General features: G+C 41.8%; 3 protein-coding genes across 3 annotated transcripts in view; 1 reads left to right on the forward strand and 2 right to left on the reverse strand.

The window, feature by feature from the left end:
• Positions 1-6,889: 6,889 nt before the first annotated feature.
• LOC142667230 (uncharacterized) lies at positions 6,890-41,295 on the reverse strand. The gene is made up of 7 exons (XM_075847074.1): positions 41,067-41,295; positions 32,602-32,753; positions 17,937-18,110; positions 17,738-17,861; positions 13,628-13,725; positions 13,372-13,483; positions 6,890-10,829 (listed from the first exon to the last, which is right to left on the reverse strand). The coding sequence occupies exons 2-7, from the start codon at positions 32,677-32,679 to the stop codon at positions 10,024-10,026; spliced, it is 1,392 nt and encodes a 463-aa protein (XP_075703189.1). The 5' UTR covers positions 32,680-32,753; positions 41,067-41,295; the 3' UTR covers positions 6,890-10,023.
• A 14,219-nt stretch (positions 41,296-55,514) lies between these two features.
• LOC142662841 (uncharacterized) lies at positions 55,515-88,453 on the forward strand. The gene is made up of 4 exons (XM_075841097.1): positions 55,515-55,628; positions 68,063-68,160; positions 81,864-81,978; positions 86,276-88,453. The coding sequence occupies exons 1-4, from the start codon at positions 55,544-55,546 to the stop codon at positions 87,754-87,756; spliced, it is 1,779 nt and encodes a 592-aa protein (XP_075697212.1). The 5' UTR covers positions 55,515-55,543; the 3' UTR covers positions 87,757-88,453.
• A 31,710-nt stretch (positions 88,454-120,163) lies between these two features.
• Positions 120,164-144,179, reverse strand: part of LOC142694207 (uncharacterized) — a 308,282-nt gene continuing 284,266 nt past the window's right edge. Inside the window, 2 exon segments of the mRNA XM_075847611.1 lie at positions 120,164-125,657; positions 125,739-125,923. Of these exon segments, the coding sequence (XP_075703726.1) occupies positions 125,119-125,657; positions 125,739-125,923 (724 nt within the window). The 3' untranslated portion in view covers positions 120,164-125,118.

The following is a 144,179-nucleotide window of genomic DNA, read 5'->3' on the forward strand; positions in this document are numbered from 1 at the left end:
AGTCTTTTGCTTCCTCTCAAAATAGTTTAAATCTTTTTACATCCCCAAAAACAATGCATCAAGTTGGCCCTTAGTTGTCCACATTTGGGGCATTCCTGTTTATATCCTTCTATGTAATCCCCCAGTGGCAAGTTATACGCTACGTGTCACGGTCACAGGGTATGTGGTAGGCCACTCCGCCGTAGTGGAGAGGCAGCTGGCCTAGTCAGTCTATACAAGAGTCTATAGAAGTTCGTAACACATGGGTACCTGAACTAGTCCAGACAGTGGCCGAGGATTCAGCAAGGATGGAGGTGGGTGCAGCAGGTTGCGCCAGACGTGATGGATAATACTAGACATGGCAGACGACACCGGACGTGGCAGACGACACCGGAGGTGGCAGAAGACACTGGACGTGGCAGAAGACAGCAGGTGCAGCAGGACACGACTCCAATACAAATAGGCTGAGGAACAAGAACACAGCACGGGATACAGGATACAGGTAACAGGGCACGGGTAACAACTGAAACGGGATAACACTAAGGGACCATTTGCAAGACTGACATGGGATACACTAACAACGCTCAGGCAAGGATCAGAAGGACAGGGGACTTCTTATAGTCCAGGAAATCATGTGTAGTTGATAATGATGATTTCCAAATGTGCACGCGCTGGCGGGCACGAGCGTGCGCACGCACCGGCGTCTCCTAGGAAGGAGATGCGAGCCAGTGCTCACAGATCCATGGCTGCGGCTGTTAGGGGGTGAGCAAACCCGACAGCCCGCGGTCATGGACGCTACAGTATCCCCCCTCTTACGTCCCCCTCTTCTTGGGGCCAGAGCAAGAATACATAACTGTAATTAATTTTTTTTTCTTTATCAATGATTTTTATTTTGAAAATATAAAACATAGCATACACAAATGTTTCAAAAATTTGCAAAACTTTGCACGCAGTGCAATATAATAACTTCAAATCGCATAAAAAAAGAAAATACAAAAACATAGAAACAGTAGTAGGAGGTAGCCTACCAACCAGCAGATTTAGACTAAATAAGAGATGCAATGAGAAGAACAGTATCATGTGTGCAGTAGAATTAGTGCAATAGTTAGGGTAAACCAGTCCCCACAAGTGGTTAAGATTGGCATGTAAAGGTGCACATTAAAACTTAGACTTACACAGACACAAGACAACAAAGGGAAACACATACGGACATAGCACACCAAAGTTGGCTATTGAAGTGTTTCAAAAGAGGCCATCCAACCAGAGAGGCAGATCAGTACCACCCCGGAATCCAGACCATACTGCCCAAGTGCGGACAAAGAGCTCAAATTTCCCCCGATCAGCGGACATCAACTCCTCCATCCTCATGATCCCGTTCACTTCCGTTACCCATTCCTTCAAAGAAGGCACAATATTAGACTTCCAATGACGAGGGATTACCGTTCTCGCTGCGGTCAAAAAATGCCGAAAGACACCCTTTTTGAGGTGTGGGAGTGATCCAGGAACCATGGAAAGTAAGCCAATAGAGGCTGAAGGCTGAACCTCAGTATGAAAAAGTTTGTTACCAAGATCAAAAAAAAATTCCCAATAGGGACGGAGCTTGGGACAGTCCCACCAAATGTGCAGCATAGTTCCAGGAGCCTCCCCACACCTCCAACAATCAGCAGATATATTAGGAAATATCCTATACAGCAAGGCAGGACAGCGGTACCATCTGGTGAGTATCTTATAATTTTTTTCCTGAGCGAAACACGAAGTCGGTAACTTGTGTGCCAGGAAGAAAGAAGTTCCCCAGTCCTCTGCAGAATGTCGAATGCCCATGGAGGAAAGGTATGAACGCAACTGCAAATAGGACCACCATATTGGACATCTCCCCGGGCAGGCCTCAGAGACAACAGTCTGTGACAAAATTGCACCCTCAGGTGAAAGTCTTAGCCAGATATCCGCCATCCTGTCTCTCCCAACAGAGGAATGTGTTCACACCCAGGAGGGGTCATAAAAAAGCAGAGTCAGGGGACCAGGACGGTGAACAAGGTCCAACGTACCAATGATCCGTTCTCAGACTACAAGAAACTGACGTGTGAGGAAAGGCAGATAAGATGTTGGTCACTGGAGAACAGACAACCAAGGCAGGGACGACAGTGCTAGGGGAGATATAGCCTTCTCAATGCGCACCCATTGCTTACCCGCATCCGAGCGGAACCAGTCAACCAATCGCATGAGAACCGCAGCTTGATGGTAGCGTTTAAAGTCCGGCAAACCCGCGCCCCCCTCCACTTTTGGCCGACTAAGAACAGCAAAACGAATACGAGGCCTAGAGGAGCCCCACACAAATTTAGTTATGGCCCTATACAAGGTTTGGAAGAAACTCTTTGGTACCACAATAGGGACGGTCTGGAATATGTATAGGAATTTGGGCAGAATATCCATTTTAACTGCATTAATGCGCCCAAACCATGACATGCGGTTCCCGCCATACGACACTAGATCCCTCAAGGTACGCTGCAAAATGGGCGTGTAAGTCAAGGCAAACAAATCCGACTGTTGTGTGGGGATATGCACACCCAAATATTGTACAGATTTAGATTGCCACTTAAACGGGAAGACCCGAGCGAGATGAGCAGCTAAAGTAGTATCAAGAGATATATTCAATGCTTCCAATTTAGAGTAATTGACTTTAAAATTACTCAAATGACCAAATCGCTCAAATTCCCCAGTCAAAGATGGCAAGGAAATCATGGGAGTCGTAATGTACACAAGGAGATCATCAGCATAAAGCGCCAGTTTGTGATGTTGTGCGCCTACACATACGCCATTGATATTAGGGTTGCTCTTCAGTGCCACGGCCAGGTGTTCCATAACCAAAACAAATAGTAGAGGTGAGAGTGGGCACCCCTGTCTCGTGCCATTAGTAATAGACAAAGAGGCAGATAACAGACCATTAACTCGAACACGAGCCGTAGGCCCATGGTATAATGCCATAATCCTATCCACCATAGTGGTGCCAAGGCCAACCTGCGTCAGGACACTGCGGAGAAACACCCAATGCACCCTGTCAAAGGCCTTTTCGGCATCGACCGATAGCAAACACATCGGTATCTTACGGGTTTGGCAGTATGATGTTAAAAGAAGGGTCTTATTAGTGTTATCCAGCGCTTCTCTACCACGTACAAACCCCACCTGGTCATCCGTGATCAGGCCAGGCAATAACGGCGAGAGTCTAGAGGCAAGCAGCATCGCAAAAATCTTGACATCCACATTTATCAACGATATGGGCCGGAAATCGGCACACGACGTTGAATCCTTGCCCGGTTTTGGTAGAAGGGTAATATGGGCCTCAATGGACTGGGGTGCAAAGGGACAAGAGGAAGACACGGAGTTAAAAACTTTCGTCAAGAATGGAGCCAGTTGATCCTTAAAGGTCTTGTAAAATTTGTTATTAAACCCATCGGGTCCTGGACTTTTGCCCAAGGGAGAGTCTCCAATAGCATGCTCCACTTCAGTTTCCCAAAAATCCTAAAGTCCCAAAGCCTCCCCGTCCTCCAAGGACGGCAACGCAGTGTCGTGCACATAACGGTCTATTTTATCCCGCAACGCCTCCGCCTGCATATCATGAAAATGGCCTTTAAGGTTTTACAAGGCCGAGTAATATTGTCTGAAGCAATCAGTAATGCCCGTCGGATCATGAACCTCGCCGCCCGAGGGAGATGTAATTTTAGGGATGTACGACACCTGTGTGCGAGGATGCAGTATCCGTGCCAGAGACCTGCCACATTTGTCCGCAAATTCATAAGAATGCTTTCGCATCCGGTCCCTGAACCGAGCGTGTGACTGATCCATTAGAGAACGCAATGATTCTCTCGCTGTAGCAAGTTCCGAAAAAATCTGTGAGGAATGTACGTGTTTATGACAGGATTCCAGTTCCCGTATCTGAGTAAGGAGCCGCGCAATAGCTACCCCTTTTTCCCGCTTTACGCGTGCCCCATGTTGTATCAGGACACCTCTAACTACACATTTCAGAGCCTCCCACTGTAATGGTAATGGAGTGGAGTCATGCGCGTGAACCTCAAAAAAAGCCGGCAAGTGAATCCTTAAGGGCTGACACACACACTGAGTCACGCAGTAGATTATCATTAATTTTCCAAGACTGGAAATTGGGTACCGAGTTAGGAAATGTAAGGGATAAAAATACGGGAGAATGATCCGACCAAACCATAGGGCCCACCTCAGAAGTAGGATGCCAGGTAAGCAAATGGTGGCTAACAAGAAAGGAGTCTAGCCGACTGTACATGTTGTGTAGTGGGGAAAAGTACGTATACTCTCTTACCTGAGGATGCAGAATCCTCCACACATGAATCAATTGCATGGAATGCATCACAGTCTTCAATGCCCCCCAAGTGCGACTTAGGAACAGCAGACCTGCCCGAGGAGGTGTCAAGTCTGGAATCAAATGTCAAGTTAAAATCACCGCCCACAATTAAAACTCCCTCCGTGAACTCCTCCAATTTCCTCAAATACAAGTGGCATACCCTAGCCTGATCCTGATTGGGGAGGTACAAATTAGCCAAGGTGAACAGCTTAGTCCGAATGGACAATTTAAGAAACACATACCGACCACCCGGGTCAACTAGGACATCTACGACTTAATGAGAAAGGGACTTGTGAAGACATATACTAGCACCCTTAGACTTGGATTCCGGGTTGGCACTGTGGAACGAAACTGGATGATAACGATTCGTAAACTGTGGGGTATGGCCCACCTGAAAATGGGTCTCCTGTAAGAACAAGATATTTATGCGCTCTTTGTGCATGTTGTACAATATCTGCGAGCATTTTTCCAGGACATTAAGCCCTCTAGCATTAAAGGTACAGACTTTCAACTGTGCCATCACCACCGCACGCAGGACGAGCAAGCCAAGAAATGTGCTAAAGCAGTGAAGAAAAGGACAAGACAAACAAGGAAGGGAAACACGATAACAAAGACAGACAAACGGGCAAAACAATCACCCACTCCTTGATCTAATCAAGGAGAAACAATCCAATATACACCGGATACAACCAGTGAATCCCTAAGAGGAGAAGTGTCAGGACACGGTCTAGCCAGTCCCCCGCACCCCCCAACCCAGCAAATATATTACATAGCAAATAAAAAACATAACATAAGAAAAAGGAAAACCAAGGTGCTTGGCGTGAGCTCCCAAAACAATTAAGCAAGGGTATACAGTATAAGTAGGAACCTAAAGAGACCCCAGCAGAGAACACCCCTGAATACATTCATTGTCAGCATAAATGTACATACAGGCAGTTAGCAATAAAGAAAAATAGAAACATTCACGTTTGTATCGCATGGACAGCAAATCAACCTCCCTCAAATAGCCACCTGTTCTCCAGCAGCAATCACCTAGAACAGAAAGGCAGACATAAACATTAATGTCCACATGAAACTCAGGAGACAGTTGCCTCATATAATGAATACAATAACATTTGAAATTAAACTCCGATAGCAGGCCGCTAAGGAGACATCTGGAAGGTTTCACATCGGATCAGCAGGACGACCCTCATGACGCCTCATAGAAGCAGGAGAACGACCTCGTCTGCGTGATCGTGGACGCGGCGGCGGGACGGGAACTTAAGGCCAATCAGGAAGAGAAACTCTAGGCAAATGGAGAGCAGTGCAGAAATCCGGAACATCCCCTGGGTCTCGAACACTCAACAGTGCTCCATCCCTGCGAACCTGCAGCTTAAAGGGGTGACCACAGGAATAGGAGATCTCGTGTTCCCTCAATACATCCAGCAAAGGACTTAGCACTCTGCGTTTGTCCAAAGTCACCCTAGATAAATCAGACAGCAGCTGGATCTTGACCCCCTGTAATAAAACTTCGCCTTTATCCCGGGCCTTCCTCATGATCTGCTCCTTGAGAGAAAAGAAATGGACACAGCATAGAACATCTCTAGGCCTATCCGGATCAGGGTTACGAGGGCCTAGAGTCCTGTGAGCCCTATCCAGCTCCAGAGGATCATCAGCAGGGCGCCCTAGTAATGCATTAAACAGTGACTGTAAAGCAGGGATGAGTTGACCCGGAGAGATATCGTCAGGGATGCCCCGAAGCCGAATATTATTACGGCGATTTTCATGATCCTCAGCAAGGTTAAATAGAGCATGGATCGGATGGGAGTGTTGATCCAATCGGGCGGCATGAGAAACTTGCTGCTGTGTAACAGGGGAAATATCGCCTTCCATCCGCTGCACTTGATCGGACAATTGAGAGAGATTGGTGGTAAGAGATTGTATCTCTGATTTGTATGTCGTCTCCAGAAGGTGCACATAACGCTCCATGTCCTGTTTAGTGGGCAATGCTGATAACTGTTGTCTCAGGCCCTGCAAGTCATCCGCTAGGACAGCAGAACCCCCTATATGAGAAGAGGGACGAGCAGCCAAATCCCTGGGAGAGTTAGAAGGCATCAATGCTGGCCCCAGCACAGGAAGGGAGGAAGAAGGGGGGATCCGGCCGCCATGACAGGCACCACGTGGCGAGCAGTCACGAGCATGCAGCGCCATGACATCCCCAGAAGAGCTCGGCTCTACCCCAGCCAGCAGGGAGGGAAACAGCCCCGAGGAAACAGAGACCGAGGAGAGGGTACAGTCGGTACCTGAAGCAGCAGTGCCGGCCGCAGATGACAGCCCCTCTGGAATTGAAGTCCCGGCACCATCTCGTCTCCCCTCCAGCGGCGCCATCTTAGAAGCAGCATTAAACAAAGTAGTAAGGATGCACTCCAAATCGTTGGTGCTATTGAGGTTCGGGTTGTACCCCACTTATAGAGATATAGAAAAACCTGTAAGCACTCTAAAAAGACAAATGATTTTATCGATTCCAAGAAAAGATAATTTATTTTTCATTCAATCCACATGGTTCAATATATGTACAGAACAGAAAAGATTTCAATGCAAGCAATAAGTATTAAATTTGACGTTTCGGCCCAACCAAGGCCTTTCTCACATTCGCTGCATATAGTCCAGGTGTGGGAACATGTAATAATCTATCGCCCCTGTAGGTAAGTATCTGCATATAGTCTTGGAGAGGTATAATGTAGTACTGGCGTCTACAGCACAGCCCATCTTAAACATCACCTTAAAAAGCCAGGACCACATCAAAGTATTTTGTGCATCATTAGTCATCAATGGTTTTCCCCTGGCTTGTTGTGGATTAGCCTTTGCCCAATCTAAAATTGTAATAGCCCTTGTTATGTTCCATGCCCCGATTCTTCCCTTTGTAAACCCCAACTGCGAAGAATGAATTAAGTCTGGTATTATTTTTTTACCATTCTATCGGTTAATATTTTTGATAAATATTTTGCATCCTGATTCATCGGAGATATTGGCGATTTGAATCCAGTCTCATTAGGTCTTTCCATTTTTTTTGGGATTTATTTAAGGCCTAGTGCACACTTCAGTCTTTTTCTTCAGGGTGCTAGCCGTTTTTCTGACGGCTAGCACCCTGACCCATTCATTTCAGTGGGGCCATACACACTTCAGTTTTCTTTACGGTCCCGTTGCTCCGTTCCGACAAAAGTAGAGCATGTCCTACTTTGGTCCGAAATTCCGTGGCCGTGAGGCCCATGCAAGTCAATGGGGCCGTCAAAAAAACTGAAGGCACACGGAAGGCATCCGTGTGCCATGGAGCCGTTGCCTAGCAGTAGAAGAAGTGCCCATCAAGCCAATCCAACTTGTGGGAGGGGCTTCTGGAAGCATGGGGTGAAATTTCTCCCGATTACCTCAGCAAATTAATAGCTAGAATGCCAAAGGTCTGCAATGCTGTAATTGCTGCAAATGGAGAATTCTTTGACGAAAGCAAAGTTTGAAGGAGAAAATTATTATTTAAAATAAAAATCATTATTTCTAACCTTGTCAATGTCTTGACTATATTTTCTAGTCATTTTGCGACTCATTTGATAACTATACAAGTTTGATTTTTCATAGAAAACACAAAATTTTCTGGGTGACCCCAAACTTTTGAACGGTAGTGTATATCCTCCTTTTCTATAGCAACCTTTGATTTTTAACAGCCTTATCCATGTTACTAATCTAATAGCCTTTAAACAGATACCCTATGAAGGATTGAGTGGGTCGGTTTATAGGCAACTATTCACATTATAGATGTGGATGAGGTGCTTTTTTCACGCCCGTGCATTTTTTTACTTTTCCCCTCTTAATTGAGGGGTAAGTCTATGATGCACTCCTGTGGGTGTCTCTCTCTCTATATATGTTTATCTGGTTGCCTGTACATTGGTCTATGGATTGAGGTGCCTTGCTACATAATATAGTTACATTTATATGGGGTAAAATATGGGTTAAAAGGTGCGTAGTCTGGTCCTATTTTTTTTGGCCTTTTCCAGATTGTAATCTGGTCCCTGTACTGTATATCTCATGATTGGAGTTTGCACCAAATCTTCCCTGCGTTTTCCTTGCACACTTTTGTGGAAATCGCCTTGAAGCGATACTGATAGACGATGTCAGTTTGCCCTTATATAATATGGCGTTCTCGGCACAGTATCTACGTTGGCGCATGCGCGGACAGGCACAGTTGAACAATTCACCTCTGACATATTTGGTCTCCTGGGTATGCGCAATAGCGCACAGGGGACGACGTGAGTAGCGCGGTTATTTTGAACTTTAGCAGCCGATATCCTCATGGTGAGTGTCTCCATTTGTTCTCTTAATGTATTCACAGGTGCTAGCAATACGTAATTGTGCACAATCATGGTTATGCACTGACTGTCAGTACATTTTATGGATTGTCATTTATGGAGCTATATACATTATGACATAACAAAGTGCTATAGAAAAAAACATGTCAACACTATGTTTTAACTATATGCCATATTCACTGCGTATGGTTGATTATTTTCTGATGCAAACCCCTCCCTCTTGATTGAGGCTTTCCAATATATGCACTGTTGTAACATGTGTTCACTAGCTTGAGAAAGGCTCTATGGTAGAGCTGAAACGTTGCCGTTTTGACTGATGGAATAAAGCACATTTTTCTATTTTTGCTACATCTCTGGAGTGCTGCCTGATTCTTGGAATATACATTCCACAGCAGACCGGCACCACATCCATTAAAGAAAGGAGAGGACAAAATCAGGGTCAGGCCGGTCAATCCCGCTAAAGTTTACCACACACTCCAGGGGTCACCCCAGGATCTTCAGCGGTAGCCTCTGGAGGCTAGGAGTGTACGGCCTTGGCGGCATTCAGAATAGAGAGAGGAGCGCAGGGAGAGCACAGGCTCGCAAGCGTGTGGACGTTCTTACGTCATTACACCACCGTCCTTAATGGGCAGAAGGGACATGTTAAAAACCATCCCCCTTTTAAAGCAACCAGTCTGCTCTTAAAATGCAATCAGCATGACAGAGTGATATCATCTGCCTTGTCCTCGATAACACTTTCTCCTGAGCTAACAAGAATATCACGGAAATTATGTTAGCAGGTAATTTTATGGCAAGGCTGAAATGCAGTGGAAATAGGGTTTTTTGTGATTAAGTTAATTTTCATAGCAAGAAATGACTTTGCAATTAATTGCAATTTATCTGATCAGTCTTCATAACAATCTAGAGTTAATGCAAATTGCCACTATAAAAACTGGAGCAGCAAATCTTATGAAGACCAAAATTTGTGTCATTCTCAAAACATTTGGCCAGAACTGTACAGCTGACACCCACTGGTGATGGTGCAGACTCCCCGTCATACATATGCAGTCTGTGGAAATGCTTTTACAACAGTGCTGTATCTACACAGTAGATTTTGGGAAAGGTTAAAGAACATTTAAACTAATCTCACAAAGGAACACATTACATTTAAGAAAAATGGGACTGTTCCCAAGGCTATAATTGGCTGCATCGCCAAAGTGTTATGGTCTGTGAATAACCTTTATGAGTTAAAAATTCTTTTTCCACATTCCAAACAAGAATACTTTTTTTCTGCAAATTCCGATGAGTTTTATAATTTTATTTCCATGTAAAACATTTTCCATATATAGAACCTTAAAATTACTTCTTCCCTCTGTGAGTTTTCTCATGTCTAACAAGATTTGTTTTTCGTGAAAAGCATTTCCTACATTCTGAACATGAATATGGCTTTTCTCCTGTGTGACTTCTCTCATGTAGAACAAGACTTGATTTATCTGTAAAACATTTCCCACATTCTGAACATGAATACGGCTTGTCTCCTGTATGAATTCTCTCATGCCTAACAAGATGTGATTTATCTGTAAAACATTTCCCACATTCTGAACATGAATATGGCTTCTCCCCTGTGTGAATTCTCTCATGTGTAACAAGATGTGATTTTTCTGTAAAACATTTCCCACATTCTGTACATGAATATGGCTTCTCCCCTGTATGAATTCTCTCATGTGAAGTAAGACCGGTTTTATCTCTGAAGCACTTTCCACATTCTGAACATGAATATGACTTCACCCCTGCGTGACTTCTCCCATGTTTAACAAGACTTGATTTATGTGTAAAACATTTCCCACATTCTGAACATGAATATGGCTTCTCCCCTGTGTGAATTCTTCCGTTCTTAAAAACACCTGAGATTTTTGTGAACTGTCTACAACATTGAAACCTTTTACCCACTTTCTGAGCTGTACTTGTGGTAACAATCTGGGATTGGTCAGGAAAAGGTTCGTCATGATAAGGGGAATTATATGATATATCTGTACTGTGAAGTCCTGGATGTACATTTAGGGTGATGGAGTTTTCTACTGAAGACTGCTGCATGATATCTTCATCTTCTACTTCATAATTTATCGAAAACATAAGGTTTCTCTCAGAGTTCTTACTGACATCGTCTGTTAGGATTAAAAATTAAAAATGAATTTTTTTTATTTACATATTTTCCAAACCACAAAGTAGACAAATATATGAACTATTAAGCTGCATGCAGTTTTTTTTTTTTATAGCCAATCAAAAGTGGATCCAGCAGGAAGGAAGGGTTTGAGCCATTCCCTTCAAAACCACCACTGGCTTTGGCTCAATAAACTGCACCAAATACTGCCACAAAAACTGAATACGTGATTTCAGCCTTATAAATCTTTGAAAAACACTTTCAATTAAAAGTAACTTTTCATTAAAAAATTCTGTTAATCTAAGAGTATACCGGATATCAAGCAAATTTGCTATTTGATTTCTTCAAAGAATTTCTGTTTTAACTTTGCAAAGTCTGTATGAAGTTACTGCCACCAGTTGACTCCTTTTCTACAATTTGCTGTCCACCCTCGGTTGTCCTGCAAATTCCGTCTCTAGTTACAGAGAAAAGTAGACAGACTGCAGAAATGGGGGTGCCTCTGCTAAAGCTCCCTGTACTCATAGCCTGACTGACTCTCTCATGTAATCCTTGCATTAGCTGCTTTCATCTCGGTTTGCTTTATTATGGAGATTATCTCCGAAGTCCCGGCATTTCTCTGACTCCCATGTGCACTTTGCCCTAGACGTCTGTTTACTGCAAGTGTTTGTCAATAATAACTAAAAAAGCTGCATTTACAGGGTTCTCACGTCATGCAAAAAATGTGTCTTTTATAGAGAAACGCAGGAAATTGTGGCATTTTGAAGTGACTTGTACGTTTTTCTTTCATTTTAAGGAATTTTCAAAGATCTAAAATGCGGGTACGACGTCATAACATCGTTGGGGACTGAGGAGCATGACTATTTTGAATTTGATAAAAATATAGGTGTGCTTTAAAATCTATCAATGATAAAGTCCAGAATTCTGGCCTACACTCAGTCACCACTTTTATTACATAAACCTTAACTTGATAAAACAAACATATTTAAAAAACCATAACCTTGTATGACAATCCCACCTGTCTTCTGCCAACACATTTGACCCTTTAATATCAATTGGGAATCACTTCATTACAAGAACCTAATTTTGACAAAAGAACACATCTCCGGCTGAATTCACGGACATGACAATGAGGTCTGTATATCCTAATGGCTGAACAATCATCAGATCTCAATTTTACAGAACACCTTTAGGATGTAGTGGAATATACAGAGTGAAATAATCAATCAGAATCTGTAATAAAAGGTTTCCAGTATCTTGTTATATCATTCCACAAAGAAGGCTGTTCTAAGAAGAAAGAGGGTCCTATCAAGTACTAATAAGGTGGACCTAGTGAAGTGGCCTCTGAGTGTGGGTGATCATCACCGAAACATCTTTGTATATACAATAATTACATGTGAAATACGAGCTTCCTAATATGCATGGATCTGGAAGATTGGATTACCATGAAACAGAAAGAAAAAAAATCCCCCTGTGACTTGTGTGCAGAGTTGTCATGGGGATCTTGTATGTATTCTAATATTTCCTCAATTCTTGTCCCCAGCCGCATATTAAATATAGAACTATATTTTTTTTTCTCAGCTGTTGTCATTATTAGGGGATTTGTAATGGTTGAACCAAATAATTAAAAAGTAAGTTTTTTGTTGTGGACTATAAAAAAAAATATGTTTAACCTCTTCCCGCAAAATGTAAGCGATTGGCAATATGTAGTTCCTCCACAACATATTGACATTTATAGTAAATTCAGATGCTGCAGATTTGTTACAGAAACTTCTGCAGATGAGACTCATGTGAATAGAATAGTTTCCGTACATGAATTTCTGCGGGCCTCATACAGACAAATGGAAAAAGTTGCAGAAATTTCTGCAACAAATTTGCTGCGTGTCAATTTTTGAGTTGTAAAAAACGCCATGAATTTCATACGTGTTTTACAAGTGTTTCATCTGGAGTTTTGTTTTTTTCAAGCATTTGTAAAAAAAAAATCTGCCGTTTTTCAGGTTCTCTAGAGAAGCATGCTGCGTTTTAAAAAAATAAATAGAAAATGCCACAGAAGCAAAACACTTACCAAATGGGCAGAAAAAGACCCCACAAATAAAAAAAAAAACAACATTGTGTGTAGTGCATTTTATATTTTACTATAAACTGTCATGTAACATTTGCCTGCAGGGTTCTTAAGTTACTTTTTTTTTTTTTAAAGGGCAGGAAAAACACCACAAAAAATAACGACAATGTGAGGGTGGTTTCATACACAGTGCAAGGCTGGAAATGTCAATGAGAGCCGCCTATCAGCATTGATCTCGCTGCTTCAGTGGTAAAACTGAGTTTTCTCAGATCGTGGCTGTTAATGCAGCTGGTGCCCCGCAAAATCTAATGCTAGGCCTAGTGCATGACCGGATTCATAGAACACCATATATAAATAGAACTTCTATGTACAATCACAGCTCCCTCAGGTCCTGCACTGTGTATAACACATTGTCTGAAGTGTTACTGTAATGTAGAACTACGGAGGAACCTCACCTTAACAAACCTCCCAATTCACTATTACTTACCTGTGGTAACACCTCCTGGAATTTCCTCCTCCACTTCACTCTTACATGGTTGATCGCCCCTCGCCTGCTCTTCTTCTTCATCCTCCGCTTTAATAATAGTCAGATCTTCCCACTGATTTCACATATGTAACAATTCAGTACCACACAGAGGAGAAGAATCTAATACAGCAACATAAGAAACCACATCTATGACTGCAGGACCAAAAAGCTCCACACTCCCCTTTATAGATCTGGTGTAGGGCTCAGCTTCATCTACCTGTTGATTCTCTGGGATATTGTGATTTTCCTCTGGACAGTCCTGGAAATACAGGGGACTGGGACATCTCTCTGGTGGATTTCTCCTACTGGATCCATCTGTAGGAAACACACAGTGACTGAATACATGACTATTGTATATCTGGCAATATATCAGACACTTCTCTCTACACCTGCAATTCTATCTTTATTAATCAGAGCCGAAATTATAATGTTGTGCTTCTCACCACCTGCACCGCGGACCCAGTGCTTTGTAAGCCGCAGGCCTATTGTGGCCTACCAGAGTGAATGGCAGGGAACCAACGGCTTTCTGCTCCGTCATAGTTTTCAATTTAATTTGCCTCCTAAGGATGTGAAATTGGTAGGACGCAGGGGTCCTATTATAAGAGCCCCGTGCCAACCAAAAGAGTACCAGGTCAATGCCCTGGAACTATACCACCCCTGCTTATAAAGTAATTCAAAATTTCACCAGATGGAACCCACGGTCAGACAAAGTACCTGTAGTAAGAAAAACAACTACTCCAAGTTTCCTCTCTACAAGGGATGGGAAACCACTGAGGTTTTGGAGGAAGATCTACAGTTATATACCCCTGTGTTTCCTTTCCCTGGTGCGGTTATGGCGAATGGGGAAGAAAATAATATGTCCTCCTCCATATACAGTATACACCGATCAGCCATAACATTAAAACCACTGACAGATGAAGTGAAGAACATTGGTAATCTCGTGACATTGACGCCTGATAAGGGGGAGGATATAAGACAGCAAGTGAATAGTCAGTCAGTTCTTTAAGTTAATGTGTTTGAAACATGGAGAAGTGTAAAATGACAAGAGCCAAATTGGTCAGGGTACCCCCAAAACCGCCAGGTTTTGTGGGGTGTTTCTGGTATGTAAAGATTTTAACCTACCAGAAGTGCTCCAAGGAAGGACAACCAGTGTACCGGCAACAGGGTGATTGGCGGTCAAGACTCACTAATGTGCGTGGGAGCTCATCTGGTCCAAACCCACAGAAGAGTTACTGTATGACAAATTACTAAAGAAGTCACTGCTAGCTATAATAGAACGGTGTCAGAACACGCATAGCATCGCAGCTTACTGCGTATTGAGTTGTGTAGCCACAAACCCGTCAGACCCATACAGACCCCTGTCCACCACCAAAAGCACCTACAAAAGCAGTATCAGAACTGGGCAATGGAAATAGGCGGCATGGTGCGAAAAAAATCCAGTTTTATTTTACATCATGTGGAGGGCTGGGTGCGTCGCTTTCCTGGGAAAGAGATGGCAGCAGGATGTATTATGGGAAGAAGACAAGTCGGCGAAGGCAGTGTGATGATCTGGGCAACGTTCTATTGGTCCTGGCATTCATGTAAAAGTGATATGTACCACCTACCTAAACATTGCTGCAGACAAGTACCCCCTTACGGCGTTATTCCGAATGGCAGTGCCCTCTTCCAGCAGGATAATGCCCCCGCCCAACTGAAAAATATTGATCAGAAATGGTTCAAGGAGTTGACTTGGCTCCAAATACCCCAGATCTCAATTCGATCGATTATCTGTAGGATGTGCTGAAACAACAAGTCCGATCTGTGAAGGCCGAACCTCACAACTTACAGGACTTGAAGGATCTACTAACATCTTGTTCCAGATACCATGGAGATGCCACGTCTCCATTGGTCAGAGCTATTATGGCAGCACGGGGGGAACCTACATTATATTAGGGAGGCTGTGGTGTTATAGGTAATATCATCAAAAGTAGGTTATTAAGAGGTCAGTTCATAACTCCTTCTGACACAGAAGATACATCTGATTTACCCAAGAAATGTAGATCTTTGGCCATCAAAGGATGTCCACTGTCTGACAAATGTTTAATTGGCCCTTTCCTCACCAAGGATGCGAGATGTGTTGATTAAGAATTTGACACCAGGGCCTGTATCTAGCCTTAGATAGCATTCTCACCCAGGGTTAGAAGTAATTGCCCACACATCCTGACCAAACATCTAAAGCTATGCAAATGGATGCCTGTGGTGTGTCTGCCATGTGGACAAGGTAAGCATAGGCCATTGTCACATGTTTCAAAGAAAATATGATACATCAAGGCAAACCCCATCATAATTGATATTTGTAGTGAGCCACATAGCTAGTCATGATCAGGGGAAATAGCCCTCATATATATGTCAAATTCACATCCCTACACCCAGAGGAACTACCTGGAATTGTCTGTTGGCTAAAAACATGAGCCTATTACAGTGGTGTTTGATATGCCCAAGTTGGTAAATGTCTGCACAGGTGAATGCAGGTAATATTATATGTCTAGGGAATTCCTGCAAGAACACATGACCACTTATGTCGCTCTATAGAAATACAACTGTGTAATGGGAGGAGTATGCTTCATTATCATATGAATAGCCTCCGCTCAGTGACATCACCACCTAGGGGACTGGAGGGAAAAAACGGTCTAAAATTCTAGGAGAAGTGAGGGTCGGTGTCAGTCGTTGAGGATCCATATCTCGGTTGGAGTGACTGCCCATATTTTCAGCTGTCCCCACAGCCAGGATATCACTGCTGTACATCAGTCAGGTTTTGTTCTGTTTCTTTTATCCCTTTTATTTTCATAAACTGTTTGAATGCATTGTAACTGTATGTATATTTTTCATCTTTTAATCTGACAACTATTTTTTTGTATTGCTCTGCACTATTGTGTATTAAATTTGAAATATTTATAAAGTCTCTTCCTTGTAGTCTTACAGAACTTAATCTTCCAAAAGTGAGGAACGTTACCTGTATTTTATGTTCCATTTAGATAATCTGTTATTGTAACTGGTGTTAAGGGAATATAGAGACGTAGGCTCCTATTGCCTAGATAAGTATAGGTGGAGGTAGCATACTGTGGTATAAATTATTGTGGTGTTGGAAACCTATGTGAGTAATTTAGCATAATCCTGTCATCTAGAGTAGGTGGGCGTGGATTTATGTGGTAAATTAATAAGATCATTAGTGTAGTTCACCCCTGTGAAGTGACCTGAGATCGGTGATCGTCACAGAGGTGGTTTTAATGTTAGAGCTGATCTGGAGACAGAGAGAGACATTTTACATAGTTAGTGGGTTAAACAAGGTCTAAGTCCATCAAGTTTAAACGTTTTAGATTAATAAACCCCAGTTCATCCAGAAGAAGTAAAAAAAACACTCTTTATGGAGGACTTGTCGGCTCTCCTCACACGTCTGTTTTAGTTCATACATGTATTCCCCATGAATCAACAATTCTGGAGCATCTTTTCTCAGAACTCGGCGTTATGCCGTTTCTCTTTTATTCCTACTGGAAATGTTAAATTAAACTGAGAAAAGGGTGTTTCCATTCCCCTTGTGAAAGAGTCGTGTCCTTACATCTTTGGATATTGTCAGCACTGAATGGACCCAACCCCGGCTGGTAACACCTAGAGGTAAAATCATTCATAAATTTCCAGGAGGAATAACAGAGGAACAGCACAATGCAGAGTCCTAACAAAAGTTGATGTAGAATTGTTAAATTATGGAGAATGCAAGTTTTTAATAAACATAACAAAACCCAGTAGATCCAGAGGAAGGCAAAAACCAATCTTTAAAACGGCAGTGACCCAATTCTACATAAACTGGAAATTACCTCCCTGCCCCCGGCTGACAATCGGACAGATCCCAGGATCCACATTCTACATTACTACCAGTGACCCTGTAAATGGTGTCTTACAAGGAAGATATTTAACCTTTTGTTATATCTCCTAATGATTGTCAAGTCCGCTGTTCCCACTCCTCATGTTGTAGAGATTATAAGAGCAGCACAGATTAGTCACTGGTTATATAAGACTATGTTCACAAATGGAGAAATGGTGGCAGAAGTTTCTGTAATTGTCCAACTCATCTGAATGTAGTTCATGCACCTGCTGCAGAAAGAACATTCAGATGTATGGAAACTTCTACACAAATCTGTGAACATTCCCCAGTGAAGCACTGCAGCAAAGCAAGGAATGTGTGATCGGAGATCAGGAATCACATGTCGACAGCACATGACGAAATGAACACTTCAAGAAAAAGTGTAAGAAAAAGTAACAATAATATATAACTGATATATCAATATCTCACCTTGTGATGTGCGCGGCCGGTAGTTCTCCATCATGAGATCCGCGTAGAGATCCTTGTGTCCTTCTAGATACTCCCACTCCTCCATTGAGAAATAGACAGTGACATCCTGACACCTTAGAGGAACCTGACACACACAATGATACAGTCATCACCTAGACACCTCCAGTGTTGTTACTGTATAATTTCCCAGCAGTGTCACCTCTCCAGTCAGCAGCTCCGTCATCTTGTAGATCAGTTCTAAGATCTTCTTCTCATGTATCCGGGAGTGAAGGGGAGGCTCTGTGATGGGGCTCAGACTACTGCTCCATCCTCCTGACTCATGGATGATGGGAGTCGTACAGTCACCCGATGTCTTCTTCACTATTGTGTACTCCTGTGTATGGAGAGAGACACTTAGAGAACTGAACACAGTTTTCCCTCCTCAGTAGAAAGAGGGCGATTGTGACCCCGCTGTATAGAGCTCTAGTGACCCCACATCTGTAATACTGGAGACCTCACCTACAAAAACACATTGAGAAAATGGAACGAGGCCAAAACTAAAAATAAAATAATATTTGGGCGACTAAATCGACCATGTGCTCTTCTCCTGCCTTCATCGTCTATGTTTCTTCCTGCCCAATTATGTACAGTTACGTAATGGAAACTGGTGTCTTAACGTATTTCCACTTTACTGTACGTGAAGGAGATGGAGCTAGCTCAGGAGCTGAGCCCGCAACATCACCGCCGGGTGACCGCTGTATGTTACAGCTGGCACCCTGAGGTATCGGCCAGGACCGGAGCTAGCTTCCGATCCAGCCGGTTAACCCCTCAGATGCTGCGTTCAATAGAGATCGCAGCAGGTGAGGAGTTTTTAGCCACCGGCACCCCAGCAACGTGATCGCTGGGTTGCCGGTGGCTGCAAAGGCGATCGGAGGCCCAATACTTACCTCCTGGTCTGTCAGCAACGGAAGCCTCCTATGCCCCGCTCGGCGGCGGGGCCTAAAATGCTTCCAGTACCATCTGAAAGATGGCGCCGGCAAGCAATCTGGACCCACATTAGGCATGAATAGATGCCTCTTAGACATTGCACGCTCTAACTATTAAACAGTTTAAATCTGCAGGCCCCTGATGAATTACGGCAGAAACTACCTTTAGTAAGGAAACGCGTAGGGCTTTTGTAATGATGGGGATAGGGAAACAGACAAGTGAGCCCTAATCTACCCGCCACTCAGTCCCTGCCTACTTGCAACGACCCGCCCTAGGCGACGGGGTACAACTCGGCGACAGTCCCTACACTCAATAGGTGCACGACAGACAAACAGACAAGGGTACCAAGAAGCAAGGGAAATGGGGAAGTTGCCCACGGAACACCGTGAGCAACAAGCGAGGTGAGCGAGCCGAGTCAAACCAGGAGATGAGCGAGGTACAAATACGCAGAGCAGAAGAGTGGTCAGAAAAGCCAAGGTCAATCACAAGCAGAGGATAAGTAGTTCTAGAAGCCGCAAAGGGCCAGGAAACCAACAGAGAAGAATTACAAGCAAGGAGGAACAGGAAAGGCAGGTATAAATAGACAGAGGGCGGGAGCTAGCTCCGTCTGGCCAGGCTGTGATAGGCTCTCCCACTCCTAAGCCTGCCATCTTGAGTGGTGGAAGATGGAGTCAATCTCACAGACATAGAAGCAGGTGCAGACTGATTACCTATGGGCGTTGACACAGAAGCTGTGCCTGGCAGATCCTTTACAGCTTTAGAATTGGTAACTGGGCTTTACACTTGGTAATTGGAACGAGATAATAGCCCTTATAAGGGGTCCAATGGTAGCTGCACTATCAAGTGTACTTTAGGAAACAACTATCAGGCAGAGATCATTTCAGCACAACAACCTGGGAACTGCACCATCGTTTATGCTATATAGAAAACACTAATCAGCCTGCAACATACGTAGCACAGCTATTTAGGATTATTGAACAAACACAATTGCTCAGCTTTCAGGTTTAAATGACAGTACACATGGTATAATACCTGGTGTATAGACAAATCAAGGGTAGGAGCAGCACTGTGATTCCTTGCCTGTTAAGGCTGGTGCTCAGCTTTCAAACAGGGAGTGACCTCTCCCTGCACAAACGTGTATCCAAAAAAGAGAGATAGAAGCAGCACTCAAAAAAACTCTGGTTTATTCATCCAGCATCCACTGCAACGTTTCACCTTCTCTATGAAGGCTTTTTCAAGTCAGGTGTGTTAAAGAATACACGTGTATATATAGGGGGCAAAGCCCAGACAATCAGTGTTACAAATCAGTACATAATTAATAAAAAATATAAAAATACATAAATATAAAGTGACAAGTGAAACAAAATTCAGATAGTGAACATGAGTTATGACAAGATGCAATAATACAAACAAATGATGCAACATGGCTAACATATAAAAATTGATCTTTATGATTGATTAAACCAACACAGTGTAATTGATTAAAAATTAGATCAGCTGGCACTCACCGATCTATGAAAGGAAAAAAGGTAATCATGAGACTCATATGTAACGCACGTAATCGTCCATAGTCATCCAAACCGGCGTTAAACACACCATACTGCGCATGCCCACAGGGAGCGCATAGATTGGATAAACTGAACGTCAAATCAAATAACGTCAGGGCAACATGGAGCAGCAGAACCTCAAGTATGTCTCGCGAGATTCAACTATAGAGACGTCATCCCTTGTTTGGTATTCAAAACCGCCATCTTTAAAGAGGGAATATCGCAATCCCAGCCAGGTAAATCCATAGTTTAACCATAACCTATTTTTGTTACATAAAAGAGGATAGTTATCTCAAAAGGGGAATTTATAAGATCCAACATGTCATTCCAACAAGAGGGAAAACGGTCCGTTCGCATTTACGCAAACAACGTCATTTAGGCAATTTTCGTTCAGGCACTTACAAGGTATTCAACATCCCGGTACAGATTACATCTCTCATTATCCATAAGAGAGTAACCTGTCTCCAGTCACCACATAGACCTCCAGTGGATATATCATCCCAAAGAGGTTTTATAGTGGTTACTAGCCAAGAGGCGAATAAGCCTAATTGACTATCAGAGCGAGTCATATTCTAATGACGATTATTATTAAAAGTTTATTGGTGCCATCACTGCTGCCAATCGAGACGCCACCGACCTCATAGTGGATACACATACAGGATCAGAATTAGTCAGATTTAAAATATAGAAAAAATGGACAGATTAATCCAAGGATATTATTCATACTCATGCGGTACCGCTGCACCATATGACCAATAGAAAATTCAAAAAAATTACATTCATTATATAATTTTATCAACATAAATGCAGTCTAGAAGAACAACAGTCACATATGAGTCCAACGATTCCTTCTTCCGTTCGTGTGATTCCAATAACAATTATTAGTAGTCCTTAAAAAAGAAGAAAAAAAAAAGAAAAAATGTAGAAGTGAATATGTAATATACATACTACAGTGCCCGTGTGATTTAATCTATGTGGGCGAGACTACGACAGAATGTCGTTTGAGATTGAACAATCATAAATCTAGTATAAGGACCAAAAAGGTGGAATTGCCCGTAGCGCGACATTTTGCTGAAACTGGACACACAGTACAGCAACTTAAATCTACCATCATTGATGGGGTTTCCCCATTAAAACGGGGAGGTAACAGGTGATTTTAAAACAACGTGAAATACAGTTGATTACAAAACTTAATTCCTTACATCCTTATGGTCTGAATGTGGATTATCCGCTCAATGTATATAGATAAGGTTAATGCTAGGCTCACTTAAAGAGGCTCTGTCACCAGATTTTGCAACCCCTATCTGCTATTGCAGCAGATAGGCGCTGCAATGTAGATTACAGTAACGTTTTTATTTTTAAAAAATGAGCATTTTTGGCCAAGTTATGACCATTTTTGTAGTTATGCAAATGAGGCTTGCAAAAGTCCAAGTGGGTGTGTTTAAAAGTAAAAGTCCAAGTGGGCGTGTATTATGTGCGTACATCGGGGCGTTTTTAATACTTTTACTAGCTGGGCGTTCTGATGAGAAGTATCATCCACTTCTCTTCAGAACGCCCAGCTTCTGCCAGATCACGCTGTGACGTCACTCACAGGTCCTGCATCGTGTCAGACGAGCGAGGACACATCGGCACCAGAGGCTTCAGTTGATTCTGCAGCAGCATCGGCGTTAGCAGGTAAGTCGATGTAGCTACTTACCTGCAAACGCTGATGCTGCTGCAGAATCAACTGTAGCCTCTGGTGCCGATGTGTCCTCGTTCGTCTGACACGATGCAGGACCTGTGAGTGACGTCACAGCGTGATCTGGCAGAAGCTGGGCGTTCTGAAGAGAAGTGGATGATACTTCTCATCAGAACGCCCAGCTAGTAAAAGTATTAAAAACACCCCGATGTACGCACATAATACACGCCCACTTGGACTTTTACTTTTAAACACACCCACTTGGACTTTTGCAAGCCTCATTTGCATAACTACAAAAATGGTCATAACTTGGCCAAAAATGCTCGTTTTTTTTAAATAAAAACGTTACTGTAATCTACATTGCAGCGCCTATCTGTTGCAATAGCAGATAGGGGCTGCAAAATCTGGTGACAGAGCCTCTTTAATAACATACCTCCGTTGTCCAAATGAATTTTTTGTATACATTAATACATCTGGATTTGCTCTTTTGGCCTGTATTTCTTCCAATAAATCCTGTTGACACATAGATGGTTGGTATTTGGAATATAATATGTGTGTTAATATCTTGATTATATATGCCAAGGTGACTGTATAGTGACATTCTCCTTTTTTCTTCTTTTTTAAGGACTACTTCATAATTGTTATTGGAATCACACGATCGGAAGAAGGAATCGTTGGACTCATATGTGACTGTTGTTCTTCTAGACTGCATTTATGTTGATAAAATTATATAATGAATGTAATTTTTTTGAATTTTCTATTGGTCATATGGTGCAGCGGTACCGCATGAGTATGAATAATATCCTTGGATTAATCTGTCCATTTTTTCTATATTTTAAATCTGACTAATTCTGATCCTGTATGTGTATCCACTATGAGGTCGGTGGCGTCTCGATTGGCAGCAGTGATGGCACTAATAAACTTTTAATAATAATAGTCATTAGAATATGACTCGCTCTGATAGAGTCAATTAGGCTTATTCGCCTCTTGGCTAGTACCCACTATAAAACCTCTTTGGGATGATATATCCGCTGGAGGTCTATGTGGTGACTGGAGACAGGTTACTCTCTTATGGATAATGAGAGATGTAATCTGTACCGGGATGTTGAATACCTTGTAAGTGCCTGAACGAAAATTGCCTAAATGACGTTGTTCGCGTAAATGCGAACGGACCGTTCTCCCTCTTGTTGGAATGACATGTTGGATCTTATAAATTCCCCTTTTGAGATAACTATCTTCTTTTATGTAACAAAAATAGGTTATGGTTAAACTATGGATTTACCTGGCTGGGATTGCGATATTCCCTCTTTAAAGATGGCGGTTTTGAATACCAAACAAGGGATGACGTCTCTATAGTTGAATCTCGCGAGACATACTTGAGGTTCTGCTGCTCCATGTTGCCCTGACGTTATTTGATTTGACGTTCAGTTTATCCAATCTATGCGCTCCCTGTGGGCATGCGCAGTATGGTGTGTTTAACGCCGGTTTGGATGACTATGGACGATTACGTGCGTTACATATGAGTCTCATGATTACCGCTTTTCCTTTCATAGATCGGTGAGTGCCAGCTGATCTAATTTTTAATCAATTACACTGTGTTGGTTTAATCAATCATAAAGATCAATTTTTATATGTTAGCCATGTTGCATCATTTGTTTGTATTATTGCATCTTGTCATAACTCATGTTCACTATCTGAATTTTGTTTCACTTGTCACTTTATATTTATAATATTTATGTATTTTTATATTTTTTATTAATTATGTACTGATTTGTAACTGATTGTCTGGGCTTTGCCCCCTATATATACACACGTGTATGCTTTAACCCCTTAAGGACGCAGCCTAGTTTGGGCCTTAAGGCTCAGAGCCCATTTTTCAAATCTGACATATTTCACTTTATGTGGTAATAACGTCGGAATGCTTAAACCTATCCAAGCGATTCTGAGATTGTTTTCTCGTGACACTTTGGGCTTCATGTTCGTGGTAAAATTTGGTCGATATATTCAGTCTTTATTTGTGAAAAATTGCAAAATTTAGAGAAAATTTACAAAAAATAGCATTTTTCAGAATTTAAATGCATCTGCTTGAAAAACAGACGGTTATACCACCCAAAATAGTTACTAGTTCACATTTCCCATATGTCTACTTTAGATTGGCATCGTTTTTTGAACATTCTTTTATTTTTCTTGGACGTTGCAAGGCTTAGAACATAAACAGCAATTTCTCATATTCTTAAGAAAATTTCAAAAGCCTTTTTTTGAAGGTGCCAGTTCAGTTCTGAAGTGGATTTGAGGGGCCTATGTATTAGAAACCCCCATAAAACACCCCATTTTAAAAACTAGACCCCTCAAAGTATTCAAAACAGCATATAGAAAGTTTTTTAACCCTTCAGGCATTTCACAGGAATTAAAGCAAAGTGGAAATTAAATTTGCAAATTTCATTTTTTCTGCTGAATTTCAATTTTATTCAATTTTTTTTTAGTAACAGAGAAGGTTTTACCAGAGAAACACTACTAAATATGTATTGTCCAGATTCTGCAGTTTTTAGAAATGTCCCACATGTGGCCCTACTGCGCTCGTGGACTAAAACACAAGCCCTAGAAGCAAAGAAGCACCTAGTGCATTTTGAGGCCTCTTTTTTATTAGAATATATTTTAGGCAGCATGCCAGGTTTGAAGAGGCGTTGAGGTATCAAAACAATGGAAACCCACCAGAAGTGACCCCATTTTGGAAACTACACCCCTCAAGGAATTCATTTATGGTTTTTGTTATCATTTTGACCGCACAGGTTTTTCACAGCACCTATTTGAATTGGGCTGTGAAATGAAAAAAATTATATTTTTTCCAATAAGATGTCATTTTTGATCAAAATTTCTTATTTTCACAGGGAACAACATACCCCATTTTGTTGCCCAATTTGTCCTTAGTGCGGCAATACCCCATTTGTGGTGATAAACTGCCGTTTGGGCCCATGGGAGGGCTCAGACGGAAAGGAGCGCTATGTGTTTGTTGGAGTCCAGATTTTGCTGGATTGGTTTTCGGGTGCCATGTTGCATTTGCAGAGCCCCAGAGGTATCAAAGCAATGGAAACCCACCAGAAGTGACCCCATTTTGGAAACTACACCCCTCAAGGAATTCATTTATGGTTTTTGTTATCATTTTGACCGCACAGTTTTTTCACAGCACCTATTTGAATTGGGCTGTGAAATGAAAAAAATTATATTTTTTCCAATAAGATGTCATTTTTGATCAAAATTTCTTATTTTCACAGGGAACAACATACCCCATTTTGTTGCCCAATTTGTCCTTAGTGCGGCAATACCCCATTTGTGGTGATAAACTGCCGTTTGGGCCCATGGGAGGGCTCAGACGGAAAGGAGCGCTATGTGTTTGTTGGAGTCCAGATTTTGCTGGATTGGTTTTCGGGTGCCATGTTGCATTTGCAGAGCCCCAGAGGTATCAAAGCAATGGAAACCCACCAGAAGTGACCCCATTTTGGAAACTACACCCCTCAAGGAATTCATTTATGGTTTTTGTTATCATTTTGACCGCACAGTTTTTTCACAGCACCTATTTGAATTGGGCTGTGAAATGAAAAAAATGATATTTTTTCCAATAAGATGTCATTTTTGATCAAAATTTCTTATTTTCACAAGGAACAACATACCCCATTTTGTTGCCCAATTTGTCCTTAGTGCGGCAATACCCCATTTGTGGTGATAAACTGCCCTTTGGGCCCATGGGAGGGCTCAGAAGGAAAGGACCACCATTTGGCCTACTGGAGCTTTTCTGGTGCTAAGTCATGTGTGCAGAAGCCCCTGAGGTACCAGTACAGTTGAAACCCCCGAGAAGTGACCCCATTTTAAAAACTACACCCCTTAAGACATTCATCTAGAGGTGTAGTGAGCATTTTGACCCCACAGGTACTGTGTAAAAGATAATGCGCAGCAGATGGTGCAGTGTGAGATTTGCAATTTTATATATGTATATGCCATTTCAGTGTCCAATATAGTGTGCCCAGCATGCGCCACCGGAGATATACACCCCTTAAATTGTAATGTGGGTTCTCCTGGGTACGACAATACCCTACATGTGGCTGTTATCAGCTGCCTGGGCATACGGCAGGGCTCAGAAGGGAAAGATGAGGGGGGTAAGCTGTGCGGAGTGCATCAGGGTAAATTGAAAATCAAGGGATGTATGATACATTTTAAAACAATCTTTTATACAGAGCCCTGGTTTTTCGGGACACGTGTCACATTGGTATATTGTGTTCTTCCTTATCCCCCTCTTATAGCAGACTCTGCACCTCTTTTGACTCTTTCCCTTTCCACCGGTTTGGGGACCTTCTCCTGGAAAGTGTTGCCCTGGTACGATGCGCCCCCCCTTCCTGGTCCCTAAAGATTAGATCTTGAAATTCCAGGAAAGTTCCCCTCTGGCCTGCACATCGACGTAGCACATACGCATTGTACAAAGCCTTCTGTATGATGTGCCCGGCCAGCTTCTTATACTACACCGCATGGCGCTGTAGGGCTTCAGGACTTGATTTGACAAGTTCATCCCTCCCATGTACCTATTGTAGTCCAGGATGCAGTCTGGTTTGGGGGTGGCCTTTCCTTCATATATCCTAAATCTGTAGGTATACCCTGATGCACTCTCGCACAGCTTATACATCTTCACGCCATACCTTGCCCTCTTACCTGGCAGGTACTGGCGGAATTGAACCCTCCCTTTAAAATGTACCAGGGACTCATCAATAGAAAAACACTTCTCGGGGGTGTATGCTTGGGAAAACCGGGCACTGGAACGGTCTAATAGGGGTCTCCGTTTATACAAACGGTCAAAACTGGGGTCATCTCGGAGTGGGCACGGCTCATTATCAGTATAATGTAAGAAGCGAAGTATTGCCTCATTTATTTATTTTTTTAGGTTCCAGTTCATTTCTGAAGTTGCTTTGAGGGGCCCATATATTAGAAACCCCTATCAAACACCCCATTTTAGAAACTAGACCCCTCAAAGTATTCACAACAGCATTTAGAAAGTTTATGAACCCTTTAGGTGTTTCACAGAAATTTAGAGCAAAGTAGAGGTGAAATTTACTCTTTTTATACCATTTTTTTTATAACACAAAAGGATTTATCAGAGAAACGCAACTCAATACTTATTGCCAAGATTCTGCAGTTTAGAGAAATATCCCACATGTTGCCCTCGGGCGGTAATGGACTGAAGCACCGGCCTCCAAAGCAAAGGAGCACCTAGCGGATTTTGAGCCCTCTTTTTTATTAGGCACCATGTCCGGTTTGAAGAGGTCTTGTGGTGCCAAAACATTGGAAACCCCCCAAAAGTGACCCCAATTTGGAAACTAGACCCCTTGAGGAATCCATTGTAGTTTTCTTGGGGTGCATGCGGCTTTTTGATCAGTTTTTATTCCATTTTTAGGTGGCATGGTGACTAAAAAACAGCAATTCTACTATTGTTTTTGTATACTTTTTTTTTTACAGCGTTCACCGTGCGCTATAAATGACATATTCACTTTATTCTGCGGGGCGATACGATCACGGCGATACCAGATGTTTATAGTTTTTTTTTATGTCTTATGGCGTTTGCACAATAAAATACGTTTTGTAAACAATCATTCACTTTTTGTGTTACCTTATTCTAAGAGCCATAATGTTTTTATTTTTCAATCAATAAAGCCGTGCGAGGACTTATTTTTTGCGTAACGAACTGTATTTTCCATCAGTACCATTTTTAGGTACATGCGACTTTTTGATCTCTTTTTATTCCATTTTTTGGGAGGTGAAGTGACCAAACAATTGTGATTGTGGTACGGTTTATTAATATTTTTTTTTACGGCGTTCACCGTGCGGGATAAATAACAAAATAATTTTGTAGTTCAGGCCGTTACGGACGCGGCGATACCAATTATGTATAGTTTATTTGTTTGTTTATATATTTTTATTAATAATAAAGGACTGATAAGGGAAAAAGTGGGACTTTTACTTTTATTACTTTTAAAACTTTTATTTTCTTATTTTTACACATCTTTTTTTAACTTTTTTTTTACTTTATTACTTTGTCCCACTAGGGGACATGAGGGCAGGAGGCCCTGATCGCTATTCTAATACACTGCACTACATGCGTAGTGCAGTGTATTAGAACTGTCAGCTACTCACTGACAGCAAGCATAGTGGGTCCTGACGTTGTCAGGACCCACTAGGCTTCCGTCTATGGCATAGCCGGACGCCATTGTTTGGTGTCCGGTTGCCATAGTCCCCATCGCCGGCCGCTATCGTGTAGCAGGCCGGCGATGGCAGCTTAACCCCTAAAAAGCCGCGATCTCCATAGAACGCGGCTTTTAAGGGGTTAATCAGCGGGGACACAGCGATCGGTCCCCGCTGTAGGAGCTGTGACAGCTGCTGAACAAGACAGCAGCGTCACAGCTCCTGTATGTGTCGGGAGGACGGCCGAAACGGCCGTTACTCCCGAGACGTACTATTACGGCATGGAGCGCGAACGATACAGCTGCCATGACGTAATAGTACGTCAAGGAGCGGGAAGGGGTTAACACACCTGACTTGAAAAAGCCTTCATAGAGAAGGTGAAACGTTGCAGTGGATGCTGGATGAATAAACCAGAGTTTTTTTGAGTGCTGCTTCTATCTCTCTTTTTTGGTAGAATACCTGTGTACACTGTGAACCTGAAAACGAACACACAAACAGGGTGATGATCCTTGTAAACAGAAGTGCCTAAATAAATCTGATATGGATAATAAAATAATAATAAAACATTATATATAAAAAACATTTAAAAATATAAATACAAATAAATAAAAATAACAAAAACAATATAAAATAATACCATATCAGGATATAAAAACTATATAGAGATTAAATAAATAATAGGCAGACTCTATATATATATATCTTGTTTATTAACCATATTTCTGAGTTGATAGTATTTACTACTAGTGCACTGTGCACTTACATTGACACTATCATATCTGCATTATCTATTAATATATGCAAAGATTATTAACCAAATACAATACATATTTGGTATTGCTGCGACCGTAACGACCTGAACTATAAAAATATTATGTTATTTATCCCGAGCAGTGAACGCCGTAAAAAAAAAACTAAAAAAATACTGCCATAATTGCTGTTTTTTTGGTCACTTTGTCTTCCAAAAATTGAAATCAAAAGTGATCAAAAAGTCGCATGTATCCAAAAATGGTACCTATAAAAACTATAGCTCGTCTCACAAAAAACAAACCCTTATACAGCTCCATTGATGAAAAAATAAAAAAAAGTTATGGCTCTCACAACATGGCGACAGAAAAAAAACACATTCGCTTTACAAAAGTAATTGTATTGTGCAAAAAGTTGTAAAACATAAAAAAGTTCTATAAATTAGGTATCGCCGGAATCGTACGGACCCGCAGAATAAAGGTAACATGTAGTTTATAATGCATGGTGAACGCAGTATAAAAAAAACCTGAAAAAAAACTATGCCAGAATTGCTGTTTTTTTGTCACCTGGTCTCCCAAAAAAAAAAGGATAAAAAGTGATCAAAAAGTTGCATGTACCCCAAAATGGTACCAATAATAACTACAGCTTGTCTCGCAAAAAAACAGCCCTCATATCACTACGTCTATGAAAAATTAAAATAAGTTAAGGCTTCAATAAGTCAGGAAAGAAAAATATCCAGTTGTGCAGCCAGAGGGGAACATTTCTTCTGTTTCAAGAGGCGAATTATCAAGGCACTAAAATTAGGGAACCAGGAAGGGGAGGGCCCAAACATATCTGCTGGAAGCGAGGGTGTCCGTATTATACCAGGACAACACTATCCCAGCAAAATTCCCCAAACTGCAAAGGTGCTGATAAAGGAAAAAAAGAACATTTATCAGCGCGCCACTGGCCTCTGCAGGAAGGATTGCTTCACAGCGTAACACACATCTATGGATTATTTTTTTTACCTTATTATTATAACACCTGACTTTGCCCTTGATGTACTCTGCCCAGCTCACATATGCCCCACATTATAAACGGAAACACCAGTAATACTCCAAACAAAATTACTACCAAGCAAAAGCCACGCTCCAAAAGCTAAATGGCGCGACCTCCCTTTTGAACCCTACAGAGTGCACAAACAGCGGTTTACTTCAACATATATGGCATAGCCATACCCGGGAGAACCCTGTTAACTATTTTTGGGGTGTGTGTCTCCAGTGGCACCAGCCGGGCAGGACATATTTGCCACTGAATTGGCATATCTAGGGAAAAATAAAAATTTTTACTTTGCACCTTCTGAAGCGCAATAATTTATGGAAAAGACTTGTGGAGTGAAAATGCTCACTACACCCCTTAATAAAAGCCTTGAGCGGTGTAGTTTCAAATGGGGTCACTTGTCAGGGGTTTCTTTTATTATTTCACATCAGAGCCTCTGCAATTGTGAACCAATACTGTGTAAGTCACCAAATTAGGCCTCAATTTTACATGGTACTCTTTCACTCCTAAGCCCTGTCGAATGTCCAGGCAAAAGATGAGGGCCACATGTAGGGTGATTCTAAAATCGGGAAACACAGCATAATAATTGGAGAGCTGTCTTGTTATGGTGGCACAAGCTGGGCCCCACATATTGGCATATTTATGCAAAAAAAATCCCATTTTCACGCTGCAATATCGAGTGCACACTAATTTCTGCCAAAACACCTGCGGGGTTAACATGCCCATTACTCCCCTAGGTGAATACCTTGAGGGGTGTCGTTTCCAAAATGGGGTCACTTCTGGGGGGGGATCCACTGTTTTGGTCCCACAGGGACTTTGCAATTGCGACATAGCTCCCAGAAACCAAATGCAGCAAAATCTGTACTCCAAAAGCAAATGGCGCTCCTTCTCTTCTGAGCCCCGCCGTGTGCCCAAACAGCAGTATTGCCATACTCTGGAGAAATCGCTTTACAAACGTTGAGGTTCTTTTTTTCCTTTATTTGTTCACAAAATGAAAATTCATTAGCTAAAACTACATCTTATTGAAGTAAAAGGATTTTTTTTCTTTTCACTGCCCAATTCTAATAAAATCTATGAAACACCTATGGGGTAAAAATACTCACTACACCCCTAGATGGATTCTTCAAGGAGTGTAGTTTCCTAAATGGAGTCAATTTTTGTCGTTTTCACTGTTTTGGTCCCTTATGGGCTTTGCAAATGTGACATGGCCTCCGCAAGCCATTCCTGCTAAATGTGATCTCCAAAAGCCAAATTGCCGCTTTCCCTTCTAAGCCCTGCCGTGTGTCCAAAAAGCCATGTGACCACATGTGGGGTATTGTTTTACTCGGGATAAATTGCTTTACACATTTTGTGGTGCTTTTTCTCCTTTAGTCCTTGTGGAAATTAGAAAAAAATAGCTAAACCTACATATTCTTTGAAAGAATGTAGATTTTCATTTTCACAGCCTACTTCCAATAATTTCTGCAAAAAACCTGCGGTGTCAAAATGCGCACTATACCCCTAGATAATTTCCTCAAGGGGTGTAGTTTCCAAAATGGTGTCACTTTTGGGGGATTTCCACTGTTTTGGCACCACAAGAGCCCTTCAAACTAGACATGGTGCCTAAAATATTATCTAATAAAAAGGGGGCCCCAAGATCCTCTAAGTGCTCCTTTGATTCTGACGCCGATGCTTCCGTCTATAAGCATGCTAGGGCCACATGTGGGATAATTTCTAAAACCTGCACAATCTGGACAATAAATATTGAGTTGCATTCCTCTGGTAAAACTTTGTGTTACAAAAAAAAAAAAAAAAGAAGATTACAAATGTATTTCTGCAAAAAAAAAAAAAATGAAATTTGAACATTTTCCCTCTACTTTGCTTTCATTTATTTGAAACGTCTAAAGGGTTAAGAAACTTTCTAAATGCTGTTTTGAATACTTTGAGGGGTGAAGATTTTAAAATGTGTTTACTTATTGGTGGTTAATAATATATAAGGCCCTAAAAGCCGCTTCACAACTGAACTGGTCCCTGAAAAAATGGCCTTTTGAAATTTTCTTTAAAATATGAGAAATTGCTGCTAAAGTTCTAAGCCTTGTAATATCCTAGAAAAATAAAAGGATGTTCAAAAAACAAAGTAGACATATGTGGATGGTAATTAGCAACAATTTTGTGTGGTATTACTATCTGTCTTACAAGCAGATACATTAAAATTTATAATAATGCTAAGTTTTGCAATTTTTCACTACATTTTGGTGTTTTTCACTAGTAAATATTGAATTTATCGAACAAATTTTTCCACTATCATAAAGTACAATAAGTCACGAGAAAACAAGCTCAGAATCGCTTTGCTAGGTAAAAGTATTCCCAAGTTATTACCACATAAAGTGACACGTCAGATTTGAAAAAATGGGTCTGGTCCGGAAGGCCAAAATGAGCTTGGTCCTCAAGTGGATATACAGGTCATCCTGATCCTCCTACTTGTAATTCTCATTACTCTACATTACTATTGCTGCATTGGTGACATGACACATAACTGACCATATTGGTGGCTGATCTGCAGCTTCTTGACGTCACTTGGAAGGTCTGGACGCTGTTATACAGGACTCTGAATTCTTCCTATTACTTCCTATTATGTATTGTCCCTTCCCTATGTGGGACTTGTTCTATAATGTAGAAAAGTTTACCTCTCCGCTCAACAGGTAGATGATCTCCAAGGTGAAGTTTAATATTCTTCTTCTCATCTCATTCCAATCCTTGTCCATCCTTGGTGGGTCATTGAGAAGGAATGTTGTGGAAGAGAAGATGAGAAAACTGGAGGATCTGATACTGCAGACGTCTTTATGAAGGAAGGAGAAGATGGAAATCATACAGGGGACAACATCATGTGTGACATACAGAACCTCACTTATTGATCATTGAGAGAAACATCTTCTCAGAGCCGTCACCACATGGAATAAAGGGGTATTCCCAACACAGACATTTCTCCCCAGGATATGCCAGAAATGTCTGATAGATGCGGCTCCACCTCTGGTCATGATCGGATGTTTCTGGAACTCCAATACAAGTTAATGGAGAGAGTCGTACACACGTGTGGTCACCTCTCCATTCATTATCCACCTGGATGCAGTCATCACCTCACCAGTCAGGTCGGGAGACCCCGTTCTCCACATAGAGGTGGGACCCCCATATATCAGACATTCACACATCTGTCAGGTGCTCACAGGGTATGGATGGTTGTCATGATAGCCTGGGGGGATAATGATGGTCTGCTATATTTCTGCTCCTATTAACTCCTAAAGCTTAAAAGGGGCATTCCCATCTTAATGATCCTAGATTAAGTTGTTGCAAATGGAGATATAGACAAATTTGTAAATACCATTTTTTTTAAGGTTTTGTCGAATTCAAAAGATGATCCATTTGGACCACCCCGTCTTTTGCTTTGTTTGTCAATGGTTTCCAATGGTTGTGACCACTGCTACAGTCTAGCAGCGGTCGCCGCACTTTCACAGCTCCTACTGTGTATTTCCCTATTACGCTGGCCGGGTTCCCTGGTGTGCACATTGAGCATGCGCAGTAGCTCTCAGCCCGGCTGCCTCTCTCCTGTTATCATGAAAGTGAATCGGACGGCTCCAGGGTATGCACAGTAGCCTTTAAGCCGTCTAATCTTTCTAAACACCTCACGCAGATGTAGGGCCCCTATTCAAAGCTCTGTTATCTCTATATGTAAAGTGTTTAGTTTGTGTTTGAGATCGTTCCTGCAGCACGTGTGTCACAGCGTTCAGCCACAGATCTTCACAAGCAGAGCAACGAGCAGCAAGAAAAGAAGATTGAGAATCAAATCCTGGTAGGAAATCTGAATGGAGAAGTTCAATAGAGTTATTTTTGGAGAGTAATAAGAATTGTTAAAAGTAGTGAAGTAAAAAGTGTTTAAATATGTACAAATTTTTTTTTAAATATATATATAAAAAAATAGTTATACTTAAAAAAAACGTTTTACCACTTTTTCTCTAAAGTAATGTAAAAAAAGAAAAAATACTAAAACATAACTGGTATCACCGTATCCGTAAAAGTCAGAACCATTACAATATAACATTATTTAACCGCACAGTGACTGCCGTAAAAAAATAAAGAAAGTTGGAATCGCTGCTTTTGGGTCACCTTAGCTATGTAAAAAAAATTTAACAAAAAGTGATCAAAAACTTTAGCTCGCCCCACAAAAAAACAACAATCCCTCTGCTCCATCCACAGAAAAATAAATAAGTTCTGTCTCTGAGAAGACGGGGGAGGGAAAAACAAAAACGGAAATTGGGATGGTCGTTAAGGGGTTAACCTGCGGTGTGGGTTATAAACATGCAGGTTATCGGATTTATACTGTGAATTCGCTGCGCATTTGTTGCAGAACTTCCCCATTAAGTTCAATGGGAAAGTAAAGTTCCGCAACAAACGCCATTGTTCCCAGAATCGTCTGCGGCTAAACCACATGTTCACAGCAACGCTGCAGGTTACACTTATATAAAAAAAGAAGGTGTCATGTGACCCCTGTAGCCAATCACAGGCTGGAGAAGTCACGTCATTATAGGGGTCACCTGGACAAAGATCAGCCGAAAGAGAAAGGATGTGTTGCTATGGTAACACTCGAAGAGGTGGAGTATCGGCCTTGTAGTATGTTTCTAGTAGAAATTGCGGAGGATTTTACGTACAACATTTGGTGTGAATATTCGTCCGGATTTCCTTGCGTGTTGTGAGTAGTATACGCTACGTGTGAGCATACCCTTCAGGCAGTCTGTCCCATTCAGGCAGTTGTGGACCGCAATCATAAAGGCCTTCTGACAACGATACTTGCTCTGGCAGGTAGAACGTGGCTTATAACCGTTATTGCAGACCTCCACACCGACACGTGGCAGAGATGATGGCTAAGTCCGGAGTCAAATGACCGCGAGCTCACAGTTCGACCAGCGTGACTGGAGTGAGCTGTCATCCTGCTGGCAGAGATAGGGCAAGAATGCCACAGCAAACCCTGCAGCTCCTCTATAACACACACTAGCGCGGCGATCTGACTGCAACGCGAACCGTCGGCAACTAGATGCAGGTACTACAGATCGCTGCCTAGTCCGCAACTTCCTCCCTGTAAGCTAATATGACAGCGCACATGTCCCAGACTAATTGAAATCCTCAGCAGAGTACGCACTCCATGGAGATTTCGAAGCCGATGGCAGGAGCGGGAGTGCCAGATGAACATGCACCTATCCTTCAGAGCAAGCCTAGAGCGTGTGGATGGGCTGTGTTGCTTGCAGCTTGCACAGGGTGAAAAGAGAACGAATGGCGCTGGAGAGATGCGGCCTTGAGAACTAGTAATGGTCCTTACTCTGATGGGGTAGAGATTCCACCGCAAAGGTGATGGCTATATGCAGGTAGTTCCTGGGTACGTAGAGACATCAGTTAATGACGACTACTCAGAATAATTCAGCTGTGAGCTGCTTTTAGGGCACGGGGAGCGGAGGAGCTGTGAGATCAAGCAGCCATTTTCTTCAGTGGCTAGACTACGCCCCATCCCTCTCTATTTTTAAGAAAACCAACTTGGTCTGGTGATACGATATCAGGGAGAATTTTTTTGAGTCTATTGGCCAACAATTTCGCTATCACTTTTAAGTCAGAGCTTAAGAGGGAAATGGGGAACCTATAGTTGGAGTAAGAAGTAAGATGCTTACCCTCTTTAAGAATAACGGAAAAGTGGGCATGTGTCACGCCTGGAGAAAGTGAGTGACCTAGAAGAGAGAGGTTGGCTAAGTAAAATAATCGGGGAAGTAAGACCTCTTTGAAAATAGCATAATAATTTACTGGGAACATATCTGGGCCAGGGCATTTACCTGAGGGAGATTGGTTTAAAGCGGTTTCAAGTTCTAATAATGTGAATGGACGGGCGAGTTCCTCACTTTACGAAGTAGAGATTGTGTGAAGGGATAGTGAGTACAGGAAATTAGAAATAAAATTAGACCTACTATCTGCAGAAGGGGAGGTACAAGTGCCATTTAAATTATACAAGTCCTTGTAAAAGGAACGAAATTGCTCGGCAATGACGTCAGAGGAATGAAGCTTTCAGCATATGCACATAATTAAGAGACTGTCTCTGTTTCAGCCTCTTGGCCATAAATTTTGACGCTTTATTGCCATGAGCATAAAATTTATGTTGAGAGTGCATAAAGTATCTCGCTTTATACTGTGGATTCGCTGTCCTCAACTCATTGAGTGTTTTTCAACTGAGTTCTCAGGGTAGCTAACTCTTACGAATGCTGTAAGGCTAGTGATGCTTTGTGTATTCTTTCTAAAGCTTGTATCTTAGCCAAAAGGTCATCAACACATTTAGTTCTCCCGCTCTGCAGATGGGAACAATAACTAATGAAATTACCTCAAATAAATGCTTTATGAGCATATCACACTAGGCGAAAACCTCAGGGGTCTTGTTTAACTGAAAGTAGTCCTTCAGTTTAGATTGGAAATCTTCTTTAACTTTTGCAGTGCTCAATATAGAAACGTTTAAACGCCATTTAACTATCTGCTTGTTTATGTCAGTGAGACGAAGGGTTAAAAAAAATGGGAGCGTGATCGGAATGTAGTTGCGAGCCAATTGTTACTGAGGAGCAAAATGTAACAAAAGGTTTGGGCAGGAACAAATAGTCCAATCTATGGTAGGAGGAGTGGACAGGGAAAAAGAAGGAATAATCTAAGTGAGTCGGATTAAGGCATCTCCAAACCTCGACTAGGCCGTAATCTACAAGCAGGGACTTTAATCTACGCAATGCCCTATAGGACATAGCTGATTTCTTGGAGGAGGAGTCAACGAGTGGATCCATGACTAGGTTGACGTCACCTCCAATAATGACCAGGTCCTCGGAGAAGGAAATCTAACAATGTGAAGGTAGTAATCAACCAATCGATTTGACCAGTGTTGGGGGGGGGGCATATAGATTGCCAAAGGTGAAAGTCTGAGAACCTATTTTACCCTTTAACAATAAATACCTGCCCTCCAAGTCTTGGAGATGAGAGGAGTATACAAATGGAACAGTACGACGAAAGCCTATGCTCACACCCCTAGATGCAGAATTCTGAAAACCACAATGGCGCCAGGCAGGGAAATTGGAAAATGATAAGTTGGGAAAGTGGTTTCATCTAAAATGCGTTTCTAGTAGCAACAAGACATCACAGGAGGCTTTCTTGAGAAAATCTGGCATCTTCTGGAAGGGGAGTGGAATCCCTTGACATTATAGGATACAACTTCTAAGGAAGCCATGACTATAAAAAGAAAAATAAGCTCAGCTCGAGAGAAATATAATGCTGTCCAAGGGGGGGGGGGGGGGGGGTCGAGCACAGGCAAACCCATCTTCCCAAGTACAGTAAGTCAGAACAATATAACATGAAGTTACTGTCTATGTAGTAAAGGTACGAGAAATCACAACCATACATGTACAAAAAACAAACATTCAAACAGTATAGGAAGATGTATGAATAAGAACCATATTGTAAAGCTACAACAGAACTTCAGGTGTGGTCTAAATTACCACAAAGGAGACCATATTACATCATATGTACTCGTAGAAACAATATCCATAACAGTATCAGTATCGGGGGGGGGGGGATAAGATTCCATAACATTTTATTCCAAACCCAAAGCCTGGGAACTCTCCATGGACAACTTAGAGGCAGTATAAGAACGGAGAATCATATAAAAACGGAAAAGAAGAATGTGGGGAGTACCATTAAACGTCAGCTAAGAACGAAAATGAAGACGCAGAGCAAACCCTCAGTCCAAAAGAACAGAGGGAAATTATGAACAAAAGACATTAGTTATAAGATACCTATAATTCAGGCATCAGAAAAAACACAAGAGAACAGTTTACGTAGGCAGTCCTTCAAGTTTAATCTTCTAGCAATCTCCTGGCTGTCAGGTGACCGGATCTCTTCTGATTCCTTTGAGATTTAGGGGCAGGGTTCTGATTCCATGGGGTGGCGGTGGTAACCTGGGGGAGAGAAGCTAGATCTGTCACCATGTCCCAATCCTTAATAAGCAATGGAGCAATGCCCAGGTAAGTATAGACTTCCTCCAGGTCGCCTATCGAGTAGATGGAAAATCGACGAACCTCAGCTGAGAACAAAAGGTCGAATGGGAAAGTCCACCTGTAGATTATTCGCCCGACTTCTCCGGAAATCCGTTAGAGACTTAAGCTTCATGTGTTTTTGTAAGATGACTGCAGCCAGGACTGATATACCGAAATCTCAGTATCTTCAAATAAAATAAGTGCAACATCTCTGGATTTAAGCAGGATCCTATCTTTCACTTTGAAATTGAGGTAGCGACAGATTATGTCCCTAGGGGGATCATTGGCTTTAGGTGGAAAATGCATTGCCCCTGATTCCAATATTGAGCGAGAAATAGACAAGATGGTGACCGAAATGTCCTCAGAGGGCACAAATTTAAGAACACAGAAACTATTATTTCAGTGGCTTCTATTCTCCTGATCTTACAGTGCTCTAAAGATGGTATTATAAGTGGTCTAACGAGAAGCTTTGCGTAGCCGCTCCGTTAAACTACAGAATAGTGGCCAGGGAGATTTATAAGGCCTGAACCCTATGTACAAAACAAAAAAGAAAAAATATGTCAGAAACATAACAAGGCACTCTTGGGTCGAACCCTATGACCAATCTGTTGGACATCTTGCTTAATGTCAGTCAAATCTTTTATGGCACGCTCAAAGGTTTTTGCCAATACCTGCTTGATGAAAGCACTTGTCAGCGGTAAATCCCCAGATGATGCTGTACTCAGTGTATCGCTCTCTGCCTCAGAAGCCTCAGAGACTTCTTTGTCCTGATGGCGGCGGGAAGACGGCACCATCTTGGGGCTCCGTGCCGGAAGAGACGTGGTTTCCTTTTTCAAGAATTCCTCCATCTCATTCTGAGAGAGGAAGCTGGAGTGGCGATCTCCGATATAACCCTCGCTTTACTTCCTCCAATCTTAACCATTTTGAGGTCTATGAAGCTTTTGTAGGCAGTGTATGAGCTACTGGATGCATGGGGCTCAGCGAGACATGTCCATGCAGTCTCAGCGCCAGCTCCGCGCCAAACTATTTTTTATTTTAACAATTCGTTATTTCTTTATAACTGTCGTACATCATGAAAAACTATAGAAATTTGGTATCACCGTAATCATTTTGACACACAGAATAAAGTTATCATGGCGTTTTTACTAGAGATGCATGATGCATCGAAACTTCGATACTGTTTCGATGCGTTGCATCCTCAAACTGTTAGATACCGTTATTTCATGTATTTCGATACTCATCTTATCATTGTAACACATGAATGTATGAGAGCGGGGCTGCGGCTGTGTAATACATGTGTGATACAGTCATTGCCCCGCTCCTGAGTCCTGACAAGTGTGCACCTCATGCTGACCGCGCGCGCACACTTATTGTCAGGAGCGGGGCAATGGCTGTATTACACAGCCACAGCCCGGCTCTATAACGGCGGAGATCAGAGAAACCTCATCTCCGCCGCTATTCACCTGAATGCTACCATCAAAGCCTACCGCAGCATTCGAGAGGAAGTGAGAACGGGGATGCCCCTTGGATCGCGTCACAGGAATCCCTGTAACGCGATTGAGGGACATACCATATATGGGCAGACAGCCCAGGGTCCATAGAAGGACCCCAGGGCTGTCCTACCATATCTCCTATTGTTAGGGCATGCTGAGGTATGTCCTAACAACTGCCTGTGTGTTATCAGTATATAGATATGTGCCAGTACATTACCATTTATAAAGTAAAAACATAAAACAAATGTTAAATAAAAAAAAATAATACACATACACATTTTTTACAATAAACAATAACATAAGAGAGTCTCAATACATAAAATATACACATATTGGGTATTGGCGCGGCCGTCATAACCTGCACAACAATTTTTTTGCGGCATTTATGATGTGTACGCTATAAAAAAAATAAAAACTGCTTTCTTTCACTTATTAATGTGACGTGCGATGAATTTAACCTCCACGTGCCTCACATTAATAGTAATTAACCCCGTCATGTGCCTCACACATTAACCCATTATGACTGAGAAACATGATGTGGTTAATTACTATTAATGTGAGGCCAATGGAGGTTAAATTCATCATCACACCTCGCGCCTCACATCAGAAAATGGAAGAACATATTTATTTTTATTACTGTTGGCAAAGTATTGAAATCGCAATACTAAACGAAGTATCTGTAATGAAGTCCAAATTCTGGTATCGTGACAAGCAACCCTAGTTTTTACCATGTTTTACGCCGTAAAAAAAATAAACCCAAAAAACATAGGAGGTACACATTTCACCCCACAAAGAAGTTTATTTCAGTTGCAGTGACATTATGTGATACTTTATAGGACGCCCCGAAAAACTACAACTCGTCCAACAAAATATAATCCGTCACACCGCGGGACTGAAAAACGAAAAAAAGTAATAGATCTGAGAAGACGGAGAAGGAAAAACTAAAACAGAAAATGACCTGGTGGTTAAGGGGTTAACCTGCGGAGCGGATTATAGACACGCAGGATATGGGATTTATACCGCGGATTCGCTGCGCATTTGTTGCAGAATTTCCCCATTAAGTTCAATGGAAAGTCAAGTTCCGCATCAAACGCCATTGTTCCCAGAATCCTCTGCGGCTCCACCGCGTGTTCACAGCAACGCTGCAGGTTACACATATATAAAATAGAAGGCGTCATGTGACCCCTGCAGCCAATCACAGGCTGGAGAGGTCACATGTCATTATAGGGGTCTCCTGGACACAGAGCAGCAGGAAGAGCAGGGACGTGTTGCTATGGTAACGCAGGGAGAGGTGAGGATCGGCCTGGTTGTATTTCTGTAGTAGATATTCGGGAGGATTATACGTCCACCATTTGGGGTGAATATTCGGGGTGATTTCCTTGCGTGTTGTGGGTCGTATTCGCTACGTGTGAACATTCCCTTAAACCGCACGGTGAACGACATTAACAAGAAATGTATAAAAGTCAGTGAATAAGTCGTAAGTAGCGAATATTATGTCATTACAAAATACGACTCGTCCCACAAAACACCCGACCACTACAAAGACCAGAAATAAGCACTTACCCCAAAGAGGCCGGCACTGGAGGGGTTAAATCCCTGCTCTTTCTGGGTGTGAGTCCAGTGGGCGGGGTCACTCAATGATTGACAGCTCTCTGTATACACACTCATAAAGGGGTGACTGATAACAGAGAGAACACCCGACCAGCGCTGCTCTCTACGTCTACACGGCAACAGATGAAGGACCTGCGATGACGTCACCACCACGTGACCGCGGCAGAATGGGCGGAGCTTATCAGCGTAGACGAGGAAGAAGGACCTGTGATAATATGAAGATTACGTGACCGATGCATCAGGGGACTGAGCTTAGAAGTGCGAAGAATGACCTATAGATGAAACACCTGTGATGATGATCGCGTGACATTAGGGGTCATGAGGATCATGTGTCCGGGGTAGTAGGGGCGGAGCTTATCAGTAAAGTGGAGAAGATATAAAGGACCTGTAACGATGATCACGTGACATGAGGGGGCGGGGCTCTGAGCGGTCGGGTGCTGTGCTGTGCCGTGCGGAAAAGTGATGACCACGTGATATGAGGGGCGGAGCTCTGAGGGGTCGAGACTATTACTCCTCTCCACCGTTAAGGCCCGCCCTCCTGGCTCGGTCACGTGGTGGTGACGTCATCACAGGTCCTTCAGCTGTTTCCGTGTATGAGGTAGAGAGCGGCGCTGGTCGGGTGTACATGACTTCTGGTCACCGGTGTTGTTTAGCGTTCTTTCTGTTATTAGTCAGGTAATTTCCCATGATGCAGTAGTAAGGTAAGTAGAAATTACATCAGGTTATTTCTGTCCGGTTTTTGTCTGGCACAGTGTTGGTAATTATTGTTATTTATTTTAAGCGCTGTAAATATGAAATACAGGAGGGTTTAACCCCTTGGTGACATCAGATCTATAGTATTTGGCTGGACATGCGCCGTCACACTAGAAGGAGCGGAGCCTGCACCGTACACGGCTACTGACAGCCGCCTGCAACCGCCAAGATCAGAGACAGCGCAATCCTGACCGTTTAACCCCTCAGATGCCGTGATCAATAGCGACGCGACATCTGATCAGTTAGAGATCGCGGCTTCCTCTGTCCTCCGAAGAAACTGCACGATGGCCGGTTACCATTGTAATACGTGTTTTGTTTCTTAAAAAAAATGATTTAACCATTAAAAATAAGTAACGTAATCGCCACATCCGTTATTGTCCAAAATATCAAGTTATTTAACCCGCAGAAGAAATAATTGACTATGTGAACGTCGCTGTTTCTGGTCGCCGGGTTTCTCCAAAATATGGAATAAAAAAATCACATGCACCCAAAATCTCCCCAACAAAATCTACATCTCGCCCCTCAAAACCCCTCGCACCGCGCAATCACCGGACATATAAACCCCTCGCACCGCTCAAAACTGTTTTTTTTATATTTTTGAACAACTCGTTCTTTCCTTTGTAGAAGATAAATATATAAATTTGGTGTCGTCGTAATCGTATTGACCCGGAGAATAACGGTAACAAGTTATTTTTACCGCATGGTGAACGCCGCAAAAACAAAACCCTAAAAACAATACGATTCAGTGTTTTTTTTTCCGCTATTCCAGCCCACGATTGTTTTTCTCTTTCCCTGTATGTTATAGGGGATATTAACCCTTTCTTGACCAAGGGTCAATGTGTCCAGGTCAAATTTTAAATTTCTGATATGCACTTCTTTAAACTATAATACCTTTGCAACCGCTTTGAATATCACAGCTATTTTTACTTTTTTACAAGACTTATGAGGCTTTCGTTTTCTACATTTGGTTAATCCTGTGTTTTAAATTTTTATTATGAGCAGACAAATCACAAAAAATGCGGAAAAACATTTTTTTTTGTAATTTTTTTAATATATATTTTTCTATATTATGGGTATATATGTATATAACTGTCACCATGGATCGCTGGGAGCGAATAAGAGGACTATAAGGCTATATTCACACGACGTGAAAAAAGGGCAGTTAACAACGATTCAACTGTCTGTTTTTCATGGCTGTTTTGCATCAATGTATCTCAAAATTTGAATCCAATTTCTGACCGTTTTTCACCGACATTTGCCATCCATTTTTCATGGACGTTAATAAAAATGGATGAATTTTCGTTAGGGGTTTTTTGTTGTTGCAGCTTCCTGAAAATACCACAGTGCCCATGTAGATAGTGACACAATACCACTGTAAATAGTGCCACAGTTCCCACTGTAGATTGTTCTACACACCGTGCCTATGAAGATAGCGCCACAGTGTCCCCTGTAGGTAGTGCCCATATAAATAGTGCGCTCAGGTGTGTTAAATAATGATAGCCTCTCCCACTAACCTTGAGGGGAGTGGCGCGTGGTGCATGGATGTAAATGTGTACTACAAACAATAAATACTGTGTATAGTATACACGTGATAATGTGGTATGTGAATATAGGGGGCATTACTAAGTGTAGTACATAGGGGTAGGAGCTGTGAGTGAAACATGGAGGGGTAGTGTTTGGATAGTGAGGCACAGCATATATCGCCGAATAGCAGCATATTTAGAACGCCCATACTATAAGATAGAGCGGGCTGCCCTGCATGTAATGCCAAACACCTGCACACCATGCTCTCACAGCACCATAAGATCTGGCCGCATCCTGAAAAAAGTATATACAGTGTAAGTAACCATGAAAAAACATGGGGTATTGGTTGTCGTTTTGGCCAAAGGAACGCAAGCTCGCAATCCTCGTCACAGATCCCCATGCTTGCGAGTCCCTAACCGGAACTATCCCTCCATGTTTCACCACTGCAGCTGCTACATTGGTAGCGATGCCACTATAGCGGAGCAGGGCGGTATCTCCCTTCTTTGCTATCTATTAGCGCCACTGTAGCTCCCTGAAGGAGCGGAATCCCCGTGTGGCCGAGGATTCCGCTGCTGGAGTGCTTCGCTTGATGTCTGTCCATATATGGACAGTGACATCAAGGGAAACTCCTGAATCGGAATCCCCGTCCACAGCGTTGCCGACTCTGTGACCTGGGATTCTACTCCAAGATAAGCCAGTGACGTCACTGTCCATAAATGCAGGCTATCTGCAGGAAGGGGGTGCTATCTACATGTGGGCTGTGGGGCGCTACCTTCAAGGGGGCTGTGTGGCGCTACCTTCAAGTGGGCTGTGTGGCGCTACCTTCAAGTGGGCTGTGTGGCGCTACCTTCAAGTGGGCTGTGTGGCGCTACCTTCAAGTGGGCTGTGTGGCGCTACCTTCAAGGGGGCTGTGTGGCGCTACCTTCAAGGGGGCTGTGTGGCGCTACCTTCAAGGGGGCTGTGTGGCGCTACCTTCAAGGGGGCTGTGTGGCGCTACCTTCAAGGGGGCTGTGTGGCGCTACCTTCAAGGGGGCTGTGTGGCGCTACCTTCAAGGGGGCTGTGTGGCGCTACCTTCAAGGGGGCTGTGTGGCGCTACCTTCAAGGGGGCTGTGTGGCGCTACCTTCAAGGGGGCTGTGTGGCGCTACCTTCAAGGGGGCTGTGTGGCGCTATCTACAGGGGGTACTGTATTTTTATTATTTACAAAGGGCACTGCGGCATTATCTACAGGGGCATGTGTGGCGCTATATACAGGGGGTGTGACACTAAAGAGGGCACTGCAGTATTTTCTATAGGGGGTGTGTGGCACTATATACAGGGGGGGTGGCACTATCCACAGAGGGCACTGCAGTATTTACAGGGGGTGTGGCACTATCTACAGAGGGAACTGTGGCATAATCTACAGGGGGTGTGGCACTTTCTAAAGAGGGCACTGCGGCATTAGCTACAGGGGGGGTGTGGCACTATATACAAGGGCACATTTTCAGAGCCTAGACTACCATTTTGTAGACCATTGTGGTAAAAACTGATGTTTAAAACTGATGACAACTGATGGTTTTGTAGTAAAAATCGTGAAAAAGTTTGATGCCCACTGATACATTTTTGTGTTAGGGCCTGTTCACATCACACTTCATTTCCGTTCCGGGGTTCCGTCGGAGGTTTCCGTCGGGTGAACCCCGCAACGGAAAGTGAGAGCACAGCTTCCGTTTCAGTCACCATTGATCTCAATGGTGACGGAAACATCGCTAATGGTTTCCGGTTTTACGACGGAATCGATAGCGTAGTCGACTCCGCTATTGATTCCGTTGGAAAACCGGAAACCTGCCGGAATGGTGACGAACGGAAACCATTACCGATGTTTCCGTCACCATTGGTATCAATGGTGACTGAAACGGAAGCTGTTGTTTCACTTTCACTTTCCGTTGCGGGGTACACCCGATGGAAACCTCAGACGGAACCCTGGAACGGAAAGCGAACGGTGATGTGAACAGGCCCTGAGTTGTAATCACTGAGAGACAAAAAAAACTGATGCTGATGCAACTGACATATGTGAAAATTACTGGGAGTGGCTATCATTATTTAAAGGAACAGTGTCATCACAATTTTTTTTTTTATATGTTAAAGATGTTAGTGCTTTATTAAAAACGTTTATATTTATTTGTGTGTTTGTGTTTTACTTTTTCTTATTTTTACACTTTTTCTTCCCTATGGGGGCTGCCATTTTTTTTTTCCATTTCTGTATGTGTCGATTAACGACACATACAGACATGGAATACGGCAGCCACAGTCCCATAGGGACTGCGAATGGGTCCCCTCCCATCCACTTCTGTGTACGCCGTCTGTGTGGGAACTGCGCATGCGCCGCTCCCACACAGTCCAATTTGAAATGCGTGCCGTCCGGCGCCATTTTCCTGTGGACCGGAAGTCGCGGCCGGACAGTAAGATTACTACTTCCGGTCGCGGCTTCCGGACTTGTGCACTTGGACCAGCGGCAGCAGACGGAGCGGACGGGCCGGAGGGAGCCGCGGCGGCAGGAGCAGGTAAGAGATTTCTATGTATGTTCGTGTTTGTGTGTGTTTACTACTGTATGTAAACCTACTACACTGTGTGTTAGCTCAAAAAATGGCGACACACAGTGTAGGAGGTTAGACCGTTCAAACCCCTCGTTTATCCCGGCACTAGCCAGGATAAAGGAGGGGGGGATTCTCAGAGCTCACTAGAGCGAGTGCTTTTTTCCCATTTTTGCAGCAAAAAGCAATGTGGTTGCTTTACCACATGCAATGCTGCAATTTTGGGAATAGCTCCATCTAGTGACCAGCAATGGGAAATATTATAAATTAGAATCTAATTTATAATATTTCCTGACTCGTGAAAAAAATAAAAAAAATTTGAACAATGTTTAATCTCCTACACACTAAATGTTTAATTAAAAAAAAAAAAACATGTTTTGCTGGCAACACATTCCCTTTAACACCTGAGCACTCTCCTTCAGCATCATTTTCTGACCTGGTCGCGTCCTGTTAGGAACAGGTTTTTACCTGCCTAATGTGTGAGTATGGCCTTTTCTGTGTTTTTATGTAAATAGTTCTACACCTCTTGTAGATAGCGCCATCCCTCCTGTAGATAGCACCATCCCCCTTTAGATACTGCCCATCCCTCTTTATGTATCCGCACCTCCCCACCCCATTACTGTAAATAGCACCACTGTAGCTCCCTGTAGGAGCAGAATCAATCTGGCTGAGGGAGCCCCTGATGTCTCTGTCCATATATGGACAGTGATTTTAGGGGCTAACTCTAAAAGCAGAGTCCCCTGCCTCCGCATCGGCAGCGCTGTGGCTGGGGATTCCGCTCCAGGAGTAGCTCCTGACTTCACTGTCCGTGGAAAACCCCTTTAAAAACTACATCACGTGCCACAATTGACATGTTCTCATATGGCTATGTCATTGGAAAAATAGAAAAGTTAAGGTTTTTGGAAGAAGGGAGGAAAATGAAAATTGGCTGCGTGTTCAAGGGGTTTACATAACAAGAGACAATAAACATTAATGGATGGCAGACTGATACAGAAGGAGAGACCCTGCCCGCATAGACTGCACTCTACAAGAGAAAGAGACAGTAGGTGAGGGTAGAAGCCGGTCATCCGGTGGAGTAGTGGCAGCTGGTTATTTCGGGATGTAACCTTTTCTGAAGAGGGGGTGATCAGGTTACTAGTGAAGGTTTGGATGGTGGGAGAGATCTGATGTGTTGGGTTAAAGAGTTCCAGATTATGTGGGATGCACGTGAGAAAGCTTCTAGACAATGATGTGAGGAACAGATAAAAGGAGAGCAAAGATGGTCTTATGAGGACTGGAGATTACGTATGGGGAGGTATAAGAAGATTAGGGCAGAGCTGTATGGAGGGGACCGTTTCTGGACCGGATATTTAGTACAAAAATCCACTTGAGCATGCATCTATGCAATAACATGTGCCTATCCTTCTCAGGAGCAGGAATGTGCTCAAGTAAACTTGAGATCTCTGGGTGTCCCAAATCGGAGAAATGTTTAGCCACTGGTAGATCAATTCTCTTCTTGTGAATAGAGTGCCTGTGGTTATTCAACCGGGTCTTAAAATCACAGGTAGTCTCACCTACATAAAGGAGCGAACAAGGACACCAAAGCACATATACCACCCATTCAGAGTCGAATGTGAGAAATAGTTTCATTTTGTATTGTATAAAAACATTCCCCTTACACATAAACCAACAATTGACGCAATGAAGACAAGGGAAATTGCCCATTTTTCTGGGTCTCAATAGTGTTTGACCTCCTTTTTTTCTTTTTTTTTTTTTTTTTGTGTTTTGCCAACCTGATTATTTTCAACTTTGTCTCGCGAGTTCTGTGGGTGTCTAAATGACATAAGGGGTGTGTTTATTAAATACCCCAATATGTTTATAGCTATTTTTGATAATGCCCCAATGCCTATTATTTTGGACACCTCCCCACTCAAATCAATGTAAGTCGATACAAATAGAATACGATTCTGAGATTTAGATTTTTTTTTGAGTAAACCAAGAGACTATCTCTTAGGGTAACCTTAATTAACTCTGGGTTTATGCAACACGTTTTGGATAACCCCTGTGGCCAAAATGAATAACCATTTGTTCTAGGGTCTGGTCAAGGTTGGAATCATCATCCACTATGCGTCTTGCTCTGAGCATCTGACTGTGGAAGCGAACTAATCATTCTCTTCGATTGGCAACTCTCGAATCTGCGTAGTGTGTTCCGATCAGTCTGTTTCGTGTAAAGAATAGTTTGAAAAATTTAATTTCTAATATCTACAGAAACATCCAAAAATTGGATATTAGTTGAGGAAAAAGTGATGGTGAATTGAATGTCAGAATCAATCTGTTGAAAAAAAAGTGTGGAACTCAAATAGAGCTTCCTCCGTGTCAGTCCAGATGAGGAAGATGTCATCTATATATCGCCACCACCTCAAAACATGAGAAGTGGTGGGATACATAGATTGACATCTCCTCCATCATGTCAACAAAGATGTTGGCATAGGTGGGGGCCATGTTTGACCCCATGGCCATTCCCCTTTGTTGCAAATAGAATTGATCATCAAATGAAAAGTAATTCGAAGTCAAAATGAGTTCAAGCAGAGAAACAATCAGTTCACAACATGGTGCACTATAATCAGATGTCAATAGTCCACGTTTAACAGCTTCAATGCCCCTATGATGATTGATGGAGGTATAAAGTGACACGACATCAAAGGACACAAGAATTGATCCCTGAGGTGGTGTCACATGTTTTAATTTACTGAAGTCTGAAGTGTCCCTAATGTAAGACCTGGTGTTGATAGCAAAATCCCTAAGTGCCCTGTAAATAAAAATAGAAATGTTTTTCAATAACGAACCTCTGCCCGATACAATCGGGCGACCCGGGGGATTGGTCAAACATTTGTGAATCTTAGGTAATCGATATAAATAAGGAGTTTTGGGATGTTCAAAGATAAGACATTTTTTAAGAGCAAGATCAATAACCCCTTCTTCAAAAGCCTGAATGACTAAAGAGCCTATCCTCCTTTCTATATCTTTATTACACGTTCTTTTACAGTTGACAATCAGACGGACATTGGGAATATGACAGTGTTTGCATTGCCCTGTGCCGTTTCCACACATTGGTTTGCGCACTGCGATGCCAAATGGGCTTGTATCGTGCGTTTCAGCGTTGCTCCTTCACTTGGTTGCTCCGCAACATTATACTTCCGGCTTGAATATTCGAGCAAGCGCCGTATTACATGGAGAACGCCGAGTTGCCTGACACTCCATTGTTTTTGGGTGTAGACTCTAAACGACAGATTGACATATATTTTGCCGGATTGGTGCGTGGCCTTATGTTCCCTACCTCTACACACATTGTTGTATTTTCAATCTAGTACTAATCAAGCTTATATAGGCTTGTTTTAATGTTTGTATGGATTACACTGTCATTTTTATCACTGACACGATATTAGATTGTTCTTGATGTTTATTTGTTGTCATATGTATATGTGCAATATCTGATTAAACTTTGCTTATATTATTTCCCATTATGTTAATGAGACACGCTATATGTGCTTCACATATTGTTGTATCACCATGCTTGAAAAATGTCCTGTAGCAGGACTGAAACGTTGCAGCTTTTGTTGACATTTGAGTTCTGTGGGATTTCTTCTACGTATTTATTTATTTTTATATATATATATATATATATATATACACACACACACACACACACACACACACACACACACACACACACACACACACACACACACACACACACGTCCTTCTCAATAAATAAGAATATCATCAAAAATTTATTTCAGTAATTCAAATCAATAAGTTAAACTCATATATATTATATAGATTCATTACACACAGTGTGATCTATTTCCAGCATTTTTTTATTTTAATGCAGATAATTATGGCTAACCGTTAATAAAACCCAAAATCTTGTGTCTCAGAAAATTAGAATATTATATAAGCCCACTCTGGACTTAATATAACACTGTGGACCAACACAGTTACTCATTGGTCCAAAGTCCGGTTTTCAGATGAAAGTAAATTTTGCATTTCATTTGGAAATCTCGGTCCCAGAGTCTGGAGGAAGAGTGGAGAGGTGTCAATCCAAGTTGCTTGCGGCCCAGTGGGAAGTTTCCACAGTCAGTGATGGTTTGGAGAGCCATGTCATCTGCTGGTGTTTGGACTTTATATAACAGAGGACCGAGTCAACGCTTCCGTTCACCAGGAAATTTTCCAGCACTTCATGCTTCCCTCTGCTGACCAGTTTTATGGAGATGCTGATTTCATTTTCCAGCAGGACTTGGCACCTGCCCACACTGCCAAAAGTACCAATACCTGGTTTAATAACCACAGTATCACTGCGCTTGATTGGCCAGCAAACTCGCGTGACCAAAACCCCATAGAGAATATACAGGTTATTGTCAAGAGCAAGATGAGACACCAGACCCAACAATGCAGACGAGCTGAAGGTCGATATCAAAGCAACCTGGGCTTCCATAACACCTCAGCAGTACCACAGGCTGATCACCTCTATGCCACGCCGCATTGATAACACCTCAGCAGTGCCACAGGCTGATCGCCTCCATGTCACGCTGCATTGATGCAGTAACTCATGCAAAAGGAGCCCCGACCAAGTATTGAGGGCATATACTATACATGCTTTTCAGTAGGCCAACATTTTGGCTTTAAAAATATTTTTTTAAATTGAGCTTATATAATATTCTAATTTTCTGAGACTAAATTTGGGGTTTTCATTAACGGTTCCCATAATTATCAACATTAAAAGAGAAAATGCTGGTAATAGATCACTCTGTGTGTAATGAATCTATAGAATATGCGAGTTTTACTTATTGAATTGAAATAAATTGACTTTTTGATATTCCAATTCATTGAGAAGGATGTGTGTGTGTGTGTGTACGTGTGTGAGATATATATTTGACATATATATATATATATATCTATTTATATTTTGTACATAATAAAACGCTTTAAAAGGATTTTCACGTCCGGGACATTTGACACATTTACAAGATGTTATAGATGTCAGATGCGGGTCCCACTTCTGGGACCCGCACCTATCTCTAAAACGGGGCCCCTTAATCCACATTCTATCTTTGTGTTCCCGCTGACGCTTTTGATTTCCCACCATCTAAGGAGAAAACTGAGTAGCCGTCACCACATGGATTAGACTCGGCCATTTCTCCCCTATGGGACTTACGGAAGCGTTCTACGCGGTTTTCTTATATGGACAGAAATCACGAGTCAGCGGGCACACCGAAAGGTAGAACAGGGATTAAGGGGCCCCGTTTTAGAAATGGGTGCGGGTCCCAAGAGGTGGGACCCGCATCTATTTGACATTTATGACATCTCCTGTGGATGTGTCATAAATGTCCCCGATGTGAAAACCCTTTTTAACTATTTTTAACAAATTATGTTACTCCCCTGGGGGACGTGAACTAGTGAAGATTAGATCGCTGGTACAATAGACTGTAATACTAATGTATTGCAGTATATTGTCATTAAAGGGGTTTTCCTGGGACACTTTTTTTTTCGTGCAGGGCAGCGCACGAGCACTGAGTAGTTTTATTAATGAGAGGAAAATGGGGCGGGCACTGAGGCGTAATCAAAGAATTCAACAGGGTTGGCATTGAGGAGACTGGACCAGTAGGATGCCTCAAACCCGGGTATACGTCAGAAGTCCTGGGTTTAAGGCATGCTATTGGTCCACAGCTTCCTCAATGTCCGCTCCGTTCATTATTTGTTGCTGCTTCAATAGCGGCACCATTTTATATCTAGTTATGATGGGGTACATATATATAGGTTGTAGAAGAATGATCGAGGCACTCACCAGAGCTGGCAAAACAATTTCTTTATTTCAAAAAGATCTCGGTCAGGATGTGGAATTGCCTACGGCCGTTTCACGTGCGTACACCCTTTCTCAAGGCCCTGGCGTCACTTCCTTCACCTGCCCTTTTATTTACAAATCAGTGCAAATTGTTACATAACAAGTGAAAGTTAAAAAAGACAGGGAAATGCAGTTTATTTTTGTGATTCATGCATCAAATACATATTCTTCTTAAAATGACAATGCTTTAGTATTACATTTTATTACTTTATCTAAAAACAACAAGGTTCATGTTAAGAACGAACTAAGATCGTTCCGGTCATTGAGACCGAGCGGTCCTAGCGCCCCTGACTGAGAAATTATCTCTGCCTCTCTTTGCAATAGAGATTTGTGTCTGTCTCCTCCTAACACCGATGGCTTAATGTGAACTATGCCCACAAATCGCATACATCGAGCGTTACTTTCATGTTTCTCCTGCATGTGTTGTATCAACCTAGGGCATCCCTCGCATGTAATTAGTGATCGTATATGTTCACGAAATCTTATGTACATAGGTCGTATAGTTTTTCCTATATAAAATCTACCACAATTACAGATCACTGCATATACAACATATTGGGTCCTACAGGTTATTAATCCATTAATTTCAAACATAATGCCCCCTAAATTCAGGTTCCTTGTACGTATTATGGAATTGCAATAATTGCATTGTCCACATTTATGATTACCCTTTGGACTATTAGCTGTCAGCCAATTCTCATTACCCTTGTCTTTTTGGGAAAAAACGGCCCCTGACCAATATGTCTTTTTAATTTCTACATCTACGAAAGGATACTATTGGTTTCCTAATTGCGACCTCCATGAGCAATGGGTCGTTGTCAATTAGATGCCAATTTTTTCGGATGCTGGTTCGAATAACATCACTCATTGGGCTGTAACCGAAGGATAGAATAAATCTCTTATATGTATTCGATGCATGAATCACAAAAATAAACTGCATTTCCCTGTCTTTTTTTTTTTAACTTTCACTTGTTATGTAACAATTTGCACTGATTTGTAAATAAAAGGGCAGGTGAAGGAAGTGACGCCAGGGCCTTGAGAAAGCGTGTACACACGTGAAACGGCCGTAGGGAATTCCACATCCTGACCGAGATCTTTTTGAAATAAAGAAATTGTTTTGCCAGCTCTGGTGAGTGCCTCGATCATTCTTCTACAATATATTTAGCTGGTTGTGCTACACTTTCGATAAGCAACTCTGTGGCAACTTACCTGCAATTATCCAAATAGAAAGAAAGCCATTTCCCATACTCCCATTCCGATTGTGCGGTTTTAGCAGTGCCAGCCTTTTTTCCCTTCTTCCCATTTCACATATATATATATATATATATATATATATATATATATATATATATATATATATATATATATATATAAAAAATGGGGATCACATTAGATCTCTGAGGTGCTGTCACCGGATTCTGTGACCGCACCTCAGATAAAGCAGGTGGGCGGGATAAACTAATGGGGAAGGGAGAACTAGTGGGGAGGGCCATTAGACAGAGGGGGTGGAATAATTGGTAAAGAACAGCCCTGTGTCGTTACGTAGGTCAGTGAGGTATCAGGACTGTGTGTATTCTAACACTCGTGCACGAGGCTGTCTCTAGAGAAAAAAAAGACACTGATGATGATCAACTTCCGGCAGGGCAGAGGTAGGGAGAATAGGAAGTAAAGCGTTCAGATTTAATACAGACTCTATATTAGGAACTTTATTAAATATTTACATAGAGTATTCGTTCAAAAATGTGTCCCTGGAAAAACCCTTTAGGATTAAGGGGTAAATAGCAGCAGAAGTATGACAGACCATCATTACCCCCGCCCCTGGCTGCCATGACAACCATCCATACCTCGCGAGGGGCCAATGAGTTGTCAGAGCGGTCCACCCCCTCTTTCTTACAGCTTAGATTCTGCAGCCGCTCTTAACCACAGCATCTAAGTAGTTAGATGTAGTAGAACTGCCGTAATCGCAGTGCTCTCAGGTTTCCAGCCTTTGCAGCAGGTGACAGGTCTGCCCTACGGCATGTGAGCAACTCCTGAGCGGTAAATGTCCTGTGCAGGAAGGGGTTAAATGATTAAAATACAAGTTTAAACTGAATCTTATCCCAAAAGACAATGTATCACTCTGCTCCGCTCCACCTGCGCTATAATATAAGAGATCACACTGCATGCTCCCTTTATATATAATGTCACCTCAGCTGCTGCAGAACCTCTGTTCATGTAAAACACTGCATAGTGTGCACCGTGTCTTGTGAGATGTCAGCAATATCTCCCCAGTATCCGCCGTGTGTCAGGTTGTCAGGAGTCAGGTCTTCATTGTCTGGGGGGGAAATGTCTTTATTTTACTCTTCTCACCTGAGAGATATACCATAAATGTCTGATATATCAGGGTCCCACCTCTGTGGAGAACGGGGGTCCCCTGACCCGCCTCGTGAGGTGATGACTGCATCCAGGTAGAGAATGAATGGAGAGGTGACCTCACATGTGCACGACTCTCTCCATTCACTTGTATAGGAGTTCCAGAAACAGCCGAGCACGGCCAGAGATGGAGCCGCATCTATCAGACATTTCTGGCATATCCTGGGGAGAAATGTCCGTGTTGGGAATACCCCTTTATTCCATGTGGTGACGGCTCTGAGAAGATGTTTCTCTCAATGATCAATAAGTGAGGTTCTGTATGTCACACATGATGTTGTCCCTGTATGATTTCCATCTTCTCCTTTCTTCATAAAGACGTCTGCAGTACTAGATCCTCCAGTTCCTCCAGTTTTCTCATCTTCTCCTCCACAACGTTCCTTCTCCTGAATGACCCACCAAGTATGGACAAGGACCGGAATGAGATGAGCAGAAGAATATTAGACTTCACCTTGGAGATCATCTACCTGTTGAGCGGAGAGGTAAACTTTTCTACATTATAGAACAAGTCACACATAGGGAAGGGACAATACGTAATAGGAAGTAATAGGAAGAATCCAGTGTCCTGTATAACAGCGTCCAGACCTTCCAAGTGACGTCAAGAAGCCAACAGCAGAAAAGCTGAAGATCAGCCGCCAATATGGTCAGTTATGTGTCATGTCACCAATGGAGCAATAGTAATGTTGTAGAGCAATGAGAATGACAAGGAACCAGGAGGATCAGGATGACCTCTATATAGAAACATAGAAGATGACGTCAGGAGGAGAGCACATGGTCTATCTAGTCCAGTCCCCTCCCCTCCCCCCCCATTATTATTCCTTTTTTAGTTTTGGCTTCGTTCTATTTTCTCAATGTCTTTTTGTAGGTGAGGTCTCCAGTATTACAGATGTGGGGTCACTATAGCTCTGTACAGCGGGGTCACAATCTCCCTCTTTCTACTGAGGGGGGAATACTGTGTTCAGTTCTCTAAGTGTCTCTCTCCATACACAGGAGTACACAATAGTGAAGAAGACATCGGGTGACTGTACGACTCCGATCATCCATCCCCATGAGTCAGGAGGATGGAGCAGTAGTCAGAGCCCCATCACAGAGCCTCCCCCTCACTCCCGGATACATGAGAAGAAGATCTTAGAACTGATCTACAAGATGACTGAGCTGCTGACTGGAGAGGTGACACTGCTGGGAATGCTGGGAAATTCTACAGTAACAGCACTGGAGGTGTCTGGGTAATGACCGTATCATTGTGTGTGTCAGGTTCCTATAAGATGTCAGGATGTCTCTGTCTATTTCTCCATGGAGGAGTGGGAGTATCTAGAAGGACACAAGGATCTGTACGAGGAGGTCATGATGGAGAACTACCGGCCACACACATCACAAGGTAAGAAGATAGTTTTTTTTTTTTTTTTTTGTTGAAGTGTTAATTTTATCATGTACAGTGTATACTATGTTCATTCCGTCATGTGGAGTACAAATACACGTGATTCCTGATCTCCGATCACACGTTTCTTGCTTTGCTGCAGTGCTGTACTACGGAATTTCCTCAGGCTGCAGGTTTGTAGTCAAAGTTTCCATATATCTGAATTTGATTCTTTCTGCAGCAGATACATGATTTTTTACTAACCACATTCAGATGAGTTGGACAATTACAGAAATTTCTTCAACCATTTCTCCTTATGGGTATAATAGGAGGTATGGAAGATTATGGTTATAAAGAAAGGTCATCAAAACTAAATTTATTTCCTCTAGAGAAGGCTGAGGGGGAGGCGATATTCTTATATAAATGTCCCTTTAAAACAATGTAATTCTTTTCATTGACCCAGCAGAGAACACGGGGTCACTGCTTACGATTAAAGGAAGTGCAATTTAATCACAAAGTCCTAAAGCCGCACATCACTGTCCGAACCGTAAAGTTATGGAACCCGCTCTCACAGGATTTGGTAAAATTAAAGTGTGGAGAGATATAAGACTGGGTTAATTATCTTCCTTGTAAGACACAATATACAGGGTTACTGGTAGTAATGTAGATCGGGGATCTGTCTGAACGTTCCCGGGGGCAGGAAGAAATTTCCCACTTTATGGAGAATGGGGTCTCTGCCATGTGAGTAAAAAAAAAAAGAGAAAAGTTGAATATTGTGTGAGTGGAGATTTGGGGTTGCACGATGCATCGAAACTTCGATACTGTTTCGACACCGTGCACCCTCAAATGGTTCAATACCGTTATTTCATGTATTTCGATACGAAGCTGTGCCGCCGCACAGCTAAGTATTGTAACACATGAATGTAGTTAGAGCGGGGCTGCGGCTGTGTAATACAGCCATTGCCCCGCTCCTGAGTCATGACAAGTGTACGCGTGGTCAGCATGATGTGATGCGACCAGCGCTGCGCTAATGAGTGCCATCACTGAAGACAGAGTATGGCGGATGCACTGCAAAACACCCCCATGTTCTGCCTTCAGTGCCTGCGCCGCCGCTCTTTAGTGCGGGCCTCAAAGCCTCATGCTGACCGCTCATGCACTTATTCTCAGGAGCAGGGCAATGGCTGTATTACACAGCCGCAGCCCTGCTCTTAACGGCCGAGATCAGAGGAACCTCTCATCTCTGCCGCTATTCTCCTGAATGCTGCGATAAAAGCTGAGAGCAGCCTTCAAGGAGAAAATGAGAAGGGGGATGCCCTTTGGATCACGTCACAGGGACCTGGGGACATACAATATATGGTCAGACAGCCCAGGGACCATTGGAGGGCCCCAGGGCTGTCTGACCATAGTTCCTGTTGTTAGGGCACACTTAAAGAGGCTCTGACACCACATTATAAGTGGCCTATATTGTACATAATCTGATCGGCGCTGTAATGTATATTACAGCAGTGTTTTTTATTTAGAAAAACGGGTATCATTTTTGATGTATATAGGCTTTATGCTAATGAGTTTCTTAATGAACAATTGGGCGTGTTTTACTTTTTGGCCAAGTGGGCGTTGTACAGAGAAGTCTATGACGCTAACCAATCGGTGACCAATCAACATCATACACTTCTCCCCATTCATTTACACAGCACATAGCGATATAGCAATATAATGTATATTCATTGTTAGGACACTGCAGTAACGTTATAGTGTGTTTGTGGCTGTGATATAGCTACACCGTTTTCCAAATTATTATGCACATTGGATTTAAGTGTCATAAACATTTAATCGTTTTTCAATGAAACTCATGGATGGTATTGTGTCTTAGGGCTCTTTCGATCATTGTAATCAATCTCAGACACCTGTGATAATTAGTTTGCCAGGTGTGCCCAATCAAAGGAAAACTACTTAAGAAGGACGTTCCACATTATTAAGCAGGCCACAGGTTTCAAGCAATATGGGAAAGAAAGAGGATCTCTCTGCTGCCGAAAAGCGTGAAATAGTGCAATAGATTGGACAAGGTATGAAAACATTGGCAATTTCAAGAAAACTTAAGCGTCATCATCGTAGTGTGAAAAGATTTGTGGCTGATTCGGAGCACAGACGGGTTCGTTCAGATAAAGGCATAAAGAGGAAGGTTTCTGCCAGACAAATTAATAGGGTTAGGAGAGCAGCTGCTAAAATGCTATTGCAAAGCAGCAAACAGGTATTTGAAGCCGCTGGTGCCTCAAGTCCCGCAAACCTCAAGGTGTAGGATACAGAGGTTTGCAAGTGTGCATAAAGCTATTATTTGGCCACCCCTAAACAATGCTCACAAGCAGAAACGGTTGCCGTGGGCTCAGAAATACATGAAGACTAATTTTCAAACCGTGTTTTTTACCGATGAGTGCCGTGCAACCCTGGATGGTCCAGATGGATGGAGTAGTAGATGGTTGGTGAATGGCCACCATGTCCCAACAAGGCTGCAACGTCAGCAAGGCGGTGACGGAGTAATGTTTTGGGCTGGAATCATGGGGAGAGAGCTGGTGGGCCCCTTTAGGGTCCCTGACGGTGTGAAAATTACATCTGCAAAGTACGTAGAGTTTATGATTGACCACTTTCTTCCGTGGTACAAAAAGAAGAACCTTGCCTAACCGTAGCAAAATTATCTTCATGCATGACTGCACCATCTCATGCTGCAAAGAATACCTCTGTGTCATTGGCTGCTATGGGCATAAAAGGAGAGAAACTCATGGTGTGGCCCCCATGTTCCCCTGACCTCAACCCTATTGAGAACCTTTGGAGCATGCTCAAGCAAAATATCTATGAGGGTGGAACGCAGTTCACATCAAAACAGAAGCTCTGGGAGGTTATGCTGACATCCTGCAAAGATATTCAAGCAGAAACTGTCCAAATACTCACAAATTCAATGGATGCAAGAATTGTGAAGGTGATATCAAAGAAGGGGTCCTATGTTAACATGTAAATTGGCCTGTTCAGTTTTTTTTTTATTGAAAGAGCTTTTGATTTCTGTAAATATGACCTCCTGATGCTGCAAATTCAACAAATTTCCATTTTAGCTCTCTTTACAACCTTTAAAATGTTTTTATCTCTGTTGTGCATAATAATTTGAAACCGTGCATTTTGAGTTTTTTTGACTTCTAATAAAAAAAATCTGTTATTAGGAGATTTGTTCAATAAAATTCGCATTATACTCCAACGGTTGATGGCTTGAAGATTATACTGACTGTCATTTGCATCGACTATTTAGGAAAATCAGCGAAAAATAACATTTGCATAATAATTTGGAATGCGGTGTATATCGCTTTGTGCAGTGTAAATTAATGGGGAGAAGTGTATGACGCTGATTGGTCAGCGCCATACACTTCTCTCCACAACACCCACTTGGCCAAAAAGTAAAACACGCCCAGTTCATTAAGAAACTCATTAGCATAAATCGAATATAGGTCATAACTCCGTCAAAAATGATCGTATTTCTAAATAAAAAACACTGCTGCAATCTACATTACAGCGCCGATCACATTATGTACAAGAAAGGGCACTTATAATGTGGTGACAGAGACACTTTAGGTATGTCCTAACAACTGCCTGTGTACTATCTGTACACAAGCTAATGTACTGGCATATAGATATATGTATAATATATATAATGTCCCGCTGTCAACTTTGTTTGAGTCCTCAGGACGCAGACACAGTTGAACTAAATACTGAAGCAGGGAACGATCAGGTCCCTGCTTCAGAATGAGTTCAGAGCGGAGGAGCAGTGGGAGCTCCTCTGCTCACCAAGAATACCCCGGGCACAGCGCTGTGCTCACGGAAGCCCTTGACAGGCTAGAGGGAGCCCTGAAGCTCTCTTTAGCAGAGGAATCCCTGGCAAGAGCATTGCCGACCCTGTGGCCCGTGGATTCCCTCATGGAGGACCCCCTGACTACACTGTCCATGTATGGACAGTGACGTCCGTGCCAACTGATTGAGCGGAATCCCTGGCCAGAGTCTGCAACAGGGATTCCGCTTAAGGAGTAGCCACTGACGTCCCTGTCCATTCATGGACAGTGGAGTCAGGGGGTCCTCTGTGAGGGAATCCCCGGCCACAGCTTCGGCAATTCTCTGGCCAGGGATTACTCTGCTAGAGGGAGCTTCAGTGGGGGCAGCTTCAGTGGTATCTACAGGGGAAGGGGGGAGTAGCACTATATACAGTGGGGGTGGCGCCATCTGCAGCGGTGGTGCTGTGTGGCGCCATCTACAGCGGTGGTGCTGTGTGGTGCCATCTACAGCGGTGGTGCTGTGTGGTGCCATCTACAGCGGTGGCGCCATCTACAGGAGAAACTGGCATATATAGGGGATAGTGTGGCACTATCTACAGAGGGTGCTGCAGTATTATTTACAGTGGGCATGTGGCACTATATACAGAGGCACTGCTGCATTATCTACAGAGGGCAGTGTTTCATTATCTTCACATAAAATTCATCTATTTTTAAAAATGTGTCAAAAACTGAAAACACGGAACGGATGCAAAACGGACGTCAAAAACTGATCTGGATGGCTGTTATTAACAGCCGACACCCGAACACTGTTGTGTGAATCCCTGCGTGGTGTGGGGGGGGGGGGGTAGGAGATGCAGGGTGGTATTGGGTAGCTGTAAAGGCGCCAAAAACTATCTACTCCCTGAAGTTAGGGCTAGTGTTTGGCGTCTTTTCAGGCTCCAGTGGCTGCTTCGAAGATCTGATCCGAGGTCAGTGGACAGCAGCTGCCTTCTGGGCTCTCTCCCTTCACGCCGGCATTGGCGCTGCACTGAATGACACATGTGACATTACAATGTGTGTGTCAGACTTCAGTGTAACGCCAAGGCCGGAGCAGAGAAGGAGAGCCCTGACATGGTACACAAGTATCTAATCTATCATGTATCCAATCTATCAACAGCTATGCACCACTCTGATAAAATTGACACATTTTCAGACCCTAGACTGCCTTTTTGGTGGACCATTGTGGTAAAAACTGATGTTTAAAAACGGATGGTAAAAACTGATGACAACTAACGACAACTGATGGTTTTGTAGTAAAAATCGTGAAAAAGCCTGATGGCAACTGATACTTTTTTGTATCAATTGTAATCACTGAGACAAAAAAAAAAAACCTGATGATACAACTGAGGGCCTGCTCACATCAGCGTTCGCTCTCCGTTCGGGGTTCCGTTGGAGGTTTCAGTCGTGGGACCCCGCAACGGAAAGACAAAGGGAAACCTTTAGCTTCTGTTTGCATCACCATTGATCTCAATGGTGACGGAAACCTAGCTAATGGTTTCCGTTTGTCACCGTTTCGACAGGTTTCCGTTTTTGTGAAGGAATCAATAGCACAGTTGACTGCGGGGCTCACCCGACGGAAACCTCTGACGGAACCCCAGAACGGAAAGCCAACGCTGATGTGAACAGGCCCTGACATATGCGAACGCACCTTAAATCATATGATCTTACGTGACTGTTGCTCTATTATCGATGTCTGAAACTAAAGATAACAAGAAATTGTGGCCCCATTATCTTCAGTGCGTTAGAGCCACACACGGATGTTATCCAACAAAAGCTCAGCCCAACATTGGATTTTTGGATTAGAATATTTTGATTTCTCACCACATTTCATAACAATTCTGAAGTTAATTTAATTATTCAAAATTCAGACAAAGTGGCCATTCCATAGTGAAGTTCTCCTACGTTTCCCTCTTATGATTTTCACTCTTAATAAAAATAAAAAAGGTTTAGTAAACAACAAAGAGAAATTCTTCTCATCTACTAACAATATTGTATTATCTGCAGTATACATATACCACCAAACGTTTCGTAGTTGATACACATCTGTTACTGTCCCATAAGATCATTTTAATATCTTTTGTATTTTAAGAAATCTTGTGGCCATACCTTGAACCATTACCTGAAGTATCTCACTGTGCTATCTTTTTGGCCTCGGTCCAAATTCTATATGTCCGTATACAGCAAAAAAGGTATAGAATAGCATGGTAGACTACACTATAGCATCCTGTGGAGTCCAGTAAAAAAATGTATACCCTAAACGTGTTTTGTTTTTTTTTTTTTTTTTACAATATGAGCCTATGGGTGGTGGGTGGCGGGTGGCATCCATCACAGGCCTCAGTTAAACGGATACGTAGAGAAGCTCCAGTGACGTAACTGAACAGTTATCACTGTATCTTCCCCGGATGAACTCAACCCCTGCAATACTGTGCATCTCTGCCTCAGAGGATCGGAAGAGGGATAGGCTTCACCTGATGTTGCTCCATGAATATCCTACGCTAGAATAGAGACAATAGAGCCTCCAGTGTGCATGGTGGCTGTGACCCCCTCCTCCTCATAACACCAGCACAGCAGTATATATCATGCCCTCGGCTCATGCTTAGTCATGTCCACCTAGCTGTGCTCATACCGCAGACAAGAACATTCCCCACTTCCAGCCCGCACCTCATAGCTGGGCACAATACATACTAGCCGAACGAGGCGGCAGCAAGAGGGGAACAAAATACTAGTCCTTCTCAATGAATTAGAATATCATCAAAAAGTAAGATTTATTTCAGTAATTCAATTCTATTCAAAAAGTGAAACTCATATATTATATAGATTCATCACACACAGTGATCTATTTCCAGCATTTTTTTCTTTTAATGTTGAAGATCATGTCTAACAGTTTATAAAAACCTGAAAATTTGAATATTATATATGCCCAATTAAAAAAATTATTTTTAATACTGAAATGTTGGCCTACTGAAAAGTATGTACAGTATATGCCCTCAATACTTGGTCACTGCTCCTTTTGCATGAATTACTGCATCAATGTGGCGTGGAGGCGATCACCCTGTGGCACTGCTGAGGTGTTCTGGAAGCCCAGGTTGCATTGATAACGGCCTTCAGCTTGCCTGCATTGTTGGGTCTGGTGTCTCCTCTTCCTCGTGGCAATACCCTATAGATTCTCTATGGGGTTTAGGTCAGGCGAGTTTGCTGGCCAATCAAGCGCAGTGATACGGTGGTTATTAAACCAGGTATTGGTATGTTGGCAGTGTGGGCAGGTGCCAAGTCCCGCTGGAAAATGAAACCAGCATCTCCATAAAGCTTGTCCGCAGTGGAAAGCATGAAGTGCTGCGTTGACTCAGGACTTGATATAACACAGTGGACCAACACTGTTGCTCAGTGGTCCAAAGTCCTGTTTTCAGATGAAAGTAAATTTTACATTTAATTTAGAAATCTCGGTCCCAGAGTCTGGAGGAAGATTGGAGAGGCATCACTCCAAGTTGCTTGTGGTCCAGTGTGAAGTTTCCACAGTCAGTGATGGTTTGGGGAGCCGTGTCATCTGCTGGTGTTGGTCCACCGTGTTATATCAAGTCCAGAGTCAACACAGTCGTCTAGCAGGAAATTTTCCAGCACTTCATGCTTCCCTCTGCTGACAAGCTTTATGGAGATGCTGATTTCATTTTCCAGCAGGACTTGGCACCTGCCCGCACTGCCAAAAGTACCAATACCTGGTGTAATAACCACAGTATCACTGCGCTTGATTGGCCAGCAAACTCCTCTGACCTAAACCCCATAGAGGATCTATAGGGTATTGTCAAGAGGAAGATGAGACACCAGACCCAACAATGCAGACGAGCTGAAGGCCGCTATCAAAGCAACCTGGGCTTCCATAACACCTCCGTAGTGCCACAGGCTGATCGCCTCCATGCCACGCCGCATTGATGCAGTAATTCATGCAAAAGGAGCCCTGACCAAGTATTGAGGGCATATACTGTACATATATTTCAGTAGGCTAACGTTTTGGTAATAAAAATAATGTTGGAAATTGGGCTTATATAATATTCTAATTTTCTGAGACACTAAATTTTGAGTTTTCATTAACTGTTCGCCATAATCATCAACATTAAAATAAAAAAATGCTGGGAATAGATCACTCTGTGTGTAATGAATCTATAGAATATGAGTTTCAGTTTTTGAATTTAATTACTGAAGTAAATTAACTTTTTGATATTCTAATTCATTGAGAAGGACTAGTACAGTACATACAGCGTGACAAGCATTGCTTCTATGAACTATACATAGTTCCTGATGGGAAGTAAAAGTACCCTTGTTTCACTATACCGTGTATTGTTCAGTGAAGCGCTGCCTGCAAGGGGAAAGGGGCTGTATAGTGCAGCGGGATACACTGCAGCCTTCCGTGGAAAGTATACATGGGGGGGTTCCGGACGTGTAACTGATGGAAGGCTCAAACTTGGTTTGCACAGAGTCTGATATATATATATATATACACCCCTCAGCCACAAGACCTTAGCAGCAGATCCTGTAAGTTGTGAGGTGCGGCTCTCATGAATCGGACTTGTTTTTCCAGCACATCCCACAAATGATCGATCCGATTAAAAGCTGGTGAATTTGGAGATTAATTCAGCACTTTTAAGCACTGAATATTTTGAACTCTCGTGTTCCTCAAACCATTCCTGAATAGTCTTTTCGCTGTGGCGGGGCTCATTATCCTACTGAAAGAGGCCACTGCCATTTGGCAATGCTGAATGAAGGTGTTTACTTGATCTATGACCATGTTTAGGTAGGTGGTATGTTTCAAAATAACATCTACGTGAATGCCAGGACCCAAGTTTTCCCAGCAGAACACTGCCCAAAGATATCACACTGCCTCAGCCACCAGCTACTCTACCTTCAGCATTAAGTTTCTCAAATTTGTTCTACAGTAGTTCTTCCCATAATGCATTCTGGTGCTATCTTCCTCATGAAAGCGACGCACATGCATCCGGCTGTTCATTTGATGTAAAAGTTAACTTTATTCATCAGATCATTCAACCTTTTTTCCATTGCTTTATGGTCCAGTTCTGTTGCTCCTATGCCCATTGTAGAAGCTTTTGCCAAAGGACAGGTGTCAGCATGGGTACTCTGACTAACTAGTCCGCAGCGATGCACCCTTAAATGCTATTGCGATGCTCTGTGTGTTCTGACACCTTTCTATCATAGCCAGAATTAAGTTTTCAACAGTTTGTTCTACAGTAGATCTCCTGTGGGATCAGACCAGACTGGCTAGCCTTTGTTCCCCAAGCACATCAATGACCCTGTCGCCACTTCCCCGGTTGTCCTTCATTGAACCACTTTTGGTAGGCACTAACCACTGCATACCAGGGACGACCTGCCATTTTGGAGATGCTCTAACCCAGGGGTGGGGAACCTTTTATTCTGCCAAGGGCCATTTGGATATTTAGAACCTCATTCGCAGGCCATACAAAATTATCAACTTAAAAATGAGCCTGCTATATTTGGTCAAACATTTAATTAACTCACCCCGAATGTGATGGCTGGAACTGCTCCTCTTTTGTGAGGTTAGCCGGGATTGATGATGTTACTACTTCGTCGGTCAGTCTGGAGTTCAGTCAACTCTTAACAATGTTACGTTTTGGACAGAACTCCCAGCAGTAAGTTGTTCTGACTTACTTAAAGGGGTTTTCCCATCGGGGACGTTTATGACCTATCCACAGGATAGAGGAGATTTTTGAAGCAGCACTAGTCCCGAGTATGGTGCGGTGCACGCTGTCAAGCCAGGCAAACCCACTCCAGCACGATGTATATCCAAAGAAGTAGTAGGACAACAGCACACGTCTTCAAATCATCAAAGTGGTTTTATTGTCAAGACATCCACAAACGACAAGCAACGTTTCGACCCATAGTGAGTGAAGGGTCTGACAAAGACAAAGACCCTTCACTCACTATGGGTCGAAACGTTGCTTGTCGTTTGTGGATGTCTTGACAATAAAACCACTTTGATGATTTGAAGACGTGTGCTGTTGTCCTACTACTTCTTTGGCTATCCACAGGATAGGTCATAAATGTCAGATGCAGGTCCCACCTATCTCTAGAACAGGGGCCCCCTAAACCTTGTTCTAGCTCTGTGTTCCGGTGGATTTCCAACCATGAAGAAGAAAACAGCGTAGCTCGCTGAGCTGCACTGTATCCATAACTGCCATAGTAGTGAATGGCAGTTACGGAAGCAGCGTAGCATGCGAGTTACACGGTTTCTGTAACTACTATTCAGTTCTATGGGACTTATAGAAATAGGGTAGCTCAGCAAGTTACGCTTCAGCCACAACACAGAGGTAGAACGATGTTTAGGGGCCCTGTTCTTGAGATGGATCTGGGACCCGCTTCTATCAGAGGTGGGACCCGCATCTATCGGACATTTATGACATCCTGTGGATATATCATAAATTTCCTTGATGAAAAAAAGCCCCGTTTAATTCACCTGACCTCATTTCGAGAAAAGTAGGGCACGCGGACGGTGCCAAGGAGGGAATAACACAGCGGCAGCTGCGGTCAGAGTGAGGTCGGGGTGTGTTGTGACAGGAGTGGACCAGTCCAGTCACCTGAGTCCACGTCACTCACTTGAGGTAAAGTGACTGGACTGTGCCGGCCCGGGAGTGGACCAGTCCGGTCACCTGACCTCATGTCCGCTCCTAAATGTGAGTGAGTAGGGCAGACGGAGACCAGGAGGGAATGAAACGGCGGCAGTCAGTGAGGTCGGGGCATGCTGTGACAGGAGTGGACAAGTCTAGTCCCCTGACCTCACGTTGGGTGACTGGACTGTGCCGGCCCACTGGGGCGTAGCTAAAGGCTCATGGGCACGGATGCAAGATTTCAGCTTGGGTACCCCTCCCCAACACCACCAGACCCCTACGCACGCCTATGCCCAGCTGCCTTGCCCGACAGATCCCATGAGTGCCCCCACAGTATAATCCACCACACCGTATAATGCCCCCATAGCTGCTCCCCACACAGTATAATGCCCCCACAGTATATTGCCACCCAAAGCCTCCCGATACAGTATAATGCCCCATAGCTGCCCCGTGCAGTATAATGCCCCCATACAGTATAATGCCCTCCATTGCTGACCCCCCCCATAGCTGCCCCATACACTACAATGCCCCATCCTTTATAATGCCCCTCAGCAGCTACCATATGAGCACCCCCTCCCATACCCAGTATAATGCCCCCATGTGTATGTACCTAATAGAAAAATAATAACATAATTACTTACCTATCCCCGTTCCTACGACGGGTGGAGGAGATCCGTCTCCTCCTCTGCACTGTGCTGTGAGTGACTCGGCACAGACAGGCGCGATGACGTCTCTACAACGCGCCAGCCTGCGCCGAGCCTCTCGCGGCACAGTGAATGCTGGTGCAACTGTTGAGCGTCCTGCGGACGCAGATTCAGTTGGAAGCGGGACCAGCGCGGTCGGGAGTGGACCAGTCTGGTCACCTGTTCTTAGGTCAGGTGACAGGGCTGATCCGCTCTTGGCCCGGCACGCACCGACCTCACTCGGACCGCCGCTGCGATACTTTGCTCCGTTCGCCCTTCTCCTGCTCCTAAATGTGAGTGTGTATGGCGTACTCACGGATGCAGCGTCGGTCAGAGTGAGGTCGGGCCGGACCAAATGATCCCGTGGGTCAGGCATTCCCCAACCCTGCTCTAATTCAATTGCCTAGCCATCACGATTTGGATCTTGTTGAGTCGCTCAGATTCTTATGCTTGCCCATGTTTCCAACACATCAACTTTAAAAGCTGTTCATTTGCTGCCAAATATCTCCTTCTTTGACAGGTGCCACTGTGACGAGATCATCAATGTTCTTCACTTCACCAGTCAGTGGTTTTAGTGTTATGGCTGATTATTGTATATATTGAGGAGGACAGTGTGGCTCGTCTTCATTTAAAAAAAAGAATATATATATATATATACCAAAGACGAAATGATCGCAGCACTCCAAGCAATGGTTGCAAGTAGTATTTGTCCTAATGAGTCCATGAATCTTTCTACAGAGGAGGATGGGGGTGTTCCCTCTCTTTATAGAGCTTCTGTTTCCTGTCCAGGAGGGAGGCAACTCTCTCATGGTGCGGTCACGGGCTCAATGAAAACCAATTAACAAAATGTAATCATATATTTTTATTTCCCCATTCTTCATAACCGCACCAGGTAAAAGAAAACTTGATGTTCTAAAACCATAGAGCATTCTCCAACATCTCAGTGGGTTCCCATCCCTTGTGGAGAGAAAATTGGGAGTAATTGTTTTCCTTCCTACAGGTACTTTGTGTGACTAAGCGATGAGGGTCTTCATTATGGGTTCCCTCTCTTGAAATTTAGAATTCCCCTAATAAGCAGGGCTGGCATGTTCCAGGGCACTTTTTTATTTTGCTTGTCAGGGAGCTTTTAATAAATGTCCTCTGCGCCCGACCACTTTCAACTGTATCCACAATTGTCATGACGTGCCCTTTAGGCTCTGATAAATAAACATATGATTGAAGGTGTTAAGAGAAGTGTCTGATATTTAGACAAATATGCAGTAGTTATGTATTCAGTCACTGTGTGTTTCCTACAGATGGATCCAGTAGGAGAAATCCACTAGCGAGATGTCCCGGTCCCCTGTATTCCCAGGACTGCCCAGAGGAAAATCACAATTTCCCAGAGAATCATCAGGTAGATGGCGCTAAGTAATTGAACCCAAGTTAGTTTTTACATTTTTTTTCCTTGTTTGTTTAGGGTGAAAATCTTATTAATATTAAGGTTGAGGCAGAGGCGGAATAAGTGTACCATGGGCCCTGGGCTGTTGACACAACTTGGGCCCCCTCCTTACCCCTCACACGAAATCCAATCCGCTGACCCTGTACCCGTCAGTGCCACTGTCCTGACAGATACAGGTTTTAGCACTAGGTACAGCTGCTCTGTATTTAGGATATAAAGTAGCTGTATCTCAAAAAGTAAAAGTCATTTTTAATGAAAAGTATTTAGAAAGTTGCACCAAACACACTGATACACTGTTTTATTAAAGAAAAAAAGAATAATAAAAAAAATTGTCACATCTCTATTTAAAGTGTAACTAAACTTTTAAAAAACTTTTGGCATGTCATAGTGATATGTCAGAACTTTTAATCGGTGGACCCCCACCGATCAAAACCTCTGACATTTCACTATGACATGTCAAAAGTTTTTTTTAGAAGTTTAGTTACACTTTAAAGGAGTTTTCCAGTGAGGGACATTTGACATCCCGTGGATATTGTCAGATAGATGCAAGTCCCACCTCTGGGACCTGCACCTATCTCTAGAACCGGGCCCCTTAAACCCTGTTTTACCTCTTTCTGCTCTCGCTGCCTCCTGGCCACTTCCTGACTTCATGGACTTTCCGTAACTCTCATAGTAGTGAATGGCCGTTACGGAAGCAGCGTAGCATGCGAGCTACGCTGTTTCCTTAACTACCAATCAGTTCTATGGGACTTACGGAAACAGTGTAGCTCAGCGTGCTACACTGTTTTTGTAACGCCCGACCATGAAGTCAGGAAGTGGCAGGGAGGCAGCGAGAGCAGAACGGGGTTTAGGGGGCCCCGTTCTAGAGATAAATGCAGGTCCCAGAGGTGGGACCCACATGTATCTGTCATTTATGACATATCCTGTGGATATGTCATAAATGTCCCTGTTGGAAAAACCCCTTTAACCCCTTCCCCCTGCTGGCATTCTGGGCCCTAATGTCCAAGCCATTTTTTAGATTTTTCCATTGTCACATTCGAAGTGCTGTAACTTTTTTATTTTTGCGTCGGCATAGCTGTATAAGGTCTTGTTTTTTGCGGGACGACTTGCAGTTTTTATTGGTACCATTTGAGAGTAGATGCGACTTTTTGATCACTTTCTATCACATTTTTTTTTAAGTCAGGATTAACAGAAAACAGCAATTTTTCCATTGTTTTTTATTTTATTTTTTACGGCGTTCACAGTGCGGGTTAAATAATGTAACAGCTTTATAGTCGGGGTCGTTACGGACGCGGCGATACCAAATATGTGTAACTTTTTTGCTTTATTGTAGTTTTTTTTTAATAGTAAAGCATTTTGTAAGGGGAAAAGCTGGGTTTTTCATTATTTTTTTTTTCACTTTTTTTTTAAATTTAACTTTATTAAACTTTTTTTACTTTTTTACTAGTCCCACTAGGGGACTTCCCTATCCTCCGATCGCTATTATAATACACTGCAATACTTTTGTATTGCGGTGTATTACTGCATGTCCGTTTAAAACGGACAGGCATCTGCTAGGTCATGCCTGCGGCATGATCTAGCAGGCATTCGCTGCAGGCAGACCTGGGGGTCTTTATTAGACCCCCGGCTGCCGTAGAAGACACAGACACTCTGCGATTTTATCGCCGGGTGTCAGTGAGATGAGAGGGAGCTCCCTCCCTCTCTCCAAAACCATTCAGATGCGGTGCTCGCTATTGTGCACCGCATCTGAAGGGTTAAACGGGTGAGATCGATACTAATATCGATCTCACCCGGCAGAGCAGGGACGCCCCCAGCCCTCAGCTGCTTCTGGCAGCTGAGAGCAGGGAGATTTCACGGCTCCCTGCTCTGTTTACTTTATTCTAATGCAGCGACGTAGTTTGGCGGCGCTCTAGAATAAAGCCCACTAATGACCGCCGTAAAAAGACGTATCGGCGGTCATTAAGGGGTTAAGTAGTCAAACAGCCCTCCCCTTGTAGTAAAATCACTACTGTGGGCTGGATTGGGGAGATTATATTGTATGGGGAGGTCAGATTGACTGACTGCTAATAGCTCTATAGGGGGGTTTGAGTATCTGACTCTGATGTCTCTGTGGCGGAGACATATCCCTCCCATAGAGACCTCAGTAGTTAGTCGCTCAGACCCCCCAGCAGTCAGACAACCTCCTCTTGCAATATATTAGTAGCTACTGAGGTCTCTATGGGAAGGGGGGATTATAAGTGACCATATAAGTGACTGCAGAGGACTCTATGAAGGGGGGAGTAATCCCCCCATAGAGCCCTCAGTATTTATTATACAGCAGGGGGGGGGGGGGGGGGGGGTGAGCATCTGACTGCTGAGTGCTCTATAAGGGGGATTTTATTATCCCGACATAGAGTCCTCTGCAGTGAGTTAGATAGACCCCCACTTGTAATATAATTAATCCCTCCCTAGCGTCGGCCGATCAGTTTAAAGTTGACTGGGGCAGGAGGCGAGTACCACACTCACCTCACCACATGGACACCTCCCTGCTTTCCTGTTCCTCTCTGGCAGTGCGTACATTGTCAGAGAGGTGTTTTCTAACTTCTACCACTAGCAGACCTGCCTATAGTGATGCACGTCTGCTAGACCTATCCTGCCCCTGCAAATGCTGTCCCTCCCCCAGGGCCGTTTCTAGCTTTTCTGCTGCCTGAGGCGCAAATTGAAATGGCGCCCCCCAGATTTTGATTGACATCCCCCTGGCTATTCTACATCACTAGCAGCCTCCTCCAACTCTTGCAGATGCGCCGCTGCCTTGTACTGGCATGTGAGGTGCAGCCGGGCAGAGTACACCTCGCTGCACGGTCCATGCCCAAGTAGTACAAGGCAATGGCGCATCCAAGAAAGTTGGAGGAGACTGGTAGTGATGTATAACAGCTAGAGGGATGTCAATCAAGCATGGAAAGGTGGGTTTGGAGGCAGGACTATGTGACTCTTCAGGACAGCGGCACTGCCCCATGACCCTTTGATGAGTGAGTAGCATATAGTGTGCGCCGTTGTAAAAGTTGATTTCATAGCTTTTGCTGCATCTGAAAAAAAACCTACAGGGAAATATTGTCAGGTCATGTATTACTGCATGGTGGCGGTTCAAGGGCTTAAAACTACCCCTGAGAACCATTCCATCTGCCCTGCAATTTTGTTGTTATAAATATATTCTATATAATTACAGCTCCAGAAGCAAGCTCTGACATATATATGGCTCCAGAACCAAGCTCAATACATATATACAGCACCAGAACCAAGCTCCGTACATATATACAGCACCAGAACAAAGCTCCGTACATATATACAGCACCAGAGCAAAGCTCCGTACATATATACAGCACCAGAAGCAAGCTCAGTACATATATACAGCACCAGAAGCAAGCTCAGTACATATATACAGCACCAGAAGCAAGCTCAGTACATATATACAGCACCAGAAGCAAGCTCAGTACATATATACAGCACCAGAAGCAAGCTCAGTACATATATACAGCACCAGAAGCAAGCTCAGTACATATATACAGCACCAGAAGCAAGCTCACTACATATATACAGCACCAGAAGCAAGCTCACTACATATATACAGCACCAGAAGCAAGCTCACTACATATATACAGCACCAGAAGCAAGCTCACTACATATATACAGCACCAGAACCAAGCTCACTACATATATACAGCACCAGAACCAAGCTCACTACATATATACAGCACCAGAACCAAGCTCACTACATATATACAGCACCAGAACCAAGCTCACTACATATATACAGCACCAGAACCAAGCTCACTACATATATACAGCACCAGAACAAAGCTCACTACATATATACAGCACCAGAACAAAGCTCACTACATATATACAGCACCAGAACAAAGCTCACTACATATATACAGCACCAGAACCAAGCTCACTACATATATACAGCACCAGAACCAAGCTCACTACATATACACTACCGTTCAAAAGTTTGGGGTCACCCAGACAATTTTGTGTTTTCCATGAAAACTCACTCTTATATTTATCAAATGAGTTGCAAAATGACTAGAAAATACAGTCAAGACATTGACAAGGTTAGAAATAATGATTTTTATTTGAAATAATAATTTTCTCCTTCAAACTTTGCTTTCGTCAAAGAATGCTCAATTTGCAGCAATTACAGCATTGCAGACCTTTGGCATTCTAGCTGTTAATTTGCTGAGGTAATCGGGAGAAATTTCACCCCATGCTTCCAGAAGCCCCTCCCACAAGTTGGATTGGCTTGATGGGCACTTCTTGCGTACCATACGGTCAAGCTGCTCCCACAACGGCTCTATGGGGTTGAGATCTGGTGACTGCGCTGGCCACTCCATTACAGATAGAATACCAGCTGCCTGCTTCTTCCCTAAATAGTTCTTGCATAATTTTGAGGTGTGCTTTGGGTGATTGTCCTGTTGTAGGAAGAAATTGGCTCCAATCAAGAGCTGTCCACAGATGGAGTGATAGCCTTCCTTATTAAAAATCCCTTTTACCTTGTACAAATCTCCCACTTGACCAGCACCAAAGCAACCCCAGACCATCACATTACCTCCACCATGCTTGACAGATGGTGTCAGGCACTCTTCCAGCATCTTTTCAGTTGTTCTGCGTCTCACAAATGTTCTTCTGTGTGATCCAAACACCTCAAACTTCGATTCGTCTGTCAATAACACTTTTTTCCAATCTTCCTCTGTCCAATGTCTGTGTGCTTTTGCCCATATTAATCCTTTCCTTTTATTAGCCAGTCTCAGATATGGCTTTTTCTTTGCCACTCTGCCCTGAAGGCCAGCATCCCGGAGTCGCCTCTTCACTGTAGACGTTGACACTGGCGTTTTGCGGGTACTATTTAATGAAGCTGCCAGTTGAGGACCTGTGAGGAGTCTATTTCTCAAACTAGAGACTCTAATGTACTTGTCTTGTTTCTCAGTTGTGCAGCGGGGCCTCCCACTTCTCTTTCTACTCTGGTTAGAGCCTGTTTGTGCTGTCCTCTGAAGGGAGTAGTACACACCGTTGTAGGAAATCTTCAGTTTCTTGGCAATTTCTCGCATGGAATAGCCTTAATTTCTAAGAACAAGAATAGACTGTCGAGTTTCACATGAAAGCTCTCTTTTTCTAGCCATTTGGAGAGTTTAATCGAACCCAGAAATGTAATGCTCCAGATTCTCAACTAGCTCAAAGGAAGGTCCGTTTTATAGCTCCTCTAAACAGCAAAACTGTTTACAGCGGTGCTAACATAATTGCAAAAGGGTTTTCAAGTGTTTTCTAATCATCCATTAGCCTTCTAACACAGTTCGCAAACACAATGTACCATTAGAACACTGGAGTGATGGTTGCTGGAAATGGGCCTCTATACACCTATGTAGATAGTGCATTAAATACCAGACGTTTGCAGCTAGAATAGTCATTTAGCACATTAACAATGTATAGAGTGTATTTCTGATTAATTTAATGTTATCTTCATTGAAAAAAACTGTGCTTTTCTTTCAAAAATAAGGAAATTTCTAAGTGACCCTAAACTTTTGAACGGTAGTGTATACAGCACCAGAACCAAGCTCTGTATGTATATACAGCACCAACACCAAGCTCAGTACATATATTCCGCACAAGAACAAAGCTCAGTACATATATATACAGCACCAGAACAAAGCTCAGTACATATATACAGCACCAGAACCAAGCTCCGCACATAAATACAACACCAGCACAAATACAGCTCAATTTAGTGCAACCCCTGATGTATAGGTGTGTACGGATAAAACGACAGCTCCCAGCATGATCCGAACAATGGTAAGCATATGCTTGGAGTTTGTTTCCCCCCCAAAAAATATCATACCACCCATCGTCTCGCTGCAGATCATGCAGTGACTACAGTACTGATTAAACATTTACATTAAGTGACTCACCAGTGACTTAATTTTAGATTCTAGTTTTTTATTTTTTTCTTCTCCATCCGGTCCAGACCTCTATGATGACTTCTCCCGGCCACGACACATTTCTGCAGTTTGCCGCTCAGATGTCTTCAGCTTCTCATTTTTCAAACATTTCTGCATCTGTAAACAAAGATAATATTCTCATGCTGCCACACATAACGTCCCTAAATATAATAGTACCATACCCTGCTCCTCTAATTATAATAACGCCATACACTGTCCCTGATTATAATACCATACACTGTGTCACACACACACACACACACACTGTGCCCCTCATAGAGCCCCCTGTCGATGGCGCCCACATAGAGCCCCCTGTCGATGGCGCCCCACATAGAGCCCCCTGTCGATGGTGCCCCCTGTAGATTGTGCCCCAAATATAGCCCCCTGTTGATATCACTACATATAGCCCCCCTTGTATTATAGAGCCCTACATATAGTCCCCTTGTAGATTGTGGCCCCACATATAGCCCCCTGTATAGATCGTCTACATATAGCGCCCCCTGTATATTGTGCCCTACATAAAGCATCCCCTGTAGATAATGCCACTCACACTTTTATGTGGGAAAACAAACTTTACAAACTCCCCTTGATCCCGTTCCCACTCCGTCCTGTGTCAATGCAGGCCTGCTCTCTTCTGAGCAGGTCTGCTGGGGCTGAGCGACGTTATTGCGCTGCTTGCATTGTTGAAAGGTACTGATTGGCAGGGCAGAATGACATGCCCCGTCAATCGGCGCCCTTCAACAACAGAAGCAGCGCGATGACGTCATCTCGCCGCTAGCGTCGTTGCTTTTCAGGGCCGAATGACATGCCCCGCCAATCAGCGCCTTTCAACAAGTTGAAAGGCGCTGATTGGCGGGATAACGCATTCTGCCCTGCCAATCTGCATCATTGTAAAGCGCTGAATGGTCGGCACGGAAGGTACCCGGCAATTCAGTGCTTATGCATGTAATTGTACCCGCCTTCTATAGACGCAGGTACAATTCGTGCAGGAGGGGGTAGTTGCGGCTAGTTTCAGTTGCGCACCTATTCTCCCCCCCCCCCCATTAGCGGCGCCCCTATTCCCTCCCAGCCGGCCACTCCTCCGCATTAGTGGCTCTAGCGCGCTGCAATGCTAATTTTTTTTTTTTTAAAGTGATGTGTGGTTCTCTCGACCATGGGCCCCCTGGGAGCTGTGGGCCCCGGTCGGCCGCCCAAACCGCCCATGTGGTGATCCGCCACTGGGTTGAGGTTAAAGATGATAAAGAAGAGGAGACTGATTTAATGGCTGATCTGCAGTGTAAGGAGGGGAAGGTTGTAAATGAAAAACCTATTTTGAGATTCCTCCAGATACTACTCCCATCATTACATGTAAACCATCTATTCCATCACTGTGTGTTTCCTACAGATGGATCCAGTAGGAGAAATCCACCAGAGAAATGTCCCAGTCCTCTGTAATTTTTCTCTAGACAGTCCTGGGAATACAATGTCCCAGAGAATCATCCGGTAGATGAAGCGAAGCCCTATACCAGATCTACACTGCTCATAGGAAACACTTGATTCACACATCGGATCTTGATGAATGAAAGATTCAAGTTGAAAATCTTTACTGATACAAAGTGTGTAATTAGTTGAGAACAAAATGATATATGAACAGTCAATGGAAACCAAAATCCTCAACCTATTGTGTGCTGGATTCCAAATCATCCCAAAAATTTATATAAAGTAAAAAAATTGTAATCATGGGCAGATTAACAGTTGCCGTCATAAAAATTCACGCAAATTGAATGTGACTCAGTGGTGTGTATGGTCCCCACGTGCCTGTATGCACACACAACATCTGGGAATGCTCCTGATGACCTGGCTGGATCAGGGCATCAGTAACTCCTGGACAGTCTGTGGCGCTACTTATTCATAATTAACCAGAGGTCCTCAATTGGATTCAGGTCTGGGAAACATGATGGCCAGTCAATAGCATCAATGCTTTCGTCATCCCTGAACTGCCTACGCACTCGGGCCACATGAGGCCTTGCATTGTCCTGCACCAAGATGAACTCAGGGCCCACTGCACCAGTGTAAGGCCTAAGAATGGCTCTGGGATTTAATTCCGGTACCTAACAGCAGTCACAGTACCATTGGCCATCACGTAAGGATTTCTGCGACCCTCCAAGGATGTCTCGCCAGACCATCAGTGAGCCACTGCCAATCCGGTCATGATGAATAATTTTGTAGGTAGCACAAACCACCACCGCATCTCCAGACTCTTTCACGGCTGTCACATGTGCTCAGTGTGAACCTGATCTCATCTGTAAAGAGAACACAATGCCATTGACGTCCCTGAAAATTCTGGTATTTTTTGGGGAATACAAAAATAGGGGAAGTGTTACAAAAAGTTCGCTCACCACATATCCACTGCGTTTCCATTGCGTTTGAACGATGCAAGTTGGTATAAATAAATCCAAGTACTGCAGGTGCTCATAGATATTCCCAAACTGGTCCTGTGTCGACAGCAGGTAATCAAGGCAATAGTGGTGTATAGATAATATCAATCTACTAGAGGATGACATCATGAGAGTAAAACGAAGTAAATTTGAAAGAGACATCAAAGATTATAAAGAGAACTGTGTCTACACTTGGAAGAAAAACCGCAGACAAAACGCAGGGTTACAATCTATTCTGAAAAAAACGGAACAATGATAGCAGATGGAAAAAACATACCAACAGTAAATTTTTCATCTTCTGACCATGATTCTACGGATTTAGCATCAGACTCCGATAGCTACTTAGGAACTACAGCAGTTGAAACTCCGAGAAAATCTCCAGCACCATCCAGAACAAAAACACAAGTGCAGGAGTTTAATGAAACACGCGTTATCTCTTTTTCAGAACCAGGCAGGTACAAAAACGTACAAGAAAATCCAGGGAAACTGCCAAGAAGAAACAGACATCCAAAGAGAAGAAACTACAAACAACAAATGTATACAATGAAAAAGACAAATTTAGTCAAGATGAAATTTCACCGTGCAACTACACGGATCATGATGTACTAACATGTGGTGAATCTACACAAATAACACCAGAAATTATTAAAGATGCATACAACAACGACTTTACAGTGGTTAATTTGTCAGCCTGTATACTCCACTCCAATCAGTTGAAAGTATTAAAGAGAGGTTTAAATTTTGTGCCAAGTAGGAACTTTGATTTGTACCAGACCTTAATCGATGTTAATAAATTCGTACGTTTATTGACTGAAGAAATATTTTTTGGAAGAAGATCTACTCCATCCACAAACAGAAAATCCAAATATCTCATTGAAAAATGACTTTGAGAATTTCCTATTTGAAGAACAGATGACAATTATGGATCTACAATGTCTACAAATGGATAATTCCACCTCAACAGGACTGCTAAATCCTCCAACTCACAATTTTTTTTGTCTAATGCTGCCTTTTACCCCCTATCCTCTAGATCCAACGCTATGGATGACTTCCAGATAGCAGTAGAGGAAGCTTTTAAAATCTTTATTCAAAAATAAAAAGAATTTAATTCACAATCTCTCAAGAGGAGAGAATCTAGCTTTGAAGGAATTAAGTGAATCCAATAGCATAGTAATAAAGAATGCAGACAAAGGAGGGTCCGGTAGTCATTATGGATTCTGAACTTTATAAAAAATTTATTATGGAATTATTAAATGATACCAATACATATAAAATAGTAAAATCAGCCCCCACTAACATCTTTAAAGCAAAATCATACAATGTTACACAGGAGGGTTTTTCCTTAGGCATTAATACGGAAAAAGAGAGAAAATATTTAGACAAAAAATTTCCAATCATTCCTATCTTTCATGCCCTCCCAAAAATTCACAAGAATACTTTTCCACCACCGCTAAGACCAATAGTCTCAAGTATAGATTCACTTAACTAACGTTTTGGGGAATGGCTAGACAATCAACTACAAACTCTTGCTAAGAGGTCTCCTAGCTACATCAAAGATAGTACAGATGTCCTCCAAATTATGGACAAGCTGAAATGGTCAGACACCTTCTGTTGGGTAACGTGTGACATCACTGCCCTATACTCTTCAATCCCCCATGACAAGACTATTGCAGCCCTTAGTGACCAACTGCATAAATATACAAACTATTCAAATCACTTAAAAGAATACATTCTCAGTGTCACTCTTTACCTTTTAAAACACAACTATTTCTTATTTGACAACGTGTTCTATTTGCAATGCCTGGGATGCTCCATGGGGCTAAAATTTCACCCTCGCTTTCGAATATTTATGTAGCCTGGTGGGAGGGACGATCTATTCATAATAATCTAAATCCATTTGTCAAAGACATCCATTACTATGGTCGTTTTATAGACGACATTCTAATTATCTGATCAGGTTCCTACACATCAATTGACAAATTCATGAAATACATTAACGACTATGAAGACAACTTAATCTTCACTCATAACACGAATCTCAAATCCTTGTCTTTTCTTGATATTACATTAACCGGTGACTCCTCAAAACCTAATATTATAAGTAGCTTATACCGTAAACCTACTGCAGGAAACTCAATCCTACATGCATCAAGTGCACACCCAAACCATGTTATTAATAACCTCCCAATAAGAGAATACACACGTGCTAAAAGAATATGTACAGAAAAATCCACTTTTCTCTCAGAATACAAGATTATTGATACCAGGCTCCTAGCACGTGGTTACTCTAAACAAAAATTAAATCAAGCCAATAATAAAGTTAATGTCAAATCAAGATCAGAATACTTCTACCCAGCAACATCAACCAACCAAAAATTCCAAGATAAACCATCAAAAAAAGACTAACTTTTTCAACCCCTTATAGCAATGAGTATGGACAAATAGTATCTATCATTAAATATTACTTACTCATTCTAGATAAAGATCATAGTTTAAAGAAAATACTAAAATTTTGTAGCAAAAAATTCAACTACAATAGGAAACAGCATTTCACCAAGCATTTTTTCGAAAACCTCTAGTAATAAAAGTACATGGTTAAAATATACCGGTTCATGCAAATGTGGTGGCACTAGATGCACTACATGTAAACTAATGACAATCACTGGTACTCTAGTCTCCTCATCCAATAATGTTTTTTTTCCAATAAAGTCTTTAATCAATTGCAACACTACTCATATAGTATATGTCATACTCTGTGATAAATGCAATATACAATATGTAGGGTGTACAATTAGACCTCTCCAGAAAAGGATAGCAGAACATTTAGCAGACATAAGAAATCTCCACAAAACTAATATTTCAGGAGCAGCAAAACATTTTAAAGAAATGCATCAAGGAAATACCAATACATTGAAAGTCTGCGGTTTAGAGAGAGTATCTTGTCCGAAAAGAGGAGGAGACTGGCGAAAACTCCTACTTAACAGAGAGGCATTATGGATCTTAAAATTAGAAACCCGCTTTCCAGTGGGCATGAACTATAGAAATGATTTGATGTACATCTATTAATTAAATTTCAGCTTTCCATCCTAAAAAATCCCTAATCCATATATCACAATATTTAAACATACAAATTTTGATAAATGTATATTAGATGGAATTATGAGAGATATTCTACATTTATCAATCCAATCTTGGATTCAGTCTTAGATTAATTTTAATACATACTAATTATACACTCTTTTCATACTTCGAATAAAATTACAAGTAAAATGAAGAACCCAACCATAACCACATATTAAATCATACTCACATGTAGTTCAATCATATGTATTGCACCTTTTGTATGTCTTTTGGGGAACTTTTTCGTCAGTGCGAGCCGTTTGTGCTACCTGGGATGGACACACGATATCCACATCTGATAAATCAAAAACCAATGATTATGATCTATTCATACATTTATTATAATGTGATATATCATATAAGATAAATAAAATTTCTATCAAAAAGAATATCACAACTGGAAGTTCATCTATTGAATTAATGTCTAATAATTTCTCCATCTTTAATTATAATATTTGAATTAGATAAATCAAAAAACAATGAGAAAAAATATGAATATATTATTCAAGATAACGTAATCCTATTAATTAAGAACACTAACTAAAAAAAATATCCATTCAACCAATGTTTATCACCAATATACTTCTCTATTAGGCAGCCTATTATAACAACGTAAGCCTCATTCAAGGAAAAGCTGTTTTTCAGCACTAGACAATACTTTTGGATTATCATTTAGAGTGGAGCTGTTCTTCAGCACCACGGACACAATACAAATCAGGGAATCTTACCATTTATACATAAAATACTTTACAAATCATAAGATAAAATGAATAGCTTAAAATACATACTTGACACATTCTAAAACAAACTATTTAATATATATTTTTCAAAGAAACCACTATCTTTTTTCATTAAGACATGCGCAGCATACCAGCTGTCTTTTCTGAATCAAGTCCGACTACACAACACACCTGAACACTAATTAGTTTATATGTTTTGTTCATGCCAATATACTGAATATTCCTTTGGTTTAAATTAAAAAGGTTTCTATTATTTGGTATTTGATAATTGGAATGTCGATTTTCTACCATCCCGTTGTAATAACCTTGTAAACTATTATATTACAACTGAGATATTATGTCGGCATCACCTATCTAACCACATGCAGTAAATGGTTAAAGAAAAAAATTAAGTCCACCCCTAGGAAGTCACCTGACGCCATTCACTATAATATATGTGATTTCATTTGTAAAATAGCATGCTATGATTAAGGACCCCACTGGTCTGAAACACGTAAACGTGGTCCCGGGATTTTTTGTTTTAACCTCCTTGTTTTAATATGACCCAATAAACCTTAACTTTTGTTTTGAGTGCTGGATATACCTTCACTATACACCACTATTGCCATTTTCTGGGGAATACCATTCTAGCTGCACAGTGTTGGGCTGCGAGCGATGGTCCCACTACAGTACTATAGGCCCTGATGTCACCCTCATTAAGTCTGTTTCTGACAGTTTAGTCAGAAACATACACACCAGTAGCCCATGGGAGGTAATTTTGTAGAGCTCTGGCACTGCTCCTGTTTCTTTTTGCACAAAAGTGCAGATACTGGTCCGGCTTACGGCCATGTGCGTCCTTCCTTGTGTAACGGCCATGTTCTAGTTTCTGCTCAGTGCTCTTGAGACTGCTGGGAGACCGCACAAACCTTCTTGCGATGGCTCGAATGGATGTGCCATCCTGGAGGACCTGGACTACCTGTGCAACCTGAATTGGCTGCAGGTACCTCTTCATGCTACCGAGTGACAAGGACACTAGCCAAATGGCAAACTAGAGAAGAATCAGTCAGGAAGGATAAGGAGAGAGGAATTGTCTGTGGCCACAACCTGCATAACCTTTCCCTTTTTGGGGGTTGTCTTGCTGATGCCTCCAGTGCACCTGTTGTCACTTTCATTTGCACCAAAGCAGGTGAATGGATTCACAATCACTTATGCTTCTTAACTGGACAGATTGATATCCCAGAAATTAAATTCACTTGGGGTTATACTGTGATGTTTAAATGTTCCCCTAATTTTTGTTGAGCAGTGTATATAGGGGTGTGTGGATCTTTTTAGTCCTGCGGGCATAGATTTTGGTGGTTTCTTATGTTGATCTGTTAGATTCTTCGCAGTCTCTGCTGTATTCTACTGAATTGTTACATATGTGAAATCAGGGGGAAGATCTGACTAATATTAAAGTGGAGGATGGAGAAGAAGAAGAGCTGGTGAGGGGCGATCAACCGTGTAAGAGTGAAGTGGAGGAGGAAATTCCAGGAGGTGTTACCACAGGTAAGTAATAATGAATTTAGAAAGTGAATTTGGAGGTTACTTAAAGGGTAACTGAACGTTTAACAAACTTCTGAAATGTCATAGTAACATGTCAGAAGTTTTGATTGCTGGGCGACCGAGCACTGAGACCCCCACCAATCGCTTACATGAAGCGCCAGAATCACTTGTGTGAGCGCTGAGCTGCTTCGTTTTTGTTTGCCTTTTTCCAGAAAGTCTGTGTCGGTGTACGGGCTCATAGACTTTCTATTGAGCCCATACACCGTTACATCGATTTCCGTATAAAGGCGAATAAAAATGAAGCGGCTTATCGCTCGCACAAGCACTTCTGCTGCTGCTTCACTTTAGCTATAGGTGGGAGTCTTCGTTCTTGGACCCCTACCAATCAAAGCTTCTGACGTGTCACTATGACATGTCCGAAGTTTTTTGAATGTTTAGTTATCCTTTAAGGTGAGGTTCCACCTTAGTTCTACATTACAGTAACACTTCAGACAATGTGTAATACATAGTGCAGAACCTGAGGGAGCTGTGACTGCACATAAAAGTTCTCTACAAGTTGCTTTATGAATCCGGTCATGCACTATGCTTCGCATCAGTTTTATAGGGCACTAGCAGCGAATAACAGCTGTACTAAGGCTGTGGCTAAAAATACATTTTTTTTTAATTTTTTATTTTTTTTTCGGTGAGCGATAAATCGCTGTTCCCAGCTAGTTGAGATTTTCAAATTACTCAAACACTCCAGACAAGCTCTGAAATATCAGCATGTAGCAATTTAAAAAAAATTGTTAACCACTTAAGCAACGCAATAAATGGCGATAGGGAGCAGCCTTGACACTAAGCGAGTTTTATTTTATTTTTTTTGTCGTTTTTTCTTCTGTACAAAAACGCTGCGGCCAGATGTTACATGGCAGGCTAAAGGGAAATATAAAATACTTTATTGGTTTGTGGCAATTTTCTGGTCTTTTGGTGCGCTTTTATTGGGTTCACCTTTCTTTTTGTTTTTGTTAAACGCAGAGTGTGTCTGGGTTTGGCTTTTGTTTTTTTAGAAGGGGGGGGGGGGGGCCTCTAGCCCCAGGCTTCTCTTTAGGACATGAAAAACGTCAGAAAAAAAATGCATGTAAATAAGCCTAAAATTCATGGCGTTCTTCCCAAATAACAAAAAATGCAGAAAATAAAAACTGTGAAGAAGGCATAAGGGAGAATTCACACTGTTTAATTTATCTGAAGGAGGCTTGCAGAAATCCATGCACAGGAATAACTGTATTAACATGTATGGAACAGAGTAAGTGTGTAACGTTTTGCAGGAAAGGGTTGAGCATTATTTTGAGATATTCCATAGAAATGAAAAACACATACATTTAGGTTATTTCCTTTGTGCTTTGTCATTTATTTGGTTCTACCATTACTGATCCCCCTACTCATAACACCTGAGAAGAAAGATCCTCATTATAGGACAACAATTGAGAACCTATTAAAATACACACAAGGTCCCCATGACAACTCTGCACTCAAGTCACAAGGGGACATGTTGTACTCAGGATATTTCCGTAGTACAACCTTAGGCTGCAATATCAAGTAATCAGATTTCTGCTATAATCTTTTTTTGGAACATGTGTTCTATCAGGTCTCCTTTAACCCCTTAGTGACCACCGATATGCCTTTTCACGGCGGTCACTAAGTCGCCTTAGGCTTGGCCGTTGCCTTTTCAGAGAGGCCCAGTCTAAGCCCTGCACAGGTGTCCCGTGCAGGCTGGAGCCGGGGCTCAGCTGTCTGATCACAGCCGGACTCCTGCTCCAATGACAGCGATCGAAGTTTACTTCGATCGCGGCCGTTTAACCCGTTAAATGCTGCGGTCAATAGCGGCTGCAGCATTTAACTTGTTTACAGAGGGAGGGGGACTCTGTCACCCATCGGCGGCCAGCAAATGCAATTGCGGGCCTTTGATGGGGTGTCATAGCAGCCGGGGCCTGATATAAAACCCTAGGTCTGCCCTGGGCATATGCCTATTAGGACGTGCCAGAAGCATGTCCTAATAGATTGCCTGTCAGATTTACACTGACCGGCAATAATCCTTTTGGTATTCTAAGTATACGAAAGCATTATAGCAGCGATCTGAAGATTGCATAGTAAAGTCCCCTAGTGGCACTAAAAAAATAAGTAATGTGAAATAAAAATTATTCATAAAACTTACAGTAAAAAAATAAATTACATATTTTTTTTCCATAAAAAGTGGTTTTATTTAGTAAGTGTAAAAAAATAAATAAAAGTACACATGTCTGGTATTGCTGCAACCGTAATGACTAAAACGATAAAGTTCATATGTAATTTAAACCGCAAGGTGAACACCGTTAAAAAAAAAAAAAAAAAAAACAATGGCAAAATTGCTATTTTTTTTTCCATTGTCCCCTAAAAAAGTCATAACAAAAGTTAATCAATAAGTCCCATGTACCCCAAAAAAGTACCAATCAAAACTACATCTCGTCACACAAAAAACAAGCCCAAAAAAATCACTGCATTGGCGGAAAAATAAAAAAAATTTACTACTCTTGGAAAGCGACGATGCAAAAACAAATAATTTTAGTTCAAAAGTGTTTTTAGTGTGCAAAAGTCGTAAAACATAAAAAACCTATACATAGGTGGTATCGTCGTAATCGTAGCAACTCATAGAAAAAAGGTAACGCGTTATTTATACCGCACAGTGAGCGGCGTCAATTTAAAACTCACAGAACAATGGTTGAATTTCAGGGTTTTTTTCTACCCCCCCCCCCCCCCCCCCCAAAAAGCTAATAAGTTAATCATAAAATATGTACCCAAAAATTGTGCCAATAAAAAGGTGCAAAAATCAAGTCCTCATACAGCTATGTCGACTGAAAAATAAAAAACTTTTATAGCTCTTTCAATGAGACTATAGAGAAACGGAAAAAAAAAATAGCTAGCTCATTCAGGCCTAAAATAGGCTGGTCACTAAGGGGTTAAGGGTCTTTATAATGGCAAAAGATTATTATTTTGTGGTTTTTTTTCTTTCGGGGTAATCCATTCTTCCAGATCTGATTATCTGTAAGCTCCTGTTTCACATGTAATTGTATGTAGACTAAAGACCTTTCAGTGATGATCACCTGCACTCAGAGGCCACTTCACTAAGTCCACTTTATTAGTACCTGATAGGACCCTCTTTCCCCTTAGAACCGCCTGAATTCTTTGTGTAATGATATAACTATGTACTGGAAACCTTTTATTACAGATTTTGAATGATAACCTCACTCTGTCTATTCCACTACGTTTAAAAGATGTTCCATAAAATGGAGGTCTGGTGACTGTGCAGCCATTAGGATATACAGACCTCGTTGTCATGTCCGTGAATTCAGCCTGAGATGTGTGCTTTGTCTCATGACACATTATCTTGTTAAATTTAGACTATGGCCAAGATTAGATTGTCAATAACAATATTAAGTTGAAACTCATGTCAGATATTTATTCCGTGCTGTGTGAGGGCAGCATAAAGTAGTGCCGCTGATTGCAGTGATCTGTCACTTGGGTAGTAATGTGCAGTAGTTGAGGAGATTTTACATGATCTACTTGTGTCGCATATTCAACAATTCAGAAAAGGAGTGAAATGGTATGCATGCTTCTGCCACTCTCAAGCCGCTGTTTCACAAACTTCTCACCATAGGCCAGGGAATGTGCATATTATTGGGCTCAAGCCATGCTTCGCTATCATGAAAAATCTCCTAAATTACTGCACATTACTGGCCAAGTGACAGATCGCTTAAATCAGCGTGTCTCACTACTTTATGTAGCCCTCAGACAGCGCAGCATAAATATCTAACAGATCTGCTTTAAGTTATTGTTGCATTATACTGTCATAGTGATGGCCAATTGATAGTGAAGGGCTAAATGTGTAATCAGAGGACAGGATTGGTCGCCAGACATGGTTGTGCTTTTCAAATGTTTCATCAAGTCAAGTGATTTATGTCAAAAATTGATGACTGGATGTAGACCAGAATCCTGGACTTAGTCTTTGATATATTTAAAAATGTTTTTCAAAACTTTAGTACAGCTGGAATCACACATGTAGATTTTGTTGCGGTTATTGGCACCATTTTTTTTGAGCCAATGCGAGGCATGGATGAATAAGCAATGGCTTATACTCCTTCTTAATGCTGGATCCCCTTCTGGTTTTAGCTCCACCTAAACTTCATGAAACACTGCATGTGTGTTTACAGCCTAATCAAAATGTTATAAATGTGTCTACTTTGTGGTTTGCAATAAAAATAATAAAATAAATTTTTAATCCTAACAGAAAATCCTAGTAAGAACTTTGGGGGAAACGTCATGTTATCGATAAATTATGAAGTAAAAGATGAAGATATCATGCAGCATTCTTCAGGAGCAAACCTAACTGCCCTTAATGTACATCCAGGACTCTACTGCAGAGATCTATCTTATAATTCCCCTATTCATGAGGAACCTTCTACTGAACAATCACAGATTGTTACCACAAGTACAGCTCAGAAAGGGGGAAAAAGTTTTCAATATGGTAAACCGTTCACAAAAAGCTCCAGTCGTTTCATGCACAGAAGAATTTATACACGAGAGAAGCCATATTCCTGTTCAAAATGTGTGAAGTGTTTTACAAATAATTCAGATCTTGTTAGACATGAGAGAATTCATACAGGAGAGAGGCCGTTTTCATGTGCAAAATGTGGAAAATGTTTTATACAAAAATCAGGTCTTGTTACGCATGAAAGAATTCACTCAGGGGATAAGCCGTTTTCATGTGCAGAATGTGGGAAATGTTTTATAGATAAATCAAGTCTTGTCATACATGAGAGAAGCCACACAGGAGAGAAGCCATATTCATGTTCAGAATGTGGGAAGTGCTTTAAACATAAATCAAGTCTTGCTGTACATGAGAGAAGTCACACAGGAGAGAAGCCATATTCATGTTCAGAATGTGGGAAATGTTTTACAGATAAATCAAGTCTTGTTAAACATGAGAGAAGACACACAGGAGTGAAGCCGTATTCATGTTCAGAATGTGGGAAATATTTTACAGATAAATCAAGTCTTGTTAAACATGAGAGAAGACACACAGGAGAGAAGCCATATTCATGTTCAGAATGTGGGATGTGCTTTACACATAAATCAAGTCTTGCTGTACATGAGAAATGTCACACAGGAGAGAAGCCATACTTCTGTTCAGAATGTGGGAAATGTTTTACAGATAAATCAAGTCTGGTCATACATGAGAGAAGTCACACAGGAGTGAAGCCGTATTCATGTTCAGAATGTGGGAAGTGCTTTACATATAAATCAAGTCTTGCTGTACATGATAGGAGTCACACAGGAGAGAAGCCATACTTCTGTTCAGAATGTGGAAAATGTTTTACAGATAAGTCACATCTTGTTAGACATGAAAAAATTCACACAGGGAAGAAGCCATATTCATGTTCAGAATGTGGGAAGTGTTTTACACATAAATCAGGTCTTGTTGCACATAAGAGAATTCACACAGGGAAGAAGCCGTATTCATGTTCAGAATGTGGGAAATGTTTTACACAAAAATCAGGTCTTGTTGCACATGAGAGAATTCACACAGGGAAGAAGCCGTATTCATGTCCAGAATGTGGGAAATGTTTTACACACAAATCAGGTCTTGTTACTCATGAGAGAATTCACACAGGGAAGAAGCCGTATTTATGTCCAGAATGTGGGAAATGTTTTACAGATAAATCAAATCTTGTTAAACATGAGAGACGTCACACAGAAGGGAAGCCATAAATATGGGAAAAGTTTTTTTTTATAAAGGAAATACTTTGCGATCATCAGAGAAGTCACACAGGGGAGAAGACCTTTTGATGTTATTTATGTAAAAAATGTTTTATAAGGAAATTAAATTTTGAAACTCCTCAGAGAATTCACACAGAGAAGAACTCATATTCTCATTTGGTATTTTGGAAATGCTAGAAGAGAGAACATTTTATTAATGCATCAGGTTATTCACAGACATTAAACAGCCAATAAGCGTGTATATTTTTTGGCTGGAAGTAGAAACTGCCCGAGATCCATGGATGAAAATTATTGTAGATTTAAGGAAGAAAAGAAAATTCTTGCTTACTTTCATGGCAGTGACACTGAATTGTCACAATGAACGTTGCTTCTTTTTACTGTATTCATAAATTTACCCAGACTGCAAGAAAATCCAGAGTGGCAGTAAGGACAACCCATGTACATATTTAGGTTTATTGTTAAACATATATGGACATATGAATACGTGATCTTCATTCAAACAGTACAAAAACATAATGGTGATGGAATTCAACAAAAAACACTAATACATTTTGCAATAATTTATAAACCCCTTCCTGACATCTGCCGTATACAGTACTGTGTAAAAGTTTTAGGCAGTTGTGGAAAAATGTTTCAAAGTAAGAATGCTTTAAAAAATAGAAGCGTTAATATTTTTTATTTTTTTTTTTAAATTAACAGAATACAAAGTGAATGAACAGAAGATAAATCTAAATCCAATTAATATTTAGTGTGACTATCTTTTACCTCCAAAACTGCATCAATTTTTGTAGGTACACTTGCACAAAGTCATGGATTCTGTAGGATTGTAGTCAGATGTATGATTAACCGATTATACCAAACAGGTGCTAATCATCGTTTTCATATGTAGATTGAAACAAACTCAGCTACACTTTGCCTTCAAAACAGCATCAATTCTAGGTACACTTCCATACACGTTTTGAAGGAACTCGGGAGGAAGGTTGATCCAAAAACTGGAATGAATTAGAACGGTGCTGTGAGCCAGGCCCTCTCCTCCAGCATCAGTGTCTGACCTCAAAAATGATGATCTGGATGAATGAACAAAAATTCCCGCAGACATACTCCAAAATCTTGTAGAAAGCCTTCCCAGAGAAGTGGAAGCTGTTTTAGCTACAAAATGGGGACCAACTCCATATGAAGGCCTACAGATTTAGAATAGGATATGTAGGTGTCCCATTACTTAAGTCCAGTGTGTATATATATATATATATATATATATAAACCCTTTCACTTACAAATGGTTGTAAAGGAGGACTGCATGGCTAGGTGCTTGATTTTATACACATGTGGTAAAGGGACTGAATGAAATGCCTAAATTCAATCATTTAGGCTGGGTTCACACGGTATGGTAAAAAAAAAACATTTTTGACTGCACCCAGCCTTAGGGGGGATTCACACGAGCGTGTATTCGGTCCGGGCGGGCCGCATGGTTTTCACGCGGCACGCATGGACCAATACAAGTCTATGGGGCAGTACAGACAGTCCGTGCTTTTTGCGCAGCGTTTGCTGCGCAAAAAGCGTGACAGGTTTAATAACTCTGCGTATTTCGCGCATCACGCACCCATTGAAGTCAATGGGTGCGTGAAAATCACGCGCACCACACGGAAGCACTTCCGTGGGACGAGCGTGATTCGCGCAACAGCAGTGAAAAGGATGAATGAAAACAGAAAAACACCACGTGCTTTTCTGTTTCCGAACATCCAAACGGAGTGTCTTTGCGATGAGCGAAGCCGGACAAGCGAACCGAACTTCACCGGGTTCGGCCGAACTCGTTTTGGTCGAACCCGGCAAAAAAATTATCGGTACGCGACGTCAGGAGATAGTCACTGTCCATGGTGCTGAAAGAGTTAAACTGTTTCAGCACCATGGACCGTGACTTCCGATCCCAATATACATGAACCTGTAGAAAAAAAAACAAAGTTCTGACTTACCGCTAACTCCCGGCTTCTTCCTCCAGTCTGACCTCCCGGGATGACAAGTCCAAGTGACCGCTCCAGCCAAGCACAGGCTGCAGCGGTCACATGGACTGGCGCGTCATCCAGGGAGGTGGGGCCCGATGTCAAGAGAGGCGCGTCACCAAGGCAACGGCCGGGAAGTTCTCGGTAAGTACGAACTTTTTCTTTTTCTACAGGTTTTGCGATATTGTGTTCGCATTCACTGTCGAGGGTGCTGAAAGAGTTAGCTCTTTCAGCACCTTGGACAGTGACTGCCGTCGACTAGCCTCATCTCTATGATGGCGGCTGCGCGAAAATCACGCAGCCGCGCATCAGACACGGATGACACGCAGCTGTCAAATGTTTTTTGCGTGCGCAAAAACGCAACTTTCGTGTGTATCTGCCCTTAAGGTGTGTCCCAATACTTTTGTCCATATAATGTATGTGTTACCTGGCATTGTAAATCTTCCTTTGACAAGATTGCTGAGAAGTGAACCTGAAGGGTCAGTCTTTTATTGTTGGTGGACCCTGTGTTATCTATATATGGGTGTTGCCTCTCAGTGTAATCCTGCCTGTGATAATAATGAGATGTATGATGAGAAGTGATCGCTACAGAACAGGAAGGGTAAGGTTATTAAATGTTATCAATATACAGGTGTTACCTGTCAGTGTAATCTTGCCTGTGATGATGAGATGAGTGCAGAAATGTGATCCCTACAGTATAGGAAGTTTGTCTATTGTGAGGCTTAGGAGCCAACAGATTTGTCGCAAATTTCACCAATTTCAATGTGTAAGGGTTGAAATCCAAGGTGAATCCGCAGCAAGATCTACATGTGTATTTTTTATGGCGCCAGTGTCTATTTTAGATCAGGAAGTTGAATGGGTGATATCATATAAATATTTGTGTGTATAACTGGATTGTAAACTAAATTGGATTGAGAATACAGATCAGGTATGTAGGAAGGAAATGAGTCGGTTATATTTCTTGCAGAATTTGAGATCTTTTAATGTTTGTAATAAAATGCGATTAATGTTTTATGACTCGGTGGTTTCAAGTATAATCTTTTATGGTGCGGTAACAAACGGAAAGCTGAAATAAATAGGCTAAACAAGGTGAATGTGTTGAATATACTCCTCCTTTGTAGTGCCATTCTGTTCATTTTTTTGACCTTATTACTTTTTTTTTATTTTTCCCCTGGAACTGGATAAGAAGATTTCAGCCCTTCTTCCAATCCTTAATGGAAAATTATCTTTACATTTACAGTATAGAATTTCTATTCTTTTTTTGTTCATGGCTTTAGACAGAAGAAACTTAACATAATCTTTAAATTCCTGTGCACATATGAAACAACCTTTGGGTCTTTCAGGACAAATTTCTACAGAGAACTTGACCTCCGTTCATCTAGTTAAGATCTTCAAATTACCAGGAATTGAGAGTGGTCTGGAAAACTCTAAATTTGGCCTTTCTACAATTACGACATCACCATGCCAAGATTCTGTCTCACAATACTATTTATGTCATCAGGCTCATCAGTCAATCTAAAATGATCAGAAAACGTGGTTGCGGACCTCCTAAGCCAGAAACATCTAGATCTGAGGTCTTAAAGAGGCTCTGTCACCAGATTTTGCAACCCCTATCTGCTATTGCAGCAGATAGGCGCTGCAATGTAGATTACAGTAACGTTTTTATTTTTAAAAAACGAGCATTTTTGGCCAAGTTATGACCATTTTTGTAATTATGCAAATGAGGCTTGCAAAAGTCCAAGTGGGTGTGTTTAAAAGTAAAAGTCCAAGTGGGCGTGTATTAGGTGCGTACATCGGGGCGTTTTTAATACTTTTACTAGCTGGGCGCTGTGAAGAGAAGTAACATCCTCTTCTCTTCAGAACGCCCAGCTTGTGACAGTGCAGACCTGTGACGTCACTCACAGGTCCTGCATCGTGACGGCCACATCGGCACCAGAGGCTACAGTTGATTCTGCAGCAGCATCAGCGTTTGCAGGTAAGATCGACTTACCTGCAAACGCTGATGCTGCTGCAGAATCAACTGTAGCCTCTGGTGCCGATGTGGCCGTCACGATGCAGGACCTGTGAGTGACGTCACAGATCTGCACTGTCACAAGCTGGGCGTTCTGAAGAGAAGAGGATGTTACTTCTCATCAGAGCGCCCAGCTAGTGAAAGTATTAAAAACGCCCCGATGTACGCACATAATACACACCCAGTTGGACTTTTACTTTTAAACACACCCACTTGGACTTTTGCAAGCCTCATTTGCATAACTACAAAAATGGTCATAACTTGGCCAAAAATGCTCGTTTTTTTAAAATAAAAACGTTACTGTAATCTACATTGCAGCGCCTATCTGCTGCAATAGCAGATAGGGGTTGCAAAATCTGGTGACAGAGCCTCTTTAAAGGGAACCTGTCACCAGCATTTCACCTATTTGAACTTTACTTATCCCTCACTGGCCGCTGCTATCAAAAGTTCATTGCTGTTATCCCCTCTCCTAAACTCCTCCGACTGCAAATAATGGTCTGCAAACATTTCTCGCATTTTATCGTAATAATCCAGTGTCCCGTTGTACGCACACACCAGAGGAGGATCTCAATGCACGAGAGCGGGATTTTGTGTGCTGGGGGAAGGCGTGGAGGTGTCAATCAAAAGTAAGGAGGCGGGGTAAACTGAAAGACTTGAGGAATGAATATATGACTTTTCAAACGAAGATATGACTCATGCTCATTAGCATACGGTGTGGGAACACTAAAAAACGGAATACTAAAGCTACAGAGCCGACTAAGAAGACAATTATAGGGTATATAGAAATTATTTTTCACCCACTACCACCTGGTATTACTGGTTTAATAGGTGAAATGCTGGTGACAGGTTCCCTTTAAACCAATACTTTTTTTAGGAACATGGATCTAGTATATGCCTATGCACGGCCACCTTTCCATTCGTTCTCCACCATTATGCAGCAACTGACTCATTATGCAGGTCAGGGGCCCCCTGTTTTTTACATAGGTGCAGGTCCTGAGACGGGACCTGCATCTATCAGACATTTATGGCATATCCTGCATTTAGAATACTCCCTTATTCTGCTGTATTCCCACATTGCAGCTTCCCGCTTCTCTATGTTTTATGTGTCTTGTGTCCAAGGCAGCCAATCTTTACCATGTGATGTGACATTATTGTCTTGTAAACAGAGACAGACAATTTAACCCCTTTTAGGTACATTGATATAACCCAATTCAACGAACACCGAAAATAAAAAAAAACTTGAGAAACAAGCCCTTTATTAAAAAAATTAATTCTAACAACACAACGTTACACATAAGGTTTAGTGTAAGATGATGGGAGATCATTGCGCGGCTGTGTCAGGATAGGAACGATAGTTCATATAAAAACCTGCTCTGTGGATGGTAACATAACTATAACGCTTTTTTCATGTGTAAGGTAAATACACTAATGTATTTACTAATATGCACTTACTCACAATCATTCTTCTACCCTTCAAAATTACACGCTTATGGAGCCTGCAGTGTCTAAGGTGGGTTTTACACTGGGCAATTATCAGGCAAGCAATCGTTCATAGAACGCTCGTTGCCGATAATTGCCCCGTGTAAACAGGGCAGTAATCAACACATGAACGAACAAACGCTCGTTCATCTGCTGTTCGTATCGTTTTGAAAAAGTTAAATATAGTTTTCGGCAGCAAATTTCCCTGTGTAAATAGGAAGACGCACTGCCAACATCATAATAGTGTATGGGGACGAGCGATCGGAGTAATAAACCACTCGTCCCCATACATAGCTCCTTGTAACAGGAGCAAACGAGCGCCAATTAAAGAGCTGTCTCGTTGATCGGCGCTCGCTGCACCAGCCAAAATTGGCCGGTGTAGTAGGGCCTTAAGTCTTCAACTACAGCAATATAATGACACCCCATGTAATTTTTATTTTTTTTACATGTGTATCAATATTTAATTTTCAATGATATGGTATACAAAGAAAAAAGGCGATACAAAAAATATATAAATTGAATTTGCAATAATTTTTTAAACCAAAAAGAAACCTCACAGATATAACGTTTCTTTCTATGGCTCAAATACCTGGTGCTGCGCCTTTGCAAAAACAACCTCCAGCAGACTTTTTTTTGGATATTTTGGTTAGTATTTTGCATCAGTATTTGTAAACCAAAACTGGGAGCGGAACATGAGCAGAGAAAAGTATAATGGAAAGATTTGCATATCTTCCATGTTTTGGACCTACTCCTAGTTTTGTCTTACAAAGACTGACGCAAAATACTGACCAAACTATGCAAATGTGAATGAGGCTTTACGGTCTACTTATCTGAGAGATTTTGTTTTCTACTCTTTCATGGGGAGCATGCACAGGCAGTTTTACATCCTCCCAGTATCTTGATGGGACTTAGAACTAGGCTTTCACTTGTCCATTCAAGAACCCTCTGTTTCTTTTTTTTGGCCATTCTTTGGTGGGTTTACTGGTATTGTCATGTTCAAAAGTCTTCATTAAGCTGAACTTAAAGCTTTTTGACAGACAGTCTCACATTATCCTCAAACAGCCTCTGCCAATGTAGAATTCATAGTGGATTCTAGGATAATGAGTTGCCCAGGTCCTGATACAGTTTAGCAGTTCCAAATCATAACATTTCCCCCATCATGCTCTCAAGTCATTTACAGTTTATTTTCTGGTGAAATGTGATCTATAATGTATGCCAAACATGTCTTCTGGTACTGGGGACAAATAAATTTTGATTCTTCCTTCCACAGCAGACTGTTTCAGAAGTCATGTTTTTTTGCCTAGGTGTTCACGAGCAAACTAAGGTTTTCTTTTGGCACACCTCTATGTAGTTTTAATTTTTTCAGCATTTTTGCAGTGGTAGACATCAAGAGTGACAAAATCTGCAATACATCTGTAAATAAATTCTGGGGTTCTCAGAAACTTCTCAGGGTCTTGTTTTCTGCTCTTAGGCTGATCTTACTGAGACAGACTGGCCTGGACCAATTTACAGTTGCCTGAAATCTCCACATGTAGATGGTTTTCTGGACAGTGGAATGATTGACATCTAATAGTTTGGCCATCTTTCCTCTCATGAATCATAGACAAAAAGGTTCCACAGCACTCGACCAAATGTGGGTGCACGCATCTCCGGGACCTGATCCAAGGTCCCGAACAGTAGACAAGGGGAGAAGACAGCGAGGCAGCACTTCCAAAATAAATAACAGCTTTATTCACCCGTGCAACGTTTCAGTCCAGCAGGACCTTTCTCAAGCATATGAAACACACCAAATGTCGAGTATATAAGGACTCACAGAGTCATTAACAAATAGTCATAAATACAAAGATGTACAATATTACAATGTGATGTACGACGACAGTGTTTAAAACCCACCTATTATCTGCACTAGGCGATCATACATACAAATATAAAATATAACGGGACTAGTACAAATAATAAATAGTCCAATATACATGTATAGAATAATAGTGTACTAATTAATCATTAACCCAAGTGTGTGCAATAAAATCAATTACAATTTAATGTCTGCAAAGATAGAATGGACCAACTTCTTGAGGGCTACGGCGTCGCTCCTGCGAAACTAAGCATGTCGCAATGTAACCAGGAAATGAGTCATACCACTAGACCTTAACTGTGAACTGTGCAAGCGCGAACCCCGAACTCATGCGAGAAGACGCTGTGCATTATGCGGCTAATTACACGCATGCGTATTCAGCTACAAAACGCCATTTTAAAATAAAGCAGAGCTATGTACTACAGTGTTATAAGTGGAAAAATAATTTTTCATATGCTTGAGAAAGGTCTTGCTGGACTGAAATGTTGCACGGGTGAATAAAGCTGTTCTTTGTTTTAGAAATGCTGTCTTCTCTCCTTGTCTACTGTGAGTGACCATGGATCAGGTCCCGGAGAGGCATGCACCCACATTTGGTCCAGTGCTGTGTAACCTTTTTGTCTTTGCATTACCGTGGCTCCAATAAACTTTGCCCTGACTTTATTGCCACTCCATGTGTGAAGCTTTACTATGGAATTATCACCCACAGTGTTCACATACACTGAGGATGACGTTGACAGGATTATGCAGGGGTATCTTGGAGGACGTTTCCCTTCTTAGTGTACCATCAGCTGACCACGTTAAAAGGACATGGGAGGTGGAATCCAAGAGAGCCACCACTGTGTATCTACATCTTGTAACTTTGGTTGAATAATTTAAAGTGGACCGTATCCTCGGGGTATGAGATAAAATTTGACACCTAACCATTTCCCGACTAATATCGAGTTTTGCCAGCGATAACTTACATCCTTATTGCCAGGGATTCCTGGTTTATCCACCACAAAAGACATGGCCTTTAATAAGAATCAATTACAAAAAGGAGGAGGTATGTACAGTGAAAGAAATAAGTATTTGATCCCTTGCTGATTTTGTAAGTTTGCCCACTGTCAAAGTCATGAACAGTCTAGAATTTTTAGGCAAGGTTAATTTTACCAGTGAGAGATAGATTATATTAAAAAAAACAGAAAATCACATAGTCAAAATTATATATATTTATTTGCATTGTGCACAGAGAAATAAGTATTTGATTCCCTACCAACCATTAAGAGTTCAGCCTCCTCCAGACCAGTTACACGCTCGAAATCAACTTGGTGCCTGCATTAAAGACAGCTGTCTTAAATGGTCACCTGTATAAAAGACTCCTGTCCACAGACTCAATTAATCAGTCTGACTCTAACCTCTACAACATGGGCAAGACCAAAGAGCTTTCTAAGGATGTCAGGGACAAGATCATAGACCTGCACAAGGCTGGAATCGGCTACAAAACCATAAGTAAGACGCTGGGCGAGAAGGAGACAACTGTTGGTGCAATAGTAAGAAAATAGAACATATACAAAATGACTGTCAATCGACATCGATCTGGGGCTCCATGCAAAATCTCACCTCGTGGGGTATCCTTGATCCTGAGGAAGGTGAGAGCTCAGCTGAAAACTACACGGGGGGAACTTGTTAATGATCTCAAGGCAGCTGGGACCACAGTCACCAAGAAAACCATTGGTAACACATTACGCCGTAATGGATTAAAATCCTGCAGTGCCCGCAAGGTCCCCCTGCTCAAGAAGGCACATGTACAGGCCCGTCTGAAATTTGCAAATGAACATCTGGATGATTCTGAGAGTGATTGGGAGAAGGTGCTGTGGTCAGATGAGACTAAAATTGAGCTCTTTGGCATTAACCCAACTCGCCGTGTTTGGAGGAAGAGAAATGCTGCCTATGTCCCAAAGAACACCGTCCCCACTGTCAAGCATGGAGGTGGAAACATTATGTTTTGGGGGTGTTTCTCTGCTAAGGGCACAGGACTACTTCACCGCATCAATGGGAGAATGGATGGAGCCATGTACCGTCAAATCCTGAGTGACAACCTCCTTCCCTCCACCAGGACATTAAAAATGGCTCGTGGCTGGGTCTTCCAGCACGACAATGACCCGAAACATACAGCCAAGGCAACAAAGGAGTGGCTCAAAAAGAAGCACATTAAGGTCATGGAGTGGCCTAGCCAGTCTCCAGACCTTAATCCCATCGAAAACTTATGGAGGGAGCGGAAGATCCGAGTTGCCAAGCGACAGCCTCGAAATCTTAATGATTTACAGATGATCTGCAAAGAGGAGTGGGCCAAAATTCCATCTAACATGTGTGCAAACCTCATCATCAACTACAAAAAACGTCTGAGTGCTGTGCTTGCCAACAAGGGTTTTGCCACCAAGTATTGTCTTGTTTGCCAAAGGGATCAAATACTTATTTCTCTGTGCACAATGCAAATAAATATATAGAATTTTGACTATGTGATTTTCTGTTTTTTTTTTAAAAAAATATAATCTATCTCTCACTGGTAAAATTAACCTAGCCTAAAAATTCTAGATTTCATGTCTTTGACAATGGGCAAACTTACAAAATTAGCAAGGGATCAAATACTTATTTCCTTCATAGTATATAGATATTATTATAAACATTTTTGAATATATAGTACAAAGTACACAAATATATCGACCTTCTGCTTCCACCTCCATGTCCAGACAATTAAATGGAATCTGTTTATGTACTAATAAACTTACTCCCCTAGAATATACTGAGTATGTAGAATGACCACTAAATCCCACCCACCTCCTCTGTAGCTGTTGTAATCTTTCAGTTATCAGATTCATATGTGTCTCTTGCAGACACACAATCGCCGGCTGGTGCTCACTAATAAGTTGAAAAATGGCTTGGCGCTTTGTGGCATCAGCCATACCCCTAATGTTCCAGCAAATAAATCTGACTGAGTTCACCATATTTAGAATAGAACACAGTATTTAGCTGTACATATGTCATCTGTAAATAACGATGTATATTGGTTTTATACCCACATACAATCCAACTAAGCGCCGATTTTATCCCCAAAACCCCCCCCCAAAAAAAAAACCCACATATAAACATAATAAACCTCTCTCACCGAGAGAGTGGGCGTTGAAATTCCTACTGATGAAATGCACACAACCACAATAAAATGGTGCAGATCGTACGACCATTCTATCTAAACAGGTATCCTTCATTTCAATATAACAATAAACTTGATAGGCAAAAAGCCCATCAGTACTGCCTGAGAGACCAGAAAATAGCAACCGATTATATCACATATTCATTACTTTACATTTCATTAATCAAAATACATGTGACCTGCAAAATAGAATATATGAATCATATTTCAGGGCGTCTTGACACTTGGTTGCATCTCGTGTCCATCAAGCCATTGCATGGCCACATGCAGATTTTCAAAAAAATGAGTTCCTCCCAAAGCTGCGACCCGCAGCTTCGCTGGATATAGCATAGAATACACCACTTTCAGGTTTCTCAGCCTCCTCTTGACTTCTAGAAATCGCGCTTTTTTACGCTGTACTTCTGCTGAATAATCCGGGAATATGGAGTCTTTCCCACCATTTATAACCAGATCCGGGCATTCCCTCGCTTTCCGTAAAACCATATCCAGATCTTTATAGTGTAGTAACTTAGCCAGTATAGGCCTCGGTGGGTGCCCAGGTGGAAATGGGCGAGTCGGTACACGATGAGCCCGCTCAATTAGCAAATAATGGTGTGAAGGTGTCATCCCCAAAAGAGCTGCGCAGCCATTTTTCCAGATATTCCGTGCAGTTCAGACCTTCCGATTTTCTGGTATTCCAATAAGTCTGACATTATTACGACGTAACCTATTTTCTATGTCGTCGGTTTTGTTAAAGAGACTCTGTCACCACATTATAAGTGCCCTATCTCCTACATAAGGAGATGGGCGCTGTAATGTAGGTGACAGTAATGCTTTTTATTTAAAAAAACGATCTTTTTTCACAATGTTAGGAGCGATTTTGGTTTATGCTAATGAGCTTCCTTAATGCACAAGTGGGCGTACTTTTACTTTCGACCAAGTGGGCGTTGTACAGAGGAGTGCATGACGCTGACCAATCAGCATCATGCACTCCTGTCCATTCATTTACACTGCACTAGCGATAGAGATATATCGCTATGTGCAGCCTCATACAAAAGCCCTAACATTACTAGTGTCCTGATAATGAATACACATGAAATCCAGCCTGGACGTCATGTGTACTCAGAATCCTGACACTTCTGAATCTTTTTTTGTGAGATTCCGGCAAGTGAAACCAAATCTCGTTTAGCTCCGAGATCTCGCGAGATTTCGTATCCGTTGCTGGAATCTCACAAAAAAGAGTCAGAAGTGTCAGGATTCTAAATACACATGACGTCCAGGCTGGATTTCATGTGTATTCATTATCAGGACACTATAGTAATGTTAGGGCTTGTGTATGCGGCTGCACATAGTGATATAACTATATCGCTAGTGCAGTGTAAATGAATGGAGAGGAGTGCATGATGCCGATTGGTCAGCGTCATGCACTCCTCTGTACGACGCCCACTTGGTCGAAAGTAAAAGTACGCCCACTTGGGCATTAAGAAAGCTCATTAGCATAAACTTAAATCGCTCCTAACTTTGTGAAAAAAGATAGTTTTTTTTAATAAAAAGCATTACTGTCACCTACATTACAGCGCCCATCTCCTTATGTAGGAGATAGGGCACTTATAATGTGGTGACAGAGTCTCTTTAAATAAAACCGCAATTTCTTGTGTCGACTTATTTGAATCTTTCATGGTTTTAAACATATTATCTTCCAGGTCTGTGACCCGTCCCTCCACTTCACCTAGTCGCTCATTAACTTTTTGAAAATCGTGCCTAATAATGGCAATATCTTCCTTCATGGCACCCACTTTCACATTCAAGGTAGACAGTGTGGAGTTGCAGTAGTTAATAGCCAGAAAAATGTCTCTTAATGTAGGCTCACCTCCCTCCGTTGCCTGCTGCACAGGTATCAGCTCTCTCCTTAATTCACCAGCCGGCTCCTCAGCAGCCCTGAAGGCCATAGCACTCGCTCCTGCAGTCCCATTGAGAACAGCAGGATCGGAAATATGCCGCTCCCCAGTGTACCTTTCCCTGGGCTCATTGGCGGTACGGGCGAAACGCTCCAGTCTGTCCGCGATCGTAACCACCGGCTCCACTGGCTCCACGTGCAGCTCAGCCCGCATTTCCTCCCCAACGCCATCTTGTAAATCCTGATCCACAGGTCTCTGAGCACATCGTGTCTTACTTCTGGTCATGTTGCGGCTCACCGACCCCGGTCACTGCAGCAAGTGAGAAGCAGCGGCGGTACAGCAGTCCAGGTATGTCTTCGTTAAATATAGATCACCTCAGGCAGAGTAGTCGGATAGTTTAAGGAGTTCTCAGCAGGAGCTCACCAACATGCGGCTCTCTACATGTTCAGCAAGCCACACCCCACCCCAAGGATTAAACGTAAAAAATTCTTTGGTGATCATACTGTATCTCATGATGGGGTATCTCCTTGTGAATTTACATTGGGTAAAGTGGGTCTTTACAAAAAATCAGGATGGCAACCTCACCTTATTAAACCAGTCGTTGAGGCTATTGTATATATAGTCAAACAAAAGGTACATGATTTAAGGGAGGAGTTGGAAGATTCTTCGTTATCACATCCCAACCTGACTAGTGAGTAGGTGATAGTCCTCAAAGTCCTCTCTGGTGACGTGTCCCTGACGATCCAGCCAGCCGACAAAGGTGGGGCCTTGGTCGTCATGGACACATCACTATACCTAGAGGAAATTAGAGGTCACAAATTGAAGACATTAATGTCTACGAAAAAGTCTTTGGTGACCCCAAATTCAAGATCCAACGCAAGATTAATACTATCTTACAACAGGCACTTGCAGTGGGGATCATTGATAAAGATCTTTTTGAATTTCTGGCTGTGCCGCATTTGTTTACTCCAGTCATTTACTGCCTCTCCAAGATCCACAAGTGTTTGAACAAACCACCAGGGTGGCCCATCGTGTAGGGGAGGGGCTCTATTTTTAATCCCTTAGCAGTATTTCTGGACAGGGTACTTAGGGGCTTTGCCATATCTGCGTCCTCTTACATTCAGGATACAACTGACTTTATTGTGAGCTTGGAACAGGTATCTCTGACTGGCAAGATCATTTTGGTGTAAATTGACGTATGCAGCTTGTACACCTCAATCAATCACTCACGGGGCCTTTGTGTTGTACATGAGGCCCTCTGTAGTTCCCAATATTCAGTAGATGGTATACAGTATTTTGATGAGCTTACTTGAGGTGGTACGTATGGAGAATTATTTTCTGTTTGCTGATTCCTTTTATGTACAGAAAAGAGGGATCGCCATGGGCTCTAATGTGGTTCCCACATATGCCAATATGTTCATGGCCCTCGAAGAGCTTCATATCTAAGTATCCCACCACTTCAGCCATGTGCTGAGGTGGCGATACATAGATGAAGTATTTGTGATTTGGACGGGCACTATGATGCAACTTCATGAATTTTATGGGTTTTTTAACTCTATCGATGACAACATCAAAATCACAATGGGCTCATCAGAAATGAGTTTACCGTTTTTGGATGACTTGGTATAGAGATTGGACGATAAGTTGGTCACTGATCTTTACAGTAAGGCTACTGACAGTAATAGCTTATTACGTTATGATTGCAAATACCCTCGACGGATGATAGAGTCTGTGCAACTTTAGTCAGATGTTGAGAGTTAAACAATTTGTTTAAACAATTTGTAGCAGAACCGCAACACCTCGCACGACTGGACGAAATGAGCAATAAGTTTGCCCAGCGTCGGTATCCGCAACCCCTCGTACAGAAACAAAGAGATAAAATTTAAACCATGACCAGGGACGGGTCTCCAACATTATTCGTAGAGAGTGGCATATTTTGAATAATTTAGCCAGCACTGTTCCTGAATTTGGCTGTGCCCCTAGGATGGCATTTAGACGTCAAAGAAATGTAAAGGATCATATTGTTCATGCAGATGTAGGACCCTTACAAATGTCTCGTCAAATGACATTAGCCTCCATGAAGTTGGGTTGTTTCCAATGGCTAAATTGTAGTAACTGTGGCAATTTAGTGAAAGGCAATACATTCATGCACCCAGTCCATGGTAGGGTTTTTCACATTAAACAGTTTCTGACATGTTCCTCGTCTTACGTCATCTATATGTTACAGTGCCCATTAATTTATTAATATATGTAAGAGAAACCACACAGGAATGTTGTGCCAGAGTAAATAAACATAAGTCCACTTGAGCAAAAAGATTGGACCTCCCTGTATCAGCGCATTTTGTATCTGCGGGTCATGGGGTCAGTGACCTGATTTTTTGGGTCATTGACCATATACCAGAACATCGTAGGGGTGGAGACAGGGTCTCTAAACTCATACACAAAGAACTTGAGTGGATATCTAGGTTAAATTGTTTATCCCCTCATGGCTTGAATATTGACTTTAAAGTTGGTCCAGTCGTTAGCTGATGTCATCTACTGAATTGGGAAATATTGTCCTTCTTTTGCCGTGCATTCTTCTGTGAATTTTTCCTTTTTAATGTATGTGAATCTGAGTACACACTGTAAATGACGATTCATTGTTGTGACACTGTTTCATTAAAATATATTATTTATTGTATTTTTCTATTTTTTTATGTTTGCAGATACCATTTGATGAATGGACTATCTCCTCTGGACTGATGTCTTGTGACTTCCATCTGATGTCATATTCCATCTCTGTCTTGCCTTAATATGTCCTGATATATATATAAATCAATATAATATGCATAGTTTCATGATTTTCATTGCATTTGATCCCTGTAGATCATGTAGTGACTTTTTTAGGGGGTTAGGATCTATATGTGTTTGGTCATTAGGTGGGCGTTAGTGTTCTTGATTTAGATTGGAGGGCTAATCTTGTATATTTTTTAGATCTACATTTTTTTGTCACACAACAGGCCGGTGGGGTGACAATTAGGGGTCTCCCTCTGGACAGGTTCTATTTGTTTATATAGCATTAAATTCACTGTAAAATAAAAAAAATTTTGTAGTTTTCCCTTGAAGCTAGAGCAAAATTCACTGAGTTTTGTATCTCAAAGGATGTATTGTATATATTACCATCTAAATGTGGTTACATTTGTTACATTGTTTTGTCATTTTAGCATAAATGAATTGTTTTTTTAAATCAGATAATTTTTTTATTGAAGTTTCAAAATTATATAGTACAAAACATATTAAACAAACCCTATCCCAAACCCTCCCCCTAGGCACCGTCACAAAATTCCAAATTAGATAGTATATGAAATAGAAATTGTACCAAATATCGAATACATTATTCACAAAATACAAGGTACATGGGACAGATCATTTTCCAAATGTCAAGTAGCTTAATCATCTACAAGCATGTATAATACAAAACAGATATAATATATGGCATATATTTAATCCTCTCTATTTCCCCCCTTCTCCTTATCCCACATCTATATACATAACCCCAATACCGTGTAAAGGCTGGCAGTCATACAGAGTCCCTGAATAAATTTTATAATACAGATTCCATTACCCCTACCCATGGTCCCCATATGGATTCAAATTTTTTAAGCGTTTTGCGCTTTACATAGACAACCTTTTCCAATACAATCATTTTATTCACTTTTACAATGAATTCGCTCCTAGTCGGCGGGGCGCCTTGTATCCAATGTAGGGCAATTCGTTTTCTAGCTATATATAGCAACCTTACAATAGCCAACCACTCCAAAGTAGAGCATGGGGTGTCCATAATACATCCCAAAACGCATTCCATAGGAGTCCCTTGCAACACAGGTCCATAGGCTTCCTGAATCACCTTCAGTACATCCATCCAGTACGTGGTTAACTGTGGGCAGGACCACAACATATGCATATGGTCAGCCTCCTCTTCCGCGCATCTGGGGCATTTCGAGTCACTCCTTACCCCAATATGAAAAATAAATTTAGGAGTCCTGTATACTCTATGGATAATATATAATTGAGAAAGGCGCCCAGCCTCACTAAGAGAAATATTCGGAACTGCTTTCATAATATCTATCCATTGCTCTTCAGAGATGGGACCCATATCTCTTTCCCATTTTTTAGAAGCCATCAGGGGGTATTTATCAAAAAATTTACTGATCAACAACTGATAAATATGTGAAATAACCCCCGATGTAACACTCCCGGTATGTAAAACAGACAACGCCCCATCTGCGTGTATTGCCAAATCCACCGCCTTCTTCTGGGCATCAAAAGCATGTCTTATCTGTAAGTATTGATAGAGGGAATTTCGAGGTAATTCAAACTCCTCTTGGATCTGTTGATAAGTTTTAAATACATCCTCCTGGAGCAACTGTGAGACATAAAGGATGCCTCTTGCTTTCCAACCCTCAAATCCTTCAAGAGAGAAGAATTCCGGAAGTGCCTTATTCCCCCATAAAGGTGTAAAAATTGTGCAAACCCCCATATCTCTAATAGCTCGGACTTTATCCCATACTTTACGCATTAGTGTATATGTGGGCGTATTCCTGCCCGCCAACATAGAGTAACCTGCCTCCAATACTGAGAATAAAACAGATGGTCCAAACTGTGCCTGTAGAATCGATCCATTGGATCCCTTTGATATAATTTCCCCCCACCCCTTAAAGTGCTGACATTGGGAGGCAAGAAAATATATCCAAGGGTTGGGTAGGGCCAGACCACTGTCATGCTTTGCGCGCTGTAGAATTTCTAATCTAATTCTTGAGCGACCCTTCCGCCATATTAGGTCCCTAAAAAGTGCATTAATATAATAAAAGTTGCGTAATGAGATCCATACAGGGGAGTTATGTAAAATATACAATAATTGTGGCATTAAGATCATCTTAATAAGATTGACCCTACCCACAACTGTCAGATGTAATTTACACCAAGCCATTATTTTCATTTTAAATTTAACCAGAAGGGGTTGCAAATTGAGAGCAACATATTCAGAAGGGGAGATCGAGATCTTGATCCCTAAATATTTAAGATGTTTAACGCATCCTACAGGTACCCCATGCACCCCTGGTATAGAGCACATTGAATCCACAGGGAGCAGATGGGATTTATCCCAATTTATTTTAAACCCAGACAATGCCCCAAATTTCTCAATTAGGGATATTGTTTCTGCCAGAGAGCTACCCACATCCCCCAAGTATAGAAGCATATCATCTGCATAAAGCGAGGGCTCTACTGCCACGGCAAACAGGAGGGGCAATAATGGGCATCCCTGTCTAGTCCCTCTTTCAAGAGCAAACCGGGGAGACAATCCTCCATTTGCCTGTATTCTGGCTGTAGGGCAAGAATACAGGACCTTAATCCATGCTATAAAAGATGGTCCAAAACCCATAGCCTCCAAAGTACACCAAAGATATTGCCATTCCACACTGTCAAACGCTTTGGCAGCGTCCAGTGAAAAAATGGCTCTTTCGCCTACATTGTCTGCCCTCAGCTGAAGATTTAAAAATAAACGTCTCAAATTCATGGCTGTCGACCTAGCAGGCATAAAGCCGGTCTGATCCGGGTGTATAATGGTAGAAATAACACCATTCAACCGCAGAGCTAATGCCTTTGCCAGAATCTTAACGTCAGATGTTAATAATGAAATCGGTCGATAAGAATCAGCTAATTGAGGATCTTTCCCGGGTTCTGGCAAGACCACAATAATGGCTTCTTGCATAAAAGCCGGCAAAGAACCACAATCCAATGAATAATGAAATACTTCTAATAATTTGGACAAGAGCACCTCAGAGTATTGAATATAAATTTCAACTGGTAGCACGTCCGCCCCAGGTGCCTTATCATTAGCCATCTGTTTGACCGATACTTCCAATTCCTCCAACGTGAGTGGAGAATCCAGAAGTGCCTTGGCGCTTCCTGACAGCTTAGGGAGCTCTGCTTTATTTAAGAATGTATAAATATCAGATGTAGATGAATGCACCTTGGAGGTATATAGGTCTGAATAAAAGTCTCTCAAAACTTTTACAACTTCCAAGTTCTCTGTAACTAAATGGCCCTCCGCCGTTTTTAAAGCAGTGATATGTGTTACCCCCTGTTGTGCCTTTGGCTACCACTGCTAGCATATGACCAGCCTTTTCTCCTTCTTCAAAGGTATTCTGTGCAAAAAACTGCCGTTTTCTGCTCGCTACAGCTAACAGATGTAAATTAAGTGCCTCTTGTGCTCTTCGCAAACTCATTTGCTGCACCACAGTAGGATTTAAAATAAATGCCGCTTTTGCCTTACTCATTTCTTCATGTAGTCTCGCATCCTCCACTCTAGTAGCTGTTTTGTGCCTGCTAATTGCCTGCATAAACAGGCCTCTCAAATACGCCTTCATTGCATCCCATACATACGGAACAGAAGAAGAGACACAATTAATTTGAAAATAGTCCTCTAGCTTTTGGGCAATGAAACCTTGCCCATCAACCAGTCAGCCAGAAAGGGTTCAGCTTCCAGATTCTCGGGCGTTGGGGATTCTGGTTATTAATATCAACCGTGACCCTAATGGGAGAATGATCTGATAACGTTCTAGGTAGATACTCCACCTGATTAACTAAGGGCATCATACCCTCATTCCCCAAGGCCAGATCTATACGGGATAAAGAAGAATACGTGGATGAACAGCAGGAAAACTCCCATTCACAAGGGTATTGTAATCTCCATATGTCCAACAATCCTATTTCTTGTACCAATGTACCAAATGGAGTCCCAACCTTCCCTTCATTCCTGTCCCCCTCTCTACATTTGTCCCAGTTGGAATCAAGAATATTATTGAAATCCCCGAGTAGGAGCAAAGGTATCCCTGGTTTATCCGCCACAAAAGACATGGCCTTTAATAAGACTCTATTACAAAAAGGAGGAGGTATGTATATAGATATTATAAACATTTTTGAATATATGGTACAAAGTACACAAATATATCGACCTTCTGTGTCCACCTCCATATCCAGACAAATAAATGGAATCTGTTTATGTACTAAAAAACGTACTCCCGTAGAATATACTGAGTATGTAGAGTGACCACTAAATCCCACCCACATCCTCTTTAGCTGTTGTAGTCTGTCAGTTATCATATGTGTCTCTTGCAGACAGACAATCGCTGGCTGGTGCTCACTAATAAGTTGAAAAATGGCCTGACGCTTTGTGGCATCAGCCATTCCCCTAATATTCCAACTAATAAATCTGACTGAATTCGCCATATTTAGAATAAAACACAATATTTAGCCGTACATGTGTCATCTGTAAACAGCGGTGTACAATCCAACTAGGTGCCGACTTTATTCCCAAAATCCCCCCAAAAGAAAACCCCACATATAAACATAGTAAACCTCTCTCACCGAGAGAGTGGGCGTTGAGATTCCTACTGATGAAATATACAAAACCACAATAGAATGGTACAGATCGTAGGACCATTTTATCTAAACACGTATCCTGCATTAAAAATATAACAATAAACTTGCAGGGCATAAAGCCCATCAGTGCTGCCTGAGAGACCAGTAAATAATAACAGATTAGATCACATATTCATTCCTTTACATTTCATTAATCAAAATACAGGATATATAACCAGCAAAATAGGATATATGAAACATATTTCAGGGCGTATTGACACATAGTTGCCTCTCGTGTCCATCAAGCCATTGCATGGCCACTTGCGGATTTTCAAAAAAATGAATTCCTCCCAAAGCTGCGACACGCACCTTTGCTGGGTATAGCATAGAATACACCACTTGAAGATTTCTCAGCCTCTTCTTGACATCTAGAAATCTCGCTCTTTTACGCTGTACTTCTGCTGAGTAATCCGGAAATATGGAAATTTTTACACCATTTATAACCAGATCCGGGCATTCCCTCGCTTTCCGTAGAATAATATCCCGGTCTTTATAGTGTAGTAACTTAGCCAGTATAGGCCTCGGTGGGTGCCCAGGTCGAAATGGGCGAGTCGGCACACGGTGAGCCCGCTCAATAGCAAATAATGGTGTGAAGGTGTCATCCCCAAAAGAAGTACACAGCCATTTTTCCAGGTATTCCGTGCAGTTCAGACCTTCCGATTTTTCCGGTATATAAATGAATTTTAGCAACAATCTGCCTTATTTAATCTGCCTTCCTGATCTCAGTTACTTCTGATTGACAATCATCAGAAACAGAGTGGAAGAAACAGATATATCCACTACACTGACATAAGTTCCCCTAATAATAATAAATATTTAAAAGAAAACAAAAAAAACAACAATATATATATATAAAAAACACAAAAATATCAAGAATATTATAATAATATCAAAATAAAAATATTAAAAAGGTGAAAAAGATAGATATGAAAATCTAAAAAAATAAGAATAAAATCTGGTAGGAGGAAAAAATTGAAATATTATATAGAGATCATTGCATCCGCATAGGTAGTATCTGTATTACTTATCTACCGCACTACATCTAATGGTGTTAATGTAAAGTGCACAGGCACTAGTTAAATAAGGCAGATTGTTGCCACAATTCATTTATGCTAAAATGACATAACAATGTAACAAATGTAACCACATTTAGATGGTAATATATACAATATATCCCTTGAGGTTTATATAGCATTCCCTACTTCCATCTGTCCATTTATCCATTCCCTACTTCCATCTGTCCAATATCATCTTAATTGGATGATTCTTTTCCACTTATAACACTGTAGTGCATAGCTCTGCCCTATTTTAAAATGGCATCTTGTGTATTGTAGTTGAGTTTGCATGCGCGTGATTAGTCGGATAATGCACAGCGTCTTCCCGCATGAATTCTGGATTGGCGCATGCGTAGTTCACAGTTAAGGTCTAGTGGTATGGGTCATTTCCTGGTTACACTGAGACATGCGCAGAAGCGCTGGAGCGACGACGTAGCCCATGAGGAGTTGGTCTATTCTATCTTTGCAGACATGAAATTGTAATAGGTTTTATTACACACACACTTGGGTGAGTGATTAGTACACTATTATTCTATACATGTATATTGGTCTATTTATTATTTGTACTAGTCCCATTATATTTTATATTTGTATGTATGATCACCTATTGCAGATATGTGGGTTTTGAATACTGTCGCTGTACATCACATTGTAATATTGTACATCTTTGTATTTATAACTATTTAATTGTTAATGACTCTGTGAGTCCTTATATACTCGACATTTGGTGTGTTTCATATGCTTCAGAAAGGTCTTGCTGGACTGAAACGTTGCACGGGTGAATAAAGCTGTTATTTATTTTGGAAATGCTGCCTCACTGTCTTCTCCCCTTGTTTTGAAAAGAAATGGCAAATATAAATGAAGGACTTCTACTTTTCTTTCCGGCTGGATACAATTCTGGCTTTGAGGTGCAGTTTTTCATGCGATTTTTTGAGCCAAACTGCATGTGTGATTCCAGTTCACAAATAGCAGTTTTGTTTCAGAAATGTCTGTGGCAGTCCCATTAATCTGAATGGTGATTTCAGAATCCATGTGGATGCTACAGAAACAACCCCACTCAGATGTATGGAACTATTTACATTTTCAGAAATTTATGCTACAAATCTTCCGCAACTGAATCTAGCCTGAATGGAAGAACAGACGGAACCTCAACCACAACCACATTGGTGACGGATTGACATACGATTTAGCTGGTAAATATTGTGGTATTACCAGAAAAATTGTGTGGCCATTCACCACCATATGTAGGTGTGAGTTTTGGTGCCATCCTCGATTCTAATTCAGGGATAAATATACTTATGACATTTCCTTTTATGAAAATAAATCTGTGAATATTTATTTTTATCCAATCGCAAAGTTACTTTGTTAGTGTTTTTTTTTTCTTCAATTCCATCACCTTAAAGAGAACCTTTCAGCTCCCCATACAAGTGCAGCTGAGTGCAGCATGTAATGGGGAGGGCTGCACAAACCCTGGGGAACTTTAAATTTTTTTTTCTACCTACCTCCGTCATTTAGATATCGTTGCCGTTATATTTGGCGCCCGATATTTAAATAACCCCCTGAACAGTCAACATACTGGCAAGGGGGCATGTTACTATGGCTGTGACACTGTCCAATCAGATATGGACAGTGCCACAGCAGGAGAGTGTGCAATTACAGTCTTTTCTCCCGAACAGGCAAGGGGGCGTGTGTCTGCTATGGATAGTGTAAGCGCTCCCCAGCTCTTACACTGTCCATAGCAGTGACACGCCCCCTTGCCAGTTTGGCAAAGTAGAAGACTGATCTCTCACAAGAGCTGAAAAGATGAGAGGGCTCTCCTCTCCACAGCTCTGTCTGTAGCAGTGACACACCCCCCTGCCTGTTCGGGTGAAAAGACTGCAATCGCACACTCTCCCTCCTGCTGTGGCACTGTCCATATCTGATTGGACAGTGTCACAGCCATAGTAACATGCCCCCTTGCCAGTACACGCCCCGTTGACTGTTCAGGGGGTTATTTAAATACCGGTCACCAAATATAACGTCCCCGATATCTAAATAACGGAGGTAGGTAGAAAAAAAATATATAACCTGATGTACTCCCTACAGCTTACATATACACTGATGTACTATGCCCAGCTTACATATATCCTGATGTACTCCTCACAGATTACATATATCCTGATGTACTCCTCACAGATTACATATATCCTGATGTACTCCTCACATATTACATATACCCTGATGTACTCCTCACATATTACATATACCCTGATGTACTCCTCACAGATTACATATATCCTGATGTACTCCTCAGATTACATATATCCTGATGTACTCCTCACAGATTACATATACCCTGATGTACTCCTCACAGATTACATATACCCTGATGTACTCCTCACATATTACATATACCCTGATGTACTCCTCACATATTACATATACCCTGATGTACTCCTCACATATTACATATACCCTGATGTACTCCTCACAGATTACATATATCCTGATGTACTCCTCACAGATTACATATATCCTGATGTACTCCTCACAGATTACATATACCCTGATGTACTCCTCACAGATTACATATACCCTGATGTACTCCTCACATATTACATATACCCTGATGTACTCCTCACATATTACATATACCCTGATGTACTCCTCACATATTACATATACCCTGATATACTCCTCACATATTACATATATCCTGATGTACTCCTCACATCTTACATATACCCTGATGTACTCCTCACAGATTACATATACCCTGATGCACTCCTCACAGTTTACATATACCCTGATGTACTCCTCACATATTACATATACCCTGATGTACTCCTCACATATTACATATATCCTGATGTACTCCTCACAGATTACATATACCCTGATGTACTCCTCACATATTACATATACCCTGATGTACTCCTTACAGATTACATATACCCTGATGTACTCCTCACAGATTACATATACCCTGATGTACTCCTCACATATTACATATACCCTGATGTACTCCTCACATATTACATATATCCTGATGTACTCCTCACATATTACATATACCCTGATGTACTCCTCACATATTACATATACCCTGATGTACTCCTCACAGCTTACATATGGCCCCACATTATAAACTGAAACACCAGTAAAACACTAAACAAAACTACTATCAAGCAAAATCTGTGCTCCAAAAGCCAAATGGCGGTCCTTCTGGGCCTGACAGTGTGCCCAAACAGAAGTTTATGACCACATATGGGGTATTACTGTACTCTGGAGAACCGCTTAACTATTTATGGGGTGTGTGTCTTCAGTGGTACAAGCTGGGCACAACACATTGGGCACTGATATAGCATATCTGTGGAAAATGGCAATTTTCAATCTGCAACATCTATTGTGCACTAATTTCTGCAAAAGCTGTGGGGTCAAAATGCTCACTACACTTCTAGATGAATTCCTTGAAGGGTGTAGTTTCCTAAATGGGGTCACTTCTCTGGGGTTTTCACTGTACTAGTACCTCAGCGCAATGCAACATGGTGCCAAAAATCTATTTAGTAAATTCTCCACTCAAAAAACGAAATTGTGCTTTTTCCCTTTAGACCCTTGCCGTGTGTCTAGCACAGATTTTGATGGATTGGTTTCTGGACGCCATGTTGCATTTGCAAAACCCCTGTGGGACCGAGTGGAAATTCCCCAAAAGTGACGCCATCTTGGAAACGACACCCCTTAAGGCAAAGATGTGTAGTGAGCATTTTGACCCCACAGGGGTTTTTCAGAAATGCATGCATTGTGGATGGTACAAAGTGAAAATTTAAATTTTTCCACAAATATGCCATTTCAGAGTATTGTGCCAAGCTTGTGCCACTGGAGACATACACCCCAAAAATTGTTAAAAGGGTTCTCCCGGTTATGGCAATACCATATATGTGGAAGTAAACGGCTGTTTATGCAGTGTAGGGCTCAGAATTGGGGAAGCGTCTTTTGGAGCCTAGATTATGCTTGGTAGTAGTTCTAGTTGGTGTATTACTGGTCTCTCAGTTTATAATGCGGGGGCATATGTAATCTGTGCGGAGCACATTAGAGTATAATAATGATTAAATAATACTATTATCCATGGATGTGTGCTGAGCTGTGAAGCAATCCTTTATGCACAGCCAGGGCTGCCATGAGGAATGTCTTACCGGGGGTGGGCAACGGAAAGCGTGGCACTCACGTTTGTACGGTATACGCATTAACTGATTTTGGTGCGGATATCAATTACAGTGAACAAAACCATGGAGCAGGCAGTGACTGGTTAATGCCTTGGATTTTGATCTATTTAGCAAAACATATCCCACTGTATGACATACAGCGGGACACATCGCGCAGAATATGGCCCATGGGAAACTCCTAAAGTCACGGTCCATAAATGGACAGTGACGTCAGAAGCTTTCCCAGGGCTGAAGCCTTCTACTGGCGCTCTGCCCAGGGACTCTGGCGCTGTTTCTGACGTCTATATACATCAGAAGCTTTGCAAAGCCTGAGTCCACGGCCAGAGTGTCGACAAAGCTCTGGCCAGGGATTCCGGCCCTGGAGAATCCCCTGACGTCACTTTACATATATGGACAGTAACGTCAGGTACTTTCCCTAGGAAAAAGTCCACGAGCAGAGCACTTGTGATGCTCTGTCTGGGGACTTCAGCATTGGGAAGATCCTGACGTCACTGTCCATATAGTGATGTCAGGAGCAGTATACGTTTTTTTGTGGTATCTCTAAGGATGGAATAGCAAAGTCTACTACGCCATTCCATTCTTCAAAAATAAGGTATACCGACATCTACCAGCTCAACAGAGGCTAAAAGGACATAATGGAGCCCTATGAATTATCGTTTATTTCCTTTACAGTGTACGTTAGATTTCCTGACGTACACGATAAACTTGGGGCAACAACACGATGAGGAGGGGGCTTAAGAGAAGAGGAAGCACTTGTGAGGATGTAAGGCGAACTAATGCTCCGTTCTTACGTTGCCATTAAAGTTCAATGTGTTTTTACTCACCAAAAATCTAAGGCTTACCCTTGGATTTCTGACGCAGATGTGCCACAAAAGTCTGTAGCAGATCCGCACGAGTATTAGTCCCATTGTCATTCACAGTTGCTCATCCTCGGGTTTTCCATGTAATATAAGTCGCATGCTACTTATGGCAGTGGTAGATTTCTTTTCATGGTGCCGACAAAAATAAACGTTTTTTCGTAGCATGTGAACTGGGTTGCAAAAACCTCATATGCATGGGATGCAGAATCATCAGCATGTCATCAGAATTCGTAAAAAATCCAACATGTGTGAACGGGGCCGTAGGGTGAGTTAAAAAAACAAACCGCTGTAAGGTCCCATGGACACGACCGTATATTTCATCCGTAATTACGGACCCATTAATTTCTATTGGCCACGGACACCTTTCAGTATTTTTATGGATGGGTGTACATGCTGAAAATATTATAGAACCTGTCCTATTCTTGTCTGTTATTATGGCACGGACTCACGGATGTGCATCTGTAAACCATCCGTATTTACGGAAGCGTTGCTATGCAACATGTTGGTGACATCATTGGCAGCCAGATGCAATACGGACCGTATTTACGGACCCCCTTCCGTATATATGGACGAGTGGCGGATGACTACGGACAGGTTGATATACAGGAGGGAAAGGGCATTTAAAACTTACCTATTTGCTTGGTCATGTAAGCTGCACGACCAAGAAACTGACATTTGATTCCGCCAGCGAGACGGTCGCAAGTGCCACTCTCTGCGCTGAGTGATGGGTTTAGTGGCCAATCAGGAGACTGCTAGAGCCATCAATCAGAGCAATCAGAGGGCCGGGCATGCAGCACAGGAGCACTTTTACATCAAGCCCCGCCACAGTGGCATTTGTGATCAACACAGTGGGGGCATTAATCTTCTTTACTCGGTCATGCAACTTGCATTGCTGAAAAAAAAAGGTATGTTTTAAAATGTCCCTTCCCTCCCCAATATCACCATGGCAGCAGTTTTGATATTTCAAACTCCTGATAGGTTCCCTTTAATGCCTTCCTTGCCTGGTCTGTGAGTTTGTGGGCAGCCTTCTCATCAGGTTTGTAGTTGTGCCATTTTTTTCCATTTTGATTTAATGAATTTTTTTGGGTTCCATGGGATGCTCAAAGTTTGGTATTTTTTTTTTTAAATATAACCTTACCCTGATCTATACTTCTCCACAACTTTGTCTTAGACCTGTTTGGAGAGCTTCTTGGTCTTCATGTTGCAAACTGAGGGGCCTTTTAGAACAGGTGTATTTATACGTACGTCATGTGACAAATCATGAAAAAGTGGGAAACTGATTAAGCACAGGGGGACCTTAATCAACTAATTATGTGACTAGCTAATTGGCTTTACTAGACCTTACATAGGGGTTTCATAGAAAATGGGGTGGGGGGGGATACATATGCACTATATGAACTATTTTTCAGTTTTTATTTTTTTTAACAAGGTATTTTTTTCAATCCTTTATAACAATTTGGACTATTTTGTCAGGTCCATTACATAGTCAAATTTAACCCCTTCAGGACACAGCCAATCGGACATGTGTTACTTTATGTGGTAATAACATCGGAATGCTTTAACCTATCCAAGCAATTCTGAGATTGTTTTCTTGTGACATATTGTACTTTATGTTAGTGGAAAAATTTGTTCGATAATTTTGGTATTTATTTTTGACAAACACCAAAATTTAGAAAAAATTAGCAAAAAGTGTAATTTTTCGCAATTTTAACGTATCTGCTTGTAATACAGATAGTAATACCACGCAAAATTGTTACTAGTGAACATTTCCCATATGTCTACTGTTTGCATAGTTTTTTGAACGCTCTTAATTTTCTAGGACGTTATAAGGCTTAGAACTTTAGCAGCAATTTCTCATATTTTAAAGAAAATGTCAAAAGGCCATATTTTCAGTTACCAGTTCAGTTCTGAAGTGGCTTTGAGGGCCTTCTATATTAGAAAATCCCTAGAAGTGACCATGTTTTGAAAACTGCACCCCTCAAGGTATTAGAATCAGAATTCACAAAGTGTTTTAACCCTTTTGGCGTTTCACAGGAATTAAAGCCATGTAGAGGTGAAATGTACAAATGTTATTTTTTTTGCCAAAATTCATTTCTAATAAAAAAAATTTTTGTAACACAGAAGGTTTTACCCGAGAAATGCAACTCAATGTTTTATTGCCCAGATTCTGCAGCTTTTAGAAATATCCCACATGTGGTCCTAGTGCGTTAATGGACTGAAACACAGGTCTCAGAAGCAAAGAAGCACCCATTGGATTTTGGGCCACCTTTTTAAAAATATATATTTTAGGCACTTTGTCAGGTTTGAATAGGTCTTGTGGTGCCACAACAGTAGAAACACCCCAAAAGTGACCCAATTTTGGAACCTACTCCTCAAGGAATTTATCTAGGGGTATAGTTAGTATTTAGACCCCATCGGTCTTTTGCAGAATTTATTAGAATTAGGCCACAAAAACGAATATCACAATTTTTTTTCACTAAAATGTTGAATTTTCTCAAGGGATAAAGAAGAAAAAAACAAAAACAACCAATTTTTGTAAAGCAATTTTTCCCGAGTACGGAAATACCCCACATGGGGTCATAAATTGTTTTCATTAGAAATTAACCCTTTCAGGACTGATCCATTTTTTTCTTATTTTCGTTTTTCACTCCCCACGTTCTTAGAGCCATAACTTTTTTCTTTTTCCGCCAGTAGAGTGGTGTGGGTGCTTATTTCTTGCGGGAGGAGCTGTAGTTTCTATTGACACCATTTAAAGTGCCATAAAATGTACTGGGAAACGGAAAAAAAATAATTTGCGGGCTGATATAGGAAAGAAATCGGATTCTACTTTTTGGGGTTTTCGTTTTTACAGCTTTCGCCGTGTGGTAAAAATGAAAACTTTACTTTATTCTGCGGCTCAATACAATTACGGGGATACCAAATTTATATAGTTTTTTTATATTATACTACTTTTACAAAGAAAAATCAAATTGTTAAAACAAAACATTTTTTGTTTCACCACATTTAGAGAGCCATAACTTTTTTTTTTCCGTTGATTGAGCATTGGGAGGTCTTATTTTTTGCAGGACGAGCTGTAGTTTTTATTGGTACCATTTTTTGGTACATAAAAAGTGATCCAAAAGTATTAAAAACTTTAAGAGCTAAAGTGACAAAAAAAACTGCGCTTTTACCGGTTTAAATTATTTAAGTTCTTTATTGTGTTCACCGTGTGAGTTAAATAATGGTATATTGTAATAGTTCGGCCTTTTACGGATGTAGCGATACCAATTTTGTTTATTTTTTTACATTACTTTAGAAGAAAAATGGGAAAAGGTTTTTTTTTTTTAAACTTTTTTCTTTCTCACTACTAAATACCTTTAATTCTTCTATACATTTTATTAGTCTCCTTAGGGGACTTGAACCAGCGATCATTGGATCGTGGTACAATATACTGCAATACTAATGTATTGCAGTATATTGTTATTTTTACAGGCTTCTGTAACCGCACGATCGCTGTTCCTGTCCATTAATCCTGGGTGTTAGCTGTAATACACTGCTGACACCTGCAGCGTATGGAGCACATGAGCCCGCGCCATACATCAACCCCCGCACCATGATGTGCTATTAAGTCAGTGTGCAAAGGGATTAATGCACAGTGGATGGTGTGAATATTGCAGTTTTCCACTAATATGCCATTTTAGTGCATAATATGTTGTGCCCAGTTTGTGTTACTGAAGAAAAATACCTCATAAAACGTTAAGCGGGCTCTCCCGGGTATGGCGATGCAATATATGTGGGCGCAAACTGCTGTTTGGGCACGTTGCAGGGCTCAGAAGGGAGGGGCGACATTTTGCTTTTGGAGCGCAGATTTTGCTTGGTAGTAGTTGTTTGGGGTTTTGCTGGTATTTCAGTTTATAATGTGGGAGCATATGTAATTTGTGCGGAGTACTTCAGGGCATAATAAGAGGGTATAATAATGCGGTAAATAAATAATAATCCGTAGATATGTGGCCGGTGTCGCACTGATAAATGGTGCTCGATCTTATCCGATTTTGGAACACTGCACATTTTGCATCACCATATTCTGAGAGCAAGAACTTTTTTATTTTTGAGTAAAAAAATCTGTCTAAGGGCTTGTTTTTTTGCGGGACGGGTTGTAGTTTTTATCGGTACTATTTTCGGGTACATGTGACTTTTTGATCACTTTTCATTCTCTATTTTGGGAGGGGTTGTGACCAAAAAAATAGCGATTCTGGTGTCGTTTTTTTATTGATTTTTTTTGGGGTGTTCATCGTGCGGGAAATGTAACATAGTTACATCGTTTGGTCCGTTACGAACGCGGTGATACCAAATGTGTAGTTTTTTTTTAATGTGTTCATTTTTTTCCTATAATGAAAAAGTCTTATTATATGAAAAAAAGCACTTTTTGTTTATATAACTTATAACTTTTATTTTGACACTTTTTTGAAAACATTTTTATAACTTTTAGTTGTCCCACTAGGGGACATTTAGACCTGCAGCTTTGATCGCTGCTAGAGTCCATTACACTACCTACGTAGTGTAATGTGTTCTGTCATTGTGACGTGACAGTCACACTGACAGGAATCCTTGGCGGAGGACCGGCCGTAGGCTTCTCCTCTGAGGCTTCCGTACATGGAAACCCGGAGGTCATTGTGTGGCCTCCGATTGCCACGCAAAGCATCGGCAGCCCCTACAATCACTTAAAGAGGCTCTGTCACCAGATTTTGCAACCCCTATCTGCTATTGCAGCAGATAGGCGCTGCAATGTAGATTACAGTAACGTTTTTATTTTTAAAAAACGAGCATTTTTGGCCAAGTTATGGCCATTTTTGTATTTATGCAAATGAGGCTTGCAAAAGTACAACTGGGCGTGTTGAAAAGTAAAAGTACAACTGGGCGTGTATTATGTGCGTACATTGGGACGTGTTTACTACTTTTACTAGCTGGGCGTTCTGATGAGAAGTATCATCCACTTCTCTTCAGAACGCCCAGCTTCTGGCAGTGCAGATCTGTGACGTCACTCACAGGTCCTGCATCGTGTCGGCACCAGAGGCTACAGTTGATTCTGCAGCAGTATCAGCGTTTGCAGGTAAGTAGCTACATCGATTTACCTGCAAACGCCGATGCTGCTGCAGAATCATCTGTAGCCTCTGGTGCCGGCTCGTCTGACACGATGCAGGACCTGGGGAAGTGACGTCACAGCGTGATCTCTCGAGAACACGCTGTGTGTCTGTCACTGCCAGAAGCTGGGCGTTCTGAAGAGAAGTGGATGATACTTCTCGTCAGAAAGCCCAGCTAGTAAAAGTAGTAAACACGCCCCGATGTACACACATAATACACGCCCAGTTGTACTTTTACTTTTCAACACGCCCAGTTGTACTTTTGCAAGCCTCATTTGGATAAATACAAAAATGACCATAACTTGGCCAAAAATGCTCGTTTTTTAAAAATAAAAACGTTACTGTAATCTACATTGCAGCGCCTATCTGCTGCAATAGCAGATAGGGGTTGCAAAATCTGGTGACAGAGCCTCTTTAATGTTGCCTCCGATGTGCTTCAAACAACCTTAAATGCGGCGAACGCAATCTGTCGCCGCATTTATGGTGTTAATTGCCAAAATCAGCGGCAATGGTCCGCTGACCGGCAAGACTGGTGTGTCAGCTGTCGGGGACAGCTGACCTCCCGGTTCCCGGACACTGTACTTTAAGACATTGTGTGTCGGGTACTACTCCGCAACTGTGCGTCCTGATGCGGGAAGCAAGCCCTATGCAGGACGTACAGTTGCGGCGCAGCACGTGAATTTGTTAAAATCCATTTTAATTCCAAGTTGTAATGCAACAAAAACAGGAAAAACACCAAGGGAAGTGTTCATTCTGTATAACGTTACATCAGTTTGAATACGACTCGTTTATGACTACACTTTGAATACGGTTTTTAGACTATTTTGGATTTATTCCTAAACAGAAACTATATAAACCAAAAAAATACAAGCACATTACATCTACTGGCAGCCCCTTGTCCAGATTACGGCTTTATAAAAAGCAAGTACATTTATTTGACACATCAGATAATAAAAAATAACTCACTATAAACCACAATGATGATATCACCATTAAATTATCGGTGATAAAATAATTATGGTAGACATCCTTCCTGACTAAAATCAACATTACGAATCAATAATACTGCTACTTAAGACAAGTTAAAAAGCCAAAATGTTATGATGGCATCATACAGTATAACATACATAATAGGAATTTCATTCATAGAATCGTGTAATAAACAAAATTTATTTGGTACAGTAACTTCATGTACATATAAGTAACATTTGATCAATCTGTAGTAGTGATCTCATCTACACAAATATCCACATTTCATTACACAATTTTTACCAATTTTTTATTTTTTTTTCTTTAGATAAGAGGAGCAAGCCAAAGATAAATAGAAGTATAAAATCTTATAGAGCAGATGATTAACTCGGGTGATGTGCACAATTAGGCTAGATTCACCCGACTGAGTGCAAATGTTTTTCATGTCCAAGTTGCACCCATGCGGGACCCATTTTCACGATCCCTCATAGACTGGAGTCTATTGAGAGGAGTGAAAACAGAAGAAAACAGGATATGTCCTATTTTTCAACAGACCCTTAGACGGTCCATTAAAACATCAGCCTGGTGAACGGCCCTATTGAAATACATGCATTCGTGTGACAGCCGTTAACGGCCATCACATAGACGTATACTAAGGTTGTGTGAATAAGCCCTTTGACATTGAGACGTTGATAGGCTTTATGTTCCAGGCTTTGGGATTGACTGTGAACATCATGTGATTGGCAATCAGGGTACAATGTCATCTACAATCAATTAATAGTAAGGATAAACTGGATTGACTGGTGAGAGGTTATAAAAGGAGATACTGAACCAGCTACAGGCACCATTTAATAACAGACGCTTCTCCTGTGAAAATGCAGTTATATGTGGCAAAACAAGTTGGAAGGAGGGAGTAGTTGTAATCCACGAATTCATGTTAGACTGCTGTTCTGCAGCTGCTTTGCTTCTGTAGGACCTGGATTACTTGTCATAATTGATGAAACCATGTACACTGCTCTCCATCAGAAAATCCTGAAGGAGAATGTCCCCCAGTCAGTTTGTGGCCTAAATCTCAAACGCAGTTGGGTTATGCAGCAGCACATTGATCCGAAGCACACAAGAAAGTTCACCTCTGAAAGGCGCAAAAGGAAACCAAATTGAGTCAATAAAAGGAAGCCAAATTGAGGTTTTGGAGTGGCCAAGTCATAGTCCTACTTGAATCCCATTGAGATGCTGTTGCAAGATCTTAAACGGGCAGTTCAGACTTGAAAACCCTCCAATGTAGCCAAATTAAAAACTGGTCTGCAAAGAAGTGGCCAAAATTCCTCCACAGCGATGTAAAAGACTTAATCGCAAGTTATTGCAAACATTTAATTGAAGTTGTTACTGCTAAGGGTGGCACAACTAGTTATTAGGTGCCATTACTTATTCATATGTGTAATATAGGTATTTAATAAATATTTATCCTCAATAAATGGAATGATCATTTAAAAGCTGCATTTTGTATTTCTTGTTGTCCTTATCTAAAATTAGTTGGATGATCTGAAACCTTTAAAATGTGACTAATTAGAGAATATAGTTAGGTCCAGAATTATTTGGACAGTGGCACAATCTTCATGATTTGGGCTCTGCTGCCACCACATTGAATATGAAATGAAACAACTGAGATGCAATTGAAGTGGAGACTTTCAGGTTTAATTCAAGGTGTTGAACAAAAATATCCTGTGAAACGTTTAGGAATTGCAACCATTTTTCTACACAGCCTCCTCATTTCAGGGGCTCAAAAGTAATTGGACAAATGAACATTACCATAAATAAAATGTTTTTTTTTAAATACTTTGTAGAGAATTCTTGGCGGGCAAGGACTGCCTGAAGTCTTGGACCCATGGACATCACCAAACGCTGGACTTCCTCCTTTGTGATGTTGCCAGGCCTTTACTGCAGCTATCTTTAGTTGTTGCCTGTTTGTGGGTCTTTCTGCCTTAAGTTTTGTCTTAAGCAAGTGAAATGCAGCTTGATCGGGCTGAGATCTGGTGATTGACTTGGCCATTGCAGAATATTCCACTTCTTTGCCTTAAAAAACTCCTGGGTTGCTTTCGCAGTGTTTTGAGTCATTCTCCATCTGTACTGTGAAGCGACGTCCAATCAACCTTACTGCATTTGGTTTAATCTGAGCAGAAAGTATATCTCTGAACACTTCAGAATTCATCCGGCTGCTTCAGTCTTCAGTCACATTATCAATAAATACTAATGACCCAGTGCCTTTGGCAGCCATGCATGCCCATGCCATCACACTGCCTCCACCTTGTTTTACATCATAAGCCATTGCAAGCCTTCTCCATACGTTCTTCCTCCCATCATTCTGGTATAGGTTGATCTTAGTTTAATCTGTCCAAAGAATGCTGTTCCAAAACTGGGCTGGCTTCTTTTGATATTGTTTGGCAAAGTCTAATCTGGACTTTCTATTTTTGAGGCTGATTAATGGTTTGCACCTTGTGGTGAACCCTCTGTTTTTGCTCTCATGAAGTTTTCTCTTTATGGTAGACTTACATGCTGATACACCTACTTCCAGGAGAGTGTTCTTCACTTGTGTAGATATTGTGAAGGGGTTTTCTTCACCATAGAAAGGATTCTGCGATCATCCACCACTCTTGACCACTGTTTTCAAGAATGTACCAAACTGTTGATTTGGCCACTCCTAACATTTGTGCATCTCTCTGATGGATTTCTTTATTTTTTTCAGGCTAACCGATGGTCTGTTTCACTTGCATTGAGAGCTCCTTTGACCTCATGTTGTGGGTTCACAGCAACAGCTTCCAAATGCAAATGCCACACCCGGAATCAACCCAAGACCTTTTACCTGCTTAATTGATGATGGATTAACGAGGGAGTAGCCCATGCAGCCCATTAAATAGCTTTTGAGATGATTGTCCAATTACCTTTAGTCCCTTGAAAAAGAGGCAGCCACATATTAAAGAGCTGTAATTCCTAAACCCTTCCTCAAATTAGGGTGTGAATACCCTCAACTTAAAGCTGAGAGTCTGCACTTTAAGCCCATATTGATTATATAACTGTATATTCAATATGTTTTGGTAAACTGCTAAAATGCCAAAACATGTGTCACTGTCCAGATAATTCTGGACCCAACTGTATAGGAAATGGAGTGAGTGGAAAATACATTTTCACAACACTGTAGTTGTAAACTTATTTATGGTTCACGGACGGGCGAACTTGGTTGGGTGTTTGTATTTTCATTGAAAAACATTTTAAAAATTTTTGTTTAAAGAGACAGTTACCACAGAAAACGTGCCTAAACTACAATAATTAGTATATATTTTAAAAGATACCAATTCTGAATCTGCAATTGCTATCTTTCTAATCACCTGCATGTCCCCGCTGTTAGCCTGCAAATGGGCCATGCGCTGCATGTGATGCATAGAGAGAACTCCTAAGCTCGGCAATATAATGGAGAGGACTCCTAAAATTCGTCATCAGCATGCATAAGATTCAGCATCTTTCCAGCTATTAACTATCATTGTAGTTTTGGGGGGATTTCGGAGGTGACAAAGTCCCTTTAATCTAACAAAAAATGCATGTGTGTCTCCAGCCTTAGGATATATTTTCACACACAACAGTGTTGTTGCAGAAATGTCCCTAATTGTCCTTTTTATATGAATTGGGCTTGCAAAATCCATGTCTGTTCCAGAAACAACCCCAATGATATGTATGGAAATTTCTGCTACAAATCTGCTGCGTGTGATTCTACTAATTTGTACCAAGTTTGAAGCTTTCCAATGTAGAAAAAAAAAATGGGACAGCACTCTGAAGAAATCCTCCCGACAAACATTGTTAGGGTATGTTCACACGCTTAGCAAAATACGTCTGAAAATATGGAGCTGTTTTCAGACATTTTTGTAACAACTCACGTTTTTCGCGGCCTATTTTACGTCCGTCATTGGAGCTGTTTTTCAATGGAGTCAATGAAAAACTGCTCCAAAAAGTCCCAAGAAGTGTCCTGCACTTCTTTTTCGTGGGTGTCTTTTTAGGCGCCGTATTTTGACAGCGACGCGTAAAATTAAGCCTCGTGGGAACAGAACACCATAAATCCCATTGCAAGCAATGGGCAGATGTTTGGAGACGTAATGGTGCCGATTTTTTAGGCGTAAACGGCCCGAATTACGTCTGAAACCACTGCATGTGAACATACCCTGAAAACCACATCTTACTCCTTTCTAGCGCCACATTATTATCATACATTTACTATGACTAAGAGTCCGTGTAATGCTAAAAAGTTTTAAGTTTAACTATTTTTGTTGGGAGGATGTCATTTATATAGGCTGTGGACTAAATAAACAAAATTTGTATTTAGTCATTCCAAGGAGTGCTGACCTACATTGGAAAGCGGATTATACGTACCTGCAGAGGGGAATCGTGCACTTGTAGTGATCAGTGATCCAGGCCTCGACTGTGGAACTACTGGAATTGGGTGAGCTGAACATTTCTTTGTTTGAGTATTCCAAATCTGGAGCAAGTGATTCGATTTTTAAGTCTTTAAGGTAGTAATAGATATACTTATGACATTTTGTTCTGTGGAGAAAAAAATCTGTGAAGTTGGCAGATCCAGGCTAATTCCATTCCAAAAACAAAAAAATCAACACTTATTGGCTGTTAACTTCTGTGAAAATCCTGATGAGTTAAAAATATATATATATTTTTTTCAATATATAGACTCCAAACAAAGTTGTAATGAGGGCTGGGGACTGTTTAACCCACAACTGTCCCCCCATATCATCTAAGCGTCCCTGACATCCCCCTGAGGAAGCAGACGTGGCGAAACGCGCGTCGGGGTTTATGCGGCAAAGCAGACACTGTCTTTTACTCTCTATTGCTACCTATGGGTAAGTCTGTGATCAGACAGCTAACCTTACTCAATGTACTGTTCGTTGTATTACACTTTTGAAATAGATGTCTGTCTGTCTAATATATCTACATGTTTGCCCATAGACTATAGTTAGCAACAATATTTGGTGCGGTCTCCGCTTGTTATACTAGAGTCGTATCTTTCGGTTTATTTTAACTATTTATGGTGTTTGTTTAATAAAAATTAAAAACTTTTATATATATATATACATTGGCGTCAAAGGCTCTTAATTTTTTCTCTGTGGTATATATATATATATTTTTATAGCTTTTTCCCCATTTCAAACAAGAATATGAACTCTCTAGTAAGTTTCAAAATTGTATTTCCTTGTAAAATATTTTCCACATAAAACATCAAAACGTTTTGTTGCCTGTGTGACTTCTCTGATGATCCCCAAGTCTGGCTTTAGTAATAAAACATTTCCCACATTCTAAACATGAATATGGCTTCTCTCCTGTGTGACTTCTCTCATGTACAACAAGATCTGATTTATTTGTAAAACATTTCCCACATCTTGAACATAAATATGGCTTCTCCCCTGTGTGACTTCTCTCATGTCTAACAAGATTTGATTTATTTCTAAAGCATTTCCCACATAGTGAGCATGAATATGGTTCCTCTCCTGTGTGAATTCTCTCGTGTCTAACAAGACTTGATTTTTGTGTAAAACATTTCCCACAGTCTGAGCATGAATACGGCTTCTCTCCTGTGTGAACTCTCTCATGTTTAATAAGAATTGATTTTTCGGTAAAACATTTCCCACATTCTGAACATGAGTATGGTTTCTCTCCTGTGTGAATTCTCCCATGTACAACAAGACTTGATTTATCTGTAAAACTTTTCCCACATTCCGAACACGAAAATGGCTTCTCCCCTGTGTGAATTCTCTCATGTATAACAATATAATTTTTGTCTGTAAAGAACTTCCCACAGAGTGAACATGAATATGGCTTCTCTGTGTGACTTCTCTGATGTATGACAAGATTAGATTTGTGTGCAAAACATTTCCCACACAAAGAACATGAATATGGCTTCTCTCCTGTGTGAATTCTCTCATGTATAAGAAGATTTGATTTATCTCTGAAACATTTCCCACATGCTGAACAGGAATATGGCTTCTTCAGTGTGTGAATTTTCCTCTGTGTAAAAACATCTGAGCTTTTTGTGAACAGTTTACCACATTGGAATTTTTTACCCCCTTTCTGAGCTGCACTTGTAGTAGCAATCTGTGATTGGTCAGGAGAAGGTTCCTCATTATTAGGGGAATTATATGATAGATCTGTACTGTGAAGTCCTGGATTTACGTTAAGGGAAGTTAGGTTTTCTTCTGAAGACTGCTGCATGATATCTCCCTCAGAGTTCTCACTGGAATTTTCTGTTAGGATTAAAAATGGAATTCATTATTTATTTATTTTCAAACAAAGTAGACCAAATTTATAACATTCCTATTAAGCTGCAAAGACACATGCAGTTTTTTTTTAATGGAGTTGGAGGGCTGCAAATTATTGAGCCAAAGTCCGAAGTGATTCCAGCAGAATGGAGAAGTATAAGCTATTTCTATTGAACCCACACTTAGCTTTGGCTCAAAAAACTGCACGAAAAACTGTCTGTGTGATTCCAGTCTTAAAAAGCTCTGTATAACCCTTTAAAATGTATCAATGACACACCTATGTAAACAGCATTTTCGTCCAAGGGGGCCGGGACTATCTATGGTCAAGACACATAAGGATAAGATCAAGGAGACTCCTGTCACAACCAAAGCTCAAAGATCCAAAGGAGACCTTGATAAACTCTGAAAAACCAGGTCAGTGGCTTCTTCCTCAGCTCCAGCTAAGATGGCGCCGGCTCCCCACGCTGCATCTGAGGACGACTCAGACCAGAGTGAAGAGGAGGAGGATAGGAGAGAACTGGGAGTTGCAGGAGGCACTCCGATTACTAGATCCTTTCTCAAGAAAGCACTGGCTCAAGAAATGACTCTTCTTATTAAAGAGTTAACAGATATGAGGGCTGATATTAAACATATTGGCAACCGAGTTGAAAACTTGGAGGCAGCACAGAATATGGCGCTGCACTACTCCAAAGCTCTGGGGGACAAGACGGCTCATCATCAACAGCATTTGAATAATGCTTTTCTTCTTTTGGATGACCAGGAGAATAGGAGTCGCCGCAAGAACATACGTTTTAAGGGCGTACCTGAATCTTGTGCACCAGACTCCCTGAAACGAATGGCACAATCTGTTTTCAAGGATCTTTTGGAGACCGACCGGGCCTCTTTGGTGATCATTGAACGTGTCCATAGGGCTTTACGCCCGAAACCTAAACTGGATGAACCTCTGAGGGATGTGATCTGTGGGCTGCTCAGCTATGTAGACACGGCTGCTATCCTGGCATCAGCGAGATACAAGCCTCCAATTGTGTATGAGGGCTTTTTCAAGATCTAGCAGCCTCTACTCTCATGAAAAGAAGAAAGATGAAACCCCTCTTAGATCTTCTGAAGTCTAATGGCATGTCTTACAGTTGGTTGTTCCCGTTTGGCCTGGCTGTCTTAAAGGATGGGAGACAAATTCACATACAAGCACCTTCAGATCTTTCACGAGCCTGGAAACTGCTACAATTGGATCCGATTGAAGCCCCCTCTTGGATGCCCTTGGAGGACTTTGAAACCTTGCTGCCGTTGCCGGACCCGGAGAACTGGCATCCCGTCGCTGGCAAGAGCAAATCGCCTAAAGCCAAAAGGGGGTCGAGCGTACTGCATCCGCCATGACCGCTCATTTCTGTGGAGGCACTTTATTTGCCTTCAAGAAGCAGTTTTTTTACCTTTCTTTTTGGACTGCTTTGTCCAATTCTTTTGCATATCTGTCTTGACCTTAAGTCCCTTACGGTACTTGTTTGATTTACCCAAGAAGTGGGAGTAAGAGCATCTAGTCCTGTAGGTTATGTTATATTATATGCTCTTGCGCGTAAATTTTCAGTTCTTGTATGATTATTCTCTTACATGGTCTGGGGGTCCTTTGCGTTACCCTTCGTGGCCGGGAGGGTGGACAAGGGTCATTACTTAGTTTTTTACAATAACAATTTTTCTTTTCATTAACCTGAATCAAGTTTATTCAGTCACTAAAAATACCTCTGTATAAGTTTCATTCTGGTGAAAATGTCGGGTCGTGTTTACATTGTGATTCATGTTCCGATCAGGATCTTTTCTTCCTCCCTCCCCTTTCATTCTTTTCTTCCTAATCTTACCATTTCAGGTTAGTTGCTGGATTGAATGTATTCTGTAAATGTTCCCCTTCGTATCCACCAAGGGGAATATCCTATGTAGATATTTTATCACTATTGTTATTTTTGTTTCTGTCCAATTTTTTCACATGATACGTCAGGCATACTTGTGTCTCTCAAGGTATATAATATACATGGCACCTAACCAACCCTTGGCATCATTGAGGATTTCCTCCTTTAATGTGAAGGGTTTGAACAACCCCTCTAAGCGCTGCCAGATCATCTCTCTCCCCGGAAGGTAGAAGTCTGATGTGGTCTTCTTTCAGGAGACACATTTCCGTGTCGGTCATGCTCCTCATCTCTCTCGTTCTCAATATCCGACGTGGTTTCATAGCTGTACTCCGGGATCGGCATCAAGGGGGGTTAGTATTGCCATTCACAAGAATCTTCCCTTCCAGCATCTAGATACTCGGACGGACGCGGAGGGCAGATACGTTTTCGTTAAGGCAAAGATTTCGAACACTCTAGTCACATTGGGCAATTTGTATGCACCTAACAAAGGTCAAGCAGGATGGCTGCGTTTCACATTACAGACTTTGTCACTTTTCCAAGAGGGAGTATTGATAGTAGGGGGAGAGCTCAATGTAACTTTAGACCCACTCTTAGGGTATGTTCACACGACAGTGTCCGTAACGGCCGAAATTACGGGGATGTTTTCAGGAGAAAACATCCCCGTAATTTCAGACGTAACGGCATGTGCAGGCGCTTGAACGCCGCGTCCATTACGGACGTAATTGGCGCTGCTTTTCATTGGAGTCAATGAATAACGGCTCCAATTAAGCCCCAAGAAGTGACAGGTCACTTCTTTGACGCGGGCGTCTATTTACGCGCCGTCTTTTGACAGCGGCGCGTAAATATACGCCTCGTGTGAACAGACAAACGTCAGCCCATTGCTTTCAATGGGCAGATGTTTGTCAACGCTATCGAGGCACATTTTTCGGACGTAATTCGGGGCAAAAACGCCCGAATTACGTCCGTAATTAGTGTGTGTGAACATACCCTTAGATTGTTCTTCTAAGAAGTCAGCATTATCTTATAGAGCTCTTTCCCATATTAAAAAGTCTCTCCCCGACCTTCATTTGGTTGACTATTGGAGGCTACAAAATCCTGGCGTCCGAGACTTTTAATTTTATTCCTCTGTACATTCCTCCTGGCAGAGGTTAGATGATATATTTGTACAATAAAGTTTCCTCCCACTTGCTACTCATGCTTAAATTGGTCAAGTTACACGGTCTGATCACGCCCCTGTTGCCCTTGAATTCCAATTTGCCTCTATGCCGTGTCGTGAATATACCTGGAGATTAAATGAAACTTTAATTGACGATGAAGAGATTATCGGATCTTTCCTCTAGATTGCAATTATTCTTTGCAGAAAATATCACGCCGGATGTGTCTTTCCCGTATGTTTGGAAGGCGCATAGGTGGTGATAAGAGGTGAGCTTATTGCCTTGGAATTAAGAATTAAGATCTCTTCCCTCCTGAAGCAGATTTCTGTGTTGGAAAAAACACAAGGCCACTATGGCTCATGTGACACAAGGGGAACTTCTCAAATTGCGGAATAAATTAAAAGATGTACTTAATATTCGCTCGGCCAAAACCTACATGCGCTGCCGTCAGCGTTTTTATGTGCATGGGAATAAAGGCAGTAAATTAATGACGTCCTTTCTTAAAAAACAGGCTGCTAAATCCTTCATATCTCAGATTAAAACTACCTCTGGTACAAATGTCACATCAACATCTGATATTGCTGAAGCTTTCAGAACATATTATTCCTCTCTGTATAATCTAGCCAGCGATGCCCCATCTCACCCTTCTTCTGACACTCCTGAAGTAGTAAACAATTTTCTTTCCATGATGACTTTACCACAACTTAGTCCCGAGCAAAAAGAGTCCCTTGTTCAGCCCATTACTTCATCAGAAATTTTGGCTACCCTCAAATCCATTCCTAATGGTAAAAGTCCTGGCCCTGATGGGTTTCCTATAATTTATTATAAAAAGCTTTCAGATCCCATCCTTCCACACCTTGTCACACTCTTTAATGGCTTGCTGACGGGGGATTCTCTCCCTCCACAGGTCTTATCAGCCCAAATAACCATTCTCCCAAAAGATGGAAAGGATTCAACCTTATGTAGTAGTTATAGGCCGATTTCATTATTAAATGCAGATGTTAAGCTCTGGGCCAAGGTGTTGGCGAGACGGATGGGTGCTATTCTCCCGCATATTATCCATCGGGAACAAACAGGCTCTGTAAGGGGTCGCGAGGGGAGAGACAACTCTGTTAAAATTCTACACCTAATGAGACATGCTCGTTTGACAAAGGTACCGTTGGTACTCCTTAGCACAGATGCTGAAAAAGCGTTCGACAGGGTTAGTTGGTCATATATGGTAAAAGCCTTAGAGCATTTTAGTTTTCCTGCTCGGTTTGTGGAAGCAGTGTTTTCGCTCTACTCGGACCCTACTGCAAAGGTGCGGGTGAATGGTTCTCTATCATCTACGTTTAAGATCTCTAATGGGAAAAGACACGGGTGCCCTCTATCACCTTCCTTTTCATAATAGTTATGGAAACGTTAATTCACAGTATCAGGTAGACACCGCAAATTTGTGGCATTACTATAGGGGGGGGGGGGGAATCCATAAAACTGCTGCGTTTGCAGACGACTTGTTAGTGCCGATTTCAAATACCCTCCAAGCCTTTCCAATTCTTATTTCTTTATTTGATAAATTCGGTCAGATGTCAAATTTTAAAATAAACTATTCAAAGTCTGAAGTATTAAATATTTCCCTGAATAATACCTCGGCCAATATTCTAAAACGAACTTCCCCGTTCAAATGGGCTGAACATAAAATTAAATATTTGGGGGTTTGGCTGGCCAATGACACTAAAGGTTTATTTGCGTATAATTATACACCTTTTTTGAACTCCTTGAAATCACAACTTAAGACCTATGATATACCTATGCTTTCGCAGATGGGGAGTAAAAATGTTTTGAAAACGTATATCATGCCCACGGTTTTTATATCTGATGAATATGGTACCTATTAGATTGCCTCTCTCCTACTTTTCCGCTATTCGACGTATGTTCTCTCAATATCTATGGGCGTATAAGAAGTCTAGAATTGCACATCATACACTTATTAGACCTAAAGGTTCTGGTGGGGTAGGTTTGCCAGATGTTTATACTTATTATACCGCTCTCCAATTTGGTAGGTGGCTGGACCTGGTTGGCTCTCCTCCTAGAACATTAGGAATTGAACTTGAACTTACTTTGATGGGTGCTGACCGACTGCATATGTTGTGGACGGAGTCCCCGAACACCGCTTCATTAGGAAAAATTTCTGACATTACCTGGAATACTATTTCTGTGTGGCAAAAAATCAATGCCCAACTCCATTTGTCGCCTTTTCCATCCCCCATAGCTCCCTCTACGGTAACCCCATATGTATTGGAGCTTTCCTTTAAGGATCCCTTCAATATCTGGAAGGATTTATGGTCCACTCCATGGTCACAACTGTTGGTGGATGGGAAATTGCCAGCTGAACATGAGTGGACTGAGTTCCTGGGGGTGGAAACGGCTAGGCCCAGCTCACTTGTCTCACCTCTCTACGACTTGTACGGAGTTCCTTTCCATAGTGCCACCTTCACGGGATATGTCTTTGTTTGAAACATTTGCTATGTTACTCAAACCCATTCCGAAATGGTTATCCACCTTGCACAATAAGTTAATATCTCTGCAACATCCTGGAGTGCCCTTATATCTCAGGTATTGGGAGGCAGAGTTGGGCACCACCTTCTCAGATGCGGATCTCCAAGCTTTGGGGAGAAATGCACATGGTTTCTCTCGGTGCATTAAAATGCAAGAGAGCTCCTTTAAATTACTTGCTAGAAGGTACAGGACCCCAGATACATTATATCGATTAAATCTGGCAGATAATGATCTTTGCTGGAGATGCCACATAACTACCGGTTCCTTGTCCCATATTTGGTGGTCGTGCACCAAAATCCGGAAATTTTGGTCAGAGGTGGAGGATTGTTTGAAGGACATCGGATTAATATCTTCCTCATTGTCGATTGAGATGGTGCTGCTATCTCTGCCTTCCCAGACCTACCGCCCATCCAGTACTAATCTGTTAATGCATCTGCTGGGTGTAGCAAGAGCTTTAATTCCTCTTCATTGGCTCGATGGTAAGCCCCAGTATTGCAAGAATGGCTTGAAAAAGTAAAAGACGTATATAGATTGGAAGAAATTTCTGGTTGCCATACGCATACACATTCTTTATTTCTCAAAGTTTGGGCCCCCTGGCGCACTTGGAAGCAATCTCAAGATGTACATAATACTCGTGATGTCCATACTACTTAGTATTTAACACTCAATACATTGTCTTCCATTTATTTCGAATTTGCTTAATCTGTGCATATATGCTATAGGTGGAGATGAACTTCTAAGCCAGTATATATTTCATGGAAGTTACTCAACTTATTTAGATAGGGTTTGTGCAGATAAGTACATGTGACTTCTTCAGTAGACTTTAGACTGTAAATGATTGACTTTAATATATATGATGTATCATGAAAAGTTTTTATTTTTGTTTTATGTTGTCATTACACTCTCTATGTACTTCATGGGTTCTCCTAAGGGATGGCTTGTACATGCAATATTATTTGTTGTAAAATAAATAAAGAATTAAAAAAAAAAAAAAAAAAGGATCAATGACAAAGTACAGGATTATAGTTTACACCCAGACACGACCTTTATTACATAAACCTTGACTTGATAAAACATAAAAATGTGAAAAGGACAACCATGTCTGGCTATTAAGCCTGTCCTCTGCCAAACCATGACCCTTCAATACATACTGGGCATCACTTTAAAGAGGTTGTCTGATGAGCGAAAATGTTCCTAATCTATTAAGAAATGTAAAATGGAGACACTTACTAATAAACTTTCACTTTCGAAATTGCAAGGATGTCTAGATTGCCCTGTCCTGTGATGTGTTCCCGGAAGTAGAGCTTGCATTAGCTGTGACGTGCCGCCACAGCCTCAGGATGCAGGGAGCCCCCCACCCTCCTCTGTGTGTGTCGGTGACATGATTAAGGGGCTGGCTGCCTGGCTTACTTCAATTAATTAGATAGATAAGCCAACCGCTACTCTGTCACGGATAATACGCAGTAGCATTATGTCCAGTCTGCAATTTTTCCTTTTCCTCCTGCTCTCCTTATTATCTGTTAATCCCCCCCCCCCTTGACTGTCAGCAAAGCTATTATTTGTTTGTACGCCTCAATTCTTGTCCCCAGCCACATATTAAATATTGAACTATAATGGGGACCTTTTTTCTCAGCTGTTATTAGGGGGATTTGTAATGGTAGAACCAAATAAACTACAAAGAAAATCACCAAAATTTGTGTTTCTTTTTATTTATTTATGTTGGCTATCCCAAAATGGTGCTTTACCATTTTCTGCAAAATGACACAAATGTAGGTCATTGGTGGTATAAAGTTCCTGCACAATGACACATGCTGATATTTAGGATAAATTCACATGTGGCAGATTTGTTAAATTCATGTGAATAGGGTTATTTCTGTGCATGGATTTCTACAAACCTCATTCGTAATGAATGAGACGGTCACAAAAATATCTGCAACAAATCTGCACCCTTAGGCCTCCTTCGGTTTCTTTTTCTGTTTTTCTTCTGCCATTTTTAATGTCCTATAGAGAAACTGGAGGGAGAATGGCAGAAAAAAATGCCATACTCCAGTCTTGCCGGTCAGCGGACCATCGCCGCTGATTTTGGCAATTAACCCCATAAATGCGGCGACAGATTGCGTTCGCCACATTTAAGGGGTTTGAAGCACATCGGCAGCCCCCACGAAGTGATTGTGGGGGCTGCCGATGCTTGTCGTGGCAATCGGAGGCCAGACAATGACCTCCGGGTTGCAATGTACGGAAGCCTCGGAGGAGCAGCCTCCGGCCGGTCCTCCGGAGGCTTCCGGTCAGTGTGACTGTCACATCACGATGACAGCTAGAATACATTACGTAGGTAGTGTAATGTACTCTGGCAGCAATCAAAGCTGCAAGTCTAAATGTCCTCTAGTGGGGCACACCCATCTAAAACTTCAGTCGAACATATTTTGCCAGGATTGTGTCAACAGAAGCCCTGCCCTAGGGGACTTAAATTGCTTTAACGATATACTGAAATAATAATGTATTGCAGAATATCGTTAAGCTGTACTTCTGGCAGGGTTTAATAGGAGCACAAAGATGGCAGATCTGGGGGCCTATATTAACCATCAAAACCCAGCAATTACGTGGAGGGGGGGCGGCAATGGGGCATCAGATGGATCTGCCCAGTGTTTCTAACAGATAAGATGCCGCAGTCGCTATTGACCATGGCCTCTAATGGGTTAAACAAGCAGGATCCTGCTCGTTGCACTGAGGTGTCGACTGTAACTTACAGCCAACACACTCATCTTATAAAGCAGTAAATGGAGGATGTCTGGATGAGGGTTAAATGGAGTTCTCTCAGTTCTGACATTTGTTCAGGTATAAATTGCAGCTGGTGCCCCCAAAAAACTGATGTTAAGCTTAATGCATGACGGGATTCATAGAACACCTTGTAGAGAACTTCTATGTGCAGTCACAGCTCCCTCAGGTCCAGGCAATGGGTTATACATAGTGCAGAAGTATTACTGTAACGTAGAACTAAGGAGGAGTCCCACATTAAGAAACCTCGGAATTCACTTTGTAAATTCATTATTACTTACCTGTGGTAACACCTCCTGGAATTTCCTCCTCCACGTCACTCATACACTGTTGATCGCCCTTCATCCGCTCTTCTTCTGATTCAACCTCGACTTTAATATCAGTCAGATCTTCCCCCTGATTTCACATATATAACAATTCAGTACAATACACATCAGAGAGGGTGAAGAATCTAACAGACCAACATAAGAAACCACCAAAATCTATGACCACATCTATGACCGCAGGGCCAAAAAGCTCCACACCCCCTATATAGATCTGGTATAGGACTCAGCTTCATCTACCTGACGATCCTCTGGGACATTGTGATTTTCCTCTGGACAGTTCTCGGAATACAGAGGACTGGGACATCTCTCTGGTGGATTTCTCCTACTATATCCATCTGTAGGAAACACACAGCGACAGAAAAGTGCCATTTCTACGAACTGTAAATTCCCGTTCCTTTAGTCCAAGCAGGATAAAGGGGGAATTTATCCTGCTTGGAAAATAGGACAGACCGTATCAATTAACTATTTAATTAGGCACCCTATATAGGATATCCATTAGCCACATTGTGTACTATCAAGCAATGACCAAACTCAAAGCTTGATGAACAAAAAAATCACAACCTTTATTGGGCAGAACAGCAGTGCTGGGAATGGGAATTTAGCAAATAATCAACTTGGGGTGGGTTACTATTAAACACAGATTTTAACACCACTCGACCAAAGGCTGCTTCCCCAGCTCTTCTGATGTCTAGTCTGTAATGATTTATAAAAGTATGAGGTGTCCTGCAGATTTGGTCAAGTGGAACATGATTTCTTTTGGCCCGAGTCGTGGCAACTGCCCGAGTGCAATGGACTCTAATAGGTCGTGGGGCCTGAAGACCTGCTTGGCTATAGCAGATGGTAATCTCTTCCCATAGACATCTGGTCACAGTTACTCTAGAGACCTTCTGGCTTCTACTTCTGTCATGGAAGGAGAAGAAAAGATAATCCGACCTCCTATTCACTTCTGTGCGATTCACAGACTTCCAAAGCCCTATCAACATACAAGGAATGGAGTTTATTCTCTTCCTCTGAGGGATTTGGATAGAAGACAGGCAGTTCAATCTGCTGGTTAATATTCTGCAATGATAGCACCTATGGGATGAAAATAGAGAAGGGTCAGAAGCGTCCAATGCCTGTATCTTACTAACACGTTTCAGTGACATTTTATCCACCAGGAAACAGACCTTGATATCTAGATGTTTCAGGTCAATCTCCTGCAAGGGTTTAAAAGGTGGTATAAAGCTCGTCAAGGACAAGAGAAAGATCCCATTTCTGCCAATAGAGACCCAATGTAGTTAAATATTGTGTGCAGACGTGCCTTAAAAAGCTCTGCAGATCTGGCCTTCACTAGCAAGTCGTTTAGGTAGGGAACAATCATGATCCCTTCTTCTCAAACCAGTAATGGAAGATCGCGACTCAATCCGTCTGCGACAACACTCTTTATGAAGGTGTGTGGGGCCGATATAATTTTGAATTGGAGCAAGGTGAATTGGAGAAGATGCAGCTCTCCTTTTATCCACACAGCAATATGCAGAAATCTTCTGTGGTCTAGATGGATGGGGATGTACAAATACACATCCTTCGAGTCTATGGTGGCAAAGAAATCTCCCTTGTCTAGAAGTGCGCAGACCGAACTATCTCCATTCTTCTTGTGGATACACGTTTAGGGACTGCAAGTCGATTAAAGTTATCGAATGGTTCCCTGTCTTGGACACAAGAAACACCCACAAGAAAACACCTCTCCCTATGTCAGGGGTTGACATTTCTTCTATAACCCTCATATCTATGGGAGTCCTAAATTGACCTTTGTAGGAGGACTTGTTTTTCGTGGGAGAATTCTGGGGAGGAGAAATACCTGTCTGGAGGAGAATTCTATTCAGTAGCCGCAATTTATGGTGTTCAGAACCCAAAGATCTTTTATGGATGACAACCATTGGGGGTAGACCTAGGATAGTCTCCCTCCCACAGGAATTTTTTTGTTGTCAGAAATTCAGCTTTTTCCTAGAAGACGGGTTGCCCCTACCCCGAACTCCAGAAACATCTGTAGCCTGATCTCTCGACACCGAAAGATGAATTACCTCCTCTTACCCGTTTACTTGATCTAAAGTTTCTCGATGAGCAACAAAACCTAGACCTCCACTTAAATTTACGTCTGTGGAAGGGATATCCCCCTTTTGTTCGACAGGTTCCCCATCTCGGAGTCTAACTCTGGCCCAAAAAGCCTATTAGGCTGATGCTCCATGGCACAAAGAATTCTTTGAGTGAGCATCCACCCCCATTGTTCAATCCACAGAGCTCTTCTCCTAGCAGAGGAGAAAGCAATATTACGAGATGCAAATCTCACTTGCTGGATTGCTGCAGAGCGCAAAAATAAATAAATAAATCAGATGCTAAAATATTTAGGTATATCATCTCTAGGCACCCCATTGTCGATGTCCTTCTCCATCTGGAGGAGCTATGACCGGTTTTTAGCAACGACTGATGAGGATAGGGCAACCTTGGCTTGGGCTGAAGCAGAAAGGTACTCTCGTCGGAAAGCACTATCAATACGCCGATCCACGGGGTTAGAAAAAGCCAACCCACATACACCTGGACCCAGGTGTACGCGAGATGGAAAGAAAACCCAGAAGAAAAAAAAATTCCCAACATATCCTGAATCTTCACTGTCTGACCTTCCAAGGAAGACAGAGAAAAAATACAATATGGCTATCCTATGTAGGGTGCCTAATTAAATAATTAGTTCATTAATACGGTCTGTCTTATATACCAGGAGGATAAAATCCTCATTGGTGCTGCCGATATGGACCTCAAGGAAAATTTTTTGCATGTGATGATCAGATGATGGTAGTAATATGTAGTTGACCCTTAAAGAGGCTCTGTCACCACATTATAAGTGCCCTATCTCCTATATAAGTAGATGGGCGCTGTAATGTAGGTGACAGTAATGCTTTTTATTTAGAAAAGCGATCTATTTTAAACCACTTTATGAGCGATTTTTAGCTTTATGCTAATGAGTTTCTTAATGCCCAAGTGGGCGTGTTTTACTTTAGACCAAGTGGGCGTTGTACAGAGGAGTGTATGACGCTGACCAATCAGCGTCATGCACTTCTCTCCATTCATTTACACTGCACTAGCGATATAGTTATATCGCTATGTGCAGCCACATAAACAAACACTAACATTACTGCAGTGTCCTGATAATGAATATACATCACTACCAGCCTGGACGTGATATTTATTCAGAATCCTGACACTTCTGAATCTTTTCTGTGAGATTCCAGCAAGGCAAGCATAATCTCGTTTGAAATGACAGGTTACATCATAATCTCGCGAGATTACGTTTGCCTTGCTGGAATCTCACAGAAAAGATTCAGAAGTGTCAGGATTCTGAATAAACATCACGTCCAGGCTGGTTGTGATGTATATTCAGTATCAGGACACTACAGTAATGTTAGTGTTTGTAGCGGTACATAACGATATAACTATATCACTAGTGCATTGTAAATGAATGGAAAGAAGTGTATGAAGCGGATTGTACAACGCCCACTTGGTCTAAAGTAAAAACACGCCCACTTGGGCATTAAGAAACTCATTAGCATAAAGCTAAAAATCGTTCATAAAGTGGTTTCAAATAGATCATTTTTCTAAATAAAAAGCATTACTGTCACCTACATTATAGCGCCGATCTTCTTATATAGGAGATAGGCCACTTATAATGCGGTGACAGAAACTCTTTAAAACAGGGCTTTTCTTTCAGAAGCAATGAAAGTCTCCCGCTCCTTACATTGCTGATCAGCCCTTAAGTCCGTCTCCTCTTCTGCTTCATCTATAACTTCAACCTTAATATTAATCAGATTTTCACCCTAAACAGAAAAGAGAAAAAAATTATCTATAATGAACTTGGATTCAACTACTTTATGGTATTATTTTGGTGAGACTTTAGCACCATCTACCTGAAGATTCTCTGGGACATTGTGATTTTCCTCTGGACAGTCCTGGGAATACAGAGGACTGGGACATCTCTCTGGTGAATTTCTCCTACTGGATCCATCTGTGGGAGACACAAACACAGTGACTAAATACATTACTACTGTATGTCTGTCTATATATCAGGCACTTCTCTCAACATTTACAATTCTATGTTTATTTATCAGGGGCTAAGTTGCAATGTTGTGGTGCTCACCACTTGTGCCAAGGTCCCAGCATCTTGTAAGCAACAGTCCTAATGCGGCCTAATGGCGGGGCACTGACGGCTCCCTACTCCTTCACAGTATTCAAATATATCCTTATTCTGAGAATGCGCACACAGTTGAAAGCTGAAGGGTACAGTGGGGCCACTTTTAAGAGGGCCCTGTCAATCAAAAAATGTGCCAGGGCTTCACCCTGGAACGATTGCACCTCTACTAGTTAGGGAAATCTAAAATTTAAGAGAAGGAAGCTACGGTGAAGGCCATCATCTTTTATTAAAGTTACGTAGTTTGAAAAAGGACGCAGCTCCATCCAGCTCAACCTTTCTCAATCAATTACACGTCTTTTATTGCTAGATTAGTTATAACGATCAATGCCATTCGTCAGGAAATAAGAATCTAGCCCCTTTTTTAATGCGGATATACTATCTACCATTACTACCTCTTGGGATATCGGGTGTTCCATAGTTTGACTACTCTAACTGTAAAGAACCTTTTCCTATATTGCTGTTTGAAACTTCTTTCTTCCACAAGCAATGAATGTCCCCTGGTACTTTGTAAAGAACAGAGTATGTGCCAGTTCTTTGTATTGACCACACATATACTTATACATGTTAAGAAGATAATCGCCAAGGTGTCTTTTTTGCAAGCTGAACAAGCCCAATTTTTTTAAAGTATCTGTAGTATGGAAAGCATCTACTCCAAGTTTCCTCTCCACGAGGAATGGAAAACCACTGAAGTGTTGGAAAAAGCTCTACGTTTATATAACCCAAGTTTTTTCCCTGGTGCTGTTATGGGAATGGGAAAAATAAAAATTGTATATCTTTAATTACATTTACCAGTAATTGGTTTTCCGTGAACCCATAACAGCACCATCAGGGAGGCTACATGCACATGAAGCATATTACGTGCAGATTTGCCACGCAGATCTCCCTGAAGCAAATCCTCAGTGTAATACAGTACCAGATAAATAAATACGATTTCAGGTAATCTCATATAGACGTTGCATCATTTTGTTTAGTTAAACTGTGATGCGGATTTTAAAATCTGCAGCATGTTAAGTTATGTTGCATTTACGTCTCAGAATTTTGTCTGACAATTTTATAAAAAACAAACAAACAAAAAAACACCACACAATATCCGCAGCCGATAATCCGCACTAGTTTCATCAAAATGTATGGTCTGCATCAAAAAATGCAATATTGAGTGCAAATTTTCCCTGCAGAATTACCCTAGTTTATCTGCGGTTTTACAGAGATACAGAGTATCGCAGCTTATTGCATATGTGGCTTCATAGACCAGACAGAGTGCCAATACTGACATCTGTGCATTGAAAAATGAGCATACAATAGGCATGCAAGTATCGGAACTGAACCATGGAGCATTGGAAGAAGGTCTAACGAATCACGCATTACTTTTACATCATCTGAACAGCCTGGTGCACTATAAGACGACAAGCCGGCGGAGGCAGTGTGATGCTCTGGGCAATGTTCTGCTGGAAAACATTGGGTCCTGGTATTTATGTGGATGTTATTTGTAACAATGTTTAGGTAGGTGGTACGTGTCAGACAAGTACACCCCTTCATGGCAACAGTATTCTCTAATAACCGTGGCTTCTCTCAGCAGGATAATGTACCCCGCCACAGCGCAAAAGTTGTTCAGAAACGGTCTTCGGAACATGAGGTGTTGACTTGGCCTCCAAACTCCCCAGACCCTAATCTGATCGATCATCTGTGGGATGTGCTGGAGAAGACTCAGATCCATAGAAGACCCACCTCATAACTTATAAGACTTCAAGTATCTGCTAACAACTTGGGCCAGATACCACAGGAACCTTGGGGCACTGTCCTATGTAAGTGCAGGCACATGCGGGCGAATTTACGACCGCATGTGCTGGCTAATGGCAGCATGATTGTGCCGTAATACCCAACAAAAACCTTCTAGCCATTGGCCAATGCAAGTGAGACAATCTTGATGAGCTGCTACATGAGACCATACCCTAAGCCTCCCCACATATACGCACAAGTGTGTAAAGTAGTGTTGATTTAAACCACTACCAGCATCACTCCTTACATATGCTTCACAGTCAGGAGGTAAAGCAAGGAACATGTGTTTGGAGCTCAGGCATCGGCTCCAACAGGAACGTCTGTCACACCTTCAGATTTTATGAGCAGGATCACAAAGGAAAAGCTGTCAATCACTCTGTGTGGACGGGGGAAGCAGGACTCACAGGCTCTCTCTAGGCATCGTGGCAGCACTTTGGATAGGAACGCACACACACACACACACACACACACACACTGCAGATTTTCCCCAACGGATTTCATTGCGGTAAATCCAGTCAGAAGAGCGCTGGCGACTTATCTGCACTATGCTCCTCAACACTAAGTGAACGCTCTGTAACTTTACGTGGTCTGTCACTTCATGCCCGAGTTGCTGTAAGTCCTAAACGCTTCCACTTTACAATAATTCCACACTCCGTTAATGGTGGAATATCTAGGAGGGAAGAAATTTCCAGAAGCGACTTTTTGCAGCGGTGACGTCCTATTACAGGACCGCGCTGGGGTTCAGTGATCTCTATACACTGACCCATTCTATCACAGATGTCAGTACAGGCAACTGCATTGCGAGTTGCTTAATTTTATACACCTGTGGGAATAAGACTGAAGGAAACAACTGAATTTAATGATTAACCCCTTTCCGACATCCACCGTATATATACGGCGCAGGTCGTGTGTGGGTGGGGGGGGGGGTGTATGGAGCGGGCTCACGGGCTGAGTCTGCTCCATAGAACGAGTGTCTAACAGCCGGCACTTTAGGGCAACGAGCGGGATCTAAGTGGTTAGAAACGGGGGCGGTCCCCCTCTGGCGGACCATCGCCCACCCCGCACGATGCAATTGCAGGGTGCAATGGCTGGCATGGCAGCCTGATGAAGGCCCCCAGGTCTGCCATCCTTGTACGCCTATGAAGCCCTGCCTCAGTATAACAATATACTGCGGTATATCACGCAAGCGATCTAACAATCGTTAAGGGGACTAGTAAAACAAAGTTAAATACATTTAAATAAAGTTATATACTAGTCCAGGGGTCTCAAGCACACGGCCCGCATGCGGCCCCTGAGGCGGTCATCTGCGGCCCACGGGACACAGAGCCGCTACTATAGGCCCTGGTCCGGTACTCTGTGGAATCCCCTGACATCGCTGTCCATATATGGACAGTTTTGTCATGGTCTCCCCCAGAGCGGAGTCCCGGGCAGAGAGCTAGCATAGGCTCTGCGACTCTGGAATCCCGACATCGCTGTCCATATATGGCAGTATATATATGTGGCAGCATCTACAGAGGGCACCGTGGCAGCATCTACAGAGGGCACCGTGGCAGTATGTACACGATATAAAACGGGGCTGCCTAATCTTGACATTTGTGTGTCTGCCAACTAAGCTGCCGGACTGCATTTAGCGATACTTAAAGAGGCTATGTCACCACATTATAAGTGCCCTGTCTTGTACATAATGTGATTGGCGCTGTGATGTAGATTACAGCAGTGTTTTTTTATTTAGAAAAACAATCTTTTTTGACGGAGTTATGACCTATTTTAGCTTTATGCTAATGAGTGTCTTAACGGACGCAGGAAAACAAAAGGAATGGAGGATCCAGCGCAGCAGATTAAAATAGAACAAAGTTCCAATTTTATTGGGAGTATTTAAAATAATAATGCAATAAGCCATGAGGAAGGACGTGGTTGTGCGTCTGAAACGCGTAGGCACCTTTCTATCAATCTCTCAGTACTTGCACTCGGGATTAATCTTGTTTTAAATACTCCGAATAAAATTGGAACTTTGTTCTATTTTAATCTACTGCGCTGGATCCTCCATTCCTTTTGTTTTCCTGCATTCAACACCGTGAGCCGTCACGGAGATCCAGGCGCATATCGCAGAAAACCTGCAGTCAAGGTGAGCTTGAGGATTCCTCCCACAATTTTGTTTGTCTTAACAGACAACTGGGCGTGTTTTACTTTTTGACCAAGTGGGCGTTGTGGAGAGAAGTGTATGATGCTGACCAATCAGCGTCATACACTTCTCCCCATTCATTTACACAGCATATAGTGATCTTATCGAATCACTATGTGCAGCCACATACTAACGTTACTGCAGTGTCCTGACAGTGAATATACATTACCTCAAACCAGGACGTGAGGTCTATTCACAATCCTGACACTTCTGTAGCGTTTGTGTGAGATTTACAGCAAGGCAAGCGTTCTCGCGAGATTACGATGTAACCTGTCAATTTAAAACGAGATTACGCTTACCTTGCTGTAAATCTCACACAAACGCTACAGAAGTGTCAGGATTGTGAATAGACATCGCGTCCTGGCTGGTAGTGAGGTCTATTCACTGTCAAGTTTAAACCTAGCATATTATTATAGTAATGTAGTATTATAGTAATATAGTGTTATAATAGTTCAAATAACTAATTGACTAACAATAATTTTGTAATGTATCAAATTTGAAAGTAATGCGGCCTGTCAACTACACATTTTTTCTATATGTGGCCCACTTACCCGGCTGAGTTTGACCCCTGTACTAGTCCTTCTCAATGAATTAGAATATCAAAAAGTTAATTTATTTCAGTGATTCAATTCAAAAAGTGAAATCATATTGTATAGATTCATTACACACAGAGTGATCTATTTCCAGCATTTATTTCTTGCTGAATAGACTATTCGGACAGTTGCCGAGTGAGGCATCCCTGACACTCCGCTCTTTCAGAACAACCAGGCACGAGGATAACATTCCCCTTAATCCTTAACAGTTTCTACACAACAGCCAAATAATAAATGAAATTTCCAAGAGACCTGTAACAATACACAGAGAGTCGTGGAGACAAAATGCGCTTTTATAGCAGAGAGCCTGGGACAGAAAAGTTGGATCGTCAGAGGTGATATCCAGTAGTATCATCAGGACTTCTGTGGTAGTCCTGATAGAGAACTTAGAGAGCAGAGCGACAGGGAAAGCCCCATAGTGTGATGTACAGCAAAATAAATTGTGATAAACAGGGTAAGAAAGACGCTATAACAACTGAAAAGGTGTCCCGTAATAATCAGATCCTTTGTCAGGATTGTAATGGTCAAATAGATATATATGGGAGTGCTTATGATAAGTGTGA

The sequence above is a fragment of the Rhinoderma darwinii genome, chromosome 1, assembly GCF_050947455.1.
Source record: "Rhinoderma darwinii isolate aRhiDar2 chromosome 1, aRhiDar2.hap1, whole genome shotgun sequence".
Taxonomy (NCBI): domain Eukaryota; kingdom Metazoa; phylum Chordata; class Amphibia; order Anura; family Rhinodermatidae; genus Rhinoderma; species Rhinoderma darwinii.

Coding starts and splice junctions, on each gene's coding strand:
- LOC142662841 (XM_075841097.1), top strand. CDS start 55,544: ATGGAGGAGTGGGAGTATCTAGAAGGACACAAGGATCTGTACGAGGAG. Junction 55,629..68,062: donor CCGGCCACACACATCACAAG/GTAAGAAGATAG, acceptor TGTTTCCTACAG/ATGGATCCAGTAGGAGAAAT. Junction 81,979..86,275: donor TCCAGGAGGTGTTACCACAG/GTAAGTAATAAT, acceptor TAATCCTAACAG/AAAATCCTAGTAAGAACTTT.
- LOC142667230 (XM_075847074.1), bottom strand. CDS start 32,679: ATGGACAAGGATTGGAATGAGATGAGAAGAAGAATATTAAACTTCACC. Junction 18,111..32,601: donor TCTACCTGTTGAGCGGAGAG/GTAAACTTTTCT, acceptor CTCCATACACAG/GAGTACACAATAGTGAAGAA. Junction 13,484..13,627: donor ATATCCCAGAGAATCAACAG/GTAGATGAAGCT, acceptor ATGTGAAATCAG/TGGGAAGATCTGACTATTAT.